The following is a 111,996-nucleotide window of genomic DNA, read 5'->3' as shown; positions in this document are numbered from 1 at the left end:
ATGATAGAAAACTGGTTCCTCTACCAGTTCTGGTACCTCAAATGGCCCATGTCAACTTCTGCATGGGGATAGCTCTTTATAAAGACTTTCCTAGTAACGGGACATAATGGAAGGTGGGCTATGCTAATTCCAATGCTTGACAAAAAGCCCATCAGAAAAAGTGCTTGTAACTGCTAGGATATAATGTTTTAGAAAAAGATTGTTTTAGGATGTCAAACTTGAGCTTCTTTTTAAAGTTATTCTGGTTCTCTGCGCAGCACCAAAAGTATAAACGGAGGTATTACTAGTGTCTAAAGTGTCCAGAGCCATATTGTCCATATGGTAGATCTACACAGACCTGTGAGGCCATCACAAGAGGCAAAATAGGGAGATAACATGGTAGCGTTGCATAATTCACAAACATTTCTCTCAATCTACCTCTTTTTCACATATACCAATCCAAGTTTTACTATGTGTCATACATTCCCTACCAACGCTCTGCTTACACTCACAAAATGTGGCGTATGGACCAGCGTAGGAAATTTAAATGTCTATGGCCACTTAGAACATAAGACTGTCTGTCATGTTTTTAAGAAACATAGTGTCATCTGGAAGAAATGTATTTCATTTTACTGCAACTTGTCCCAGAAAGAATACTTCAATTCACCATGGAAAATTAAACATTTGTTTACATAAATTGAATTCAAACAGAAAAAAAAACCATATTCCAAGCAGAGAAAACAACATATTCCAAGCCTGTCTTCTTCGGGATTACAATTTATTGCATTCATTTTTCACAATTATAATACTCATTGGCAAGAGGTTTATTTACATTAACAAATGGTGTTTTATCACAGGCTTTTAGAGCGCGATCAATTGACAAACAGATGTTCTTGGTCTTAAATATTACAGATAAAAATGTAAACCATAAAAATGAGACAAGTCATATAAATCACATCACAATAACCAGGCACAAAATAAAGTAACCTAAAACCCTAAAATATAATATTTATTTTTCCCTGTAAATTAAAGGACATTAAAATGTACCAAACTAAAGGTTTAGGTAACTGCCAAAATGTATAAAGTAATACGAAAATATCACGTGTCACAAATAAAAGGAAGCTCATTTTTTATTTGGGTTTTTAATGCTTGTAGCTTACAGTTGGACATGGTAAAGCTGTTTATTTTGCAACAAAAAATCTTTACTTCTTGCAGAATTAAGATACACTATGAAGGTCAGTATGGCATATATGAAATTATTTTAAAGCTATATGTTATAAGCTTTTTGTTCTTTATTTCGTAAAAGAAACTTTGGGCCTGAGCGCATGACCTTAAGTACTTTTAATGAGTTGAGTAACACATGGTTTGCTATTTAATGACCTGACTAAAATCAGATCCTTAAGTGTGGAAATCAGACCGCTAAAAATGCTACAATTAAAGATAATGGAAACTAGAAATTCTGTATAAGTGTGTGCTAGGAAAGAAGAGAGAGTAAAAAAAAACACCATAAAAGCTGCTTCTAACCCCTAGAGAGGATGTACAATAGTAATGTGTGGGGGTGAGTGCTGATATGACTGTTGGACAGTTGAGATATAAGAACAATTAATTTAATATTCCATTTTATGGGCAGTCTGGATGGGCCGATTGGTACTTATCTGCTGTCAGTTTCTATGTTTCTAATTTAAAAAAAAACTAAATTTCATGATAAAAAACATTAAAAAAAAAATGTTAAACATATGAAATAGTGCTTATGTCTGGTGTTATAGATTGACACCAAGAAGTGGTGGTGTTAAGGACTTGATGCGTTTCATATACAAACACTTGAAGCGGTTCTGCCTCCCAGCGAGCATCTTCACTGATTCAGTCCCTGGCTCTGTGTTCCATGAGAAATATTACTCAGACTATTTAAAAAACAGACTCTTCACTATCACAGTCTACAGCAAATGGACCTGGATTTTTTTTCCCTATTCAACTCAAAAAACTAATCACTAGTACCCATCCAAAACATCTGAGTATCCCGATGGGGCAACTACACACCTACCAACTCAGATCACCCATTAACGTTTCTGATGGATTACTATCTCACCTAAAGCTATCACCTAACATAACATACTCTTATGTCGCTTTTTCCATCCCTTTCCCCAAATATTGTGATGACTGAAATGCTTTTTTCTGTAATAACTTACTCCTCTGAAGAAGTCAGTATTAGCTAAATGCGTCAGGTCCTTCACAACTTCTTTGTGTAAGTCTATATGACACCAGACATAAGCAACATATGTTTTAACAAACATTGTATAACTTCCATTTTAAAATTGAATATTACATTTATATATCAACTGTTTTATTAGCGCTTATCCCAACACATTACTGAAGAGAATGGAAACATCTACACTTAAGTGATTCATTGGGGCCATAGAAAGTTAGCACATGCTAAATAAACACAAATTATGCCTAGAGGTGTATAGACAGGTTGTAAGTCATTAGAAGTGCTGTAAATGTGTACAGGAGTCTAAATACACTATAATACTGATATTTTAACCTTTTCACTGACAGATTTGATCAGTTACCAGCATTCCAAGTGTTATCATTAAACTACTTGTTTTTTTGCTGTGCCTCTGTGAAACCATCTCCTACCTAATAACATTATGATAAGTTGAGCAATAAAAAAGCCCATTGACAATGCTGACACAGTAAAAAAACAAACAAACCTTTGTAAGCCTGCCACAGAATAAAAAAATAGCTTATTAAAAACCCTTGCAATGCTGGAATCTAGTTAGTTCATTTACTTATACAGAGGCCCTTGTTTTGAAGTTATTTAATTCATATTATTATATAATTGTATATATCACTTACACATATTTAATTGCTACTCACACATGTATGCAAACAATTCTAACAAACATCGATGTGTAAGGTTTTAAAGGTTGTATTTGTCTTGTAGCAGTTTTAATTGGTATCAAGGGGATCTGGACATTTTTACTGCTAGGTTAGCCTAATTGAATCTAACTGTTTCATTAGGTTACTCACAATTGTCTGTCTGGAGGTTTGCTTTGATCTGCTTTGAAAAATGTTGATTTTGAATTAAAAATAGTGTCCCTTACTTGGAGTTTTGGTGTTACGTGCGCTACATGTGTATTTGTGGTTGAGTAGCTAGCGCTTTTTACTAGACTATATTAAAACATTATAGTGAGTATGGTTTCTTGTTTTTTTTCTTTAGTCTTGGATTTTGGACAGGACATTAAATAGGCTCCCTAAGGAATACTTTATTTTTGCTGTGTGTATAGTTTCATTTCTAAATCTCCTGTAGCATGAAATTAAAAAATGTGCAAAGCCCATCATGTGAAATAATATATATTTCTGACTATGTCCATTTTAAATGATAATTCTAAAGCAGTGCTATGTTAGGACAGTGGTATATCACTGAATATGCACATGAACATCTTAATATTAGTTTACACATATCAATAAATGTGACAATGTAGGTATATCGTAACCACGTGAGAGCACAAGTTGCACTATTTGGTAAGTAAAAAAATGGAATAGCAGAATCTAATTTCTTTCTTTAACAATCATTACAAAATACTTTTGAATCTGTCAACTGCATTGTCCATTGATTTGTAGTAATAACCTCCTGTTGAATTGTATAATCCCCATAAAAAGTAATTAAAAAAGCCCAAAGTAGCCATGTTCTACTTTTACTAACACCAGCATGAAAGTCAAAACTAAGCATAATGACCCGTTAAATAAAATAAATAGATCAGCAAAACCCTGACAAACAAAGCATCTCTGTAGAGAATAACCACATACAGTATAATGTAAACGTAATTCAAAGAAAATGTTTTTCAACTTTTATATACAAATCCAGTTTCTGTTAAGCACATTTGATCCAGCTACTTATTAGCAGCAAAATATGGCTCTTGGCCTGTCTATGTTAGACCCAATAGGACTAGAGTGCCAATAGCTTATTGCAGGGTTTTTCAGGGGTTTCCATCTCTTATGATCAGCCCAATGGATCCCAGGTTAAACTACAGATGTAGGGTCCCTGATATAAAAACGACATATACCCTATATCAAGTCCCCCTTTGGATCCTCAAGTCTGGTCCATAGACCTTGCATTCTTTTGCTAAGATACCATTACCCCTATCAAGTGTATCTGTGGCCCCCTGAAAGCTACTGTTATGGAAAAGGTGGCCCAACACCATTGATCTGCAATTCCCATGAGACTTCCTTTGTGGCTGGCTGAGCGTTATGTGAGGTGCAATCCAGTAAAATTAATAGATCTGTATTTCACTAGAGCTGTTGAAAGAGCAACAGACAACCACTCCAGCGTCTGTGTACTGCAACAACTGGATTTCCATGATTAGAGCAGCAATGTTCAGCAGTTTGAGCGGGTCAGAGGTGACTATGATTTATGTTATCCACTGGCCAAGAAGCTCCAGGAATCAGAGCTGATTACTGGGCCTCAAGGACAGAGTTTGATCTCAGGCTGGTTGAAAACATTGGTTGTGCTGTTTCCAACACAGGTTCTGCCTTCTACACCTCTTAATGTCTATTGTTGGCTAGCTTCATTCCACCTATGCTTGGCCACATCTATCTACGTTGGGAAGAGTATGTATGTAGCCAGTCATGGATGGGATGGTGCTTGCCAACTCCATTCTCCAAGGGAGAGGGAGACCTCTGGATACCAGTACAGGGAAGTTCCCAGGTATGATCCACTGGCATAAGAGAGGTTAAATTGTGCAGAATATTGAAATAATCTATCGGCTCAGATGGACAATACCCTGCATGACATGCAATTAAGACCTGCACAAACCGGTTTCATTCCTTACTCTTTACATAAAAGAACACAAACCATTTTGTAGAAAGAATAAAAGAATTCACATTTCCCATGTTATTGCCAATAAACTGAAAGGCTACACCTTTTGAAACCAATTCATTACTCATGATAAAAAATACTCCTTCCAGAAGATTCTTCATCACTAAAGGTCATATGTATCTTATGCAAACATCCATCAACTTAAACCCATTAAATAGCTTAACAAATTTTGGGTATGCTAATGAGTAACTGATGATATACAAGGGTTAGCACTGCCACAAAAGTGTTAAGATTTTCCTATGAGAGTTCTTGCAGATTCTTGTGTCTGTTCTATATTTTTTACGTATATTTTGTTATTAATTGATTAATAGAGTTAATTAGCGCTTTACAGTTTCCAGTATGATAAAGGGCAGGAACAATAAGTGCTGTCATATAGTAAGTATAGTAGTTTACAGACCTTTTGATTGAGGTACAATATACACAAATACATTAGCAAAAAACAGTCCCTGACTCGTGGAGCTTACAATCTAAGTAGGTACCAATTTTGTCTACATATGCCCTTCTTGAGCTGATAGTTTCCATCAAAGGGGCAGAGAAAATTAATAAGGAGTAAAAGTAATGCAAATGAGATAGAAACTTGGACCTGTGTGTATGTTGCATATGACTATGTCAGTGGGTTTCCCACATTTTTGTCCGCAGTAGAGGCGTAATGAAGAGCTGTAGTCCTATAAAGTGCTCTAAACCAGCATTACAAACATACCCATGTAATGATTTTCTAATATGTTGGTTATTAATACTTTTGAAACATAGGCGAAATATTCAAATTAAGTACAAATAAAATATAGCCACTGAAAAGAATATCTTTAAATTAATAATAAGTTAATAATTATGGAGCAACATTGTTAAAATTGTATATGAAAGTATATGACTTGAGCAATGTTCACGTGTTGTAGGGAGGGTTTCTTTTTGTTTTCTTGTGAAAAGTCAAGCTAAATAGGAACTAAAGTCATTTACTGTGCTATGCAACCATTCCAAGTCAGCTTTAAGCAAGCCAAGAATTCTAAGAATTGCATTTCACAGTTGAGGGAAGTTATCTATTAAGTATAGTGTCTCATGGTGTCACATGCAGTCATTTAATTAGGTTTGTCTGAAAGTAGTTTGACTGTTGCAAGACATATCACTTTAAACTGACGGAGAAGCGAGTGAAGCATTGCAACTGTCCGGTGTCACAGGACAGCAGAATCGCTCCATGTGTCCTCAGACCTGGGAAGGAGATAAAGCCAACCAGCTGTAAGGAGAGCCGTGTACCAGCCTTAATTGTCTATAGGTTTCCAATAAATCATTACTGACTGTTTTTTTCACCCTTGCCGTCTGCCCATGTAACCAAACACTACTGTATAAGCTATCAAGACTTGTTTGCACAGCACGCGGCACTGAACCAAAGAATCTTATGAAATCATAACAGCAATTTAATCCCTTTTGGCAAACAAAAAATGATCATTTTAGAAAATAATGTCTTTAAAATAAAATCTTCCATATCCGATGCCAGTATTTCACCATAAATATTTCTGTACATATTGTAGAAATGGAGATTCTGTTGTCTAAATGTCCTAACCACATTTGTGGGTTACTGTTCACGGCTCTTCTGGGTCTCTGATGTCATCTGAGGACGTTCTTTCGTGCTTTGCATTGTGCTGCTGTTGTTCCTGCTCTTTCTTTCTAAGTCTTTCTCTTTGCTTCTCCATTTTTTCTTGGTTTTTCTGAACTTTCTCCATTGACAATTTCATGTCTTTGATCTTCTTTTTAATAACCATTCTTTCTTGAGAATTGACACCTAAAGCCTAAGGAAATGCAGGATTAGTCAGCATTCTACGCACGGTACACTAAGAAAATTTAATTATCTAATGCAAGATGTGCAAAACTAAACCCAATCCATCTGCCAATTTTATTTATTTATTTATTTATTATTGAACAATTCAGAATCATACTTCATCAGCTTTTTTGTTAATCATTGAAACAAGGTTTATAGATACAAACTAGAGCCATTTCAGATAATAAGATAATTTAAAGGCAACAAGTACATGATATATAGAAACAATTTCACATTAGCTTGAGGTTTTGTATTTTTTCAATTTGGTTTTATGTTAGATTTGGACATTAAATACATAAATTAATAAAATCATTTTCAGTAAAAAAAACCTCTAAACTTTTTGGGTGCACCAAAAAAGCCCATTGATGTGTTGAGTTATATTTGACCTCATGAAATAATTATATGGGCCCATTATGTACCTCTGGCTATAGATTTCAAAATATCTTCTAAAATGAATACCGTATTGGCTCGGATATAGGCTGCACCCTAAAAGTTTGGTGCTTTTTTAAAGAAAAAGTTTTTTTCTTTAAAAAAGCACCAAAAAAACATGCTGCCACTCTGTCTCCCCCCCCCGAGATATGCTGCCACTGTCCTCCTCCCCCCCCGAGATATGCTGCCACTGTCCTCCTCCCCCCCGAGATATGCTGCCACTGTCCTCGTCCTCCTCCCCCCCCCCGAGATTACTGCCACTCTGCCCCCCCCCCAGACTTACCAGAGCAGACTCCCGGGTGTCTTGCGGGGCCGGCGGGGGACATCTACGCAATACGCGTATACAACTTCCGGTGCCGGCACTCAGCGGATGTGCCGGCACCGGAAGTTGTGTACGCGTATTGCATAGATGTCCCCCGCCGGCCCCGCAAGACACCCGGGAGTCTGCTCTGGTAAGTCTTGGGGGCAGAGGTAAAACGCATCGTGTGGACGGTCACCGGCTGCGGTGACGCGGGTAAACAACCTCCGCAGCCGGTGACCGTCCGCACGATGCGCTTAGACAACCTCCCGTGCCGGCACCCCCCCCCGTGGGAAGTGCTGGCAGGGGAGGGTGTCTGAGCGTATCGGAGAGTAGGATGCAGGTCCCCTGCACCGCTGCGGGGGATCTGTATCCTAACCCCGCTGCCTGCCCGGGCGTCGGGCGCTAGACCCCGAATATAGGCCGCACCCCCACTTTAAAGATTTAAAGTGGGGGAAAAAAGTGCGGCCTATATTCGAGCCAATACGGTATATTTAATGATTAAAGATTTGTTCGTTTAGGTGTGGTTGGGTGAGTTACATCAAGGTGGTACAATTAATCTACAATGAAAAGTTTTAATAACTGATGTAATTAAGAACACTGGAACGCGGAGCAATCTTATCTTTTTTTTTGTTACCTTAAGTTTTGTGCCATCCATCTGAAGAAGCTGTTCACCATTAATATTTTGGGCTGTAAATACCGGAACACAGTGTTCAAGGTTCACGTTCCTTAGCCAATCAACCACCTGTTGTGTGGTCCATTCCAGAACTGTACGGCTTTGCCAATGGTTATGTTTGGGTGACTGGCCTTCATCAAGAATCTGAGGAGAAACATATCTATGGTTATTTAAATCCTTAACCATACATTACATAGGCATTACAGAGTTGAAGAGGAAGTATCTTGGACATTAAAGGGCGGTAAAAGGAACCTAAACATTTAAGGGCTTTCACTGGAACTGCCCCAGCCACTCAACGGGAGGAAGAGGAAAAAATGTACAGATCCAGAGGAATACACATTATAAATGAAGGAATGGAAAGGAGATGCATTTCATATGGACGGGTTAGAACATTCATATGATATGAATACATGCAGGAGGAAGGAAAGCCATAAATGGTGACAGGGCAATTAATTAAGTGCCTACACTAGAGGATGGAAAGCAAAAAGGAAGCAAGCAGAACTGTTTTGTCTACACAGGTGTCAGCATAGTGGACAAGAAAGAGTGGAAACAAATCCACGTAAGATGAAGTGGGGACTCACCTCATCATCTATCATGTCCAGGCTCTGAGTACCGCATATTGAGGAAATGGAAGAGAAATTTTTAAAAAGCCATTTTAGACAAGTAAAATTTCTCAGGCTTACGGGAGACACTCGGTAATACGTTCATTCACATTTAAGGTAATTATATTACATGTGTGGAACAACAAAATTCATAGGTACTTCATGGGTGTTTTAAGAAGAAGCATTCAACATATAAAATATAACATATACAATTATCTCTATATTCCTTGCTCACTGGTCTTGATGCTTACCATATCACTCCTCTACAATCAATTTCCAAGCTACCAGAATAATCTTTTTTCTTCCAGAACATTGCTCATCTTTATAACTACTACCTTAGTTTAATATAAAACAGATCGTCATCTCCAAAATCTTCCTTCATTCCTTCAAAGCTCTTGAACTATATTTCATCCCTGATATCACATCATAAAGCTGCATACCTTCCTTCAAACTTAAAGCAAGATTTTTTTCTTAAGAAATATTTTAGAACCTTTATATGACTAAAAAGTTTATATCACTAAAAAAGACACTGTTTAAAAACATTAAATGAAAATTAATTGTGAAGTTTTACAAAGAATGTGAGTGTCCTCTTCTGGACTGACAATTGTTAGAAACCTATGACTATTATTACAATAGGTGATCATTAACCTCACCTTGGTTATAACTCCTGTGGACTTGGCTACTGAACTGAAAAACAAACAGCCTACTGAACGTAACAGACACTGTGCTTGGCAGGGCTCGGCCGTCTACAAATAGTGAATTTGCTGAACTGCAATCAGCCCACGATCAGCAAAATTAGCAAGGTCCTTATGTACTCTGGTGACTGCGGAATATGTCAATGATAAAAGTTTAATCAGCTTGAATTTAGACAAATTGTAACTATGTTACCCAATACTTCAGACACTTAACGGGAGAAGAGACATTTTCGAAAGAAAAATATCAGTGACCCTGTCTTATGACACAGTAAAGAATAGCACACACAATAAAAAAAAACAAGCTCATACCTCATCCGAAGACAGCGCCAAAGAATGAGAACGTTCTGCTCTTTTTGATTCGGCAATAAGACCGCTTAGCTCGGCTGAGCCGGCGCTGCTGCCACTGAAGTCATCGCTCAATGTGAAGTTCTGCAAATAAGATCAGAAACATTTCTAGAAAGAAATCAAATATATTTCCATCTTAGTCTTTACTAATCATATATAAAAAGGGAAAAAAATACATGTAGAAAGAATGGAGGGGATCATAAAACTTTTTATGATCCGTTGCTTTTATAGTGGACCAGCCAGTAAAACTAGTTTAAGTTACTCAACAGAGTGTAAAACTTTTTGCACATTATCAAACAGCATTCAGTCCTTATGAGATATTACAATGCAAATTCTAGTTTTCATTTATCCGCAAGCATTTGAATAATATAATATCTTAAAAATGTAATTGTGTACCTCCAAGAAAAAGTAAGGATATCCAGCCTATGCATGCAAGTTAATATGTATTCAATATTAATATGTTAATAAATATATTTATATATAAACAAAATACTGTACCAAGCGACATGAATAACGATTTATTGGTGGCCAGTAACGCTGTTAGAAAAAAAAACAGCAAACAGATGAAATGAGTTAGACAAGGATGAATGTTATGACATTAAAGTGAAAATCAGTGAGACAAGGGCATGCAGTAAGAGACGTTCGAGCACCATCACAAAGGCTTTAAATATACGTGTGTTCAGAACTACAGAATCAGGGGCAGTAACGCTTTCTGGGGAGCGACATGTATGGATTATTTAAAAGCTTTAGAATGGTTTGAATAGTTTTCAAGGTTAGTGTGGAACACTCAGATGTACATTTTTGCTAAATCATAAGACTGGAGTAGCAAGAAGGAGCTTGCAGGAAACCGGATACAGGGGGATTAAGATTTTGTTGAAGGAGTGTGGAGGCCATGACACAATCTCACAAATTATGTATAATCATGGTTGTTTGACTAGTGGCCACCAGCAGGATAAGCAGCAGTGGAGGGCTGGCCCAGGGGGAAATTGAGTTGGACCGGCCCACTCGCAGAAGTGAGAACATGGAGTACGTCATGCTGGCAAAGTTCCCAAATGTAGGCTTTGCAATTAGGCATACATAGGAGCTGGAGATATGAGCTCAGTCTTATCAACGAGTTTAGTTTGGAAGAATCTATGCAGAACATCCAATCTCTCCCAGAAACATCACACACATTTAAGCTTCGCGTGACACAATTCCACAATAAAACAAATCATCATAATATCAGCCTGTGGGTAAAATGATATTTTGCAAAAAGCTTACGAATTGATTGCACACTTGGTATATACTCTTTTGTATTTAATAGCCCCCCCCTTTGTTTTACTAAGGGTATAATGTTCCCTCAGACTTGGGGCTTTTTTCACATTTTTACCATGTTTGGTAGACGCAGGATATGCGTGATAGGCAGGATACGTGTAGCTGTTATATTTTGCATATCCAGCCGGCGGTCGCATATGCATACAGGAGAACCGGATCTGGTGCAGTATTGGTAGGTATGTGGCCCTATGTAAGGCACGTACCGCCCGGCGTACGGTACGTGCCATTCAAGGTCCGGGACAGAGCCGGCCTTAGGCGTTGTGGCGCCCTGTGCGGACTACTCCTCTGGCGCCCCCCTCACTGCCCCTTCAAACTACCCCCCATGCCCCTCAAACTACCCCTCCCCTCTGCCCCTTCAAACTACCCCCCCTGTCCATTCAAACTACACCCCCCCTGTCCCTTCAAACTACACCCCCCCTGCCCCTTCAAACTACACCTCCCCCTCTGCCCCTTCAAACTACACCCCCCCCTCTGCCCCTTCAAACTACACCCTTCAAACTACACCCCCCCCCCCCACTTACCTTGTTGCCGGAGTCCTGCGGTGACAGCGGGAGGCATCCGTCTTCTCTCTCTGCCGCGGTGCCGGCATTTCATGTTGAGAGCCGGAATAGTCCGGCGCTCAACATGAGATGCCGGCACAGCGACGGAGTCACGGAGAGTAAGGGGCGCCGAGCGGTTGCCGAGAACCGCGTCTGCTCGTGACAGGCTCCCGGTCCCTGTCGCCGGCTCGGGCAGTCTGTTCTTCACTCCCCGCGTCCACGCGGGGAGCTGGGGAACACGCCGGCGACGCGGCTCTGGTCCCCACGGAGGGGGCGGCGCTCCAGCACGCCGCTCTAAGTTCCTCTCCTCCTGCTAACAGTATGCAGGGGGGAGGGGGAGGAGTGGAGAGAGAGGCTTCCCCTGGAGGGGCGGCACCTCTGGTGCCGTCTCACAGGAGAGAGAGGGTTGGGGGCGGAACCGAGGGCGGAGATCCAGACGTGACGTCAGACGCCACGTCTGGGATCTCAATAAAACCCTCAAGCTCCCTTATGTCGGCGCTCAGATATTCTGAGACGCTCTGTGCCCTACACAGCGTCTCCTGTACTGTGCTCCTTTACCCATTTGTCTCCTGATTTGATCTGTTACCTGACCCTTGCCTGTGACCCGTTTATGCTACCTTGCCACCTGGACCTGACCCTTGCCTGTGACCTGTTTACGCTACTTTGCCGCCTGGACCTGACCCTTGCCTGTGACCTGTTTTCGCTACTTTGCTGCCTGGACCTGACCCTGGCCTGTTACCTGTCTATGCTATTTTGAGTACTGCCTCTACCTGAGTTTTCTACTGCGTCCTATCTCTACTACTCTGGACTATTCCGGTTACCTCCAGTAGTCCTGCATTCTGGGCTCCTTCTACCCTGCTAACACAGACACTTGCTGGTGTCTGACACCCTATCAGCCACCAGCCCGCTCGGACTTTCTCATGGTGGTCTGAAAAGCTGCTGATCAGTCACCGACTGGAGTTGAACACCACTACATTAAAGGTGAGAAGGTCTCATAGATTTAACTATGCATTATACAAGGCCAACCTGGCCATTTTTGCTGGAGAAACTCACAAGGGTAAGTCCCTTATAACACACAGGGAAAAGTTTCACCTCAGCAAAAGTCACCTGCAAACTATCAGTTTATTATAAGCCCATTAAATGAGAAATCCAGACTCTATTTAATGATGGAGTGATGTAATGCGATGTATGAGATTTTATGGGGAGGGAATCACCATAAACTTATATAGCATTCATGCTCCAGTTGATAACGTTGTGTAACTACACATGAAGGTACGTGGGAAAGAACGCACGTTCGCAAAACCAAAGTGAATGTGGTACTACTACTGTTTTAAATGTTTTGAACCTTGCAAATATTTTGAGTGGTATCTTGAAGCTTTTAATATGGTTGACTGAAGACAAGAGACAACATGACACAAAAAATGGCCCAGACTGCAGTAAGTCATGGATGAACATACCTTCCGTTCAATGCTGTCTTCACCATCAGTAGAGCTAATGCTATCGCACAATCTTGATCGAGACGGTTTCTGACGTTTGCTCTTCACGATGAGTTGAGCCCTTGTTTTGAGGGCTTTGGAGTCCAGCCTTTCTGTTTCCGGAACGTCATTAAAATCTGGAAAGTAAATCGCTTTTCATAAGGGCCCAAGTTTAAAACAACATGGACAGAGAAGTGTGAACCATGCAAGAATTCAGCCACAGACGCATGATTTTTCTTAAACAAAATCTGTATGTATTTAGCACCTGCAACAATGGGATACTAGATATTATTCTAATTCTAAAATGTCATTCTGTGGGTTTTGTTAGAATTATCTCAATTATATAAAATACAAACAAAAATGTAATAGAATGATATATACATCAATTTTATATCAGTCAAAACACCATGGATATCCTCTACTTTAAATACGGCTTCTAGTCAGATTGTTAGTAGGTTCTCCAATAACTAATACAATTTATGGAACTTCTTTGAAGTACATGCGGTAAAATGAACATTCCTGTACCCTAATCTGTGTGCTTGCTAAGGTTTCTTAAGGTGCATGTGCCATTCCTGTTCTATCCAACCTGTGGATTTACTGGCAGTTAAACAGGAACTACCGCATCAGAAATAATTGAATCTAACACGACAAACCATTCATGGCTTGTATTATTATTATTGTTTCATTTTCCATTTTAAATTAATTGAGATTTAAGTTTTCCACCCTAGACATTGCATTTGCACCCTTGGCATAGTCAGGTCATTTCATGGAAATTTCTCGTAACCTCCACTGATCCATCAATGAACATTGTACTTGAACTTGTTTTGGCAGACTGCATATAATCCTGTAGCACCAGACATTGTATCTACAGTGCGTCTTCTCTGTAACACTATTACCACAAATATCTTAAGGCAAGACACAAGTTTATAGTATTTGACAGCAGAATAATGGTAGCTTTCACATAAAACAGTTTCAGAGCAGTACCACCAGCTGCTCCAAGGAGATTCCGTGACAAGCGGGCCCCTCTTTCTCTTGTAGGACATGTCATATCCCAGCACTCCACTTCAGAAGAGATAGGACTGTGCTGGTTATATATATATATATATATATATATATATATATACACTAATTTATCAAGGGAATGATTTTTTTTTTATTTTTTTTTTTAACAGTGTGCATTTTGGTCATTAATTGGAAAATGACAAATTACAGCAATTTATCCATAAACCATCACCCAATTCAGTGAAACAGTATCATGTAACCATACATATTCAGTTTTGACTTACCAAATACATCATCGATATCTCCTCCCTTCACTGCTCCTTCTGAAAATGTGTACAAAATTTCCAGTTAACCACTAGTTAATAGTGTTAGTAAACGCAGTACCAATAAAATACAGTAAAATATTAGCAAAGCTGAGTTAATTATGCATGAGATAAAGCTGTTAATTAGTGGAAGACAGGGGAGGAAAAAGTGTGGGTATCATACATTCTCCATATTATTACCAGTCTAACAGTCCTTACCTGCATACATATACAAAGATTTTAATGCTATACAAGAAAGCAAAGGGAAATCATACCAAACACAATTTAATTACAGCAGTTTGCGGATTAAGAAAACCTCAGACCTTCTAGGTCACCAGTAACAAGTGCTCTCGGTCACTTTGGTCTTGGAAGTTTATTCATCAAAGCGTAAGCGGGTAGATGAGTTTTGGTAAAATGAATTGTAAAAAATGCACCAGTTTCAATACATAAAGCATAGGATAGATGTTTATTTCAAAAGGAGGAGGCCATAAATCTATGGGGTCAGAGAAGTTTTACTTTACAGAGAGGGTGGTAGATAACTTGAACAGCCTCCCATCAGAGGTTGTAGAGGCTAATACATTGAGGAAATTTAAACATGCATGAGATAAGCATAAAGCTATCCTGAATCAGACAAGACCAAGAACTGATTCAGATCAGAATATTTATATTAGGAACAATGGGCAGACTAGATGGACGAGTGGTTCTTATCTGCCATGAAATGTAGGGGCTGGCCTTTCACATATACGTTATTCAGCTGGGTCTATTAATGTGAAAATTGTCAGAAATGAGCCAACCCCTAATAAGGTTCTGCTGTTTGTCTAGCCCCATATAACGTATAGTTATATCAGTGTGATTTCCTAATAGTCTCCTTACATAATGACTTATGTATTATAGACAGCCATCTCAGCCTCCTTGTTGGAGAAACTGGCCAGTGTACATAATGGCCTACAAATTCTATGGTGCATAGAATAACAATAATCTATGGAGGCCTCTTATTAGCAACCACCATTCCTCTGTTCCAATGGCATATTGAGTACGCTAATCCAAGTTGATAATTTTAGAAGGCTAATTGATCATTAGAAAACCCTTTCCAATTAAGGGGTATTTTGCTGTAATTTACTGTGTGTGTGAGTGCTTAGAGTGACTCTTAGAGTTCCAATGTTGTTAACTAAAACTGGTAGGTTTTTAGCCATTAACAGTGTTGAGAAGTTTAAAAAGAGTGTCCGTTTCAAGTTTGTTGTTTTTGATATCTGCATTGATGATTTTTTTTCCAAAATGATAAAATAAGTCTTTAAGCTGGTGAGGGAAAATAGTTTAGGGAAAACTACAGCCCAAAATCTTCTAAGAAGCAGTGGTAGTGGAGAATATGTGCAACATGAGGCTCAACTAACGTGTCTGGGAAGTATTCCAAGAAAACACAATGGAAGATATTCTTTAGTATATGATGCTTTAAAGATTAGTCTCTAAGAGTGAGTAGAACCCTGTAGAGGTTGAGTAATTATAATTATAATACTGGTTAATTATAACTGATGTTGCAAAATGCAATAGTTATCAAATCCCTCATTGTTAAAACGTGGAACGTAAAAATTTTTATTAAGGAAATGTTTATTGGAAATCAAATAACGCCAAGGGATTTAAGAAGAATAGGTAATCCAACAATGGAGATAAAGAAATACCAATACAAATTACCAAATTCATAGAATTTTGCCATGAAAATGATCGTTGGGTTAAATATGATGATGTGAATAAAATGTATTGCTGGCAAAAGTGGCCTTCACCAGTGACAGGTGGAATTCTGTCAAGCATTCAGTAGATATGGCCCGGCAAAGAACAAAGATGTCCAGTTCTGTCAGCAATAATCCGACCAGTAGTCGACTGTGGCACAAATAATCAAACTCATACTCATGAAGAAAATGTCAGCGGTCTTAATGAGTATGACCTGGAACTGAATGTGAAGAATAGCTTTACTGGACCCAACATGGCCAATAGACAACCTGGTGACCTCTGGGAAGAAATATGTAAGCCTGTAAGAGATAAAGCTGAAAAAGAATGACCATTTCCAACAAGAAATGATAGCAGACTAAAAAAGCATAGTCCCCTAGGAATTAAGAGGTTAAATACTCAGTTGCAGTAAGCAGAATGATAAAAACAAGCACCAAAGAAAGCAATGAAGGAACATATCCAAAGAGGCTAAACAAGACACCTCAAACGAGACCAGAGACTTAAGCGTTAATACGAAACCTAGGACAACAAACAAGATAAATGTTTGTCACAAAGAGACAGAAACAATAAGCTAAAATGGAGAAAAATATTAGAAAAATGCATACAGGATCTGTAGAAAAATCAAAAAGTCAACATCATACCTGGCACAATCCATTTTAGAAAGTGACATTTGACAGGCCTTGAAAGTAATGTCTCAGGGAAACATGCGTGTGGATGACAATGTTCACACCAAATTGTTAGTGATTTACCACTGACATTGCTACCCATTTTCATGTTTAAGTTTTTGAATAACCAATAAAAATAAAGGTACAAAAGTAACACCTCGTGAATGTTTCTAATACATATTACTTTCAAGATGAGATAAAGCTGGTGTCAGAAAGATACTGATGGACCATTGCTAGAAGAAATGGCATGCCATTCAATGGACCAACATTAGGAAAACATCAGCCTAATTATCTATTCTAAACAAAGGGCATGCCAAAGAATGCTACAACTAACACGCAATGGTGTTAACCTCACAGGCCATGTATGGAATGGATATATGATAAGTAAATATAAAAATTATACAAATATATAATCAGTTGTTTGACTATACCAAAGACTTTGACTGTTAACCAAAGGAAAAAACTGGAACATACTCGAGGACACAGGAGTCACTAAACATGATATTTATCTTATGAAAGTATATCCAAATTGAGAGAAACTTAGTGGTTCCAGCTCATAATGTCACATGTATATTTTATCACAATATGTATTGAACTGTTACGACGTCTAAATTTTGAGGGAAGTGGGGCTACTAAGATGAAATCACAATCTGTTGGATTTTACAACACATATGAATAATAAGCTGATGAACCAAAGAAAATACACACGATCTACAAAGGACTTTAAGAAAACAAGGGTTATTAAGATTTTGAATTCTTGGCTCTGTAAACCATAAAACTGAATGCTCCACATATGAAGCCATCTACTGGACAAATCACAAAGAATCGGTAGACACAAAAGACTAAATGTAACAAAAAAAAAATCTACTATATACATTACTAAAAGTCCAAAGAGATGCCATTTATATGTGGTTATTCCTTTATGTCCGCTGTGAGCTTTTGCCTGTTGTCTGGTAATAGAGAGCAGCAGGTGGCAAATCCCAAATTTATCGTTTTTAGATTACTGCCTACTTAATTAACTCAGGTTGCACGGGTTGCACGTACAGCTGAAAACTGTGCTCTAATGTAGTTGCGTGTGAATTGTTTGCTTTGCATTGATAATGCATTGTTCTCAGTCCCATAACGCACTGTGCATGATTATTAAGGGTAATAAATTAGTGTAATTATTCTGCTACTACATGCAGCTAATATTTTGCCAGTTATTCTGCATATTTGTAAATGTTGTGAACATCTGAGATGCAAGCTAATGTAATAATTATGTTGACTTGCTAAATTCATGGATTAATCCAACGATAGTATGAAGAGGGCTGGTAAATTGCATACCAAATCAAGCATACACGTCGGTTGCCGAGTATAATTGTATCACATAAAAGTTTTAGCAAAAATAACATTTTAGCAACACAACTAAAAAGGTCAGTTCTGTGGCAAAGTTCTGAAGATGTGGTTTCCACTATAGGAACCAATGGGATCTTCTTCTTCTTGATTGTTCCACGTTTAACAATTAGCACCGCAATCGATAAGTATAAATAGAATTCATTACTTTAAATAGAAATACTTATGTAACCGCCCTAATAAATATATCTCTTCATTAAATGAATCAACATAAGTAGAGTTTTGTTATTCTCAGCCTATGAGCTCATGTGATAGTTTAGGACAACAACCCTCTGATGCAACTTAATTATATAAAGCTTTGGAGTGTTTGGCTGGGGAAAGGACCTCACAGAGAACTCTATTCCAAACCACAATAATGGTGTTTGGTGAAAGCCTCCTACGATTCAAGGATCTAGTCCCAACAGAAAATAATTCAAAATCACTGGGGTCATTTTGTGATTGCAATTATGGTCTTGTCATCTAGTAAGTCAGTAGTCAACTACAGAATTTAAATAGTTATTTTCTTCAACAAATGGAAAATATTATCGCTAATTATGAAACATAAACATATTGTTCTGCACCCTTCCAAGCCTTGGGAGGTGGCTTCTTTCTAAGATCTAACACCACAATGCTTTTTGGACATACTCTCACCAATAGAAATATATTGTTGGTCAAATCTTCTTCAAAGATAACAATAACAAACAATTTGCAAAAAAAATATTTGAAAACTTTCATGTAGATCTATCAGATTTCCCATATTCAATATACCTGCCACAGTTACTACATGTCACAATGGAATTGTGGATTTGTGTTTGGCATTGGGATATGTTTATCTGAATTCCTCTACATTTTTTATGTTCTTTGATTAATTTTAATGTTGATTTAATGTTGATTTAAGCAAGGTACTTGAAGAAAGCCTGCGGGTCTTACCTGCTCTTGCTTGAAGAAGCTGGTGGATATGAACTACTATATCAGTCAAGATCTCAAATTTGTCATAATGACCACCATTGAATCCTTTACATGTCTTTGGTATTGTTTGTTGACCCATCAGATGAGGCTGGACTTTGACAAAAAATCCAGATTTTTATTAAAAACTAAAATTACAATAAATTATGAAATTACTTGATGGGAAAATCTGAAAAATATTAAATGGGATGCACAATGCTTATGAGCTGTGTAATGAGTGATCCCTATTTAATGAAAATGAGTTCACTCATCCTTCTTTCATAATCACTCTCGAATGGGTGTGACTGCTTGATTCGGTATGGAATCAAAGAGCCGTGAGGACGCTCATTTTTTTTAAATAACTTTATTGGAAACCGTATGTTCAGAGGATGGCCTTTTGGAGGACAAATTGCTTTCAAAATAAGTCCAAATAATTATGTCACACTGTTAAGAAACTAAACTGAAAATCACCTTATATTTCTATCGCTTTGCATTTATGCGTTTAGACAGGAAGATGTTTTATGATGTCATGTTCTTAATGCCACATTTGAAAGGTATTTAGTCTGGATTCAAAGCTGGAGATTAATCTATAACAAGTAATTAAATCACAATATTTTGCATAGTTTGCAATGGAAAAAAAAAATTAGATAAAATCGGGCCATAAGTGAGATAAAATGTATCGCTGATTCTTTATCCCATCTTTTTTTTCCATTGCAACTTGAACATTATTCTTAACTCTTCCCAGTTTCATTTTATGGTTTATTACAATTTCTTTTACATATATATACAAAAATTAGCTTGTGTGTAGCTATTGTTTGGTTTTGCTTTATACAACTTGCGGCATCCCCTGGCTTAGTAATACAAAACATTTTAAATCATGCAAGTAGTTTACACAAATTTTAGACACAGATCACATAAGCGAACAGGGAAGTTTGGAAAGTTGGTACCAAGAACAGCAAATGGGTTTAAGGATGAGCGGGAAGAAAGCCTGTAAAATGAACAAATACAGGCTGTATCCTCCTGTTCATAATAAATCTGGTGATCAGTACAAACATACAAAAGCCATTACGTTAGGAATGAGACTTGGACTGCAAGGGAAGAGCCATATTTACAAAGCAGGTAACTGAAACTGTGTTTGACTATAGGTAATTTTCTTTTCTTGGGTTGCCTACTCAATATACATAAATACTTGTCCTACCGTATTAATTAACAGCAATGAACTAATTAAAATATAAAACGTGTATGAAAAAATGCATATTATGTGTATTAAAAATATTTCATGACAATATGTAAGGGTTATTCTAACTGGAGGTTAAGTAAGGAAGAAATTTCGAGGATAAATCACAATGTTTTTCAGTACCATGAAAAAAAAATGCAACTGTTATAGACCAGTTTGATTTTAAACTTAACTATGCTTTCGTCAAGATCAGCCGCCTAATCTAGTCTCATAGACTAGGAAGGTTTGAGAAGTTAAGGGAGCGGCATTGGCCCATGTGAGTTTATAGCTGGCTCAGTTTTGCATTCATTAAGTTCTATGTAACAAGAATAAAAAAAATTAAAACAAGGTATCGAGCCAGTATTGTTCTAGCGGGGCAACTGTTATATTTCCCATTACATATATAGAGACACAATAATACCAGGAGTCTGTACTGTTCTTTTAGCTTTATGTAGAATATAGCTTGTGTACATGATAACTTTTGGCAGAGTTTCATTACCATATTGTTTTCAGAGTTAGTATTTGAATAAAGTAAAGGAATGATGGGATAATATGCACTATAGTATGTCTTAACAAGGTTACACAATAACAACTAAAATATCTGCATATTTCAGAATTTCCTTTTATGCATTACATATTTATTGTGTTAGATTTTATTGTTGATATAGTTTTTGATATAGTTTCTAACTAATGTGTAGCAGAAAAAATTTCATTGTATACCTACCAGCCGTTGCCATTGGATATATAAATATATTCAAACTCTAACATCATCTTTTACTTGGAATAAGTTTTACCTTGCTTCCAGCAGCGTCTTATGGATACTGTTTGGTAATTTCAGATCACAACTTGTTGGACCATGCTGCTATTTGTGTGATACTAAGTGTAAACACAGTATGTTAAAAATCAAGTTTTCACTATATGTCTTAATAAATGTACTTTAACGTTTCTTTGATTTGCTGAAATTTTGTAACTAGATGCAACAATAGAAACACAATTCCTAATACTGATAAATACAAACCTTTTTCCAGAAATAATTATTTAAGTATGCAAAATATTTCTTTGCTCATATTTTTTTCAGGGAATGCTTCACTGTCATGTGATACAAAACCATGCAATATTTCTTGTCATTGAAACAGTAATGAGCTTCTTAATATGCCCTTTGTTGTTTTATGCAATTAAACCATCAAATAAAGTTTATTGATATACTTAAAAATAAAATATCCACACTTTTAGTTTTAGTCACATATATTCAAAAATGTTTTGATACCTATCTGAAAAAAAAAATTCCCCTTTCTAGTGCACTTTAATAATTTTTGTTTTTAAATTTGTATATTTTTTTTTATACTTTTTAGTCTTAGTGAATATTGTAATCGATATTTCACTATCTCTTACCAATCATACATTTAAAATGATTAATTTTCTGTACTTAGTGTATTGGTGGACCTTACCTTTTATAGTAAAATTCATGATTTTCGTGTAAAAGTTTATGATTCTTGAAGTTCTAGAATTTCTTGAAAATTATTTTTTCTACAATCCGAAAGTTCCGGATTCAAGTGTAGGCGAGGTCATTAATCTTTCTTTTTTATATTTTTTTTATTGTATTTTCTTTTAACTCATATGATAAAATTACATTTTTATTTTTGGCTTAAAATATGATCTTGCTACCGTCATCAGTTTTTTAAAATTTTCAACGTTTGAAAAAAAATCAAATTCACGTGCAGCCAACTTCATTGTTTACAAATTCCATATATAAAAATCAAATGGAATTTTATTAATATTTTCTAATTGATTAACACTGAAAATAATTTACATTTGCATTGTCATTGTGATTAAGTAAGTATGCAAATTTTCAGAACTCTAGGTGGTTCTAGGTAGTGAGTTAAAAAATCGATTACAACATTTTGACCAGACAAATGAAGTGAAATAAAGTTGTGTATTAAGAATAATAATAATAACTAAAAGTGGTGTCTGAGTGAAACAGCACTTTTTAAATTGGGGAGATAAACTAAATTAAAACCAATATACAATTAAAGTGATAAACTTGGTCGACCAGGAACAATCATGGTTCATATGCTCTAAAGTGAGGTTATAATGATTACACCTGACCAGGTTCACTTCACTGAACCCTGACATCATCCATCTCCAAAACATGAGAGTCTGTAGAGCAGACGTTAGGTATAGAGGTCAACAAAAGGGTCAGGCTAGGCATGTACACCAAGGTCACTAAGCACATTATAAACCGTCATATGAAATGGGATTGGCTGCTCCAAAGTGGTAGTTAAACAGATTTCATTGAGTTTGACCTCAGTTGTGCATTTTCTCAAACTTGGCAAAGGTTGGCTCAACAGAACACTGTCACAGAATATACCAATGGCACAGAGTCCTCAATTTACAAGCCACATATACATTGGATAACTACCAGAAAAAATAAAAAGCTATTATCTACAGTAGGGAAGACCTATCTGAAAGTAGAGCAACAAAACCGGATAACTACAGATAACCTAGACTCATAAAGGAGATTTTGTTGCATGGCACAGTTTCATTCATCAACATAAATTGGACATTTTTGTCTATACTGGCAGACTTTACACTATGTTTGGTTGTTCCACACCCCAAAATACCACTAATGACTACAGGAATATGTCAAACAGATGTGCTCGAAAATACAAAGTACAATAAAGTGTATTTTTGATACATTTCAGTCAATTGGAAAGCAATGTCAAATTCTGTTACAAATACTAATGTGCAACAGACATGGCTGTCTTTTTCTACATTTAAAGATCCATATTTACAAAGCAAGAAACTAAAGACCCTGCTAAGTTTGGATGACCGAAGTATTTAATCAAAGTAGAATCTGAGCCCATAGGAAGTCAACAGCCATGTTATACTTTACTAAAAGCCAGTAATTACCAAGAAGACGAATCATTCCATGGGCAAAAAGCCACTTGATGTGAACCTGTCCTCCAAATGAATCACAGATCCTTTCGTTGAGCTCCACTTCAAATATACATTTAATATTTTTATTGCTTGTAAGTAATGAAAAGTAGCATGCCTCAATGTAGATGGAGCACGCAATCTAGTGCAATGCATTGTGGGATTATGAGTGGTGCACAAGTATGTGTACCGCAACCTTTTCGCATAATGGCAATTTACAGATCCAAATATTGAGGTTTTATCAAAAACACTGAGATTTGAATATCATTTTATCCATGCATTCACTCGGATAAGAATGTATAAAGTGAAATTTATACAAATGGACACTTCATTACTGGCATTTAGGGTGTGTAATTCACTCCCAAACGGCTAAAATCGTCTTACTTTCTCTGAGATTGTTTTGTCTAATTAAAAAACAACAACCTAACAATCTCAGCTCGAAGAATCTAGCACTCATTGAGAGAATATTTGAGGGGTTTTTTTTTCCCTGCAGAACCAGCCTGAATGTAAAATGTCGTATTCCATCTGAGTTTCCACCTCAGTCTATAACTTTTGAAACAATCCAAAATGAATCACACTTTCATTGTCAAATCCTGCATTGGTTATTTATATTTTCTGTTTATTAGTTTTACAATAAAAGACAAAACACAGAACATATTTTCCAGACCCTTTCTGTTTGGCTTGTTCCAACGCCTCAATCCCCTTATTAACAGATAAAACAAATACAGCGATGATGTCTGTGTATAACCACATAACGATACAGCAGTTGCCTTTAACACAGAGCTCATTACATGCATAATGCATATTTTTGGGAGGTTCATGGTTTTTTTTTTCTTAATTCAATTGCTTACAGATTTTTCAATGTTTTAACACACCTTCCTTTAAGCCATCCGAGCTCAGCTCTTGTTGTTCATCCAAGTTCTCAGCTGAAACCCCACTTGAATCTTCTCCAAGGGATGTCCTGCTTTCAAAAATGTTGTTGTTATTGTTAACTTGACTTCCATTTTGCTTGAGAAGCCTAAATACTTCTGCCTCGAGGTCCCTAATCTAGAAAGATTGTAACAAGCAAAACATTATACAGAGCCGTGCACTACGTTTCATGTTTTGTAATATGATTTTGTAATTTATGCTCACACGAGACTGCAGGTTCTGAACTTCTGCGAGATGAAGCTTCTCCATGTCTTCGATTTTTTTCTTTTCAGCTTCTTGACGTTTCATAAAGTCCACCTCCCTATAATCAATAAATTGGTATTCGCACACATCAACAAACGTATAATAAAGAAAAAAACGTTCCCAAAACAATCAAAACAACTTACTTCTGCTGAAAATCCTTGATCAACTTCTTTGCTTTGTTGTATTTTTTCTCCAGGGCCTGGTACTGACTTTGCGTCTCCTTGAGGTGCTCATTCACAGTATGGCACAAGGTTTGGGCTTCGATCCAGTAGCTTTCCAACTTCATCATCCTATCCTTGTTCTCTTCAATGTTTTGTTGAAGTTGTGTCTTTTCCAGCTCCCACCTCACTTTTTCATTTTCTGCAGCTTGCAACTGTTTTTTGGGGGGGAGAGAAAAATAATTGGAGAATGGATTGGATACTATTAGTATTTTCTTTCTGAGATCCAATTTATCATGTATCCCATGAGTTAACCCCAGTGTATCCCATGAGTTAAGTGGAGACCCCAGTGAAAGTACAAGGATCTCAATACAGGGGAACTCTGGCTAAATAATGCCTTTTAGCCCAGCTGAAAACAAAACAGGTTCATTGGTATTGATGGTACCATTCAACAGTTTTATCCATGGTAAATATTATATTTAAAATGCATAATTAAAATCCATTGTACAGCATGCCAGAATATGATGGTGTTTTATACATCAATAAATAATAATAATAATTAAAACTCAAATTTAAAATGTTTCTTATTTTCTTAAGTCAAAAAATTAATAATATATTTATATATATATATATATATATATATATATATATATATATATATATATATATATATATATATATATATATATATATATACACATTTATGGCTTAACTGAGCTGCATTAGAGTGCACGCTTTAAAGACAAAAGCCATTCTCTTTTATTTAGGCATTTTATACAGTCCTAAATGATATAACTCATTTGATTATGCATACATGGGTATAAATGATGCAAATAATGCATTAAAATGGCACATTTAAGTACTTTGTGGTTTCAGATGGTTATATCAGCATTCTGAAATCTGTATGAAGTGTGTAAGAGTTTCGAGATGCTTTGTTCTGGATATACAACAGCGCCATCATGTGTTCACTCATTCATAACCTGTACCCATTTTTTTACAAGAATTAGTTGCTATGGTGATAAAAATGTTGATCATCTAATACAGTAGTACAGGTAAAATGAAACACGATTTACAATCATGTTTAGGTACTCATTCCATTAGAAGCCGAAAGATTTTGCACTCCAGCCATCAAATGCACTTTAATGAAAAAAGCTTAGAGGTCCCATAGTGTCTCCTTAGAAATGAAGGGATTCTGCCCATCTCACCAGGTCAATAGATGCCAGCTTTTCCCTATGGTCAACCCTTCCATGACTACTTCCGATTTAGACAATATATGCCCCCTTTAACTCCCAGGGTTTGCTATTTCAAGGTATTTCTCTCTACTAGCCATTCCCTGTGCTAAAAATACTGTTAATATAGATTTGCATTGTTTTCACTATTATTTTACATTAATATATATATATATATATATATATATATATATATATATGAACATACTAATCCTTGGGAACATACCAAAAAGAGATGCTCTAAATGAGCCACAGTGTGGACAAGCACTGCTAATTTCTGACACTAACGAAGCCACGCACATGATTAAAATTATTTACAAACTGCAGATATAGTCATATACCGTGCAATAACATGTACGTTTCCCCAGTTTAGCTTCTGAAAGACAAGCCTTATAGAAGCTCTGGTCAAATTTAGAGAACCATGCAATAAGAGGCATAGTACTCCCGCTTGTGTTTTGGAATTGAAGTTGTATATGAATAGAAGCCCAGAAAATAACATGCCTGGTCTGTTAATAGTTAAGTGACATAAACTGAAGTCTCTTGACATCCAACATTACTGGACAATAAAACCTACACATCTCCACCAGACAATATCATGGGTTCTATCCAATCCGGGAATAGACAACCTTTGGTTCAGCAGCTACTACTGAACATCATGGCGGCTTTTCTCTATGTGCTCAGTTTGGTCTGGATAGGCAGTGGACTTCTGATGGCCAGCTATTCCTGTCCAATGTCCGGTTAGGCAGCCATTGAGGCGTGTTAACTGGCGTATTGGCCCTTTTGCTGTGAGATGGCCAATGCACAATACGAGCAGCATTGGAGCATTGAGTGAGAATGACTTCATACTGTCATGACTGTGGTCTGAGTGTGATGTGACATCACAACACGTCTCTTCGCGTGGCAGGACAGAATATTTGTAAGCATGCAATGGCTGGTCATTCTTAACTCTGTTTTAAAAATCTACAACAATTTAACTCAGAGATACAGGACTAGACTGCTATATGACAACACCCATGAGGATCTTCCATGCAAATCTGTGCCAAGATGATGGGGTAAATATATTGTGTCTGGTACAAAATAAGTAAGGTAGTTGGTTCCTTCCTGTCTATGTGACCGTCTAATTGAGATTTTATTTCTATATCTTTCATATCTGTGGTTATCTGGAAAAGGACTCAACCCGGTAAAGACTGACTTTTTTTTTATTGTATGGGACATTATTAACATTATTAATGAGTGAGGCCAGTGAGTACAGATACAGCGGATACAGCGTATCACAAATGGAACCGTACACACACGAGCATACAAATCGGCACATTGTAGTCCCCAAACTACTTTATATTTAGTAGAGAGATCAGCACAGGAAATATTTTCTACAAAGGACTAGATCGCTGTTCTAGGAGTCCCTTCAACCACAGCAGTCAAAATGCATGTTTTGTTCCAAAAAGTTTGTTGAATCCCAATATTAATGAATCCATCTAATGCGTCGTGAACGTTACTCTCAGCATAGCGTGCATGTTCAGCATGGCCAGTATTAGCCCTACAGACCTTCTGCTGAAGGCTAGTGCAGCATGCTGGCAGGCCATCCATGATCCAACCATTTCTTTAAAGCATTCGCTACTCGTTGCTTTGCAGGTGTTGCGTGCTGACGAGAATAGAAATATATCGCTCCCTTACCTTAGTCTTTAGCTTCTGGATCTCGGCTTCAGTGACCGCATGCTTAATCTGTAACTGGAAAAAAATAAAAACACAGAATGAGCAACAGAGCCTCGGTGTTTTCGCAGGCTGCACCGCTAGCTTAGCATACAGTATTTTATAGCCGAGGGCCCGTGGAAAATGCTGCAGTGCAGTAGGTTGTAAATTAAAATGTCTCGCTGGAGAGAAGAAGAAGAAAAAAATAGATGTCTCTCTGTTCAATTAAGGATGAGAGCGCCGCTTTGCAGTGACAATTTCTATTTTAACATGAAAATATTGAGTGACAACCATCTGATAAGAAAACACAATAGTGTAAACATCCCTCATCTTCCCTCGCTAGCCGGGGTGAGTCATTCCCTCGTTATATAACAGGCATGCTGCTCGGAGTTAACGGTTTGCTTGCCGTAAGCATTGCTGGGTTAAGGCGGCTATTTAACAGCAGACCGGATGGGGCCAGGGAGCGGAAAATCAACATTCGGCCAGGTGAAGCTGATGACCCCCCCCCCCTGAACCATTGGTGGGATGCAGCTCCTATCACCTTCAGCCAGTTGGACATCAACACGTTGCCTAACACCAAATAATAAATGGCATGGGACAGATGTAAGGCTCTCCTGAACATAAGACAAGACTGTGTAGGGGTTAAGGTTTTAGATCTGCATAAACAGGGGAATATTGAAAAAAATCCAAAATGAAATAACGATCTAATCCATACAGCTCTATAAGTGGAAGTAGGACATTATGATTCAAGGTTGCGCATACATTTGTTCTACAGCACTCTTTATTTTTCAAGGAAGCAACCCCAGTAATTTATACACCATGTGCTGTCTGAAAGATCTGGATAATTATAGTATTTATATGTACTTTTGTATTTAACAATACCCAGAAACAGCGAGGGAATGATTTCACGGATAATCTAGCAGTGTGGGAATTTCTTGCAAACCTATTTTGGTATTTGAATGATTTGACTTTGAATAAACATTGCTTGGTACTAATACTTGGTGCAATAAAATCCATACAGAAGTGACTAATGGGAAAAAATATATATATTATTTTATTTTTAAGCTTAACACCATCCATGCCGCAGGACAGAAATGGAGGTGGGTTACAATATGGGGTCTGTGTCCCACCAAAGGGAGTGGGCAGGGGTTGGGGTGCAAGGATATCCCCAAAGAGTTGTTTGTAACTCCCACCATCCTACTGGGAACGGGATAGGGGTGAGGGGGAATCATGGATAGGAGTCCCATTGTCATATAGGGGGTATATATAGCAATCTAACCTGCTTAGCTTTATTCTATCACCCCCTTACAAAACTTATAGTCGCATACACTCGCAAATAACTTGCATAATAGCGTACCAGTTGTTTTACGATTGTTAGTATGCAACCTCCATCGAGTTAACTCTTATCTTGACTGACTACTGGATTTTTTAATTAATAGACCCAAATCCTAAGATTTCCAACAGCATATCCACAATTGGACCACCACAACGTATGATTGCAACAACTACAGTAAAAGCAAGTAAGCATTTCACAATAAAAAAACTGTTCTCGTGAAAACACATCAAGGAACTTGTTAAAAACTCTATGTCTGAAACTCACAAAAACAAAAAATTTGAACAAAAATTCAGGATGCCTGAGAGCGTCACAAAGAATGCAGGCATGCCAGACTAGTTTCTAATGTGTAAATTACGTGGACTGATCATGTTTTGTCTCCATCAATGGAAGATAGTTTACATCTTTTAAATCTGGACAGAATGAATGAAAATGTATTTAATAGCCAGGACAGAGTCTTCGTTAATTATGACATTTTAATGTAAATATTCAATAGATTGCAGATTCAAAATGTATGTTTCGCTGACATGAAAACGAATTTCTATCTAGGACATGGTGTCAAATTGGAAAAAGTTAATGTCCTCGCGACATATTTTGTAACTGCACGGTGTAGTCCTCTAAGTGGGTTTTAACAAAAATCCAATAAAAGATCACAGAGCTAAAAAGTATCCATATTCTAACAGCATTTCTACATGTCTCTGAGAAAATGTAAAATACTTTTGTAAAGCCTAAAAACGCTTAGATTTGAGGAAGCCCATGAGTGTAGATCATTATTGTTTTTATTATTCACAAAAAGGCTACTTTTAAGATACCAATATTAAAGGTAACGTTTTATTAGCACACATTTTTTCATTATAATTCATCTGTTTTGCTGGGTTTAAGTGTTTTGTGAGAGCCTAAAAATGAACAAGAGCCGTGCTATTATTTTTACTGCCCTTGTAGTTTAACATTAGAGTGACCGAGAGAGAAGTCCCACAGGATCAACTTTGATTTAACCGCAGACATTTCTATAGAGATAAGACTACTAACAATGCCCAGCTAGCTTCCCAGATGTGGACTGGAAAGGGAAGTCGTGTTCTTCTCCCATCTAGCACAAGGGGCTTTTGCACAGGCAATACTGTGCTCGAGATATATTCCCAGCCCTTAGAAATCCCTTTGTACCACAAGCACATCATTGAAGCCAAGTACCCAGGTGTACAACATCCAATTGACCTTCCTCTACAGAAGCTATCTTAACATGCGGTACAGTGGCTCCAGGAATGTACCTAACCTCTCTAATGCCAGCTCGGTCAAGTCCTAGGTCATCCATTTTAAGGAGAACCCCTATTACATCCACCACCTTCTGACCTGCTACCGGAAGTGAGTCATCAACCACACTTGGCTGAGAACTCTCATTATTACAATCCAGATCAAAAAGTACAAAAGTACAAAAAGTATAATGAAAGCATTACAGGCGAATGTTGTAAAGGAATTCAAGAAAGCTTGGGATTTGCACAAAGCTATCCGACGGAATAAATAAGAAACCAGTATATCTATAAAGACTGAATAGATGTGACATTTGGTTCTTTTCTGCTTTGATTCTATGATTACCCGTACCTCTTTGAATTTATGAGCTAGCTTTGTTGCATCCAAATCTGAGGAAAACATTTCATCATTTTCAGGGAGTTCAAAAACCTCTATCGCCATCTCCCTGCCTGGAATAACAGGGCCCACATCTTCTTCTTCCTCATCGGTAGCGTATTCTCCTGTCTGGAAAGTGAAAGAAATAAACATTATGTCTTCCAAAGATGCTTCTCGGTCAATCTAAAACATAGTGGATCAGAAACCAAAAGGGTAGACACCGTACTGGCAGACGTTTTGTATGTTTATGTTTGCAAAATAAAACCTACGCTGTGTTCGGCTTCATTAAATGTATTTAAAAATCAATTTGTTACTCTTTTTTCACCTGGCATACATGGCATCTATGGACCTTAACATGTTTATTTTCAACACGAATGCACAAAAGGCTACTTTTTTCTACTACTTTATTTTTTCTTCCATTTTATAGAGCTCAAGTCTGCTTTATTCTATAAAGACATTTGCTGAATATTTGCCTGGGGTGGTCAGTAGCCTCGTGTACCTAAGCCCCTAGGTCTCTAATCATTAGTGTATAAAGTATTAACCCCTTCAATCCCCTATAGACGTACCGGGACGTCCAAAAAAACGCCCACTAAGAAACCCCTATGGACGTACCGGTGCGTCTAGCCCTTCGTGCAGTGTCAGGGACACATCCCTGCCGCTGCAAGGGAGGCCAGGCTGTCGTTTGACAGCCTGGACTCCCCCCTGGCAGTAGAAGCCAGCGTCGTCCCAAATGAAACAAGTCTACTAAAGCAAAATGTGAAAATTTCACGTTTGGAATCTATAACGCGCATGGTCCCGTTTGTGCCCTGTAATGTCCAGAAAACCACAAAAAACTAGGCATGTGGGGTATTTCCGTAATCAGGAGAGGCGGCTGAAAACATTAGGCTGGATTTCTCTGCCATAACATATACCATGTGCAAAATATCCTCAGCAACACAGATGTGTTGGCGAAAAAAAGCGCATGAAATTATTGCTACGGCTGACTTTGGCAGTGATTGGCGGCCACATGGTTGCATGAAAATTGTCCAAATGCTCTTGATGAGATACTCTGGGTTGTCTGCTTTACGGAAATATATACTTTTATGGGGGTATTTATAATTAGGGGGGTGCTAAACAGCCCCAAATGAAACATAGGTCTACTAAAGCAAAATGTGAAAATTTCACGTTTGGAATCTATAACGCGCATGGTCCCGTTTGTGCCCTGTAATGTCCAGAAAACCACAAAAAAACTAGGCATGTGGGGTATTTCCGTAATCAGGGGAGGCGGCTGAACAATTTAGGATGGATTTCTCTGCCGTAACACATACCCTGTACAAAAAATACTAAGAATACTACAAAATACTAAGACGCGTTGTTGAAAAAAGCGCAGGAACTCACTTCTGTGGCCACCTTTGACAGTGATTGGTGGCAAAATACCTGCATGTAGAATGCCCAAATATCCCTGATAGGATAGCCTGGGTTGTCTGCTTTACAGAAATATATACCTTTGTGGATGTTTTTGTTTTATTTGTTTAAAATTAGAGTTACAGTCCCATCATACCTAATGTAAAAAAAATAAAGTAATGTACACCTTATAGTATGTTGGCTTTATGTGCTGGAAAAGTATGAAAATTCTATATAAATTAGGTATTTCTGAAATCAGGACACCTGAATTGATAAATCTGGATGGAATTTTCTGTCTCTTTACCTAATTTTGTGAGGATTCAGAGGGAAAATGTAAAAACACTTATATGTTTTTTTCTAATTTTTGCTAGTTTTTACTAAATTTCTAATTCAAAATTTTCAGGTAATCATCCAACTATGGTATCAAAAGAAAGCTCTATCTCTCCTTGAAAAAACAATATATAGTTTATATGGGTACACTATTCACAGGAAAAGAGAATCATCGCTGAACCGACATAGCGCAAAAATGGCAAAATTGCTCCGGGCTTTGAGGTACCAAAAACCCCTGGGATTGAAGGGGTTAAAGTCAATTTATCAAGCAGTTGAGACATAACAGACTGTTAGCTTTTTGGTATTTAATTTTCAATACAACATTGATTGGAGTGTCATGCAGAAGCACCTGTTTAATAATATTTATATAACTAAAACACTCCAGAGATTGGATGACTTTTTGAGTAAGCCCATACAGCTGAGTTAAGACCCTGTTGATTTTAAAAAGTCAACCTTCCCAATGAAGCCTACAGAGAGGATAACAGAAAAGTCAAAATGTGTCAATGGATGATTTAAAAGTAGTTTACATGCATAGCACCATAAAACACTGGTGTCTATTCACTAAACTCGCTGGAAAACCACTCACAATTCACCTACACTCACCTGCAGGAGAGTCAAGTGTATGTTAGTTTGAAAAGCAAGCAGCTCGTAGATTTATTAACCATTATTTTATCCCCCAAGGTGAATTGCACATATGCCACAAACATATTATAAACAAATAATATAAATATATATATAAGAAAAACATAATATCATTCTTTTAAAAATGAAATGGGGGTCCCTAGGTTGGGGTTACTTTTTTGTGTTTTTTCCTTCTTTTCTCGTTTTTTTAGATCACACATTTCCTTGGGTTTAAAATAAGAATTAATGGCTTTATTGATCATCCTTGGATAAGCCCCAAAAAGGATTGTGCACCCTTTTATTTTCACAGGGCAAGGATCGGAGAGGGAAAAACACAGGATCCATGCCTCTCCAAATGTTTTTTTAGCCCACTCACCTCGGTGGGCAGGGGAGGACATAGGTACCCCAAAGGGCATATATATTAACTCTCTATAACACTCCAAAATTACAGAGATAAGGTAACTTCATATATTAAAACCCCGCACACTTTCACTCATTGGGGCGAGGGGGGATACTTGCACATTACAGCCACCTGATAAATTTGATTACCTTCTACCCCACTGTGCATAGAGAGGAGACTATTGCCCCCTGTTAATAGGGAATCCTGGGGACCCTTGCTCCATTTGTTAAAACGTATTTATCTATTATTCAGGTTGATGTTAAATTTCAGGAGAGGGCATGCAAGTTCAACTGGAACTCACACAGCACCCAACAAACAACTTGCATTTTAGTGAATCCGCGAGTTGTTAATATGTGAGGGCATGCAACCTCAGTTGATTCTGGTCAATAAAGTTAACTCCTAAATTAACTGATCACTCGACTTTGTTGTGAATAAACCCACTTGAGATTTTAATTTTTATGTTAGGCATACTTACTTATGGTATGCTCATATTATTACTTTGAGAGATACCCACTTTTACAGTTTTTCACAGAGATCCATGGCATAATATGGCAAGCTAAGCAATATATAATCAAAGTCCTGTCTTAAAGTTCTCACCTATCTCCCCTCCCCAACCTTGCAAAAGCTACCTTGACTTATCAACCACAATCAGCAATGTTCCACTCACCAACATCGCCATGCATTATGAAGACAGAGAGAATAATGAGAAAAGCTTAATACTTTTCACTGTCATTTTAACTTGTTAGCGTTTCTAATAAGACAGAAATACTTTTGGTTCTTAAATAGATTAGCAATTTACAAAAACCTCTGGGGATTCTGTTACTAATCAGTGAATTGTCACAGACATCTGGCTGAGAAATTAACAGAACATTGAGACGTGACAAAGCATATTGTCTTTGTAAAATAAACCCAGTAAGACCATTTTTCTTGGGCGCCTTCACTCTACATCTTCTGCAGTCTTGACATTAGGTTAGACAAAGTGTTTCAAAGTTCCCAACAAGGACATCTGAGGTTTCGTTTAACTTGCGTGCCCTTCAATGCATTCAACTGAAACTCGCAAAATATAAAGTTGCGGTACTCACAAACAATTTGCATAAAACCTCTTACTGAATAGACTAATGTGTAATTTTTCAGATGGCCTACAGACACACTGCATGGTTGTCTAGAAAGAAGGTGTATAACCATACTCTAGACATAAATATTTGTATGCACTATTTTATGGAAGACCCGTAAAAGTCCAATATTTTATTTTTGACGACATTGTTAACAATTGTAATACTTGTCAGAAAAGGCATAATCCTGGGCGGCAGCGTGGGCACAATGATTCATGCACATCCAATCTACTTGTCAATCCAAAATTATAGATTAGTGATGGCAGTACATGGACTCGCTTAGACTTGACTGTTTGACAGATGACTCTTCCATCTCATGATAACTTAAAAGCTAATGTATCAAAAAGGTTTTAAGCTGCATTCATGCTTTCAGCGCACACAGTAATAAAATGGAATTAAAAATATGTCAGTACCTCATCGTCATCCGCATCATACTGAGCATAATGTTGTTCCATCATCTCTCTCTGGCGCCGCTCTTGTTCAAGAGTCTGACTTATTAGCTGGGCAACCTCACTAATCTGTCCTGGTTTTTCCCGTCCTATAATAAATCTGAAAACAAACAGAACGGAAAATCAGTTATTAGAGTTTTAATGTAAGTTGCCCAGTCGGTTCATGTACAAGTTTGTGGGGATGTGTACAGTTACTAACATACATGTAGCAGATGAATACAATGCTATTTTATCTAAACCATTTATCTAAACCAAATGTATCTAAATTTTTGTGTGAGAGAGAGAGAGAGATATGGAGATCACTTGACTGATATATTCTTAAATGAGATTACAGATTTTGTTAACCATTTCCCAAATACTCATAGAACTTTTGAGACCAATTGGCCTGCGACTACCACATCAGCTCCTTCTCTTTTATCCAATGTCCTTATCTTTTTGCTGGATGAACCATGTTGATAAAACAGCTAAAACCAGAAAGATGCGGATAAAATGGGCAGCAAACACAATTGTGAGTAATAAGCACATAGAAGAGTAACGTTTGGAAGCAGGTGTACAAAGATCAATCGGAAACGTGCTTAGTGTTTATGACTAGGGAAAACAAGCAGGTGTGTGCAACAGAAAATGCTGAGCTCATAAAAATGTGGTCATAGCTTGACCAACACCTGCCATGTCTACCTGACGTTGCATGTATACGATGTAGTGCTAGGTTTTAATTTTTGGTAATGGAAGATAAGTTCAGAAACAAACTAATCTATCTGATTTGACAATTGCAGGTCCCAAACTGCTAATTCCTGATTAGCCACATGTTATTGATTCTGGATTCCTAAGTAATCATTGTATGGAAGACATAAGTCAACCAGGAAAGGCAGCAGTGCTCTGCTTGGACCATTCCATATTTTATTCCAGGGCCTGATACCAGCTTAAACATGGTTAATCTCATTAATATGGATAAATGAGATAACTACTAATAATAATTAATAATTGGATGTGAGAGAAACAATATTTTTACTACACTGAACTTTTTGAAGTGTATAAGTGACATTGAGGAGGTATTTACAAAAAAAAGGATGGGTTTTTCCAACAGATGTGGTAGGTAACAAAAAGAACACTCAAACATGGATAAAAAATAATTATCATGGAACTGCCACAAACCATAAACGTTATTGGTTTAAAAATTATTTATCTGTTATTGATTAGTGAATATGTTTTTATATATATCCCGACTAAACATCTGTTCAATGTAACATCTGAAATACAGTTTTGTCCTTGGAATATGTAATATATCAGTTATTCGCACGCAGGAGGAAAAATCATACGTGTGCAGATGTAAAAATAAACCCAACTAAAGCTACGGATCATAAAGCATGAAGCGCTCGCAATGTCTGGACTGCTAATTAGGAGAATTGGCATTAGGCTGGCATGCTTACTAGCAGAAAACATCACTTACACTTCAAAGTTAAACAGATTTGCCAACAACAGAGCACATGGTCAATTATAGCAGGTGCCAAACCTTTCCATTAAGACATAATGGATGTATTTCATTCTGAATAAATGGCCCTTATCAGACTGCAGTGCTCGGGTTCACAGCTCGGCCAGCTAACGTCTGGGAGAAAATGGCCACATAATACACACTTCTTATTCATCACCAAAAGATATCTACCTCGTGCCCAAATAGTACTGCAACATCATTCGGATTTCTAGCAAGCCTCCGACGATGAAAAGATCTTTCATGATAAATGAGCCTATTCTTCAACACTGTCCTGAATTAACATTTCTTCTGCTCATTGAACGTGTTTTATTTACACCATGTTTCCCCTGCGTGACGACTGACATCTCATCAGCTGCCATCAAGGGGTAGTAAAAAGTTTAGCAAAAGGGAATAAATAACCGGGAGGAAAACATTCCAATCCTTAAAATCGGAAGTTATGTTGTGGCTTCTCCCATAGCAAACAAATAAGATGTATTTTATACATTTTATCAGGAAAAAAAACATGCAGTGTACATGGGCAAAATGGTTCCTATCTGCTCACAAAGTATATGCTTCTATGTGACGTATTCACTGCCTTCGGTCACAGAAGCCCACTTGGCAATTCTAGATAAAGAGTGTGGGTGCAGACATTACAGCTAGCATACATTAGTGTGTGGATATATATATATATATATATATATATCGTTCTAAAGTTGGGGATTTCATGGAAAACAAGGACATTTCCAGTTCTAACATAGTTGGAAAAGGTTTTTTTTTAATGATCAATTAGCCTTTTAAACTTAAACTTGGATTAGCCAACACAGCGTACCATTGGAACACAGGAGGAATGGGATTAATGAAGGGCCTCTGTATACCTATGATGATATTCCATAAAAAATCAGCCATTTTCAGCTACAATAGTCATTTACAACCTTAACCCCATCTACACTGTATTTCTGATCCATTTCATGTTATTTTAATGGAAAAAATTGCTTTACTTTTAAAAACAAGGACATTTCTAAGTGTCCCCAACCTATATATATATTTATCTATTTTATTTATTGTTAACAAATGTACGCTTAAAACGTACAACTTAAATTTGACAGATGCTAATTTTTTGGCATTCCATATGGAGCAAAATAAAAAAAATAAGATGCCAATATGGTAATGCATGCGCCTGAGCATACAGTGGATTCTTGATTCCCTAGATGATATAATCTATTATTTATAATGCCGAAAAAGGTTTGTTCCCTGCAGCTGGCTTGATGATTTTCTTCTTTGCAGTGTGGTACAGGCGCTCACTGTTACACCAAAATGCCAATGGGCCCATAAAATATGCATATTCTAGTTACTCAAAAGTAGAAGTAAATGTATATTTGTAAATATATAATGTAATAATAATGTGTCTTATGTGTTGTTCAATGACATGTAAGCACAGGCAAAAGAGCATTACTGAACATACCTTAAGATATATTATCAAGAAAACATGAACATTCAAGCCAATAATGTGAACGGAGGCTGGGTATAATAAAAAGAATTATGTGAATATCAATTAGATCCTGCACTGCGAGTGTTTAAAACACAGTGATGTCTGCTAAAGTGTAGAAGGAAGCTAGCCTTAAACCCTAAGGCCGTGGAAATGGTATTGTGTAGAAAGCATTAATATATAACCTGTAAATTTGATGTAATTTGTAACTGGGAACTGGATTAACTGGTCAGTTGATAAAATTACTCTCTATTCAGTCTCCATGCCGTAGTAGGATTTATGTAATTTTTATTTGCTTGAAATATGGAACATGGAATATTGAAAAAAAGATTTTAGTTGAAAACTAGAAAAATAAACACCATTGGAAAAAATATGTAGTGCCGTATTTTATACAGGAACACATTAATAAAAACTGATATTATATATATATATCTACCTGACTTTCCCTTTTGTGTTACGAAGAACAGTAGCTGCAAAGTTCTGTGTTACGCCAACCAGACTTATTCCATCGACTTCCAAGATTTGGTCATTGACAAGGATTCTGTTGAAGAAAGATGCGTGTCAATATATAGATTTATTAAATTCACACACAATAATGCAAGCAATTGACAAAATTGTTGAAATTAATGTTTAATTGACTAAATATACTAATCCTAAAATACTTCAAATAGCAATGGTCCATCAGGAAGATTATAATGTAAGGACACCCTAATGGTGGGAACCAGGTTTTTCTGAGTTATTCTGGTGTGAACTGAATATGGAGGCAGTCACCAAGTTAGTTAAAAAGAAGTGAATGACCCTAAATACTGTTTCAGGGACTTGATTTGCTTCACTGTCCCGAGTAGATAAGAATCAAGTTGACTGCCCATTTGGCCTAATAATTGTATGGCCGTGGTGTTTCCCTCTTAGATGAAGTCTTCAAGTGCTTCAAGAGCCCAAATGCATAAGTAAACGTTCTCGCTGGCTGCTGGACTAAGTTTTTACATCCCTGGTTAGAAATCAAACTTATACAATAAATAAATATGTTGCAGTGATGTTATTCATATCACCACAAGTGGCAACCTATAAAGGGACAAAATATCGCAATTTTATAGCAAACACATCTGCACAAGTGATATAAGTTGGAGGCTATTCTATTTAAAGCGATATTAAAAATCCTAAAGTGATAACGTGAACTATCTTTTAGTTCCAATGGAATTATTTCACATCAAGATTATTCACATTTTCAGTTATGGATGGATAAATATTTTGTAATATATTGATTATTCATTATATAAATATCCTCTTACCTCTTATACCCAAAGAACAAAGTACTGATCAAAGAACACACGTGGCTTTTTTCCAATTACTATTGGACTACACGATCAATGCGGCTTATTTAAGTGCAAGTTTTGAAACTTTGTATCTAATCAGTTTCATTTGATTTTGGATAATTGATTTGCCCCTGATTTGATGAAATGCATAGGGCTATATATTACATTTTATGTCTTCATTTATTGTGGACGCTAACTGATTTACAACAAGGTATCGTGCCGAAGGTTGACGCGCCAGGGGAAGGAAAGTACGTACTTACTTCCATATTCTGGAGTTAATTTCCAATCAGGTAGGATAGAAATATTACGCTTATGCGTTTGTGGCTAAATGCATGTAATTTGTTTATATCATACTTTTGACTTTTTACACTATCGAGGCTCTTTTGTTATGGTTTTCTTTGAGATTGAAACAGACTTGAAGTATCAAAGGAATCGGGTTAGTGGACTCTGTCCGGTACTAGCACATTTTATTTACATTTTGAATGTATTTTATATATACCTTGCATATAATCTATGCATAGAATTTACAAATAGTTATGAAATATCAACAATAAGAACTATAAACTTTTATTCCATCGGGAAAACACTGAGCGGATGACTATCCATTTCAGATCAACACCGTTTTAATACGAGTACATAAAAGACGTTAAGTATCCTTTTTATCATCAACCTGTTACCTGGTGACAAGAAGAAAACAGGAGTTCACACAAGAAATCTAGTGTTTGATGGGTTTAGAAAGCTATCGATCCGTTTCATCTTGTATTTCAAAAGATTTTCGCGGCAAACAGCTACAATCTGTCTTTCAATATGTGTGTTCTGCCAAAATGCATACATTAACTGTGACTGCATTTTAACGGTTGTGTCAGGGTGTGTCTGAGCATATACTGTATATTATCTTTACTTTCCAATTCTGTTTAAAACACAGGACTGCAGACAAACAAAGTCTTCATCAGATGTCAGCTGTAGATACTAATTGTGCAAGAGAAAGACTAACCATCGTTATACTGGCTACCATAATGAGCCAATGGCTTAATTATAGGGGTCGCAGAGCTTGGATGTAAGACGAGTTATGGTGGGTGCACCTTCTGCAAACCACTTATGTCTAGTAGAGGAGAGGGTGGCAACACAAGTCTCTCTACCGTTCCCTACCACTCCACACACTGAAAAGATCACAGACCACTACTGGGTTACTATGCCTTCCATTATGTGTGGAGACCAGTAGCAATGAGGATGGGAGGAATCCATGTCAACGGGCACACAGATGTTCTTGTTACCCACTAAACCACCTTTTATTTAGTTGGAACTGCCTGTGATTAATGAACAATTTGGAGAGCTGCTATGAAAAGGTATTTTAAAATGTGGTCATTTATGGATTAAGGGTATATTTCAAATAATTTATATATTTATTATTTTACATTCATTTTTAAGTTTGTTTTGTGCTAAAATAGATACAGAAGATGGTGATACCTTTTGTTGCACCAACAAAAATATTTAGCAGTACATTCATAGTTCTTCCATCCTCTTTTGGATCAAGATCCATTCCTTATTAGAAGAGATACATATATCAGTTCTTCTAGACATGGCATGTGCCAACCATTCAAGAGCTACTTTTCTGTAGCCACATGTCCTCTGCTATTAAATGCGTGGGGATAGGACATGTGGTTGGTCTAACAAGACTTTGAGCACCACTTTGCATCACGATGCATTGAATCCCTACGCCTTTGTAATATATATTGCCCACTTCAGATTTTATAAGGAATGTCTGGTAATCATAATTGTAGCCAGCAATTTAACATATGCTGCATGTTAACCACAAAGTCCTGTGAATTAACAGCACATGAGACCCATTAGTATTCTCCATTTGTTTCTTTGAGTTTATTTGAGTCTGACCCCATAAATTGAAAAAAAGCTACAGAAAAATCAAAAGAAATGAAATGTTTAATTTTTAACAATACAGGACAAAGCAATTTACAACCCCTGCATTTAGAAATGCATTAGAGCAAAGAAAATATTACATTTTGATGGCACACCATAGAAAACTAGATTAGGGTTGTTTGGGCCATTTCATTAACTTTCACTAATATGTAATTTACTACTATTATCCCTTTGCAGTTCAATACAAACATTTTCTAAAGTTCTCCATCAAGGAATAGGAAGCAAAGTAAACATTCCCATATTTTAGCAATATATAAATACAGGCAGGAGCAGTTCTGGAAGAAAGCGTTTAATGTAGAAAAATTGCTTTGTAAGTCAATGATCGGAAGTTAAATCTGTAAGTGAAAGTGATTACTAAATGACAAATATAGAAAATCCATATTGGGAAAACAAAGTGTATATTCAAAGCTATAATAATGTGCCAAGTTGGATATGGTCATGATAATTAGTCAAAAAAAATAATAATTTAAAAAATACATTAAAAAAGATGTCAGATGTCTAACACGGTGCTGACATACCAGTCGGAACAAATATATAATATAATATACCTGAAAAAGACCTTACAATTTTTTGTTGGCCCAATAAAAGGTTTCACCTTCAACTAAAGAATATTAAATGAAACAAATACATATGATATACACATATGATAAACAGTAAACAATGTAAAATTACATTGTGTGGCTATTTGCTACAAATATATACAAAGAAAGGATAATAATAAGGTAAGTATGTGAATTCCCTATCTTAACTACCATTCCTGAAAGACAAATCCTTACATAAACTGATAACAGCACCGTACCACTGATGGGGAAAGATGGACGATATCACATCTTTAACCTGCTAACTAGTAGCATCCACATACCTCCCATCCCTCTGTGCAGCCCCTCCTTCGGTGACCGTTTTGACAAATATTCCAAGTTTTTCCAGACCAGTGTCTGCTCCAACTCCCATGCCAATAATGCTGACACCAAGGCCGTCGTCATCTGAAATGAAAAGGTGATGATTTAGTGGCTAACATAGTGTTAAACCCTTTAATTTTCCTTTACCCTAAAAAAAATGCTCATTCATTGTTCTTCTCAAGTAAAACACCCACACGCTACATTAAAAGTCTCAATATTTCATACCTTTTGAAAATAAAAAAAAATGAATTAGATCTACTAGATGAGGGTCTCTATAATTACCTGAGAGTGAAATATTGGGTAGAAAAAAATAGGAGACTCAATTTAATTTTATTTAAGTTTATTTAAAACTCTAAAAAAGAAGGTATTTAACTCTGGAAAAACTGGGATGGATTTATCCTAATAGATTATCTCGGAGGTGTTACTGTCAAGAAAGATCTCTGAAACATATTTGGTGGGACTGCTTCCCCAAGTTCCCCATGAAATCTTTATGAGAAGACATTTTGCTGAAGTTGTTCAATTCTTAAAATAACAAATATCTTTGAGACCAGAAACCGGCCTGCTCCACCTAAATCTTCCAAATTTAAAAATCAAATAAAAATATTTCTCTAAACTTGTACTCTTGGCGGTAAAATGTATTATTGTTAAAAATTGGCGTTCCCAAACACAATTAAGTTTGCAGCAGATTGAACCTCAAATGGACCATCTTAATAATATGGACAAGTCTGATATATTTGACAATATTTAAATATGTAACATTTATGTAAATATTTAAATATGTATTGGAATATTTTTTTATATGCTTGATACATAAGATCTGTATTTGTTTTTGTAAAATAAAAAAAAAATTCTCTTAATATTTACTAAACACGGTAACATCGAATGCCTTAGCGTTCCACCAAATGAAAAAACAAAAAAGGTTTTGTGTTTTAAGCCTAAATGTGGCTCTGGGCAATACCGCACTGATTTCCCTTCGTGTCTTTTTGTTGTGTGCGGTTTTTTCCGATGTGATGTTTGTTTTCCATTGTGATAAAATGTCCATTGGGGGCATATACAAGCGCATTTTATTACAGCAGTCTTTGAAAACAACTAGAAAGCCAGGTTTTCAAAGCAGTGAATCAGAAACAGTTAAAAGGAAGATGAGCGCATAACCTATTTCTCCTATTATCATATCTTTATCTAACACAACTAATCTCAAATTGTATTGAACGAAAGCTCTGTTTGTTTAAATAAAACATATCAAGTATGATTAGTAACGCTATACTTATGGGGGCGACATTTAATATAAAAGATATAAGTAGTGATGTCACGGGTGCCTTGTAGCACACCATTGTAGAGATATTTTCATGAAAAAGCATCAATAAGTACATTGAAGAAACTTTAAAAATGTTACATGAGTGTGTATGTTTTCTGGACAGCGAGCGTGGGAAGAAAGATGTATGCCCAGTTACCTAGAATTTAGAAGTCAGTTAAAGACCAAGGCAGTGGTAGGGTTGTAAACGCAATCCTCAGCCACCTGTAATATTTCTAAAAGCAATATGTTAATCTACTGGATTACGATTGGAAGATAGGAGAGGGGCTCAAAATGTGTCTTTTAAACAAGATTATGTGAAGCTATCTTCAGCGGAAAATATAACAATCAGGAATAAATGATGTAATTCTTAGAGTTTGTGCGTGTTCAATGTGCCAATCAGTTCTTATTTGGCAGCAAAGCATATTATAGTAATAGTAAGTAGAATAGTAAGTAGGTCGGCACATGAGCATTCTCTGCGGGCCAGCAGGGGACGCTGTCGCGCTATTCACATAGACAGTTTGCATAGAACCGAGTGGAAGCCGAGCTGTGGATAGAATCTGTTACAGTCAATAAATCTCTGCTGCGTGAAGCTCATGATCAATTTGCTGGAACCTGAGGGTCATAAATAAACCGCCACAAGGTCAAAAAAAGCATAGGCGTAGAAATCATAGTGGACTATGAACTATTTACTTTGATTTTATTTATACAGTATATATATATATATATATATATATAAGCACTTTTTATAAGCACATCTGGTCCATGACTTTTCTGCTAGGTGCTGTGTTATATCTTTATGACACATTTATTTTACTGATTATATGCATTTTTTCCTTAAGGAGTTTTATTTTTAACTTAACAGTTCCTACTAAAGGTGCTGTTCTATCTATCCCGTTAAATGTAACTCTTAGAAATTAGAAATGCAGATTCTGGTGCTCTTGAATAACCAAAATCTTCCCAGAAACATTACTTTAATCAAGTAAGATTTTGCCTCATTCATATTCCGCCGGGATCATGTGATACAAAAAATATCCACTACACTCTTCTACAGTGATGGGGTTAATAAAATGACAGATCCGCTAAGTTTTATTTGGCTAACATACTAAAAAAGTGCAATTAATGTTTTGTGTGAGTAGGATAGCACCTGTTAATAAACAAATGAAGTTCTTGTACCCTACAAGGTATTTCTGTGGAACTCCGGTGCTGCTTTTCCAGGTGTCCGGGCCACTAAAGGGAAGGGTTTCCCTGATGGGTGACATAACATACAACATGGTTTAAGAACAACTTAACCAAGAAGGTTGCCTTCAGTTCTGAACAGTCCTCGTGGGCAGGATCAAACTGACACGACGATGGGGATTCTCCTCTGTAATGGTGCAAGACGGCGGAAATAAGAGTCCCTCCTGCGCGGGGACGCACCGTAGGGCAGGCTATTAAGCCGACGGCCTGATCTTTGTGGGGCATGGGGCACCACACTCAAATAAATATAGTTAATTTGCATATGGGGCTAGGTGCTGATGTCATGAATAAGGAATACATTTAATGTTTTTATTCATATGAAGATAAGCTGCCCTTCGTTACTTCCACTTGCTCTCGTTGATAGTTTTAGTGACCCAGTAGCCGGTTATAATAACAGCGGGGTTATGCCCAGTGGACAGCTCTTGATAGACCAGCGCTTTTAGCCTTGCAATGAATAATCTCTACTGTATAGAAAAATTACAATCCATGTGCCCGGTTTGCCTGGTGTACATTTGCAAAGAAAACGTGCAGTTTATTAACCTTTTAAAGAGGACATATTTATCTGCATTAGTGACCAGTAAAACCACGGTAATAAAGATAACAGCTTACACGGAGCACCACGCTGCAAATTAATTACAATCCCAAGCACAGTCCTACTGAATGAGCCTGACGCTTGGCGATCCTTGGGCTTAGGATAAAGGGGTTAATGAGCTGCTGTGTTCTGGAAACCGCCATTTGATTCCGGGTTGTGCCTTATTATAACCCCCCGACGTTGTAACAATGGATTCATTTTCTGTTACCTTTTTCTAAGTCCACTGGGAACAAGTCAAGCTTTTCCACCCGTTTTTCAAGCTCGTATTCAGCCGATGCAGCGACCGGGTCCACCTCGTCATTCCGTCTATCATAATCCTCATTTGAATATGTGTTAAATACCTGTTTAAGGAAAGAGACCATGTCTGTTAACATCGGATAACAGGGAAACATACATTCCAAAGCATGTTAAATGCATGTATTATTGATTTATTTTTAACAATGGAAAATGACTCTTTGATATTGAGGAGTACGTCATTAGCATCGGCATCTAGCTGGTATTTTAACAGCAGTGCATCGTTCCACTTAGACAAAACCTTACCGGAAAAATGCTATTTTCTTTTACTATTTCCTCTGAAGGGTTAAATCACATAAACTTTAAAAAAAAAAACAGTTTTTCAGTTGCTATGACAACAACCAATCAGCGCCTGCTTTTACATAGAAATGTAGCATTTGCTGACACATAAGAACCATTTGGCCCATCTGCCCATTTTTCCTGATGTTGACGCTCAGACCTTAATCAGTTCTTGGTGTTTTACATTCAGAATTGCTTTACAACTTATCCCCTCACTGAATTAGCCTCTACCACTTCTGATGGGAGGCTGTTCCATTTAGTTACCACCCTCTCGGTAAAGCAAAAGCTCCTTACATTACAGTTAAACTTCTGGCCCGCCAGTTTTAGATTTGGCCTCTTGTTCTAACATTTCTCCTCTGAAATAAACTTGCCTCCTGTATTTTCTGTTCCTGTCCTTTTGGATCACATGACAAGCGTTCCCAGCAAAAGTATGATTCAGATTCAAATTTCATAATTATGCAATGCTACTAGAAACTATATTTCTAAAGCCGCATTTAGAGGGCCGGGGATATGGCGGGATGAACGACATGATATTAAAATAAGTAGAAATGGGACGGAGTGGACATTATAGTGTTTAGGGGTCAGACAGATGGTGATGATAGAGAGAGAAGGAGAGGGGAAAGACGGAACTAAAGAGAGAAGAGATAAAGAGAAAAAAAGGTGGAGTGGGAAAGACAGAGAAAGGTATTAGAGAGTCATTCGGCCGCATCATTTCAATGATGCTCACATATGCTAGTTACATTACATTTATAGATTCCCATAAGTTCTGTAGCACTATTACCATAGGGGGAAGTGAAAATCCGCAATAACAGTAAAATTGACAATATACAAAAATGATCAAATAATACATGCTGAGACACTCTGGTGCACAAGCGGCATGTGACACTGTCGAGAGAGCTATGCAAGACACATGGGTGCATATAACACCAAAAAATAACAAAAAAACAGTAAATAAATAGTATCATCCCCGGCAAAAAGATTCCCGATGCCAGGGCTGCTCAGTGAATCGGCTTCACAGAGCTGTAATCTTAAAGACTAAAATGTCTTTTCTAGAAGGAGATGATAGAAAAATACGTGGAGTAAATGAATACAAATGTCCTTAATTTTCTACATTGTATCTGACGCAAAGCCATTCAGACATGTATAATGAGGTTTTAAGGCTTTTAATCAAGTGTGGTTGATTAAAAGGTGTTCTTATTCCAGGCTGCGCTGTCAAATGTTTTCTCATAAAAAGCATCCAGTGTTACTGGCGCAGATTAGCATGCCTTCATACCAATGCGGCACTTCGGGAAACATCATAATATTGATAAGTAGTTTGTTTAAAACCCATTACAATTGTTTTTAGAAAAATGATAATTGGCAATAAAGTGACATACCGATGTCCACCATGATTTAACAGGCTATATGACGTACGGACACGTGTTTATATTGCGTTGTGTTTATGTTGCATTAATTTGCACCCTGCTGTCAGACAGTGAGTTGGTTTTATTTTATAAGGCCCTATGCTGTCAATCATTAGTGAGTGATTAGTGAGTTAGTGTTATGTTAACACATCTTGGTGTTAGTTACCCAGTGGTGAGGTCATGCTGTTCTAACATGCTCCCATCCGTCAGTCACTAAGGGGTTAAAGGAACGGACTACAATGCATTTTACTGTATGCAATCTTTAGCTTTGGGTTTATGTCATAAAATGGTTAATGACTTCTATTTCATCAAATTCGTCTCCTAGACGGGGGGGGCTCCTTTTTTATTTGCCAGGTAAACTTAAACATGGACTTTGAACTCATCTGCATACAATGTATTTCTATAGAGTAGTACAGTCTGCATACAACGTATTTCTATAGAGTAGTACTATGTTAGCCGTAGAAAGTTAAAGAGCAAATCCGGAAAAAATGACACCTTTATCCACTAAGTGAAGTTTAATAAATTTCAGGCTTTCAAGGGTATCTAGGTCTTTAGGAAGTGTCCTGGGCTCAGTGGCCAGGGCAAGTGCAGGCATTAGGGTGTCAAAAGTAAACAGTGATTCTCAGACACTTTTGTATTTTAGCGTAGAATTGAGTAGAAGGCTCAATGTGACATAACTTGGCCTATACCCAATTCTTCATAAGGCAAATAAGACATAATTAATGTGGCATCACCACTGAGAATCCTTCGCTTGACTTTGCCCCTATCTATATACAGTCTGCTTGTCTCTCGTATCTCTGTTCCACGAGATTATAACAATTATTGCAATTTCTGTTCACAGTTCATGAGTAGGAAAATCTACCTGTAACAGCAGATTACAATATATGATAATTTAATTAAACTCTTGCATTACTATTTTTTCTCCTTCTTATTCTGTGTATTAGCTCTCAAAAACAATTAAAGAAATAGGTAATTATTTCACTTTTATTACTTTCCCAGCATTTTTTATACTTTTTTTACTCTCTTAGAGGCTACAGACTACTAGGTTATTTGGGAAAAGGTCCGTGTGAACCCTTTCTGATGGAAATTGGTAGAACCGATTGGTTACAAGAGCTTATGCCCTTCTGGTAAAATGTGGACAGTGGCTTAGTAGGACAACAGATTTTCATCAATGTCCTTTCTACCTTCCTCCCAGTTGAGGCAAACGTAGCTTCATTATTCGGCTTTTGCTTTCCTGCCCATAAACCAATAAAAGAAGGATGAACTTTAAAGGCGAAGTCCCATTGAGCACAAAATCCAGCGCTGTGCAGAGTAATGTAGGTCAATGCTGTCAAAGACCTGCTTTTATCTCTTTTTGTTCCAGTAAACTTCCTTTATCTGCAGACCTGGAGGCTGTCATTGTTGTCAGTCATGTGATATTTTGGGTGAAATTCTCTGCTCAAACAACACATTGAGCTTATTCTTCATAACAATGTTAACAAAGTCTGTTTTCTCATAGACTAATTTGGCAGCAAGTCTGGCTGGGACATTAAGACTGAGCCATTCTACTTATATCACGCTACTATTAGAACTGTTTAAAAAAAAGAGCATATTTTTAATTTGATCCCAGTAACAAAAAAAAGTGGTGCTCTTTAAGCTCCATGGATGCTCCTTTGAAATCATACAATAATGTAAAAGTCACAATGCCATCAGATCAGTAGGCTCAGCTGCTTTAGCAAATTTAGACTAAGGCACCTAAACTTCAAAAAAGAAGATTTCAATATTTTGCTAAATGAAATATGTCAAGCACGAAGGGATACATTTAGATATATTTTTCTTTATTAAACAGTAATTAGTCATGAGTCAGGTGACAGCGAGAACCACAAGTTGACATCCCACACTGGTTGTGGGCGAGTTCTAAAATCACAAATTAAACCCCGCAATAAGCACTGGTGCCTGAAAAGGAAAAGTGTTTTGTTTATCAAGCGTTTTCTTTTCAGTATTTTTCTTTCACTATCACGGAATACAAGGCTGGTTTAACGAAACATAGTAGCGCATAATAAAATATGAACCAAACACTGCTAATAAATATTATTTAACCTTTCTCTACAGTCTTATATTAATACAATCCCTGGTAGGTATTCCCATTCCATGCAATGTGTAAAGCGAGAAATGCAATCTACCCGAGAGGGATCATATTCAGCAGAGAATTGTGTTATGTTTTCCACTGTACTATTAACCAAATGGGTTTCCTATTTCCAAAGTCCTTGCTGTGCGAAATCCTCTCTAAAAACACATTAATCTTATTTTAGGATACCTGACTTATATGTGTAATATATTATTATTTATCAACATCTAAACCTTGATTCAATATTGTTAGCTATAAAGGATTCATGTTTCGGATTTAGTGTGCATGCTGTGCATGTGTCGAAAGGAACAAGAACTTTGCACTTAAAATGTACCCGATGTATTACTAAGGCTATACCCCAGTCATAAAGTTACTTCTTGGCCTTTAAGAGAGAAAGAAAAAAACAGTCCTATCAATAAATGTTAAGTCCTGATTGATAACGTCATCAATGATTTACTTATTGAAAGAAATACCGCAATCAATTTAATGTATTGGCTCTGCTTCCAAGTGTATAGAGTTATGGAATATGATGGCGCTATATAACAAAAATAATTAATAATAATAATAATCAAAGAAATTAGAGGATTCGGAGAACTCCATCACTATTGCATACACTTATTACCCACACGTAACCGATCACACAGTGCCAGCCTTGGCGACAGGGTCAACCATATGGCATAAGACTTGGTAAAACATTAAGTCATACGGAACATTAGATGGAAGGAACGTTTACAAGTCAAGAAAATATCAAAGCATGGGATTTCAAATCAACATTTAGCAATGAAATAAATGAAGGGGCTTTTTAAAATACAGTATAGCCTTCGGAAAAATACCCACATGTTTTTCTTATTTCAAGTACCTTTCAAACACTTACTTATACATATAGGGACATTCCAAAAGTTTCTTCGCTTTTAAAATATAAAATGATGACTGTCATGAAACAAATGAATACTTTCATATAATTTTAATATGGCAAACTTTTTTTTACTCTTTTGAATGTCACTTTTTTCAATAAATGATATCTTTATAAATTATATATTTATAAAAATATCCATATCCCCATTTCAAATAGTGATTGTCTTTAGACTCACTATAAATTTATAGGGAGTCTAACGACAATTATTTTTTGAAATGGGTATATGGATATTATATCCCTTAACCCTCAGGACAGCTTGAAATATGAAGTTCATTTTTACGTGTGCCAAAATCCACTAGAAAACAAATTGCATTTTCTTCATCTAAGGTTAACTAAAATCATTCTCTAATGTCCATTGTAATCACAGCAAGTTCTCCAAGTAAAAAGAATGCTGTTTGCTACATTGCGGCTTGATGTGAGATAAATACATAACGGTGTTGTCTTAATATGAGAAACCTAATGCATTTAAATAGCTCTTTAATTCACAATTATCATTATAAGAATGAGCAGACAATACCTCTGAGCTTTACAATTATGATATAAAGTCAATTGTCCTGCATAAAAAAAAAAAATATATAACCTCATGTTAAAATATATATATAATAATTAGTCTATAATGAGTAAAAAAGTTCAGTACAGCCATCTTGTACCGGTTTTTATTTCTTTTTACATTTATTTATTTATATCGTCAATCACTACTAAAACCCCAAGTGTTTTAAAATAAGAAATAGGGATATTATTTTGTTCTAATGTCCGCAAATAAAATATTGTGGTCAACCTTTCAACAAAAATGATAACCTTATATAAATCAGATTAACATAATAATTGTCTTTATATTGTAAAAAGTTTGTGGGGTTTTTTTATAAATGGATTCTGACATACTGTACACTTTATGCTGTCATCATGATAGGTAGGTAATACATATTAAAATTAAAGTGCTGATATAGGGGCAAGGAGTCATAGAGTGAACTAGGAGGATACCATAGCATGTTCATCTGTAAATACTAAAGAAACATAATAAAATAATATTTATTATGCAAATCCTAAAATTAAAAGGCAAAAGACAAAGTATTAACCCTCACAGAAATAAATATGAACAAAAGACTAAAACCTACTATGTTCATGCACCAACACACACTATTGCTGTATCGCTTAAAAATTAATCCGAACGGAATAGCTAGGAGTAAAGTTACATATGTAGCACAATAACAATGCAACACTATACATACATGGAGCATCCATTCTTTAGTTAGTAGAGTTAGAAAATAAGCTTCCTGTCTCATTTAAACTCCTCCCCTGGCTGTACTGAAAGCAGGAAGTGCTAAGCAGGTGGCACACTTCCTGCACATGCTCAGTAGCAGTCTCATCGAAGTCAATGGGAGTTGCAGCAGTCAGTCCTATGCATGCAAGCAAAACATCAGCACTCGACTTACATGTGATTGGCTGCTTTTACTCTTATTGAAGAGAATGCGAGTGCTACTGAGCATGTGCAAGTGCTGTACATACAAATGCTTCCTGCTGGGAAAGGAAGTTTTGTTTTTTTTCTTTCTTTCTATGGCTCTTTAGTGCTCATGCAGCTGTTCTCTCTCCTTGGTGTTCTTTCTTATCTTTCTGCTTGCTTTACTGATTTCTTGGCACATGGCCATAGTGTTACAGACGTATCTGGGAACTCTCCAGGTTTCACCCAGAGACTCCGGGAGAAGCGCTGCTTTTCTGGGTCGACATCCGAATCATCAGTGTCGCTGGAGGGGGGTCCTGACAAGCCCCACTCCCCACCCATTTCCCTTTTAAATGGGAGTGTTTCCCGCGACTTCAGCAGGAACGCCCACCGATGTTAACAGTCCTGGCACATCCCGCAAGGGTGAGAACCTGGTACCTGAAGCCCGCAAGTTCCCAGATATAGTTATAGACATTGTATTTGCGTAGTGTTTGTGCACTGTGCTTGCTGGATCTTGGATTACTATGCAGTCAGAGAAGACTGTGCCACTAGTGCCCTAAAGGGTGTAAAAAATGCAGTTGCGATGTTACTAATTTGAAGCTAACTGTGTATTTGAGTTCAGCCATTCTGCATTCCTGATCGTAGGATGCTGACAAGAGGTTTCCTCCACACTTATTGCACTTAAAATACCAGTAGGTGAGATTTTTTTATATGGCTGATTGCACAATAATGTAACAGGTAACAATAAAAAAATGTTCATCACAAACGCCCTACATAGCTGGTTCATGTCTCTACACATCGATCATGTTATGATCAGCAACTGGTTTAAAAGTACGTTCAAAAATAGAAGCGTTGTAAAGACAGACTGATGGTAGAAAAAAAAGATTAATGAAGCATGAGAAGTTACTCAGAATGTTGCTGCACTGGAAAGATCTAAAAACAATTTAAGTAGTATGTCTGTATGAAGAACGTTTAGCTTATGCAATTCTAACCGTATGCTGCACTTACAAGACTGTGTCTTAAACAGCTGGAATATGCAAGCGAGGAAGCCCATGACTAAAGAATCAAAAAAGTGACATAACTTTATTCACTGAAGGGAGAGGTGACAGGAGGGTTTACAGGAGAGTTGTGGTTTTAGCATTCTCACTTCACTTTTCATTATGAATGGCCGCCACTGGTAACCAAGAAGGGCTGAGCTAGCTCTATATAATGTTTAATTCAATGGTTGAAGAGACTTTCAAGAAATCTCACTTTTAATTATACATTATACAGGGCCAGCCAAGCTCTTTCTCAGCTTTGGTGGTGGTGCGTGTGGGTTGAGCCTTTGGCTCCCTCATCCTCCTGAAGACATCAGTGGTCCCTCTCATTGCAGGGAAAGGCCAAGATGATGAAGTCCCAGAAGAGAAAGATTGGGACCCGGTATTCTCTGTGGCCCTATATGGAGCATTTTCACCAGTTCTTCATTAGACGATTAAAAAACAAAATACCTCCGGCTTCCGAAGGTAAAACAGAGCTCTTCCTGTAGCAGAAGATCACTGGGGTTAGCTCGTCATCATATATAGTAAAGCCAATAAGATGAGTCACAACATCCCTGCAAATTCCCATGTTAATTCAACCTTTAGTGAATAGACCCCCTTGTGTTTTTGTCCATTTCTTTTATTCTTAGACATGTCCCTATTGACATAACTGTATTTTATTTTACCCAGAATTAATGGAACTAAAGAGAGGAAGCATAGAAGGTCATAAAAGCATTTCTATAGAAAACAGTCCAATAAAGGAAGTGAAATATGTCAAGAAAAGTGATGTGGAAATTGGTACTGTTTCATGCAAATTACAGTGGTAAAGATAAAAGGAGTGCATTAAGTGCACCAAATATAAACCTCGCTAATAAAATGTAAAGAATGACATTAGCTAAGGTCAACAAATAATTATTAACAACATTCGGCTCGCTCTGTTTCTTGCAAAAGGACAAATTAACTTCCAAAAAGAAAAAGTGGGCATCTACTGAAGAACCAGTGATAGTCTGGGATGAATGTGTATTAGGACAGCATCAAGATACACATATCCTGTAGAATCGTTCTCTTAAGTCCTACTTACAGCGTGACTATAACTGGTAGGCATTTGGTATTCTGGGAATAACCACATAAAGCTGCCATTTTTGCATGGTTACACGCTAACTCCAGTGGTGATAAAAGAGATGACAAGTACACAAGAGGGTGGCTGAAACACTGTGTGCGCTCCAACATCACTAATGGTTACTTGATCAATATGGTTCTCGTCATTTATATTTAAATGAAAACTATGACGCCAGAACATGGTTTTCCTTTAGGGAGAAAATGCTATTTTTTTTTCATCTTCAGATGAACAACTTTTTTTCTCCAAACTCTATAAGGACCATTTGGCCCAAACTCTATAAGGACCATTTGGCCCAAGAGTAAAACCAAGATCAGAAGTTAATTCAAGGTCATTCATGCATCCATTTAAAGGGGCAACTCATCCCTTCTTTAAGGAGAACCCAGGTAGGGTCTATAAATCTAAAACCTCGTTAAGGTGAAATATTTAAATGTGCTGTCCCATTTACTCTACTTTAGAAACATCACTCCTAGTACCGATGAAAGTCCAAACACGTCCCCAAAATAACTTGAATTGCAAAAAAGAAGTTGTTATAGAAACAGTTTTTCTATATTCCATTTTTTAGAGAAAAGAATAAAATCACAAATCTCCTAAAATTTATTAGATTAACATGCTGAAGAGATCAAATAATATTTTATCTAAGGGGTAAACAGTACCTGTAATCTTCATTAATGTACACTTTAAGATTATCTTAAAGATTATCTTAAAGATTATCTTAAAGCACGCATACATAAATCTAATGAGGACAAACTACATATTAACATAGGAAAATAAATTTTTTCGGAAGTAAACAAAGATAGAACTCAACATGTTTACATAAGGATGAACATAATGTGTTTGGTATTAAGTGTTATGACAAATAAATTGTAAATTGTATTTGATTAATATCTTAAACATCCACTTCCTGAAATAAAAATATATGAAACATATATGAATATTTTGGTGGATATTGATTTAGAACTTTCCTGAAACAAACTTTCCTGGAACAACCCTTTCCAGATAAAAATACACATATAACCACGCATATTATGTATGCTTTGTTTGTCAAGTAAACCACTTGATTAAGTTGACTGGGACCCAGTGACCTTTGTGGCCATCCATAGAACACTCATCGTCACCCTTCTGCACTTGACTTTGCAAACTACCATGTTCTGTTGGTAGGATCAGACTGATATGTCAATGGAGGTTTCTCCTCTTTAATAGCACAAGTGAGCAAAAATGTGAGACATTTCTGAGTGGGAACACACAAAACAGGCAACAAAACATAACCTTGAATAAGCACCAAAAATAAATTTCTCATATTATATCATTAATGATTATCTTATTGCTGTTATTGGAGTGAAACAGCCTGAGACACAGAACGTGGAATGCTCCTGAGATAGAAAGCAGAGCAGTTCTTATGTTTGCATACTTCTAAAATGTCTATGGTAAACTGAGTGTTAACATCCACATCGGTGACGTTCCGAATCAGTTAATATGTTCTAGATCTCAATAATGTTACACATTTCCTTAATCTGCAATTTAAATCTTGGCTTATGCATGTGTCCAGCAACCCTTATGTTATACCTGTAAATCATGTACTCTACAGGATTCATAGATTTCCTTTTCCCAGGAGACTAACTTTATCCTGCCCTTGAAAAATCAAGTCAACTTGGCTTTACGACTCACACATTACAGGCTCAAAGACTGTCACTCAATGTCCCGTTGATGGCACTAATGCATATTTAAACATTCAAGTAATCAGCAGTGCCATAGAAAGGATCTTTTCATGCCTTCCATATGTCGCTGGGACGCTGAACTTAACAGCTAAAGTAGCTAGTCAACAATAACATTCACCTCTTCGTGTCCCTCACAGGCTTTTCGAGATGACCATCTGGCAGCTGGGTTGCAAATAAATCATTTGCTTGCTTTCTAGCATCAACAAAAGCATTCAGAAAATCAAGAGGAATTAACATGTTACTGAGAAGTGACGATATACACCAAGACTAAAAATAAAACCCATAAAAATAGCACAAATTACTGTTTTAATTACAGATCTGCTAACAGGGAGTCTATTAAAACACATCTTAACATGGTCACAGCATAGAAGAAATAGTGACTAATAGCCAAAAGGCAAGCATAAATAGACTACATGGGTTGTCGAAGAATATCGAACCCTGCTGTCCTTAGGACTGGGGAAATCTTTCTCCTCTTCTAATTTGACTCTGACGTGGGTGTCAGTGGATTGGCATTAGAAAGCACCGAAATAATGAACTAAACTGAAAAAGGGAAATTATTTACAGGCATGACATGTCACATCATAATTATATAAACACTAAGTTAAAAAGCTTTTACATTGCACAATGGTATAGTATTCTGTAATTAAAAATGTAATCCTGTTTTGGATTCTGAAAATTCTAATGAAAACCTGATCAAACTGTGGGAACCATTATAAGGTTGGTGCACACATCTCTAAAGATATGGTTAGACTATCATGAGGATTGTTGGAGAGGAAGAAGAGGAGCAGGAGACAGTATGTGTATGAATGTAAGTGTGCAGTGTGTCTGTGGGTGTTAGAGCTAGTTTGTGTGTTAGTATGTATGAATGCTGTTTATAGGAGGGCCTTGAAGAAATAGTGCACCCAGGTGCCACTAACCCTAGGCTTGCCATAAGGTGTGCTTAATGGAGGATCTTAAGACGGAGTGATGGGTGGGACAATGAGATGGACATGGGGCCAGCTGATGGAAGGGGCATGGAGATTTCCGATAGCAGCCCTGACTGCATTTGTTCAATTAATAAGCCATAACACGTTGCCCCAAAACCTGTGCAAAAGATGTAATCACAAGATGCAATTGTTTTTGCAAGTAAAGGAAGTCCTTGTGTCCTATGTCGTAGGATGCTTCCCATGCAAATGACACATGTCAAATAGAATATAACTAAAAAAATGACAAAATCCAGAATATAGTCATTTAAAGGAAGGTCCCACTTTACATGTTAAAATTTAAAAATTGAGACCTTGCTGGAATGTTTTATGTAAAGCATAAAAAAATCGGAAATGCAGAACTGTACATGCAAAACAAGGGATAATATTGTTCTAAATGTATTACCAATAGCCTGTGTGGACTATAATGACAAAATGCAAAAGTGACTGCTACTCTGGGGGATGAATTGCATTTAATCGCATATGAGGAATCGAAAGGGATGTAATACAGTGAGACATTTTAAACCTTTTTTTTATATATATAAAGTTTTAAGTTACACCTCTCGAAAACACTGTAAATTTCTCTAACTGCAACCTTGTCATTAGACGTGAACCCTTTAACACATGGCACATCTGTTATTAAGAAAGAAGAATTACAGATGGCCTGTATTCGGAAAATCATTAATTTGATTTTAAGTTGATTAATCGTGCATGAAGAACTTGCTATAAGTTAACACTTTTTTCTACATTCCATACAGCATGAATAATGACAGATTTCAATCTTTCTGATTTTTTGGTTGAAGTTTGGACACAAATGTAAACCACATCCTTCTTCTAGATTTATGCATCACGTATGAGATATGTTGCAAAGACTAAAACATTAAAAATAAGCAGCCAATCAGATGCAGGATAGTCAGTGGGTTGGTGGGACATTGACATACCTGGGACCTTTCAAAATGAGCTGATCCTGATTTTCTGAATATTAACCCTTTATTGGCTCAACATGCAGTTTGTGTGTAGATACACATCAAATTAAATAATAATTATTATTATTATCTTTTATTTATATAGCCCCAACAATTTATGCAGTGCTTCATTAATACATATATTCAAGGGGTATGACGAGAATTGACAGACTAAGACAAACCGATGCATTAGGTGGAGAGAGCCCGGCTCGCCAGCTTAAATTACTCTGATACCGGTCCTCATGGAAACCTTGCCTTACGCTTAATCGAATCACCTGCATTAAATAGAGATTTCACTCATGACTTACCGTACCAAAAAGCCCCAATTAGAACACTTAGATATGATCTGTGCAGAGTATGAATAAGTCATAACTGTTGTAGCTTCGATTTTCCAAGCTAGGCTTAAAACCCCAATAATGACACCATAGAATATGGATAAGAAAAGGCCACAGCCAATTTTATTTATTAGAGTCATTGTCACGCCAAAACCTGAAACAATAAACATAGGTGCGTTAACAAGGACAATGACTCAAAACACCAACATGTAAATATATACAATAAACACCCAAGCTTGCCAAGTAATCCAGGTACCATAACCAAATACCACTTAAGGAAGGGACATACCGAGATGCCCCCACCCTGACCTGAGGTTCCCAGCACTGACAGCCAAGAACCTCCCACCAGATGTTACCAACCATTCACTTACCACCACATTAACCCTCTGGATACCTGGCAAGCTGCCGCCCCACAGACTGTGACAAACGACACAAACCAACAAACAAAAGAAAAAAGGAGGAGGGTGGGACACGCAACCAGGTAAGCTAACCACAAGAATGGTTCCTGAGCCCAGGAAAGCAGCCACTTATATAATCTTCCCCCAACTCCACCCCCGAAATTCCCGCCAAAAAGCCTACCCCTCCTCCGCACAACAGTCAGGGCCCACTATAGCCCATGCTGGCCCCCCGTGGGCATCAGCTCCTAATTGTGTCACACTGGGATTTTGCCCCTTCACCCTGAGACTGGAAGAAAAATTTTTTTATTTATTTAATTAATTGTGGCCTATTTTAAAATGATGCTTAGCCATGCTGAGAAAAATCGTCAGCTGCCCTCCAGTTCTATATGCCAAAAAATATCATTATTCAAATGCCATTTAAGTTTAATATGGCATGATCCAGACATCATAAGCACAAAACACGAAGTGACATGCATTTCTAACAATAATGCTGAGCATTCAAATTTCTGCCTAGTGAGCTGGCGCGTCTCCTGAAGCCATCCACTGGAAAATATGTCAATGTTCATAAATAAAAATAACACCCAAAATCTATCCTTACATCATTGCTGGAAAGCAAAAAAAAAAATCAAACAGTAAAAATTCAAAATTATTTCTTAAACATGTTTTCTAGTCATATTTTTCATGTAATAAAAATAAGTTGCTCAATCACTAACAAGGAATATCCCTCATGAATCAAATATGATCCCAAAAATAGAACACATTTAGTGCCAGGACAAATCATGGGAATCCTACTGGGGATTTCATCTCTGTTCTACATACTCCTCACTGCATATTAATAGAAATTTTCATATCATGTCAAGTTAACCTTTCAACGGGAAGAACAATTCCATCCTAGGTTTCATTTTTTTTTAACATAAGCACCCTTTCCCCAATTCCAGTAGATGCATTATCCATACCTGCAATGCCTTCCCGTGTCATTCTCAGTATCTTATACTTGATAATCCACCCAAGTTAAAGGAAATGCAGATTTGGTAGTTCAAGGGAGGTCCCAGTGCCTGCGTACTTCCAAGTTCCACATTTACAGTAGTCTGACCACATTTCATTTATGGAATTTAGTGACATAGAAGTTGGCATATAGAGTCTTATATTTGCATATACCCTCTATCCACAGGGCATATTTGTTTCGGCTCCTCTTACCCCCATTTTTGTTTATTCTGGTTAGCCTATCTATATTCTGGATTATTGCCCTTTCTCTGTTTATACCCCTTTTATTGCCTTACTGGGTTGCTTACATCCCCATACTTATACCTAGCCACACAAAAGCAACTTTAAAAAGGACCCCCCCCCCCTTACAGACAGATCCCCCCCAGTAACTCATGCGGGGGGGACCGATAATGAAGAAATCCCCCCCAGGGCCGTAGGAACCCCCCCAATAGAAACGCCGCAGATGCGGCCCGCAAGACCTCGAGGTGCGGCCCGCGTAAGATCGGCAGCCAGGGCAACCGATCTTACGCGGTCCCCACCTCGAGCCCTGCTACTTACCTGTGGGAGGGTCTTCTGTACTGCACAGAGGAAGCGGAACCCAACAAAGTTCACGTGACATCACATCACATCCTGCTTCCTCTGGCAGTACCAGAGAACGCAGAGGGAGGCCGCGCCCCCTGCTGAAGTCTGTGAGCGGCATCGAGGAGCTGCAGTGCAGGTAAGAGGGTGGGGAGGGTGTTTGAATGAGTATGCGTGATTGAGGGAATGAATCTGTGAATGAATGAGTATATGAATGAATGAGTGTGTGTGTGATAGCATGGATGTGTAAGTGCTGGAACCTAGGCATGATGGGACTGTGATTGCTGTTAGCAATCACACTCCTATCATGCCAAGTCAGCCAGTACATGCTGAAACCTAGTTAGCTGCCCCCCCTTGTGTATTGATGCTGCCAGCAGTATGGGGTCTGCACATCACTTACAGCCACCCTGTACCAGCATGTACTGGCTGACTTGGCATGATAGGAGTGTGATTGCTAACAGCAATCACAGTCCCATCATGTCTAGGTTCCAGCATTTACTGGTTGGATGTGTAAGTGCTGGAACCTAGGCATGATGGGACTGTGATTGCTGTTAGCAATCACACTCCTATCATGCCAAGTCAGCCAGTACATGCTGAAACCTAGCTAGCTGCCCCCCTTGTGTATTGATGCTGCCAGCAATATGGGGTCTGCACATCACTTACAGCCACCCTGTACCAGCATGTACTGGCTGCCTATCATGCCAAGTCATATTGCTATTTTTTTTGTCCAATTGTGGTGTGTTACCTACTTTTATAAAAAATGTGAGTTTTTATTATTATTTTTAAAGGTGGGGGGGTCATTTTCGGTTTTGGCTAAGTGAACCATGAATGTTTTGGTCCAGAATTTTCATTTTGTTGCATCCCTAGAATAAATAGAACTATTTCATTTTTAATTATCCTGAGTCCTGAATTTGTAGTCACAAAACTTTCTAGGCCCAGAAATCAGTGAGAGGAAAAGCAAAGTTTTTGTGTCATTTACTTTATTTTAATCTGCATATTTTATTAAAGGCCATATTTTCTCTCAGTGAAAAATGAGTGCGGCCCACGCACGTATACAATTCTGATTAAGTGGCCCACTGCAGAAAAAACTTGGACACCCCTGGGGTAGACAGTGAGAAGGGGGGGTAGGGAGAGGGTAGCTAGTGAGAAGGGGGGTAGGGAGAGGGTAGCTAGTGAGAAGGAGGGGTAGAGAGAGGGTAGCTGGTGAGAAGTGGGGGTAGGGAGAGGGTAGCTAGTGTGAAGTGGTGGTAGGGAGAGGGTAGCTGGTGAGAAGGGGATGATAGGGAGAGGGTAGCTGGTGAGAAGGGAGGGTAGGGAGAGGGTGGCTAGTGAGAAGGGGGGTTGGGAGAGGGTAGATAGTGTGAGAAGGAAGGGTAGGGAGGGGGTAGATAGTGTGAGAGATAGGGAGAAAGTGGGGATCTGATGGGGGAAAATGCTGTCCCCCCCAGATTTTTAGGGGTTCCTACGCCCATGCTTAGAGGCAGCAAAACTCTCTATTTTCTATAAATGCCTTCCAATCAATCTGTAAGGGGGCCCTTGGACTAGTGGGGGCCCTTGGCAGCTGCTTAATCTTTTTGCATGGTCCCTCCATCCATGCTGGTGGGCTTTCCTATCATTTTGCACATTGGGCTTGTCTCTTAAATGAAAGCCCTTCATCAGTATGTTTCATCATTTTGTGGCTTGTCTAACAGTGACCATTACTGAAGCAGACTACCACAAGTGAATGCGCTATTAATTGTGCATCCTCAACTACAGGAGATTATAGTTTTATGGGGGAAGGGTTTGTTTTCATTAGCCAAAAAGTAGGCCAGCCATAGCAGCTCTGAGGCAGAACCCTGGGAATAAACAGAACAGCTGGAACCCAACCATGAAATGCCACATGGCCTGAACTGATTCCTCCGGGGACAGCAGATCACTTTGCACCTAAATAATTAATACTTAAAAGCCTCTAAAGACGGCATAATCACAAAATAAATATAATTCTTATATTTTATGCCAATTAGCATCATCGTCTATCTGTAAATCATAATGTGCACCCCAAAAATCTGTGCGACAAGCTGGCATGCTAAACACAGCTGATTTGTTAACTTAATCCATAAATGGAGGTTTATGGGTGAAAAGAAAATCCCTCATTAAGGTTAGCAAATTCAGCACGACTTGACACAGCACAAGTTGTGAATTGCTTAAGATTAACACTTATTTCAAACACAGCATCTGACCCTGTTTACCCCGAACACTTTTCTTCTGCATAATAACAAAAAAACATTTAATACTGCAGGTATTTTCTATAGCATATATATATATAAAATGTATAGGGTTCAATAAATATATAGGTTCGGCAAAATCTGGCAAATGACAATATTTTCACACAATGAGGCTGATGTATAAAGATATCAGAAGCACACAACAGACAATATCTAAAATTATGCTTGTGGCATGATATGGATGAATGGATTTTTATTTTGTTGCACATTTCTCTTTTCTGTAACATGTTCTTTATGACATTGGTTTCTTAGCTACCTCGTAAATTATTAAGACATCAGACAATAAATGTCTAGTTCATTTTCGGTTTATGACATGATTTTTTTAGACTACATTAGAAACTTATAAACCATGTTAAACAAATAGCTGAAAAAGAGGAAACCGTGAACTGTGAGCTGTGTAACACCTTTTCATGTGGGGCTGCTATGGGTATTTATTATGAAATCCTGTGCTTAATTAAAAATGTGCAAAATTTCCAGTGTACTTTAAGAATTCTAGACAAGGACCTGTAAATGATATATCAGGTTTTGATTCCTTAATGACTGTAACATTGGACTCTTATATTAGTGACCCAAGCCACAGATTAAATTCACATACATATATATATATATATATATATATATATATATATATATACACACACATACATAAAGTCTAAAATATAAAAAGAGACAAAAATGGTGTTTCCTGGGGGGGGGGACCCTAGGTATTTATAGATTAATAGTATAACACCTGGATGACTTACAATATCCTTATTATGTGTTGCTCATCAATTACTCTGAGGCAGAATATCCACTCCCGGATAAACATCGTTTATTGCAACTGCCTTTCATCTCTACGATATGTACCCATTCAGCAGGTACTCAAATGTTCAAGGTTGCTAAACCTCATCTTCAGTCAGCCACTCTCCATGTTCTTATTGAAACTAAACATACTTGGCACTTCATCCTCAATGTTCTTCTTTAAGTGAAAGACAACCAGTGCTCAGCCATTCAATATTGCCACTTAAAATATATTTGCTTGAGTTTTTTGCGATCACATCATGGTGCTTCACCTTCATCAGGCTCAAGGGCTGTGCCACCTCCCCTGTCTGACCACTGAGTAGCAGTCTAGGCAACGTGATCATCCCCACTCCAGGATCTGCCACCTTAGTTCTAGTCAGCCTAGGCCAGAATATACCACTGATCACACCTCATCCTAAGGTTGTCAGAACCAATTTGATTCAACCAAGGCACCACACATGCTTTGAATGAAGACTTTGTATAGGTATGAAATGACACGTTAGATGTCCACACTGATGGTCATTGAATAATTAGCCATTTCTATTTAAAAAACTGAAGTCATGGACACCACTATCTGTGGTAAGTTTCTAATACCTATGTTTGCTGCTTATTTTATCTACAACCTTTGAGACACGCTGTTGTGTTGAAACTACCTTCACAAACATATCAATTTTGCCAAGAACCAATTCCCCTTGTCCACTTGTTTTCAATTGTTTCCTTCCTTCGTGCACTGGTCATATATTGTTCTAAATGTCAAAGAAATATTTGTTGCAACAAGTTAATCTAATTTTAGATAAGGCAAAGTCATACGAAGGGTGCTGCTAATATAGCGAGGACTTTAATGGTTTCCCCAGGCCACTGTCCTCAGATCTGTGACCGTAATGAACTACTGACCTGTTCCCTACACGATTAGTTCTGGCAACAGAAATGCTGTTTACAGAGGATTTTTATTGTACTTGGCATTGAAGGTGAAACAGTTATCTGCTTTTTAACAGGACTTTCTATAACTACATTATCACTAATGTATGTCTTGTATTGTTTTAACAATGCATTTTTTTTTATATTTTAATGTCTCTTTCAAGTAGTATGCCATATACACTGAAGTGTTCCCACTTTTCCACTGATGTTCAACTCAATTGCACAAGGAATTCACATGTGAACTGAATGAGGCTTCATGGAGTCTTCCTACTATCCACGAGAATTATGAAGTTATCCTGGACAGAGGGTTTTATAGTTATTGGTTAATGGGGCTGAAGTCCTTGTTTTATCAGAAAAGTCCTGGAGATTTGATTAAGAAGATGCAACAAATTCAGTTTGATAAAAGACCCCTGCATGCATAATGTGTGTGCTTACTGTACGTGAAATATAGATGTACCTGAGGTCCATACGCTCTGCATCCCATGCTTCTGCTTTAACAGAGGGATTAGGAGGTATAGAATGATAAACAGAAAGCTTTTAAGCATCTGATTTTAAAGCCATAACATAATGCTACGAGGTTATGGAAACATGCAAACCAGTTGGGAAAAGGTAAAAGTGGATTTATTACACAGCAGCCACCTCTACACAGGGCCATCATGGGCAATCCCACATCCCAGTGCGGTAAGATAAACAGCGGATGGGAGAAGCAAAAGTTAGGGGGACAAAACTATTTGGGTCAGTGCCCTCTTCACCACAATTCCTCCATTGGAAAAGCTGAAGCAATTAGGGATCCTGGTTAAAAAAATTACGCCAATCTTGCCTTAAAAAAGAACTTCTTAGAAACACGGTGGCTCAGCTCACACATACACGAAGGCCATCCTGCGTTACTCGTATACTTCTACTGCTGCTGTAATGGACCATAGAAACTTATTATCTTCAGCACCAAACCCAGTGCATAAACCCCCAACCTTCAGCACATTTACTCCTCGCTACGAATATTCAGTTTTGCATCTAGCAGTGTGCTTTGTTATCTATTAGTGAGGCCGGCTGAAGATGAAGATTAGCTCGGTGACCTTGAACAGTGAACGCTGCTGTATGCAGGATCCCATTACCCAGTTATCTGTAACACAAAAGGCAGCGAACAGAAGGCAACGTACAAATGTATGTCTCCCTAGTGAAATTTTATGGCATGAATAATACGCATTATGTCATAAGTGTAATATTTTATAATTAATATGTTGCATACAGAAAAGCATGATTTGTTTGGAGCCCCGAGCTGCTCCCATGGTATGTAGATGTTGTGGATGTTTTAATGAATATATAGTACTTATTTTCACTTCATTTACATAGATTGAGTGAACTCAACTTTAAAAAATAGGATTTGGAAAAGAGGACAGATCCATTTTAATCTAGTGGCGCCTTTGGTAAAATCCCTTTGGACAGCCCCCACTGTAAAGCAGATTACAAATTCATCACAGCAGAATGGTGGACGTAGGACATAGCATGGCTATTCACCTTTTCTTCCTTGTGCTTAGTGTAAAGGGATAAAGTACAAAAGAGCAAACGTTGCTGTAGGTCTCTATAGGTAATCAGATCACACGGTGCTGATCGATGAGCCCTGTGGAGATGATGGCCCTCCTGGAGGAGCATGCTGAGATATACTGGACCTTCTCAGTGTTATAACTTAAGAACTTTTTTAAAACTTTACTCAACATTTCAAATAAAATGAAGCAAGCAAATCTACATAATAAAGTAAATGACTAAATAAATGAAAAAGGTATTATGTACAGAGCATTGTGATGGTGACTCCCCAATAGACGGTAACCTTGTAATGAAAGTGACAGAAGCAAATAACCATGCATGTGAATACTCAATATATTGAGTATACTCAATAGCCTTGTATAGATAAATTCCATGGGGAACAAGCTGATTATTTGGGCAGAAATGGACTGTAATTTGTAGATCTAATTAGGGATCTAAGCCTAAGGACTCATACTTCAGCTCGATGTCCCCTAATGTCACATAAAGTATAGAATAAACAAAAAGTGTATCAAAGGCCTATATTCACTAAGACGAGGAAGGTCTCAATAGCGAGGGAAAGCCTTTTCATTTCAGTGTTTTTGTATCATTTCTACGAAATCTGCACACCAATCAGAACAACATAGGGCTTGGAGCAGCTTTGCTTATTAGAGAGACTTCCCTTACCGCAGGTCATCAAAGCGACAGACCCAGCCGAACACGTGATACGAGACAGGACTAACTATACCAACTAATGAAGGGAAGCAATTACATTACATTTGATTACGTAAGCCCCTAATTTTAGAGGCCATTAGCCTATTTATTTATTTTTTTTTATTTATTGGGTTCAAGACTTTTCTTGAAGACATAGATTTATTACGAAAAAATCCATACAGGAGACCTTCTACAACGAGACACAACTTATTTTTTATGAACTGTACCCTTTAAAAAGAATGATGTTCAGTCAGATGAAGAAACGAGTACCCTGACCTTTTATAACGATTGAAGAATCCCGAAGACTGGATCTCAAGATAAATGGTGCTTGATGCTGTGAGACCTGACATTTTTGCACTGCGTAGGACTGTAAGACGTTGCATTATTTATCAACCCTGCTGTGTTTTCTGGAAGGGGTTACAAATAAGCAAACAATGCTTTACACAGTAACTGTATCTTCTGGATCATTTTATCTACTGCTGGCCTTTTCCGTGCATCTTAGTCTTCTAATTATTTTAAGCTACATTAACCATTTTGCCAACCAATATCCATGATTTACAAGACATGTTAATACAACATTAAAATATTAGTCATTTATAGTAGTTTCCGACCACATATAACTGCTTTTTTATTATAATACAAAATCATAAATTTGGTTTCCTACAAATAAGTGCATAGTTAAAAGCTTATTTTTTTTATGGAAAAGCTTATCTAAATCTGTGATTTTTATTACTATTTTAACATTCATGTTAATGTTCTATGCTAATGAGGACATTTATCCTCAGTGCCCAAGGCATAAGAAATACCGACATATTACTCACAATCTAAAAAATGAATAATAATCTTAAGAAGGCATTATAACTAGGATAAGGCAGGAACTTTTTAAAAAAAAAAAAAAAAACGGGAATCACTAAGTTAACCCTTTTGACTCACAAAGCATACTGAAAAGGTGGAACTTTTTGAAAAGGCACAGTTTATTTTATATGATGTCTAGTTGTAATGCTAAAGTATGCTTGCCAGCCTACATAATTTTGCATTTAGTAACAAGACCAGTTATTCATGTTACAGACCTGGCTACAGTTAACCCATATGTATGCAAACTGTATACAAGCACTGCCCGGAAACAATGGTTATGATATTAACATCTAGAACTAATCCTAGAGGCAAATTGGTAACACCCAAAACCCAAGTCTTGCACCATAGACGGTCACTTGAATAACTTAAGTTGGTGTTGCTGCTGTATAACTATTTAATTAAATGACTTACTTTTTAACTCCTTAAGTATAGACACAATCTTATTATACTATTTAATATATTCTATTAACTGATGATTTAATGCTCTGATTATGCTCCTGATTAATTTCCAGGGTATTATTTAGATATGTCCACTATGCCAGCTATACTCCCTCCTACATTGACTTTATATAATTCATTTATTGTCAATTTTATTTAAAAAAATAAAAATATATATCTAAATATATATATATATATATATATACACATACATATGTATATGACAATGGTAAGTCCTGTGGTTAAGCAATAGCATGTCATAGGGTGCCTGCGGGAATCTGCAAAGTACCCATTAAGGAGTTATCTAAGGCGTATATATATACGGCCTCTAGAGCTTCCCCTTGTGGATTAGGGTGGAATTGCTGGCAGCAGATTGCTGTTGGAGTACAGCAATACCTGATGGGTCTTGTTTCTCAGAGGCTGTAGGGCAACTTGCTTGTGTTCCACTTGAATGGAATTCCACCTTTCTTCTCACGTTGTAAAGTGCTTGTAGAATGTGTAAAGAACAGGTGCACCTGTTAAAGTTTAACATTATGCTGAGTCTGGAGTTTGTTGGTATATGGGGGAAAAGGAAAACATATATATAATTTTCCTCAAAGAAAGTACATATCCTTGGTGTGTAGGCTGTAAATCTGGCTAGGAACATTTCTCAAATCCTTTCAGTCTTATCCCATTATAATTTCTGCCAAGTTTTCAGCCTACATTTCAACCCACAGATTTTGAAAAGGAAGAAAGAGCCATTTCATTGCACCAGTTTGACTCCTAAAGAGATACTGTTAATCGCTTTGTCCTTTATATAATAGATTTTATTGTTTTCCGCAGCAAAGCGTGCAAACCAGCGTGACACCAAAATCATAACTGTGACACCTCATTCTTTACTTCGCTTACGTACTTCTTACATACTTGGATAAGGATATTGTCCTTAGGAAGAGATGCCTCCAGCTCTCCAAATACTGTATCTAAATGAAACACCAAAAATGAAACACCAACTACTAGACACCTCTGTATTCCAATATTTTAGACAGCTGCTCAGTTACCAACTTAAACATCACTGTATGTTTCAAGAGAATTTGAAATATTTGATATATTTCATTAAAGAATGAGTTATGACACTCCACTTAAACCCCTAATTATTAACTATTTTGTCATTTTGACTGAATTTGCCTTGGGTCACTCTTCTCAAACACATTTATAAAAAAATGAAAACAAGCAATATAGTACTACCACAAATCAGTACAGTAAAGACACAAGTTTCATCTGAAATAGGGTCAAGGTATTGGTAATGCTTGGCACTGGGTAGAAGGTCAAGTGAAACCTTGATCAAAAACATGCACCAGATGTACGGTGGAACTTCTTGCCACATACAGTCATAAGAAATAGTAAATAAACCTTTTGAGATTACCTGGTTTTCTGCATTAATTGTTCATGAAATTTGATCTGATCTACATCTGAGTCACAATGTGACTTAAGCTAATAACAATAATAACAATGAAACTGTAGACTGATGAAAACTAAACTCTTTAAGATTACTTTGTAACCCTTTCCAGTTTTTATGCAAATTAGCAATTATTTGTAGGTCTTCTGGGATACATTTTGTGAGGCCTGGCTCACATCAGCATGCTTCTTGCAAATAGCAAACTCAAAAAGTTTGATTGTTTTTTCATATCAAAGTAGCTTAAAAACACACCTCCAATCCCACTCTATTGATATTAGGTTTGCTTACTTTTGACTCCAAAAAGCTTTTGTTGTAGTGATTAGACTAGACTTTAACATACTTTTTCCAACCCACAATGTAAATGTTTGAATGATGTATTCAATATGGACAAGAACAATACAATGATTAGTGTGTTAGTAGTTAAAACAGATTTTAGTTTAGATCATATCATATTTTAAGACAAATTTATACATAAATGCCGGTAATTCCAAAGGGTTCACTTACTTTTTCTTCCCACTGTACATGCAAACCATATTAGTGGTTTTGATCAATTTAAGAGACACAAAGACTTAATCAAAATAAAGAATATCATTTTATTCATACTCAAATGTGTCAACCTGCTTGATAATTAGACATGCTTGAAATTTTCTTTTGATAAGGCTCCACACTATCAAATTGTTTTTAAAGGTTCTGCTAGATGAAATACTATAACTTTTATTCTTTTTGGGGGGGTTACAGGGAAAGACGTTCCTGTGCAACAATAACATTAGTGTCAGGACTCGGGTGATCAGGTCAGGTAGGAGCCCATGCGCAGGGGATGCTTGGGGTTCAGTATGTAACCCACGGTGCATGATTATGCAAACAAAGACACCACAAACAGAAATCCAGGTAATGCAGTGTATTTCATGTATATAACAGGACCAGCAAATAAGGGTAATATAGTCTAAGCAAGTAACCGGACGTATGGCAAAATAAAATACAGGTAATAAGTCTTTTGGCAGGGAGCCCGCTTGGAAGGGCGCGACAGACAGAGAGCCCGCTTGGAAGGGTACGAAAGGCACACAGCCCGCTTGGAAGGGTACGAAAGGCACACAGCCCGCTTGGAAGGGTACGAAAGGCACACAGCCCGCTTGGAAGGGTACGAAAGGCACACAGCCCGCTTGGAAGGACACAAAGCAGGGAGTCCGCTTGGAAGGACACAAAGCAGGGAGTCCGCTTGGAAGGACACAAAGCAGGGAGTCCGCTTGGAAGGACACAAAGCAGGGAACCAGGAACAGTACAGGTGCAGAGCCACAGCAGGAAGGTCCATAGACTTCAATACAAAGGCCCTGACTGAAGGGCAGGGCAGGTTCATAAAGGCAGGGCAATCCAGGTAACAAGGCCCAGCTGGATGTAGACTAGTGCTCCAGAGGGCGGAGGGTGGCCACTAGTGGTCGCAGATGTAAACGCCACAGGTATAAAAAAGCCATGGTTCAGGTAGCGAAATATTGGTTCCTGACAATTAGTTTTGCTTTACAATTTCTATAAATCACTGATATAGTGCTACCCTGTTCTGCAGCGACCAAGCCAAACTCAAAGACAACTAATAACTACTAAAATAAAGATTCTGTCTTAATTTGACATACAACTCACCCCACCCGGCTTCCCTAGCGAACAAATCAGTTAGATCAAAGTAAGATCAAAGAAAGATTACCAAACATAACAATTAGATGGTTAAAATGCTCAAATTATGATTGATCTTTCAGCAACATGGACCACATAAAAACTCATAAAGTTCAACACAGGTGGTCCATAATATTTTGTAACACAGACTTGTAATTTCATTTTATAAATCCTCTGTTATATCAGTATGTTACATGTAAGACTTTATGCCTGTTTCTCTTGCCTATGCATTCCGTCTATAAGACAAACATATGATTCATCAGCATTATAGGGGAAATGCCAGTATATATATTTTGTTCAGCTGTACCCGCTCCCTATCTCCTTTAAACACATCTTGCTATTGTTTCGCTTTTTATCAGCCTAATTGCGTAACTAAAAAATAAAAAAAAACAATTATGGAAGGAATGTGTAAAAACTTAAGTATCAAAAATAAGCAAATTTTAGAATCTATCAGTCTATCAACTTCGAATTTTGCTTTAAAAAGGGAAAATTTCACTTTAATAATATCATGCCTGGATCAATTCCCTCCATCAGATTAAATTAGTGTATCTGAGTAACTTTTTGTACTCCCCGCTGTAGCTGTCAATTCCTTTGTTATAGCTCTACATAACATGGATGGGTCAACTTTTTAGGGATTCCATCTTGTCCTATTTGCATATACACAAACATTGATCTTGCTAGCCAACCAACTAATATATGGGAAAAAGCGAGATTTATACATTTGTTTATATAGTTGTTAGGCCTGCTCAATGTATACATCACTTTTTAAGAGACACAAAAGTTTTGGTTTTCTCTTAATTAATGCTTAATAAACCTAGTTACAGAAAAATGTTTTTCTACAATTAATACCAAAGCACATTTTAAAAGGGCACAGAAAGATACGCTTACTTTATAATATAAGTGAGTTTGATTACAATGTTTAATAGAAAAAGTATATAAATTTAAAGTTTAAAATACTTTAAACATGATGCTAATAAATTATTACTATTATTATTTGCATGATAGACTTTGGCCTCCATAACAAGCCATCCATTTCTCTTTGGTACACTTACATGTTGGGTGGTTGTACACAAAAGTAACCACCACCTCTGGATCATCCATGTTATATATAATTGTAGGCAGATAATATTTACAATAAAGAAAACAGTACATATTAAGAAATGGATAGAAATGACAAATATTGGAGGCTACGTTATTTAAAGGCTTTATCCACTGGCAATGTTTATCTTGACCTTGTCTGACAGCTTATGTGAGTGCCAGAGGCCAGTGCAGAGAGATACAGTTCTCATCACTTTGGCACTCACATGGTTACATTAACCCCCACGCCTCCACCTATTCTAATATATATGTGTGCCTTCTAGGAATCAAAACAAAGGGGTATCTGTATGCATTATGAGTGCTGTCGCTTGTATGTAAATAGGCCTTATTCCAAATATAAATCAGACTTAATTTTTTTTTTTCTTAAATTCACAGTTCTCAGATGGCAGATACTATATAAGATGCAGAGACAGGATAGTACACACACAACCACCATAGCAATGTATGTTTCCACTAAAGCACCACTCTGGGGCCATTATATACAAATCGCTGTTATTTCTGTACATATTGCACATTTGACTATGCCTGGACTGGATGACCCCTAGCACTAGCTGCCACTGCGCATGCATGGGTACAGAAAGCATGTACATTACTTCCAATGCATTCACAAATGGCAGTAGGCTAAAGTAGTAGGCATTCATATTGAATACTATAATTGGTGAAAAATGAATCTAAACCTGAGATTTGTCTATTCTTCTAAAATATTAGGGGGGTGGCTGTTCCTTTAACTTGTAAATACACTGCACCAATACAGTTGCCATCCTTTACAAGGTTTTTATAAATTGTAACAAACTTAACAGCTCCAGCAGCTTGATCACAGGAGAGGAAAAAACATCCTTCGAGGCCCTGCACAGCTAACATCTGAAAATAACACTCACGTCTTCATATGTGTCACTCATACGTAGAACATTCAACACGTAGGATTAAAGGGACGCTTCTGCCAACATATGCACTTTAATGCATACGAAAGGTGTGTAGCTCCTTTAAATCTTTATGTTGTCCATTCTGCAGAATCCTCTATATCCATTGCCCCTTTCCCCACAGCCCAGCTAATCGGCCGAACACATCTTGCTGCCCATTTTTCCTAATTCCTGATGATGCTCACATTAAGCACATTAACTCAAATCATACATAATTCAGAAAACGCCATACATCCAAATGACATGTTACTGGGTAAAATTTCTATACTGTAATCTCAATGTAATAAAAAGTTACTTGTAGTTTAACAAAAATCAAACCAATCTCATATGGGAATGTATTACAAACCATGCTGGCTGCATCCCACCAGAGCGCCTATCCACATGATGACCACCAACACCACGCTTAATCCTTCACAGATTTCAAACGTTCAGTGGACATATGGGTTGTAATTTAAACCACTACAGACACAAACTCACACCGCTTACAATCTTAATCTCAATTACAATGGATAGTTTAAGATTATGACTTTCCATCTTTAGGACTCTTATTTCAAGGCCTTCACCTCTACAATTACAATATGCTGGATAATACCCTTCTTTGGGTCTTATATTCGGATGTTACAAATATTATCTTACTCTATGTTTTATGTTACTTTCTCCACAGATTGGCTGCCAGGCTTAATTTTGTATTTCAGGAAATCCTGCAATCACCCACTTCCTCGTACTTCTAGCTTTCTCTCTTTTCTTATTCCTTCTTCATTCGGTTTCACTTTTTCTTTTGGTTTCTCACCATGTTTTTTGCAATAATGACATTACTGTTCCATTCATTCTTTGTGTTAAACACAATTATAGCTTTTAGGTACTTTATATAAAGTTCTAAATGCCATATTCACTTAAGAAACCGACAGAAAGTCTACAGTATAAATAAACCGGTATGAACAGGTGTAAATTATAACAAAAAAGAAAACCAAATATAAAATGTCCTTCAGTCTAATAAAAATACATTAAGCTACGAAGAGGTTTGAAAATGTTGTTAGAAACCCCTTCATTTAATCCACTAGATTAACAGAACTCTATACAGGAGTGTTATGTGTTATACCGTATTTGCTCGATTATAAGATGACCCTGATTATAAGACGACCCCCCAAAATCTGAATATTAACTTAGGAAAAAAAGAAAAAGCCTGAATATAAGACGACCCTAAAGGAAAAAAGTTTTACCAGTAAATGTTAATTCATGTAAACTATTTTTTTTAAATAAAAGCTATGACTGAGAAAAATATTTTTTTTGTTTTTATTTCCTTGTATTTTCCAACCTGTCCCCCAGTTACGCACATCTGCCCCCAGGCTTGCCACACCAATATGGCACTGTGCCCCATGGTATGCCTTTTGACCCCCTATGTGCCACTCTGCCTCCAGAAATGCCTTATACCCCTATATCCCATTCTGGCATTTAGGGGGTTAAAATGCATATTATGGGGCAGAGTGGCATATAGGGAGGTATGAGGCATTCCAGTAGGCAGAGTGGCATTAAGGGAGTTAAAAGGCATTGTATAGAGCACTCTGCCTCCAGAAATGCCTTATACCCCTATATGCCACTCTGGCATCTAGGGGGTTAAAAGGCATATTATGGGGCAGAGTGGCATATAGGGAGGTATAAGGCATTTCAGGAGGCAGAGTGCTCTATTAAATGCCCCTTTAACGCCACTCTGCCTCCTGAAATGCCTTATACCTCCCTATATGCCACTCTGCCCCATAATATGCCTTTTAACCCCCTAAGTGCCAGAGTGGCATATAGGGGTATAAGGCATTCCAGAAATGCCCTATGCCCCCATTTAACACACACACGCGCACACACACACTTACCGTTGCTTCCAATTTCCTGCTGTATTGCCGGGGCAGCGGGTTGACGTCTCCTTCCGCTGCAGCCGGAAGGAGGTGGAGTTGGCAGCGGGGGTTTGTCTGCGTCCGTCGCGGATACCTTCCCCGGCTGTCAGAGATCAGAGTTCCCCGCACCGGCACCGGAACTCTGATCTCTGACAGTCAGGGAAGGTATCCGCGACGGACGCAGACAACCCCCGCTGCTAGCCACACCTCCTTCCGGCTGCAGCGGACGTTGTCTAGGCAGATCGCGTAGACGTCAACCCGCTGCCCCGGCAATACAGCAGGAAGCACCGGTAAGTGTGTGGGGGGGGGGGAGACAGGAGGATCCAGGTCCCCTGCAGCGGTGCGGGGGATCTGGATCTTAGTCTCATAATCAGACCTCTATTTGAGGTCTGATTAGAAGACGACCCCGATTAGAAGACGAGGGGTATTTTTCAGAGCATTTGCTCTGAAAAAAACCTCGTCTTATAATCGAGCAAATACGGTAATACCATTAACCCTTTCAGTAAAAGTGGGTTTAATGCATATTTTTAATTTGTAGAAGGGTTTTATTAGATTCAACTAACACCATCTGGCATAAGACATAATAATGGACATCCACACACAAAGGATAAAGCCCTGATCATAGTGAAGTAATACTGTTACAGTGGTTGGATCAAATGTATGTAGAATTTTAGACAATTTTAGGAGCCAGAAATTGATCCTTCTATGGAAACCAATGTAAGATAAGTCAAAAAAGTTATAAACATGATCCACAACTGATGCACATATTGAACAACACATTTATCTGGTGTGACCTACAAAATTTGATACAAAGTAATTTAGTGAGAAGCTTCATATATTCCCAGCTGTGATCTGAAATACATTAGTGACCTTGACAATACATTTATGTCTAACTGAATTTCAACGCTGCCTTTACAGAACAGTAAGAAATTGCAATAATGACTCAGATCCTGATTTAATGGAATACAAAACATGAAGTCTTTTGTATAGGACATAATCCTTGTAGATTTCACCTTATATTTTAAGCCCTTGTTAGTTTATCTTCCTAGTCAGTGCTGCAAAAAAAAACCACAACAGAAATGAGAATAAATATATGTAACTGATCATTTTGTATTATGGTTACATAAATTAATATAATGGGGGAAATTCTTTAAGAAGCTTATAATGGATGTTTTCTAACGCACTGCCCTAATATTTATTTTTTTGTCCAGATAGACAATGGTTAGACTCCCCGATGGGAGCTACACATGTTATCTGTAAAGTCTATTAGACTGTGTTAGCAGCGAACAGATGTGTAGCCAAAAATGTGTTGTTTATTGGAAAGAATACTGTTAGCAGAACGAGTACTGTTACGCTGTAAGTAACTTTCCATACACACCACAGGGATTTCATACAAGTAGCCCCTTCCACAATGAGTCACACGAAATATTTCTTGAAAATTTTCTTTTAAAAAACAGGACATATTCCCGAAATACGGTATTTATTTTCTAAGCATTGGGCGAATGGTAGTTTTCAGCAAATTAGAAATAAAAGAAAAATAATACTGTGATAAACACAAAATAACATTTCAAAGCTTCTATTTTAACAATAAAATATTATCTATAATTATTTTTCCTTCAGACATCTGTATTTGTACAGACTAGGGAGTCAGGAGAAGTCAATGGCTTTGCCTTCCTAAAACACCCTTAACAGGAACACCCTGGAACAGGCTAGCTAGGGTTATTTACATTTATATTGCATTATAGACACACGCTGGTATCCTTTTTATGCAAATTGGTGCATTTATTCAATGAGTTCAATGAGAAAACTAAACTTCTGTGATCGTTTCCCTTGCCTGTTTCTACTTAATTGGGTAGTGTACTTAAGTATGCTGTCCACTCTTGTGTTGTAGCACATCATCCTAACTCAAATGTAAGCAAGTCAATCAGAGCTCAAATGGTATAGTCTAGTTTTCCAACGCCTTGGAAAAAAAGAAAAAAACACATCAATTTTACATGTAATGTAAAAACTTCAATTTCTCCAGCTCCGTGAAGAGTGAGTGGTCTGTGTACTTGTGCATCATCATCATCGGTTAGCAATCTAAATAATCTCTCATTTAGTTTAAAACTACATAAAAAGTAAATAAAAAAAAATCAAAAGGTCACGAGATAGTGGTTGCATTGATTTTGTCACAGTTTTAAGAAGTAATAATATGATGTCAGGCTTGGTTAAAAGAAGGGCACTTTAGTCATATGTGGGACTGTGGTAGCGGGAAGCTGTGCTAATTTGTTTCACAGATGGCAGTCGGTAGGATGATCAGAGAACAATAGAAAATTATAGCTTTTCTGTTTGTTTCTTTTGCTAAGATAAAACTCTTACTTTCCATCAGAATATCACGATCTCTGGCATTTATGTCAGTGGCGCACCAATAATTTTGTAGAGCAGTTTGCATACATGCCCCTAAAAATACAATATTAAAGTAAGAAAGGCAGCGTGCAAACATCCAATGTCCACTGCAGCAGAAACCAGGATAAGGTTGCTGGCCCTACAGTTTTTCCCCTAAGTTGAATGAAATATCTGCACTTAAAAAGTACCGCTCTGTTGGAACAACAATTCATCTCCCTCTGCAACTTAATAGTGCTACTGTACACCCCTTTCCCATTCCTTCCATTGCTTCTTGCAGACAATATTCTTTTTTTTCCCCGTTAAAACCTGGAAGATCACTTATTTGAACTAAAACTAAATTGGAGATTCTCTATGAGGCTAGGTTTCCACTTGGGTTTTTGTCCTGCGTTTTTTTTCTTGATGAAAAACGCCAAAAAAACTGCCACTGCATTTTCCTGCGTTTTGGCGTTTTTTTCTGGAGTTTTTTCTGGCGTTTTAGCCTTTCTGTGGAAATTGCTTTTTTTGACCTTAGGCAGTTTTTCCAGCCTTTACAAGTTAGAAGTTTCACCCAGCTAAAAAAGGGATTAGGATAAATGGCAAGTATCTGCCCCCTGATGTCATTTACTTGGTAGAGTTCTACTTAAACGCCCCGGCGGACCCTTTTGTCTCTTTTCTGTGGTTTGTAAGGCCTGCTTTATTCCGAATGTCTGCTCCTCTAGGAAGATTGGCCCCAAATGATGGTGCAAATTGTTTGCTGTTGCTTTTGGCACGCAGGATCCAGTTGATGCGTCGCGTATGTTTGTTTGTAATGGCATGTTTGTTCCAAATGGTGTAGAATTCAATATGAACTTTGTTTTGTGTGAAACTGTTTGTTTCCAGCCTATTTCTCGTAGGACACACAGATACTGGGTCCATCCTCTGCATTGTAACTGTGGAAAAAACGCCATAAAAAACGCCAAGGCAATAAACCCACATGGCTTTTTCATGGCGTTTTTTCTCTCTCCCATAGACTTCTATTGGAGAAAAACGGCAAGATTTCCTTGCAAAAAACGCCAGAGTGTCAACATGCTGCGATTTTGAAAAACTGCCACAGAGCCCAAAAAAGCAGAAAACCGCCAAAGAGGACTGAAAAAACGCCAAACAAAAAAACGCCAAGTGGATATGGCATTCTGCGATTTCCTATTGAAGAACAGCTAACATCTGGCTGCTGCGTTTTTTCACTAAAAAAAGGCCAGGTGGCGCTATTGGCGTTTTTATGGGCGTTTTTAGCTAAAAAAAAACAAGTGGAAACCTAGCCTAATTCTACTTTTCTGACTTTGGGTGAACCTCTTTCTCCAGGGAGGATAAGTCCAATTCTTGGGCCTACCCTGACAAGTTCAGTTCCAGTGATGTTAACTAGGCCCAAACCGGTCCGCTGATAAACCAGGTATTGCCTGTTGGGCTAATGCCATATAGCTCAAATCATTTGCCCTTACTCATGTGGCAGATGTGGTTCATTTGTATGCAGCTGCCAGCTAGCTCCATGCAGTGAACAATGAGCATACCTGGGAACTCTCCAGGTTTGATCCGGAGATTACCACTTGAAGCACTGCTTCTCCGGTTCTCTGGGTCAAGACCCGAATCCTCTGGGTCGCGGGAGCAGGATCTTGACACACCCCTCTCCCCGCCCATTTTCCCTTTAAATGGGTGTGTTTCCCGCTGCCATCAATGAGAACGCCCCAGACATCAGCGGGAACGCACCCGACATCAGAGGGACCTCACACAGATGTCATCAGGAATGTCACCGACGTCAGCGGGACCTCCCACCGACACCACAGGACCGCCACAGCGGGCAGTCCTGGCCGTGTCCCGCAAGGGAAGGTTCCAGGTAGCCGGAGCCCAGAAGTTCCCAGGTATGAAAATGAGAGAGTGTAAGAGTATTGCATGCTTCTACATAGGACATTTATTGGCTCCTGGCCTTAAAGCACCAGTGCCGACTTAAATCCCCAGTCGGGCCCTCATAGATGTGTTTTTTTTGATGGTGCAGACTATTATCTGAATGAAGCTCCACAGTAGCTGAAGTGCTGACTGATTATGGTCATGATTATTTAGTGTTTCTAGTGCTGTCAGCGTGCCTCTACAGTGCTTACAATTCATAAAAACAGCATTATCTTAAAGCGTTAAATATAGGTGAAGAAACGAGTCCCCCACAGCCCGTCCTATAAAGCACCCTAGTTACCGCTTCCTACAAGATAATCAGATACGTCTGTTAGATTTCTGCCTCTTCCTGGCAGGCCATACTTTCAGTACTGCAATTCCATAGAAGTTGGAAATAACAGCTCCGGCACAGCAATTACTGTACATCTCCTGCCTTCTACCATACATATTATTTAACCAATCCAAGCAAAACAGCTGCACACACTGATAAAAGGTTTAAATAAAATCACTCCAGAATGAAAGAAATAGACAGAGATTATGCCTAGCCAATTCAGAAGCCTTTAATGACAGCCGATATTAAATATGGTTTATTCTCAGCTCATGCCCTGTTTGTGAGGGCATTGGAAGGCAGCCTGCTTACTGCATAACAGATATAGGTTGATACATATATATGTAATCCTAAAGAAAATAATGATGGTGGTCACACTGCTCATGATGCTGCGCATTAAGGCAATTGCCAGACTCAAACATATTTGGGCCTGATTGACAGTATTTCTAGGTGATTCATGGTGGTTTTGTGACAATATTATGTCAGAATTATGTTTTTTCTTATAACTAGGCAATAGGCAGTATTCCGACAGGGGTAGCAGGTTGGTGATGTTGTCCCTAACCTGCTTATTCTATCTCTGTTATATTGCTATCACTTGCCATAAGAGTAGATTTGCATTACTCTGATTTTTTGAGCTTTCCACACTTTTAAAAATGTTGGGTCACTTAGATATTTCCTTGGTTTTTTTTTTTAAAGAAAAGCAAATGGTATCTATTAAAATAACATGAAAAGACGCTGTTAATGTTGTAAATGACTATTGTAGCTGGAAACGGGTTATTCTTAATGGAATATCTTCATAGGCGTACAGAGGCCCTTTATCACTGTGTTCCAATGGCACGTTGTGTTCGCTAATTCAAGTTTAAGTTTAAAAGGCTAATTGATCATTAAAAACCCTTTTGCAATTATGTTACATAGCTTTGACCCCAAACTTCTGGTAGTGTAGCTGGATGCAAAAAATATGTTTTCAACACTTACTGACAACTTTATCAAAAGGATAAACCCTTTTTTAATAAAAATCCCATGTAGGTATGGTAAAGTTGAGTTTTGTTATAGACAGACACAGTAAGTTTGTATTATATATTTTAGAACAGAACTTGTGTAAGGATCAGACATTATTGTCCTAATTTTAGGCTGCACTATTTTCCCTAATTTAAATCTTTAAATTAGGGGGGGCTGCCTATAGTCGAGGGTTAGACATTCTAAATGTCTCCCTACCTTCTCTGCCTACCGCTTCCATGTCCCTGTCTCCAGCAGCTCTGTTTCTTCTCTTGCATCTTCTTTGATGCAAGAGCTTCTTTCCTCTGTCCTCGTTGGCTTTTTTCCATGTCTATTTTCTTCGTCCACTTCTGAATAATCCTGACCCCCTGGAGTACATTTGTAACATGGACAACGGGGGAGAGGGTGTCTTCATGACTCCGCTCTTTTGCAGAAGTACTCCGATAGGCCAGAATAATGCCTAAAAGGGTCACTGAGATAATGTGGTGCAGAAATGCCTCTCTTTCTCCGTGGGAGGCCTGGTTCACGGATGAAGACAGAAGACACAAGGAGAACTTGACAAAGACAGAAGAACAAGAAGATGCAGCGGAGCTGCTGGAAAGGAGACAGGAGCACGGAAGTGGTTGGCGGAGAAGGTAGGGAGACGTTGACAGAGCGTGTGAGAGAGTATGAGTGAGAGAGCATGAGAGTGAGAAAGAGAGTGTGAGTAGGAGTGAGTGAGAAAATACTTTTTTATCCTTCTGATGTTTAGACTTTTGGTTTTGCCCTTGTGAGTGCTAGTTCGGCAGCTGTCAAGCATCAAGAGTAGTGTCTTATAAGCAGGGTGGGAGGGGCTTCAATTGGCCCCACCTACCTCCTTAATCCAAACTCTAACTGTATATTTCATATGTACTATCTATTAATTACCTATACTTCTATTCTAATTCCAGCCTCTTAAATGATCTATAATGATATATAATCGCCTTTTTTCTTTATGTGTATTACATATCCTCACATTCATTAAATTAATATTGGAGTCTTTTTTTGCCATATATACAGTATGTAAGAGTAAATATAGTCCCAACTCTTCAAACAATCGCTATTCTTCCACCTATGAACTTTGCCTGGAGGTTACTTCTTGTTACTTTTCACAAACATAAACACCCAGAATTTTGGGTAGCATTGGGATGCTGTAACTTCACACGCGTAAATTAAATGCCTTATCTGTAAGCTTTTACCTGCTCAATCACAGCCGAATAAATCACGTCTCTCCTTCACTTGTCATAACAGCCAGAGAGTTGTGAACATAGAACATTAATTCCCTGTTCACACGGAGACTGATGAAGACACTTTGTGAGCTAATTTTCAAATGACACATTTATTCTTCAAGAGTGCGTGGTCTAAAACTTCCTTCATCATCCTTTGCTCCTGTTTGGCCATGGGAATTTGGCAGATGAACGATAAACACAAGGAGTAAAGTTCCTTAAATGATTGCTCGACTAATACTGCCAGATCATCGCAGGATCGAGGCAATCCAGGACATTGAAAAAGTGCAGACAAAGCATTAGAACTAACGTGTAAACCGGAGGAAACGTGTGCAAGGTTCATTGTGCATGGCTCGCTAGGCTGCACCTGTTTTATTGAATTCATTAACCCTACAGTGGCAACCAAAAAGGCTGCCACAGACACAAACATGTTACAAAAATTGAAGAAGCGGTGATACAAATAGCCAATCACAAATGAGATGGTGGTATACGTGGGATACGTCATTCAGTTACAACAGAACATTTACGGACAACCCTTTTACTACCTGCCATAAGCTGTGTTCCGAGTGCTAACATTTTGTCCTAATTTGCCCCAAACAAGGACATCAGTGTGTATTGTGATGATTTATCTGACCCCGCTTACCTTCTCCAGCATGCCCAACTCCCGATTGGGACCTTGGGCATGTGAAGCTGCAAGCAGTCCTACAAAACAAATAGTATCCCTGCACATTTGGGACTCTTGTCAGCTATGATATAGACGATTCCTTATGTGCTACAGTTATTTTTCAAGGTTAATCCAACAGTAAGGAATATAGGTCACCTTGGTTTATTGCAGTAATAAACACCATCTGCAATGCTGTGCTACATTTTGAGACAATACTCAGTGTGTCCGTTACATCTACTAAACCGGGACTCGACAAATCTGCTGTTCAAGCGGGAGGCTTCTCTTGTATGGTCACATGATGTGGCATCACATAACCTTATTGCGTTCCTGCTTCATAGAAACATAGCGCTTGAAGGCTTTGGTCTCGTGTTAAATGCAGGGTAACCATATCTTATCCCATGCATGTTTAAATTATCTTATTGCATTAGCCTCTACCACTTCAGCTGGGAGAATGTTCCATTTATCTACCACTTACTCAATAAAGTGAATCTAAAATTACATCTAAGCATCTGACCCTACAGTCTTCCACTATGACATTTCTCCTCCTTGGAAATAAACATTACACGTTGCTATAAACTATCCCAAATCCAAGCTATACATATTGTGACCCCTTAGTCTTTTCTTAGCCTCTTATCTTGCAAACCAGTTTGTGTGTCCAGCAGGTGACACCCTAGGTAGCCACTCAGTGACCTGATATCTGGATTTTGTCGAGCCCCTTATTAAAATGCGGCGTTTGGTAAGTAATAGCATAAACAAGAAAGCATGCAATCCCATTCACCATACAAAGACTTAAAATGGGATCGAAAGATGGCATCACTATTAAAAATGTCATTCATTCTGATCTTGAGCCACAGTCCATTTGCAAGCCCAATATCTCATGGGACATTTAAAATGGATATTGATTGTGAGCCACAAAAATAGAACAACCCCAGCAGCTGTTACTGTCTAACCCTAGAGACACGAGCAGTCCACACAGCTTTAAATGCTTATATGCATTTTTGAAGAATTATTAAGCTCTTCCATGTGACCAGAGCAGAACATTACAATCGCGGTGGTGAACTTTGTGTCTAATCAGTAGAAACAATGGCCCATCTGTCTGTTTTGGGTTTTTTTGTTACATTTTGTAGGGTTAATATGTTTAAATAGTTTTCTCTGTGACTTATTTTCTTTTGCAAAAGGATTAAAAAAAAAAACCACAGAGAATCAATTTTGATTCTGAGTGGAGGGGAAGCGATCACGGCTGCTTCCTGGAAACTGCTCACTCAGTAAAGATTTAAAAGTGATGTTTCTCTGCCCTATAAAGTCTGGTACACGCTGGCATTCGAACCTTGAATAAAGAATACAGAACATCTTGTTCAGTCTCCATTTTTTCAAAACATGGAGAAGGTACCTTCATGGCGAGAAGGGAAAATTAGAGAAAATTACTAATCCAGATGATTTCCCCATGCATCACGCAGGAGCACAAGACACGAAGGCCACTTCCCGTGTCCAATTCTTGCTATTCACTATTAGTTCTCTTCTGCATTTTCATTCAATGCAAATAAAAAGTTCTAAAGTTTCTATGATGATCCCAGGTCAGAACGGATCTGTAGCAATATAACTAATATAACTATATATATATATATGCAAAACATTGATTCTCACAGATCAGAAACTGCATTAAAATTCACACACTGTCCTGATGTCCAGCAAAAAGAAAGGTTTAGCAAATTAGCCCCTGCCAAAGAGGGACAGTAACAAAAAAAGGGGAGGAATAACCATCCAAATCCTGAGAAAATGGCGTTAAGATGGATGTCTCCATATATACACTTAAGGTGTATACACTTGTGTTCTATTGCATATTTATTTATTATTTTATTTTATTAATTATTATAATTTTAAACAAACACCTATACACATGTTTGTTTTGTGTGCTCATGAATAGGACCTATACCTACCCACAGGCAGAGCTTTTACCAGCTTTATCATCATTTGGTGAATTTCTACCATCCTAACTTTCCATGTTTTTTCCTCTTTTTTTGTATTCTAATGCCAGTCCTCTGTATGACGCGATTTTAAACCAGTAACCAAAAAATGATCAGCTTTAAAACACAAAGATTTATTTCCCATTTCTACAGCTGCACTGTGTAGGGATAATGTCCTGTTTCAGATCAGATTAATCCTGGCTCCTTGACAACAATAAATCCAACCAATCATGGAAGGCTGCCTACATATGCTAGCCAATCAAGAAAGCAAGGAGAACCACTGTTTATTAATATAAACCCCCAAAAAACATTTTTAATACAATAAACAGAAGGTTCGAGAAGGCTTGTTACATAACCAAAATGAGCCCCACGTCCCATTTTACGTTGTAAAACTGCATCAACAAGAGCACATGTTATCGACATAACAATAATAGCGAATTCATGGAAGTAAATTCAAATTTTACTATCTTGAAGTTCTATTGTGATTAAATAACATATTTACTAATTGGTGCAATGATGATAAATAGGGAACATGGGAATCTCCAAGTATCTGAAGTCTCCATTCTGTTTGTTTGGTAGGATGTATAGTCAGTGTTTTGAATTCTAGTTTCAAAGAGGCCAAATTAATGGTAGGGTCCTCTAAAATCCCTTTTTGTTGACCAATCACATGAGATTATTCCAGGTATGGCAGCTAAATAAGTTATAAGTAATATATTATACATCATATGACTTATTTGCATTACTGTATTATACCAATCCATAAAGGGGTTAATATTATTGCTAGATGCAAATGTTATAGGAATAGCAAATCCACACCATTAAATCAAAGGCTGACAAACATCAGAAGAATTTCAGATCCTGACCGATCTATACGAGAGCCTATCAATATGTTTTCAAGTTAAATGCTAGAGCTATATAAATTCCCATATATAATATCCAGCAAGGTCACGTTTCAGCAGTAACGTGTTAGTCATGGCTTCCTGGCCGCTGGGGTTTCTCAGGCCCCGCGTTAGGTTTTTGCAATGGCCAAAAGTGCTCCTCAAAGTGGTCCTCTAGGGAGACAGGAATACCAGAGGACGAGCCCCATATTTGGCCCGCAAATCAACAATTCTTATGTTATATTTAAAGAGTGTCAGAGCTATCTGTGCAGAAATTAGAAGCCATATTGATTTCTTCAGACCCCAGATCAAAACACAATAGCACATAAAGTTAGGCAACAACAATAAATTGGGCTACTATCAATGACCATATCACAAATAATTAAAGAGCAACCCTCATATATATCAATAGAAAATAACAGATACAAAATTGAGATATATTGGCCCAGTTTCACCAACTTATAAAACCATATAAAATGTATCATTTTCAATCTAATTTTTTCTATTGCAATCAATGCGAGGTTTCTTTTCTATTCAATTACTTGTCAGCAATAAATCCTGGCCAATAATACTTAGGCTAACTGCATTTTGTGGGACTTGCAACTCAACACAAAATTAGCAAGATATGCATTTAAAAGAGATTGGCGGAAACAGAGAGGGGAATACACAAGGATGCTTTCTATCCGTCCTGCACATGCGCTGAAAATTTCTTTCCAAAAGCAACTATATAAAACACAGGATATTATTTGCCATTATGAATAATGTTTTTCCTAATTATATAACATGGGGAAATATTATGATATATAATTATTGGTTTATAGAATAAGTCAATTATACGAGTCTTAAAAAAAATATATAAACCACATATGTAGACTTTTAGAGATTTTATAAAATCATGACAGCCTATAGTGAACAGGAAGGTCTAACAGTAGCAATATAGCTGTAGTCATCTCCAAAACAATTACTTTACAATTAATCATGCATTAAATTAGAGAAAAAGGAGCAGAAAAATGTATATTTAAAAAAAAAAAAAAAACAGAAAACAACACAGTAATATTTTCCAGCAGCCTATAATGTTTAAAAATGAATAGCGGTGAATGAACATTTGACGCAGTTTTTTTTGCAATTCATAAAGATTTTTTTGCAACCTTAACATACTTGTCAGACAGAATAATGTAAAAAACACACCATGTAATACAATATGCTTTGTCGTATAGAGCATGTGAGTTAAAGGATCATTGGCCAATAGCCTAGCAATGGCCAAACATTAATATCACAGGGTTAATTGTTAGCATTCCTTATTAACTATTAATGGTAACAGGAGGCAAGTTTAAGCAACTACTATGTCTCCAGGCATACAACTACCACAATTCTCTGTCGAACCATAAGAGAAAAACATGAGAAAGGGTAGTCCCTACATGCATCTAGAAAGGGTAGTCCCTACATGCATTTCTACAACAGATGGAGAAAGCTAAATTAAGCCTAAATCTGACGCTCAGATGATACATTTTAAATCCAGATGCATTCCACGCAAAATGCCTACAACACAGATATAAAAAATAATTCAGAGCAATGTAGTAGTTTATTTGTAAAATGAGCACTTCTTATGAAAGGTTACAATCTTAACATTTAGGAATTTAATTAAAAAAAGAAATCTTATGATGCCCTTATAAAGAAGAGCAAGTTGATTCTATATAATCTTATACAAAAAAATGGCATTTTGAACAGAGCCAACACAATGTTTCATTCATATCCATACAAATGAGATTTGTTACCTACTACGTATCATCCAAAGATGACAAAATATGTATTAAAGCAGTCATATGAACCCTATAAAATTCAGTACACGCTAATCTAAAAGTCAGATACATAACAAGTCAATTGGGAACTGACTTAACTATTTGCGAGCTACCATGGATCTGTCATACAAATTTCCTTCTAGAAAGTGCTGTTGCTCGTCTTAACTTTTTTTGTCATTCTCTATTGAACAAAATAACTAAGAATTAATTCTCAATATTGTAACATAATATATATTGCTATATAATACGTAGTTCAGTGATTCTAGTGCAAAGCTTGAAATGTGATCTTATCACCAAAGCAACCAGTGGAATATTCGTATTTGAATTAGCCATTTGTAAAATGAAAAGTCAACATCACAAACCTTCCACAATAATCACTTTTTTATATAAATGTATTTTGTGGCTTCTGAAATGAATTAGTCACCACATAGGTTGTCTCAGAAGATAATATATGAGGGATAAGTCAATATTTTGAATAATGGTTACCACAATCAAAGGTTTTGGGAGTGTTACTGAATGAAGCAACATTGACCAAAGATGACGAATCGACCCAATTCTTAAAAAAAAAAAAGAATGAGTCATCTATTAATTATGGCCACCTTAATATGACACACCTATACTAATCAGAGCTATAGGGAAGTGTCAGGAAGAGATGGTGTGGAAAATGTAATCCTTCTATAAAGAAAGTGAGCAATTTATCAAATAGACCATGATCAGGAGTGACGCAAGGGATCCAAACGTATCTCTAAACAATAAAATATTTATATAGATATACAACGCAATGAACATTCAGGCCATGAAAGTGGCACCAAAAATTGTCCGAATATCTCACAGTTGAAGCCATTCAGGGATCCTGGTCCTGGTCTTACCATAACTGGCATTCTTGGTGCCCAATGCAAGACTGCACACATGTCCGATAATAATGGATCAAGGAGAAATCAGCTGCTGCCCAACATGTAATTTGTGGGCTATACAGAGCCGGCCTGACAATGGAGCTGAGTAGGGCAACCGCTCCAGGCGGCACTTTTGAAGGGGCGGCAAGCCAAGTGGTTTTCGCTTACCAAGTTGTCAGTACCCGCTCGGCGCCCCTCTCTCCTCTGCGAGCCCTCTAGCTCGGTCTCGGTGCCGGCTTTTAATGTTGAGCGCCGGAAGATGACATCATTTCCCGCGTTCAGCATCACAAGCCGGCACCGAGACCGAGCAGGGAGACTCACCGCAGGACTGCTGAAAGGTAAGTACGGGGGGGGAGAGGAAGGGTAGATAATGGGGGGGGGCGGCAGGGAGAGGAAGGGTAGATAATGGGGGGGCGGCAGGGAGAGGAAGGGTAGATAATGGGGGGGCGGCAGGGAGAGGAAAGGTAGATAATGGGGGGGGCGGCATTTTAAACTTCGCCCCAGGCGGCATTTTGTCTTGGGCCGGCCCTGGGGCTATCAACAATAAATACACTGGAAGCAGATGTGACGAACATACTCATAAACCCATCAGCAGCTAAATTCACTGAATGAGCAATGAATTTCAGAAAGGGCCATGAAAACCACAGACAAACACATTGCTCTCATCCACCAGACTCATACATAACCACACTCAGCCACAGACACACACCACACTCAGCCAATGGCATGCATACATACACACATACACAGACACACATGCACAATATCAGCTAAACTAAGCCAACCTTTTCCCATTGGGGTCAGCATCCCCACTGAACACTGGTCTGTATAGTACTGCTAGAAGAGTAATCCAAGATCATGGGTCCTTCTCCATTCATTGATTTAAGGTGCAAATGTAGCAAGCCATGGGATTTCACACGTGGTGTGCTTGCCCTTGTTGTGTGAGCAAAACTGGATCCATAATTGTAACATTCTTGTCACTATAATTTCCCTAGCACTTGAGAAAAACATTCAACTAACAATTTAATTATAAATTGTAGCACAACCAAAGTCTAAGTGACTTAAAGTAGAACTATCACCCAAATCCTACCCTTTGCAGTCTGGAATAGTGTGTGTATCCCACCACATCAGCTACTTAAACATCTTGTTCTGAGGATCTGCATGATTATACCTTCCCATTAAAATATTGTTCATCTGTTAGTTGGTAGATGCTTGTTGATTAGCTCAGGCAGCATTTGCAAGAATAGGACGAGGAGAAAACCTCATTAAAGGAAATTGATTAGGTATCCTAGTTTTGAAACATGTATTCACAGATGTCAGGTTCCCTGACATTTAACTGCAAATAGAGTATATAAACATATGCTTACTTTGATAGGCGCTTTACTGAACTGAATCTTCCGTTTAGGTGGAAACTCATCCTCCTCTGGCAATCCAGGGACCTCATAGAACTCCATATCAGGTTCATAACATTTATTTTCATCACTGTCATCATCCTCATCTTGTTCTGTTTCCTCCCACTCTGTATTATACCTTGACCGTACTCTGTAAACATTATAGTCAGAGTGTTGATATGTTTGAGTATTTGAGTAGCTGTTCATATCTCCAATGGGTTCACTCATACTTGTACCAACATCTAGAGAAGTTGGTGAAACAGAGCTTCTATTGGCTGTAAAATCGTCACGGGTTTCTGAATTTGTTTGTGGTTCCCCTAACTTAGTCCTATCAAAAGTGTTAATAGAATCTTCGGACAGATCATTATGTTGTGTTTTGGATCCACTTCTTTTTTCATTGTAACTAACACAAGATCCATCTTTAACACTATCATCATCCCCATGTTCACTCCCAGGAGATATGATATCGTTAGAAGTACTGCAGCCGACACTCTTTTCCTTTTTTATTTCCTTTGTCAGTGTTGAAATATGAATATGTACATCTTCTTGTGAAGCAGACTTGTTCTTCACGTGTGTAATATCAGTGCATAAATCAGTGTCAGTATCCCAAGAATTTGGGTCTTTTGCATGTCCATAACTTTCAAAATCTGAAACTGGAGAAGTTGCTATGTTCAACGGGTAATGGCCAGTTACTGAATACCCATTATTTTCATTCTTGTCCAGAATATTTGGACTTTGCGAATCACTATTTTCAAACACTGCACTGAGTTGGCTCACTGTTGGTGACAAAGCTTCTGTCCTTGAACTAAGACTGTCCAATGAATCACTGCTGCCCCTATTAGATTTACTTCCACGTCCTTCATCTAGAAGCTCATTTGATCCTCGCCTATCTTTCCTTGAGGAATAGCGGCCAGAATGCCCTGCATCCTTAATACTGTGCTCAAACATCTTCCTAGTTTCTGTAAATTTAGAATATGAACCATCAATAGTGTCAAAACGGCTAACCCTTTCAGAAACGGTAGTTTTGGGTTTTACGTCACTGTTTTCTTTCTTTTCCAAAAATTCCTTTGGCTTAGTTCTTCTTTGTGGAGATGAATGCGTAGTCTTGGTCTTTTGTTTTGTCGGAACACCATTATTTTCATTTGGTTCCATTCCCATCTGCATAAAGAGATTCTTGATTCTGTTGACATTTGATCCATACCTCCGCCCCCTAGTCTGTTGCGTTTGAGGGGTATCCCCTTCATTTATTGTTTTATCTTCTCCATCAGATTTTGGCTTATCAAAGGTGCTTTTCAGTGCCTGGAACTCGGTTCTGTATGCATTTCTGTGGGGTGAGGCACTGCGTAGGTTGGATCGTTCTCCTGAAGCCTCGGTTTTCATCATGTTTATTTCAGTGCTTCAACACAATGTACATGATGACCAAGAAAAGTTTTTCAATGTTTTTCTGCCATCTATATTTTCTTGAGGAACAAATACAATAACACCGTAGTTACATGCCTCTCATCAAGCGAAATTTCACGGGGAAGACAAGCTGTGACAGAGAGAAATAGTTTATCAGAGATGCATATCAACATAACCTTACCAAATCAGAGCTCCTTGCCAACTTCATAAATATCTTATTACCTGGTTAAATAAGATTAGAGGGCAAAACTTTAAAAGTCTGAGAATGGGGCTGTAGAATGCAAAACAAATCTATATTTTTTGTTTTCTCTTTGCTTTTTTAATATTTTTATTAAAATGACAAATAATGTATGTGTTTAAACTGACATTTTAAAAACAAAGATTAAAAATCAGAGCTGCCTTCTTTATTAAAGTAAAAATGTGTTTGAAGTGCTTAGGTTGCATCATTCTAAGGAGTAGCGTTCTTAACAACATGGCTTGGCAAATTCCAGTTATTGCTTCTAGAAATATATAGTTGTCTATATATTGAATAAGACAAATATATGCTAATAAAAAAAGCTAAAGAAGATCTTCTTAAAATAAAAGGCACCAAATATTTTTCTCTTAATATACTTACGTTGTTAATTTTAAATAAACAGGCCCCTTGAAAAAACATAAAAATAAAATATTAGATTTAGATAATAAATGTTTCTGCATTGTACCACAGTATTATTATTTATTGATTTATAAAGCGCCATCATATTCTGCAGTGCTGTACAATGGATAAACATGACATAACAAGTAGTGCATCGCAATTTGGATTTACAAAAACAAAAGGTAACAATCTGCTCGAGCTTGCATGGATTGTTTAAAATATATTAATAATAATAATAATAATAATAATAATAGATTTATAAACCATTATATTATTCAGGACTGTGTAATAGGTATATATAAAATATTAATAATGCTAAAGCTTGTAGTTTGAAGAAGCTGAACACACGTGATCAAAATATTCACAAATATGCTGACATTTAAACCCTGAAAAACCTTTAAGTAGTCCTTGCCCCATTTAGATGGTAAATGAATCTTATTGTTTATGTTCAGTGAATGCAACATTGTAAACCTAAACCCCAACAATCGATATTTCCCAGCAGCCAAGTAAATACAGAATAACGCTTACTGCCAAAGCTGTAATAAATAAATTCATGCCCAGGAGAATATTTAATTTAATGAGCCACTAGCATGCAGCAGGCATGATGATCACACTCAGCCGTTGAGTCCCTTGCTTCTGCATTACTAAAACACTGCATACTATATACAGAATGATGTGCAAGGCAGATCTGCAACACACTGCACAACTATTTAAATAAGCATTCATTTCAATTCAGCTAGTCATGGACCTTTACATACAAATACATTATCTGAGCTTTGCAGTATTGCAGTCTATAGCCTGATGGCCAAATCATAGTAATTTTAAATCTAATATTATATATATATATATATATATATATATATATATATATATATATATATATATACATACATATATATATATATACACACACACACAAAATGTTTGCAATTAAAGTCCCAGCATTTGATGTATAATACAAGCTAGTCTTTCAGCACAAGTGCTATTGACATTGCTGCATTCTGTAGCATTTGCTAATGATATGACATCTGGACAAACCACCCAAGCACATTAGGCTGACATATGAACAAAAGCTAGCCCAGGCATTGCCTTTGTTTTTCTACAAATCCTGAGCAAATTGAGTAAAAAAAAAAAACACCTAAGAAATATGAGATGGTACCTAATGCCCAGCAGAGCAGTCCTCCTTACATCTGGCAGTCATCTGATGTAAGCAGGTCATCAGTGTATTCAGCTCCCCAAACATACACTATATAAGCAAGTAATCCAGGCAGATCGTTATGCAGAGCTATGTTTTACAAACCTGGCTGCAAGGAATCAGAAGCCTGTAATCTCATGCTCTTAATCCCTGAGCACTGGAGATCATATGTGACCACTTCCCCCAGCCCTAATCCCATGCATTCTGGATGCCATTGTCTTTACCTAGCAGCAGCAGCAACAGCAGCGGCAGCAGCCTGCACTCTGGCTTCTTCCAATGGAGCCCCACAGATGCACGTTGCTTTGCTGAGTGCTGGGTGTGTGTGAAGTGTGTATGTCTCCCTCCTCCTCCTCCTCCCCTCCTCCTTATGACTCACTGCTGCAGCTTCCACTTCCCCATCTCTCCCCTGCTAGGCAGTCTGATCACTGTGCCATTACAGGCTGCTTAATGCTGAGCTGCACAGTGCAAAGATCCCCCTGTCAGCTCTATTAACAAAGTGAATGGAACACAATAATAGTAACATAGTAATTTAGGTTGAAAAAAAAGACACAACTCTATCAGGTTCAGCCTTGCTGTTGGTCCAAGAGAAGGCAACAACAAAAAACCCATATTGAAGCGATCCCAATTGTGCCCGATAAAGGGGATTATGTATATATATATATATATATATATATATATATGTGTAACAGATCCCCCACACCGTGTCCTTGAACATTCTATAAAAGAGAAAGAACACCAAGAGCAAACCATTGTAATGCGCGCGGTAGGGGGTGTAGATTCTACCATAACTGTTTGTGGTTCCGGGCGGTAGAGACTTCCCTTGACATTAGTTATTGAATACATTTTTATAAGGATCATTGTGCAGGCAAATCTTTAACCTGGGTTATTCATTGTCTCTGCAGAGAGACAAGCCCGTCGTAAAGTCAAGTGGCTTGCAGGTCTACTTTAGTACAGTGGGTGAAAGGGGCCAAATTACAACGAGATGGAAAATAATTTTATGAATGCCAAAAAAATAAAAAAATATAAAATAATACTTGCGCACAAAGTTTATTTTGAAAGGGTAGGTTTGACATTTCTTTGATATGGTTATTAATTTTATTTCACTCATGGCTGTTCATGTGAAGAAAACATTTAATTTATTTTACAATATAAAATTAGAATAGTAAATGTCATATCGCGCCGTCTGATGATTACAGACGAATACAGAACAAATTAAATCTTGAACTAAGGAATTCACAATTCTCACTATTAAGCAATGTGTCGTGAATCAAGTTTGATACATTGATAGACTGAAGCTGCCTTAACCCTTTCAGTGCCCCATAAAGGAAATGTGTTAAATATTTAACCATCTAAACTATAGATGTACACAGTTAGAGTTATGTATAAAAGAGCGAATTAGCCCCGGAATTTAAGATGTGGTCATGTTGCTATAGCAACTAATAACATCTTCTTACTGATTGGTCTTTTGCATTGGTTGCTATGGTGATATGACCAATGTGCACCGAAACATAACCCCAGTATGTTCAAATGCATAGTTCAGTGTTTTTCTTCTTTAGTTCCTCTCTAATGATGAACAATTTATTTTATATACCTGTATAAATTCTATTTTTATATTTCATATCCCAAAGATACTGTTTAAATATTGCCAGCAAAATCCTACTGTTTAGTGAAGCTGTAGATCCACGGATCATAAGTGTAACTAGGAACTTGCTAAATGGGCAAACCCTTAGGCTCTTAAATAATAACCCTTTAATGGTCTATCACGTAGTGACCCATCAAATGTGTTAAATGTCTGATACATGTCCTTGTGGAAACCTTGATATTTAAAGATACACAAATGGATATCAAACATGATACTGGCAGCAAACGCACTAATTAGGAGTCTTAGATGTCCTCAAGCTAAATCTGGGAATGGCCACCAAGGTCACATTGGTGCACTCATACCGTTTGTGGCAAATAATAGAACGGCTCAGTATCAATCACCCAGTTTGACAATCTGACTAATGAAAGAGGACCACACTTCATTAGCAGAATCCGCTCAATCTGGTGTTGATCAAGGAACGTCCCCTAAATTATCACATGGGTGAAAACAATGGCAGCCTCCAGGTCTGCAGATTTATTGGGAAAAAAATTAATAAAAACTATTTATTTTGTCAATGTTGGCCTACATCATTGTATACAGCACTGGATTTTATGGTTGAGGAGAAAAGTATTTTTCCCAGGGACTTCCACTTTCTAAGCTTGGATTTATATGATGAAAATGCATTCATGCATCACATTGCTATTGTACGAATACATACGGCAGCCCGTGGAGTACAAGCCAGCGTAGATGCAGTTTTAAAGTTATTGCTATGATATCCATAAATAAATAATTTTTCTGTAGAGATCATAACACAGTATCCGTGCTGGAGGATTCGCTGGAGGTTAGTATAATGCATATTCCACTGTCAGCTCTCCTTGTGACCTTGTTTGGGTTACACCAACTTCCGTTCTTGAGGCAACATAATCTGAGAAAGAAAACATCTTCCTTTTTTTCTAATGCGTATTCGCAGGTTCATACTGAATACTAATCCAAATTTCAGCAATGCTGTTGCGTTATTTCTTGTCTGATGTTTCTGGACGCAGAATTGTGTACGGATATCGAACGTGCTAATTTGTTTTCTAACTGTGCCATTGTTTCCTTTCCACTTACTAATGATGTGACATGCCTGCCCACTAAACTACATATTCATTAAACTTTGTGCTTCTCATAGGTTTTTGTTGATTTGGAGATTATTATTATTTGACTACGTTTGAGTCTTGACCGCTTACATTTGAGAAGAAATTAATAAAAAAAAAAGTTCCAATTAAATTTTTACTTAACTATAAATAGCATGGATTTGTTCTCATGATAGTATCCTTTTATACAGACATGGAAGTCCATCACTACTCTGAAGTCACGGTTTAGATGGTTCTGTACATCTGAAGGTTTCTTACCAATCGCACTATATTACAAATATATCATTGCAAATATTGTTGCTGAATTATTTTCAATATATTGTAAAGAAGTGTGGTTATCTCTGCACGCTCGTTGATTTAAGTAAGATCACTTTCCTGGCACTAGAAACACAAAACAAAAAAGGGATAGGTTAAGGTCCCTGACACCTCCTCTTTATTATTATTATTATTATCTTTTATTTATATAGCGCCAACAATTTACGCAGCGCTTAATACAATACATATATTCAAGCGGTATGACACGACTAGAATTGACAGACTAAGACAAACCGATACATTAGGTGGAGAGAGCCCTGCTTGCGAGCTTACAATCCCTCTAAAGAATAATGTATATGAAAGTACTCTGTGAGTGCATTCTTCCAAAATAAATACATATAAAAATAGGCATTTACCCAAAACAGAAGTTGCCCTCCTCCTCCTCTGTGGTTTAACATGTGTTGCTACTGCTTTAACACTGCTTACGTATGTTTTAAATAATGCATATTACAGTCCTTACATTCTTCATTGGTGGGGCTGTATAGAACACCTGTCCCTTTAACCTGTAATCTCTCAGGCACAAGTTTCTCTGCTTGTACGCCAAAGCCTCAAGAAGTTTCCATGGGGTACCATAGGATTCAGGTTTCCCATACATCAAGGGGGTGTCAAGTTTGTTCTGCAGAAATGATGGATGAAGAAATCCCGGATTGCTGCAATTTTTTTGAAGTTCGTTTTTGAGACAAGGCATGTATGATGAGCAAATACAGCCTTTTGCTTAATGTTTGCTTAATATAATCATGGATGCAATGCAGGTTACGTTTAATGCTTTAGTTTATGCTATATATAAATATACACTCAGTGTAAAACCCAACTGACCTAAATTATAGAAGTGAAGTGAGAAATTATTGGAAAAAACCCTGTGCAAATAGCACGGGGTTACATGTGGTTGTTGGGGAGTGTAGTGGCAATGCAGGGGTTAATTTACAAAGGTCAGACAAGGGACAGCTAGGAATGTTCGGGAATGCGCTCGCGCTACTTAGTTTACCGCCTTTTTTTGAGGTAAAATTTTGCTCGCATGCAGCTCGTGCTACTTAGTTCGCCCGCGCTTTTTTCTGATTGGTTGCGCTCGGCGTTAGCTCGCGCTAGTTTTGGGCGGGTTTTACACCTATAAAAGAAGGTGTTCTGAGGTACCGGTTCACTTACCCTGGCTGCGTTAACCGACTGCACTGACCTCTGAGTCTGGTGAGCGGCGGTTTTCAGCGAGAGCCACGGGGAGCAGCATGGAAGAGCTGCTGAATTGTCTTCGAGAGCGAGCCGGGAGAAGAGGCTTTGAAGAATGGTTGAAGACTTGCCTCTCATCTGCTCCGGTTGCGGACGAATTGGATTCTGCTATCGAGCCGGTTGAAGCTGGAGACGTCGCGGAGGAGGAGTCGACGACCGTTGAAGATGGCGCTTGTTCTTTTAATGCTCTCGCGTTCTCGCGAGATACGGTGTCATCACGGGACCAGGAAGCAGGCGCGTCTACGTCAGTGGAGGGCGCCGAACGCGGAAGAAGGTCTAGGAGAGCCTCTACAGTTCAGCGTTCTCAAGCTTCCAGGGCGCTTAGAGGCAAGCAGCCCTGCAAGAAGCGTAAGCGGCATCCACTTGAAGATGACGGGGAGCTTAAGGGTCATTATGACTCTGGATGTAGGCGTCAGTCCCTGGCTACATCGGCTCCCGTTTCTCAGGAGGTCTGTGATCAGCCCGGAACATCTTCAGGACAGACTGATACAGAGACAGATGTGGGTGAGTCCACAAACTGTGATTTGACTCAGTTAAATGCTATGGTAGGCTCCTTATTTAATTTGTTAAAAGAATGGCAGGGCCCTAATCCAGCTCGGGCTTGGGGAGGGTCAAATGTAGCTGGACAGAGAAATTTGGTGCATGAAGCTAATATGAAGGAGGCTTTATCTTGCGAAATGTCACCTTTGGGTTTTCATCTGTCCAGGGGGTTAAAAGAGAAAATATGGAACAATGAGTATATTGATATTTTATCATTGCTTCCAGCTTCTAAAGAGTTTCTAGGGAAGCAAGAAAAAGAAGAGGATAGACGAAGACCTGTTCCTAGGTCTTTTAATAACTGGTTGCAGGCTTTCTGCATATATTCAAGTGTGTATTGCGAAAAGCATAAGGATAGTAGTTCTGGTTTGTTCCAACATCTTGAATCTGTCCTCGAGGCTTATAGAAACTTCGGGGGCATGTCCTGGTTTAATTATGACGAAATATTTCGTCAAAAATTGTCAGTTCATAAACATTTAAAATTTGGTATGAAGGATGTGGGTACTTGGGTGAGTATAATGCTACCCCAACGCTATACTTATACTAATAGGTTTCAGTCTACGAACTCTAACCAAATGCGCCAGAAGGGTGTTTGTTGGGCTTTCAATGAAGCTCAATGCAAATTTTTGACTGCATGCAAATTTAAGCATGAGTGCACTTTTTGTGGAGGTAATCACCCAGGTGCAAGATGTTTTCGCAGAAATAGTGGAAATGCCAGCGGAAGGGAATCTTTTCAAAAAAGCAATGACACCGGTGATAGTGTCAAGACTGCTCCGCTGTATAAGCAGCTTCCCAAACCGGCAGATGGCTGAGTTATTGTTTTATGGTTTTAAAGATGGTTTTAGGATTCCGACCTATAATGTTGACGGTTTAATTTGGGTAGATAATCTGAAATCGGTTGGTGAAAATGTTTCCGTGGTACGTGAGAAGCTTAAAAAAGAGTTAACTTTGGGACGGATTGAAGGTCCTTTTAAGTATCCGCCTTTTCAAAAGTTTCGGTTGTCTCCTTTGGGCTTGGTACCTAAGAAGGAGAAGGGTTCTTTTCGACTAATTCACCATTTATCTTACCCGAAAGGTCATTCTCTTAATGATCAAATTTGTGTTGAAGAATTTCCAGTTAAATATGCGTCTTTTGAGGATGCTTTATACTGGGTTAGGAGCTGTGGCAAAGAGGCGTTGCTGTCTAAGGTGGATATAGAATCGGCGTTCAGACTGTTGCCGATCCACCCGGATTGTTTTCATTCTCTTGGTTTTCAATTTGAAGGGGGGTTTTATTTTGACAAGTGTTTACCAATGGGTTGTTCAATTTCATATTTTTATTTTGAAGCTTTTTCAGGTTTTTTAGAATGGTTTGTTAAGGAAGTTGCTGGTTGTAATTCAGTTGTTCATTATTTGGATGATTTTTTGTTCATAGGTAAGCAGGGTTCTGGTGACTGTAATAGGCTGTTAAATTGTTTTTTAGAGATTTCTGAGTTTTTAGGTATTCCGCTAGCTAAGGATAAAACGGTTTTTCCCACGACTTGTCTTCAGTTTTTGGGTATTGAAATTGATACGGTGAACATGGAGTTTCGTCTTCCTTTTGAGAAAGTGTGTAAACTTAAAGTGGTTATTAATGAGATTTTGTCTGCCAAAAAAGTGACGGTTAACAAATTTCAATCGTTATTGGGTCAGCTGAATTTTGCGGGTAGAATTATGCCAATGGGTAGAGTTTTTTCTCGACATATGGCAAGATGTATAGCGGGGAAGAAGATGGGCCATCATAGGGTTCGGGTTACCAATCAAATCAAAGAGGATTTGAAAGTATGGAAAATGTTCCTGAAAGATTTTAATGGGGCTACAGTTTGGCAAGATGATTTTGTTAATGCAAGTGATTTAGAACTTTATACAGATGCTGCTGGTTCGGTGGGTTTCGGGATTTATTGGCAAGGAAAATGGGCCGCAGAGAAATGGCCATCGTCCTGGTTCGCGGCGGGGTGGACTAAAAATTTAGTTCTACTGGAGTTATTTCCAGTGGTGGTGGCTGTTTATCTTTGGGGTCAACATTGGGCTAATAAACGAATTATATTGAATTGTGACAACATGGGGGTTGTATGGGTAATCAACACGCTACGAGCTAAATCTATTCCGGTGATTAACCTGCTTCGGCATTTAGTGTTTTTATGCCTGCGATTTAATATCTGGTTGAAAGCTAAGCATATTGAGGGTGTTAAAAATGTTATCGCTGACGCTTTATCTCGATTTGACTTTAAGGTTTTCAGAACTGTGGCGCCGAGGGCGGACAAGGAGGGTTTAGAAGTTCCGGTGGATGTTTGGCTCTTAACATCGCCGAGTTAAGTCATTATTTATATAATTCTCTCTCCAAAGCTACCTGGGTTAGCTACGCTAAGGCTTGGAGGGAATGGGTTTCTTTTATGCATAGACAAAGGTTTAGTGAATTTGATGCTAATATAGAAAGATCTTTAGAGTTTGTGTTGTTGTTAATCACAAATGGGTTTTCTCGGAGTAGAATTGATCGTTATCTATGGGGTGTTTCTTTCTTTATGAAGTTAGCGGGTAAGCAACCTATTGGCAAAGATTTCCTAACAAAACAGATATTGAAAGGTATAGGTAGGAAGCAGAAAGCTTTGGATAATCGTAAACCAATTTCTTTTAGCTTACTTCAGAGTTTGGTTGGGGTTGTACATGAAATTTGTTGGGATGCATATGAAACATTGTTATTCAGAACGGCATTTATTATAGCATTTTTTGGCGCCTTTCGTGTTAGCGAATTGGTGGCAGCGAATAAACGGGGTGGTTCTGGTATTCAGTATGAAGATGTTTGTTGTGAGGAGCAATTGTTGATTTATTTACGATCATCCAAAACGGATAAATCCGGGAAAGGTTGTTGGGTAAAATTGAATAAAGTATTGAATTGTGCGGTTTGTCCGGTTCAAGCGGCAGTAATGTTTAATAATAATAGGCCAGATTTCCCGGGTAATTGGTTAATTCATCAATCTGGTTTGCCGGTAACGCTGTTTCAGTTTAAAAAGGTTTTGCAAAACTGTTTAAATAGCTTAGGTTTGGGAGCTGAAAAAATATCTTCGCACTCATTCCGGATTGGTGCTGCAACGGAAGCTGCGTTATTGGGGCTGGATAATTCTATTATTAGGCGGTTGGGTCGTTGGGACTCTGATCGTTTCAAGTTATACATAAGACCTCATTTATTGTAATTTACCTACTGTGTTAATATCAATTTTGTTTTTGCAGGTAAACGTCCAACAGTGGTTTGGATAATAGGACATTCTTTTATTTTCTGGGCACAACGAAGAGCTGCTGAGCGATGTTATGGAGAAAATCTCGGTTTCAGCTCAGAGAAAATCGTTATTTATTGGTTAGGTATCAGGGGTTTAAGTATCTATCAATTAAAAGTTAATGTACTTAACTTTATTCAAGTTTTTCCGTGGCCAGATGTTATGATCATTCATTGTGGGGGGAACGACGTGGGGAGAGTTAAATCGGTTCAATTATTGATGGATTTTAAGGATATTGTGATGCAGCTAAAGGATATCTTTTTGGGCACAATGTTTGTGTGGTCTGAAATTGTCCCACGTTTAATTTGGCTTAAACGCCAAAATTTTAAAGCTTTAGAAAGAGTACGGAGAAAATTAAACAGATCTATTGAGAAATTTATGGTTCTGGAAGGAGGTTTTAGCTTCAGACATTTTGATTTAGAAGGGGGCTGTGTTGGCCTCTACAGGAATGATGGTATACATTTATCTTCGATTGGTTGTGATATTTTTAATACTGATTTACAGAGTATGGTGGAGAAGGCCGTGGTTTTTGTGGGAGGGGCCACAAATGGCTTTTAAGTATCCATTTGCGGCAGGTGGGGTTATTCGTAAGGTGTAAGGCCGATTGGCTTTTGGGGCAGTCGGTTTTTGAGTTGATTATTTATAACTCTGTGGTTTGGGCCAAGAGTTTCAGTTTAATTGTTATTCAGTTGCAAAGTGTTTGATGAAAAGTTTTTGGTTTGGTTACTATGTATGTAATTGGTGATAAGCTAAATAAAAGACCACGGCCTTTGTTTATCCATCAAATTGGTTTCAGTGTCATTTATTTATTGTTACATTTGTTTCAAATGGCACCATACAACCACATGTGGGATTATATACAGTACTAACATAAAGACTTAGAACCATTTATTGAGATACAGATCCTTACTTGTACCACATTAAACTGCATTAGCAGGGAACGCTGATTTAAGATAGTCGCCTATGCTTTTCTAAATTATTAATTTAATAATAGTATAGTATTGTAATATATATTAATTATTATTATTAAAAATAATACAGAAAATGATTTGGCTCTATCAGTCCAAGAGTTCTATTTATTCTACAGCATGACAACGACCCCAAACATACAGCCAAAGCCATAAAGACCTATCTTCAGCGTAAAGAATAACAGGGAGTCCTGGAAGTGATAGTTTGGCCCCAACAGAGCCCTGATCTCAAAGTAATTGGGTCTGTCTGGGATTACATGAAGAGAGAAGGAATTGAGGTACATCCACAGCAGGTGTATCCCATTATGCTTCCTAAGTAACAAAAGAAGAGTCTAGTTCCTGTAATTCATTTTTATTTTTTAATGCACATTGGAGTCCATTTTATTCCCCCCCGTCATGGAGAGCAATGCAACATTTCAAGCTCAGAACTGCAACAGAATCTGGATTGTTTGAGTGGAAGAGATTGTAACCTATTTTCCAGTTCAGTCACAACATGTATACAGAGGGACTGATGAAAATGCTGAAATGAAACCAGAGGAGCCAGTCAGGGAGTTTCCAAAATGAGTTCCCCAGCCACTGTCTGAGGGTATTGAGAATGCTTTCCAATCTTAAAAGGGTTTCCATCCAAGAAAAAAAGAAAAACATGCAGTATGTAGTGTAATATCGACACCAACACAAAGAATGTCTGTGCTCCTCGAGGAATGACTAGAACATCAACCTGATCAGCGCTGAATAAATAGCGTCGTATCACAGTAACGTTACTGAATAAACATTAAGAAACGCACTTGGAAAAAAATATAAAATACAGATTCAAAAACAGGACACCCTACTGCCGCAACCATCCTCCAGACCAATAGGTGGTTCTCCTAGGTGGGTCCACATCCGATTCCAAAGATGCTGTTAGCCAGTTTAGGGGTCAACTCAGTAGGGATATGCGTTAGTCTACTTTTATACAAAAAAATATGTAACATGAGTTTCACCAGATCACCAGCTGGGACATGACAGTGACTATGGAGGTCTGACTCAATAAATACAGCACTGGCAGCTATTTATGGAGCAAATCAACACAATTCTAGTTCTTCTGGTGAGGTGTGTTGGACAGATTATCCGAGTCTCATGGCCCCCAAGAGCTCCAAGGCCTAGGCATGTGCCTAGTGTCCCTATTGGATTGCATAGGAGCAAAGTCTTCAATCCCAGTCAATATAAATGTTGTAATACATTTTAATGCAGTATGTGTTCTATCTGGAAAACCTTCAGGGCTGCATCTAATACACAAGTCACCAGCCATTACTCAATGCACCTCGAACCTGCCAGACTGTGTAAGCAAGCAAAAACATGGAAACATCTGTCAATATACTGTATTTGAGAAGTGCTTTTACTATACAAGTATATACCATGTTTCATGAAGAAAGGATTAGACATCAATGCATATGTATACTTAGGTTATGGGCAGATCATTGCTTCCCAACGGTTTGTGTTAATCCCCCCCCCATGAGTGACATCTGCAAACATTCTAATCCTGAACTTTTCACAAGAAAATGTTAGCATTACCTCATCAGACCTATCTGATGAGGGTCAAGTCTGTTCTTGTTCACATGCATTATCTATATAATGATGTCATATTTTCTTTAAGACTTTCTCGCAAGCTGTTTCTGGTCTGAACAACAACACCTAGAACATGAACATTATTGGAATTCAGATGTTTTTTTAAACACAGCAAATAACATAATAATATGCACTTTCCAGGGCCGGTCTGGGACTGAAAAGCAGCCCTGGAAACATTTGGAGACCAGCCCCATATAGTTTATCTCGCGGTAAACCTATATGCCCCTCTGCCTCCAGAAATGCCTTATACCCCCTATATGCCACTCTGCCATATAGGGGGTTAAAAGGCATATTATGGGACAGAGTGGCATATAGGGAGGGTATAAGGCATTTCTGGAGGCAGAGTGGCATATAGGGGGTTAAAAGGCATTTATAGAGGCAGCGTAGCATATAGGGGGTTAAAATGCATTTCTGGAGACAGAGTGGCATAAAGGGGGTTAAAAGGCATATCATGGGGCACTCTGCCTCCAGAAAAGCCTTATGCCCCCCTAAATGCCACTCTGCCTCCCTGATATGCCTTATACCCTTCTATATGCCACTCTGCCCCATGATATGCATTTTAACCCATTATATATGACACTCTGCCTCCAGAAATGCCTTGTAGCCCCTATATGACACTCTGCCTCCAGAAATGCCTTGTAGCCCCTATATGCCACTTACAATTTTTTTTTTTTTTAAAGTATTAAAGTAGCTCCGGCCAGCAGCATCAGCACGCATCTGCCGTTTAGATTAGATTTCCAGCAGCCTGCCCCTGGCGCCGGAGGAGGCTTCCAATTCCCCTTGCAGCCGCTCAGCGGCTGTTTTCAATGTTAGTTTGCCGTCCTCCCGGCCCACGGATCTGCCGCCCCACCAGGAAATTTCCCCATATCCCGGTGGGCCAGTCCGGTGTGAGCATGGATGTGTATTTGTGTGTGAGCATGGATGTGTAATTATGTGTGTGTAAGAATAGAAGTGTAATTGTGTGTGAGAGCATACATGTGTAAGTGGGTGAAATGAAGTGTGTGTTAGAATGAATGTGAACGTGTGCAAGAAAAGATCCTGGAAAATCCTGCGTTTCTTTGAGTTAAATGAATGTCATAACATTGATATTGTGCATCCATAAATATACCTACTGAAATATATTAAATAAAAACACGGTATCTTTTTCTATACAATATTTATATCTTTATCAGTATGCATTTATCACAATTTGTATAGCACATCTTTACCAGTACATCCCAAGTCAACAAACTTCCAGTGTCATCACAATAGCTCTGATGTCATAAGCCCACGTTGCACTGGAGAAGTCACTTGACACTTGGTTGCCTGAAAGTGTAGAGCTTTATTCTCATTCTCAGTAGAAATCTGAAGAAACTTGTGTATATTTTGTTTTTTTACGTTAATATCCAATATGCTGGTTTTCCAGCCACTGGATCCCTGTGACCACGGGGAGTTCTTCCCCCACCAATGTCACATCTGCTTGCGGCGCTTCAAAAAGCTATGGATTTTAAACGCTCACTTGAAGACACACAGCAAAAAATCTAGAGAGAACGATGATCAACAACTGCCCATAACTATTAATGGTGTGGAGCAGACAGAATACTTACGTATTACCACCAGTTCATTTGAACAATGTATGACCTGCGGAGACTTTTACATTACTGATGTCCCACTTTCCATCGGAACAACGGAGATCACAGAGGGCCAAGAAGAACAGATCCTGGAAGATCCTGCGTTTCTAGCAGCTCTGGATCCTGTGACAACCTTCCAGGCCTGGCAAATAATGAAAACGGGAAAAGTGGCTGAAGTCCTTCCCGCTAAAAGATATCTCCAGACAGACGCGGTTGACTGCATGCCCCCTAAGAAGAAGGCCAAGAAGAAGGCCAAGAAGTCCAAGAAGAAGGCCAAGAAGAAGGCCAAGGACATTTAATATAAGACTCGCAGTGTATGTGCGAATCAGCTAATAAAATATTGTTTAAAAATCTAAGTTGGTCTCTCTTATGATTATATGGGGTGGAAACTGTATAAAAATGTATTTCCCTCACACAGACTAATTGAATAAAAGAATAATTGTGACTTGAGCTGAACACCGATATCCTTTTAAAATCTCCTGTTTGTAAATGTAACTTGGGTTTGTTCTCTTTATACATTTATATGCGGTTTGAAGAAGTCTACTCACGGGATGCTGGGACCTTGTAAGCAAAGGGTTCTGTTTTATTTCTTTACCTAAAAAGCACCCATATATTCTGGGGTTTCTTTTAAATTTCATATTGATAACGGTTTCCCCAGCCAAACAGACGTTCTTCAACTGACAACAGTTAAAAAAGGCACAGCATGTGGAGACACGCAGCAGCAAATCAAGACAGAGAAGAACCCAAGTATTGATCTGTGAGATACCCATACTCCCTGAGTCCCAACAGTCCTGGTGTTTATGAGACAGTCCTGATTTTTGTGTGTTGTCCCATGCAGATGGCCGCTTTTGTGTGCAGTCTGAATCATGACCCCCTACGACACCTAAAACGTTGTGGGTATGATACCAAGATAAGACAAACTTCACCCAGTAAAGCTAAATACTAGATAAAAGGTATTTTTTTTAATGTAAAAATCCTAAAGTAATATATTTCTATGCATTTAAGAAGCCCTATTTTTTAGAGTTTGCTTTTCATTATTATTCTTTTTGGACATTAACTGTGTTTTGTGTGAGAAATTATTTTTCTTTACATAGTCTGGCTAAGATGTACTTGATTGCTATAATAAAAGTAAATGTTAAAAGATGGGAACCAGTGTGAACTCTCTATATGTCCGCTGGTGTCACAATTTGGCCTAGGGCTGTGCTTAGAGGAGGGTACAAAACCAGGGATAACCCAATCAGGCTCCTCAGTGCACGGTTAGGGCAGTTAAAAGGTGTCTGATCTCCCCAACCAGCAGAATTACACTACACATGCCTGTACCTATGGCAGCGCCCATGAAAAACCCATGTTTGCCTATGGCTGAGCTTTCTAAAGGGCCCTTTCTAAACTATTTTGAACCGTCACGGGAGAAAGGAGCGCATCGGAGTAATGTGACCCTACGCTGAAACCGAGGCACTGTGCGAGCTGCCGGAGACGAAGCTGCTGGACCGCTGAGAGGTAAGCGGTGGTAGGCGGGATGTATGTATATGTGTAAATATGTTTGTATATATATATATATATATATATATATACATATATATATATATATATATATATATATATATGGGAGCAAACATGTGTAATTGTGTGTGTGAGCATTCATATGTAATTGTGTGTGTGAGCATGGATGTGTAATTGTGTGTGTGTGTGTGATTGTGTATGTGAGAATGGATGTGTAATTGTGTGTGTGTGTGTGTGTGTGTGTAATTGCGTATGTGAGAATGGATGTGCAATTGTGTATGTGAGAATGGATGTGTAATTGTGTGTAATTGTGTATGTGAGAATGGATGTGTAATTGTGTGGGTGCCACTTTCTTTAACACGATAAACTGCATTAGCTGATTCAGGGAACACCTTTGAAATAGTCAGCCATGTTTTTATAAATTATTAACATAATAATAATAATAATAATAATAATAATAATAATATAGTATTGTAATATGTTTTAATTATTATTAATAATAAAATATTAATATTTATAAAAAAATAAAGAAACAGGTTTGGCTGTAACAGTCCAAGATGTCTATTTTTCAATTCTGGGGTCCTGAAACCTTATCTTACTCTATATATTTTTCTACATTGACCCAAAAAAGTATCATCTAAAAAGAGTTGTTATTATTGCTGTTTTATAATCAGGAAGGATTCTTTGAAACTAAAGTTTCAGCGGTTTAATGTTTTCAAAAGGGAAGTGGGAAATGCTTATTTTTATATATGTTTTTTTTTTTTTAACATGGTCAACTATGGGTACTTGAGGAACCAAAAGACATTTATATTTTGTGTACTTGAAAATACAATATATAATATTGTTAAAATAATATATATATAAAATTATATTATTAAATTTAAATATAAATGAAATTCTTAACTCCTGCGTATTTTGTGCATTGGCATCCTAACACATTATTCTGGTCGTCTAGAGTGAGTACTAAGTATTAGACATAGTATAATTAACTTAAACGCATGGGTCTGTACATAGCCCGTGTGCCAGGAGAATCACAAGGGCCTTCCTATGATTATGAACAATTTCAATGCAAAAATGCTTTGAAAAAGTGGCATTTTAGGTATGGCTGGTAAGCTAATGCTAGCTCTGTGACTACCTCTGAGTGGCTCTCAAACAATTGACAGGAGGGCAATGGAGGAGGGCGATGTATCAAAATATTTTAGTACAATTAAACTCACAAAGAGAATAGACTCATGCATAGAATAATACATGAATAAAATGGTTAAAATATATTCTCAATGCGAAATATGACATATTTTCCTCAATGAATTTGCATGAAATTGTTCACTAGTATGAATAGCTTTCCTTAGTAAGGAGTTACACGGTGTATGGGCACAATAGAGACATTTCAAGATGTGACTTCTCCATGGGAAAATGTTTATATTAAAAATGCACCACTTCTAATACTATATATCAGTCATTCCTGTGTAACTCCATGGAACTAGAAGGTTTGGGCGAAATAAGCATTCCACAACTTCTCGGGTATGAATTGAAAACTGCTATATATTTACCTACCAATCCTCAGTATAAAAAGATCCCAGTAGATGACTGTAGGACTTGCAAAAAAAAGCAATCTCAAAGCCAAAAACAGATCAGAGGGTGCATAGAAGATGCTTAATAAAGCAGAAAAGGGAGACTCACCCAGGGAAGACATGACTTCAAGGGCACAAGGTCATGGCTCAGGAACTGCATCAAGCAGCAACTTAATCTCTCTGCAAACATCAGCTGGTTGCTTCCTTCTGGACATACACTTTTAAGACAGTCTGCTAAATATTTATGTGTTTTTAAATTACTTTAGCCTCTCCAAACACATTTGGCTTAAATGGGCAAACTATAGAGCAAAATAAGGAGACAGCCAACTGCTACCTTTTCCACCGAGGATCTACCTGAGTATCAGACACTACAAAGCCCCGAGATGCCAGTTAAAGTGCCAGTAAAGATTTCCTGCACTACTTTTATCATACGAGATTCAGTTTTCTCCGTCCCAGTGTGCAGAGCTACAGGTGCACCCTAACACCAGGATGCAGCCATATTTGTAGTATTGAGAAGCAGACATCACTACATCATCAAAAGGTATAAAATGTATTGGAACAAGCATTTGAGTCTTCTTACAGACATAGCATACCAATTACGACACCTTGTAGATTCCACTGATTTGATTGTTTGTCTTCCTGGATTCTGTTTTATGAGGAACACAAATGCTGAGAAGATCTTGCTAACAAGAAGCATCATTTGATTTGACTGAAAGGCAACATGCTTATGGGGCAAGATTAATAGCTATGCCGTTTACTGTCATTTCGAAAAGCTGAGAATTGCAGCTTTTGGAACAAAGAGCAGGAACTCTGTCGTGTTCATATTGTTTTTAGATCGCAGATAATCCAGATGAATCCATTAGTAATGGCGCATAATCCCCTTGTCACAAATTTTCAAATGCTAACTCTAACATGATGTAAGTAAGACATTTTATTATTTCTCAATTAAAAAGATATTGATTTTTTGGTTAAATTAACACAATGTCTAATACCTTATGGTTCACTAGAAAAATGAAAATACAGTGGCAACAATTTACGCAACGCTTCTTACAGTCCATACATTCTAAACTAGAATTGACCGACTAAAATAATCCAATACATTAGGCAAAGTGGAATTAGCTGAAGACATTCCCTAGATCTAAACTAGGCATGTGCTTTCTTCCCAGGTAATCTCCAAAGCTTGAAAGTCTTTAGAACTGTCAAAGACTAGTCATACAAGACAATAATTGGCTTGTGGATGTCTAAACAAGTAGGTCTAAAAGGTTTTAATGCCTTTTATATATGGTCAGTATCCAGGCTGCCACCAAACTGGGGAACAAATAAACTATGGTTTGATAACAACCCTATGGAAATGATGCTATAGATTTTTTAAAAACGTGGAATCCCTAGCCTGTTAATAATAACAGTATATATATTGTTCATAGTATTTTGTTAGATCTGTGATCGATTAGGGCATCTGAATGGAAACCATACCATAACGTGAAGTTCTGATTGAAAAATCCCAGGGTAAATACAAATGAAGTTTGTTTGGCTTTTTTCCAAGTTTGTCCTGAAACACTGAATAGTTCCAGTTGTGCATTTCTAAAGATTTTTTTTTTTTTTTAAAAAAAGAGTATTCTACCTCTCAATCATAACCTTAGTTACTTTCTTAATACTTGTGTCAATATACAAAAAGTCGTTGTCTTCGAGACCACTTTGTGTATGGTGTCTGCCGAAAAGGAATGAGCAGGTTATATTCTTGAACAGATATTCTACTGTTGGAAAGATGTTTATCCTAGAGGAAAGTTTGCAAATATTGAAGCCAGACGTAAGTCAAATAACCACATATGATATATATTTACTTAAATGATGTAAGGCATAGCTCTGTTCTAAAAAAGCTAAAACAAATGGGGAAAACATCAATGTTGTAACCAAATACTAAAAAGGGCATGTATTGTATTTTACATATATAATATTGAGTTGTTTTCCTATGGCTGTGTATGGGTGTATATGCATTATGTCATAGTGGGTCAATGTACAGCATATAAACAGCATAAGGACAAAAAGCAACTCTGTCGCTATGACATATGCAAAGATTTTATGTCATTATGAATCAGTGATTATAATCAGTTATTAAGTACTTGAAGTATGTGGGCAAGAGGATTACATTAGCAAGGAATTCTTTAGGACACTTTGAGACAAGGAACTACTGTCTGCAAAGTGCTATTTCACTTCATTTTTTCCAGATAAGCAGCTGTAATGGCACTTTTAAGTCTATAGGTATAATTACCTTGCAAAATATGATCAGAATAATAAAAGGCAATAGTAGAGTTATTTTGTTATTTATTGCAACTCCGCACACACAACAATGGAAATAGGGCTGAATAGTGGGGCTTCCTTCTGCTCTTTTGCTTTATTTCTTCTAATATTAGGAATTCTAATATCAGTCAGGACAGTAGTTCTCACTCAACAAAACAAAGCGTTTTTCATATGTCCATAATCTTAATCGTATAGACACAACCATGATGTCTTAAAGCTCTAGGCTGATGCAGTTCATCCAACCACTGGACCTAATCGCAGATGATAGAAAGAGATGAGGGTGAAATTTACTAGGAAAGGGACATGGGCAGAATACTGCAGGACGGGTTGGAGAGGAGAGAAGTGAAAAGACCATCCAAAATGAGCTTTAGCTTAGACATATGGCTGTTGATCTCTGGATTTTTAATGTGAGAGATTTGTTATCAACCAAAACAACGCAAAACAGCAAAATCCACTGTGCTTGTGTGTGAGTCATCTAAATAATATGCAGAGATGTTGAAAGCCAGCAGTTGGCAGTAGAATTGGGTATTTTGTTGAAAAGTTCTTTATTTAGTATGATTTGTACCAAGAAGCTGTCACTGCCAAAAGGCGTATGATTTTGCAGGACGTTTCATGTTTTGCGTAGTTGGCTAGTACAAAGTTCAAAGTACATAGCCAACAATGAGCCACGAAAAGATACAAAAGGAGCTGGTACGTAAATATTCACGTTGTTGGACAATAACTCATATTACCTAGATATCTCAAAGGCTGGCTGCCCCGGAGCTCTCCTGCTTTGCGGAGTTGAGGTGGGATTAGGAAAACAGAGTTGTTGCAAAAAAATGGTGGCTGAGCAAAATTCCTTTTACCCGGAGAATAAAACATTATTCTGAAAACTGGTAATTAGCTATGATACATGGAGCCCACAGGACACAGGTATGTTCATTACCTCTTTAACTGTAAAGGTTACCTAAAGAGAACTTAATACTGCTTTTCGGGAGGATCCCTTGAGGTCAATGCCTTCTGAGCATAACTGGGAACATCCCTAGAGCTCCCCTGCAAAACGGCACTCCCCTGCCCAAGAGAAAGAGGAGAGTGACCTAGAGAAGCAGGGAAGCAGCGCTTCACCCGAAGACTTTGGGTCAATCCCAGTTCACAGGTATGGTCTTGAGACAGGGGCCAAGTTGGCCGTCCCTAATGCATAGATATTGTAGTGAAACAGCCATGCATGACTCCACGCAATCCGCATTTTGTTAGGGTGTCTAAGTCCATTTTCAGACTTGAAGTGTCAACAAAATTCAAATCACAAACCTGGTTAAGTGATGACTGAATAAACAAACAATATAGCCTAAACCCTCTCCGGAGTTTTCCCTGGCAGTTCCCTCATGTGTTATTATCCCGGAAGGAAAAAGTCTGTACTCAAGCTGGAAAATCCCACGGCTCACTAAATTGGGTGGATGGATCTCTATAATACTTGAGCCTTGAGGCATCTCTAATGAAAAGACATTTCTGTGCTCATCCCTTTGATTTGCTCCTTGCACGCCTCCTAGTAAAAATCCCGTTGACGCCCTCTGTCAATTGGAGCCTATAAAATCTAGAAAAATGAATAAGGTCCTGCGTCATTATACAGAGGATTACTATTGTTCTGTTATTACATACAGGCAGAGAAGAGAGTATGATAACCTGAAAAGTAAGCAGTAAAACTCAAGTCTTGTCTCCACTATGCCGTCCACACCCTCCTTACTGACTCAGCTGTCAATTTTGCAACAAGTCAAGGGCAACCCAAAATCCAGATACTTTCTCAACATCAGCGGCAAGGAAACTAAAAAGACAATCATTGTTCTATCACTCCTAGTAGTCAAAAAATACATGTCTCATCTTGTTCATCATGCTTTTTTTTGTATGGAACTATCATATAAGCAGAGAAATTAAACCTTTGCTATAGAATGCTTGAGATTGTTCCTTGTGTTTTACTTGTTACCCTTTGTTGATTATTCAAGACGAAACTAATTCTTTGGAATGTCTACTTGGAGAATAAGTTAGCCAAACTCTTCATTAAGAGTGTGAATCCCCACAAATACTCATGTGGCTTTGCATTTAACCATAAGCACCCTCCTACTGTCAGCCCCAGAACACATGGTATAAATGGTTGTGATTGGCCACTGGGGTAATTAGCCATATGTAGTAGGAATTTCCTGCGTCACCTTCGACAGAGAAGCATATGCACATAACTACACTACATATTCCAACATATGTCTTGTTCTGTTTTAGTGTTGGATCTCCAAGCCCGGAGAACTGCCTCATAAACCCAAGAATAAAAACTCACCATATGGAATACAGAAAGCTTGAAAAGAATTTTATAGTCATGCCTCCCACTCAACCTCCTTGAGAAATAATCTCCTACGTTTATATAATAACTAATTATACTTCTCTGCTGTGAAATATATACTTATATGTTAATCATCTGGATTACGATATAAATCAAACAGCTCACAAGATAAAAAGGCAAGTGAACAGGGCAAATGTTCTTATTCCAGTGCTAATGGTATACCACGTCAACTTAGAGCGAAAAAGGGGCATAAAGTTAGACAAAAGTCCAACTCGCAAATGTATTAAAGTCAAGAAATCTCTCTCAATTGGCATATGTCCAGCATGTTCAAATGGTATCCTCTAGTTCTCTCCTTTGGCAAGGAAAAGAGAATATAAAAAAAATAACATTTAAAAAAGCCCACAGCTAAAAAAAATGCAGAAATGAAATGAAAGCTAATACAATCTGCACCTGGTCAACGTCTTTAGCATGTTACC

At 37.8% G+C, this 111,996-nt stretch overlaps 1 protein-coding gene across 1 annotated transcript; it reads right to left on the bottom strand.

Moving 5' to 3' along the window:
• Positions 1 to 6,429: 6,429 nt before the first annotated feature.
• On the bottom strand, positions 6,430 to 89,735 carry LOC149282511 (neurabin-1-like). Its single transcript, XM_089498098.1, has 15 exons — positions 88,329 to 89,735; positions 45,124 to 45,256; positions 41,757 to 41,877; positions 38,083 to 38,187; positions 34,657 to 34,792; positions 30,374 to 30,526; positions 27,430 to 27,483; positions 24,512 to 24,741; positions 24,330 to 24,426; positions 24,071 to 24,242; positions 13,021 to 13,175; positions 9,675 to 9,794; positions 8,650 to 8,673; positions 8,030 to 8,212; positions 6,430 to 6,636 (listed from the first exon to the last, which is right to left on the bottom strand). The coding sequence occupies exons 1-15, from the start codon at positions 89,733 to 89,735 to the stop codon at positions 6,430 to 6,432; spliced, it is 3,297 nt and encodes a 1,098-aa protein (XP_089354224.1).
• Positions 89,736 to 111,996: the final 22,261 nt, after the last annotated feature.

The sequence above is a fragment of the Sceloporus occidentalis genome, unplaced genomic scaffold (assembly GCF_023333645.1).
Source record: "Sceloporus occidentalis isolate IW3139 unplaced genomic scaffold, rSceOcc1.0.p SCAF_113, whole genome shotgun sequence".
Taxonomy (NCBI): Eukaryota; Metazoa; Chordata; class Lepidosauria; order Squamata; family Phrynosomatidae; genus Sceloporus; species Sceloporus occidentalis.
Note: the sequence above shows the minus strand (reverse complement) of the source record. Positions and strands in the feature narration are given on the sequence as shown.

Bases quoted from the DNA above. Each gene is read 5' to 3' on its own strand.
- LOC149282511 (XM_089498098.1), bottom strand. From the start codon at position 89,735: ATGATGAAAACCGAGGCTTCAGGAGAACGATCCAACCTACGCAGTGCC. The intron at 9,795-13,020 runs GTATGTTCATCC...TCTTATTTGCAG, and splicing joins AAGACAGCATTGAACGGAAG to AACTTCACATTGAGCGATGA. The intron at 8,213-8,649 runs GTGAGTCCCCAC...GTTTCTCCTCAG, and splicing joins TGGACATGATAGATGATGAG to ATTCTTGATGAAGGCCAGTC.